Raw genomic sequence first — 137,587 nt, 5'->3', positions numbered from 1 at the left:
ATGCATGCCGTGACACTCTCACGACCCCCCCCCACACACACACACACAAGAAAATAAATAAATAAAATTGGTTACGTAATTATAAGTCAGGGCAGATCTTGTCTCAAAAAATCAAAACCAAAAGGAAAGGGAAGGAAGAAAGGGAGAAACAGCAGTCTAGGGGCTGGGGAGATGGGGAATAGGTGCATGCTAAGTTCCAGCACCCACGCCGAGCTGCGCACGGTGGTGTGAGCCTGCAACCCTGGCCTTGGTGGGCGGCGGGAGGCTCTGCCAGGCAATGCAGCTGAACCAACTAGCTCCGTGTTCAGTGAGAGAGCGTGTCTCCAAATACAACGTGGGAAGCTTGGCATCAACCTCTGGGCCCTTGCATTCACATGCACACAAACACACACTGTTACAGTGCACACACACACACACTCACTCACACAAATACACTCTCACACATACAGTCACGCACACTCACATAAACACACACACCTTACACATGCACACTCACACACTCACATAAACACACACACTCTCACATATGTACACACACACACTCATACACACACATACACGATCATGCACAAACACTACACAAATATACACACATACATAAATTTTTTGGGTTTTTTTTGTTTTTGTTTTGGTTTTGGTTTTTTTCGAGACAGGGTTTCTCTGTGTAGCGTTGGTGCCTGTCCTGGATCTCGCTCTGTAGACCAGGCTGGCCTTGAACTCACAGAGATCTGTTTGCCTCTGCCTCCCCAGTGCTGGGATTAAAGGCATTCGCCACCACCGCCCAGCACATACATAAATTTTTAAAAAATGCAATCTGGCCATGGAATTTGGGTTGCACAGATGACCAAGGATGAGGCTTTTAAAGACCGAAAATTTTAATCAAGATCTCTGCACACCGGATCCTAAACCCCCTCGACCCTTGAATAAGGAGTCCCAGGGACATGCGTCACAGGGCTGGGACTCACCAGTGTGAGGTGTCTGAGAAGGGGAGTCCCCCTCAGCCTGATACCCAGATGGGCTTAAAGGAGTTCCCGGGGGGGGGGGGGGGGGGAGGGGAGGGGACCTGCACAGGCCTCTGCGGGTGTGTCCCCGGCTCTGCGCATAACAGCCAAGAAGGAGTCAGATACAGGGATCCTGGGCCTTGGAAACTGTACTGGAGGAAAGCTGCCTGGAAAACTTCCCAGGGCCTGGCTGGGCAGGAGTCGGCCTTGATTGACAGGAGGCAAAACACTGACGCCAAGTCTACCTGGGATTGGCTCTGGCCGCCAGCTGCACCCACACCTACCTTGGCAAGAAGGAAGCCTTCGAGCTAGCCTTGCCCAGACCGCCTGGCCTGAAGTGAAAACTGCTGAAACACACATGGTCGTCCCACACCAAGTGGGCTGGCCTGATTCTAGATTCTTCATAAGTAAGAGGGTCGTGGGGAGGGTGTGCCATGACCTCCTAAGGGGGCATGAAGGGGTCACAGTCCAGAACTCTGAGTGGAAAGGGAGAGAAAGGCCTGCTGTTTGTCCAGGAGCTGAGCAGACACTGGGGCTCTTGTCTGGGGTAGCGGGGGAGGCCTGTGGCCAGATGGAGAGCAGCCGGCCTGAACTGAACAGCCGACCTCTTCTTCCCACATCCCATCCAGCTCCCGGGCCTGCTTGAGAAGAACAGGAGAGCCATGCCTGCAGGTCTGATGAAGTGCAGCCCTGACCCTAGGCAGACACTGGGATCTGTTAAGGTCTTGGGGGAGCTGGGACGCTGAGCCAGTGTGGACACTGGGACACTGGTCTGCCTGGCCAGACCTCAGGCCTGAAGAGCTGGAGAACCCTTCTCTGGAAGGGGCACTCTGGCTACAGAAAACAAACGCAGCATTGGACTGTGGGGCTAAGAGCCTGGTGAGGGGGCTGTAATGTGCGCTGGCTGCTCCAGGAAGTGCCAGAGTGCATGGAGATCCAGTGAACACACACCCTGCCCTCTTGGAATTGGGGTTCTAGTGCAGATCTGGGTCGCTCCCCTCAATTATATGCAGTATTGCTGTGTGCTGTGGAAGCGTGGGTGTGGAGACACAAAAGAGGCTGGGCCATGGGGGATGGGTAGGGAGAGGCAGAGGACGTCCCAGGCTTTGACTGACAAGCCAGACAGAGAAAGTGGAATGTTCAAAGATCCCGTAACAGGAGCATTGCGGCTGCAGTAATCGAGAGTGGATCTGAGGGAGGCTGCGTGGGTCAGGCAGGGCTTGGTGCTCTAGAAGGGACTGGGAGCCCAGGAGATGGCTCAGCAGGTAAGATCACTGACTGATCATGCAGAGGACACGGTTTGGTTTCTAGCACCACTATGGTGATTCAAAACCTATAACTCCAGTTGTGGGAGTGGGGTGGGGTGGGGTGAGGGTCTAACGCCCTCTTCTGGCCTCTGAGGGCACTGCAAGCTCATGGACACAGCTGCACATACAAGCAAATACTTATTATACACATAAAACAAACCTAAACCATTTTTAAGAAAGGGATTTGGGCAGTGCAAGGCAGCTCACACCTATGAAATAAGAACTTGGGAAAGAGTAGAGGATCAGAGTTCAAGGGCATGCTCAATAAGATGAGTTCTCGCAGCCGGGCGGCGGTGGAGCACGCCTTTAATCCCAGCACTCGGGAGGCAAGCCAGTCAAGATCCAGGAAAGGCACCAAAACTACTCAGAGAAACCCTGTCTTGAAAACCAAAACCAAAAACAACAACAACAAAAAAAAGATTGGTTCTCGCCAGCCGGGACTAAAGGAGATCCTGGGTTTTTGTTTTGGGTTTTTTGTTTGTTTGTTTGTTTTGTTTTGTTTTTGTTTTTGTTTTTGTTTTTTGTTTTCAGTGGGAGTGTCTCACTGCGTAGTCCTGGCTGTTCTGGAACTCACTCTGTAGACCAGGCTGGCCTCGAACTCACAGAGATCTGCTGGCCTCTGCCTCCCAAGTGCTGGGATTAAAGGCAAGTGCCACTATGCCTGGCTAAGAGTCTGTTTCAAACAATTAAAAAATAAATAAATAAAAGGGGCCAGGTGGTGGTGGTGCAAAACTTTAATCCCAGCACTGAGGAGGCAGAGGCAGGTGGATCTCTGTGAGTTTGAGGCCAGCCTGGTCTACAAAGAGAGTTCCAGGACAGCCAGAGCTGTTACATAGAGAAACCCTGTCTCAAAAAAAGGAGTGGGGGGGGGATTTGTTTTTCTTCTTTGTTTTTTGGTTTTGTTGTTGAGATGGGGTTTTATGTAGCCCAGGCTTGTCTCAGCCTCAAACTCACTATGTAGCTGAGGATGGCCTGCACCTTCTGACCCTCCTGCCTTTGAGCCTCCTCCTCCTCCTGGGTGCTGGGATTACAGGCCTCTAATACCCACCCTAGACTTTATTTTTTTAGAACACTTTTAGTTTCCAGAAGTCCTGAGTGACGGCTGGCATGTAGTTCAGTTGACCTAGGTGCTTGCCTAGCGTGTGGGAAGCCCTGGACGCTCTCTTCAGCACAGCCTAAACTGGGTAGGTGGAGCATGCCTCTGATGCCAGTACTGGCCATCCTTGGCTACACAGTGAATTGGAGGCCAGCCTGGGCTACACAAGACTGCCTCAAAAGGGGAGGACTGGGCAGTAATGCAGAAGTCCCACAGTCTGACCCGCTCTCACCACCGTACCATCTTGTGGGTCGTTCACTGTGATCCACAAACCAATGCTGTTGACTCAGCTGAAGCTCACTTTCGACAACGCTCACTGTGTAGTCTGTGACAAGGCTGTGGCATGTCTGGCCCCACAGCATCGCACAGACGTTCCCCTGCCCAGGGACAGCAATCCCAGTGCCAAATCCACGGAGGGGCTTCCTGAACCTGTGTCCGGGTGTGGGCACCATTAAGATTCTTTGGTGGGCAAGGAAAACCCAGCCCAGAGAAGTTAACTGTTCAGCCTGTTGGAGTCTCACAGAGAGTGACAGTGGCCTGGGACCTCATTTCATTTGGGTTCCCCCAAATCAGACCCCGAGGTTATGTCTTGGGGAATAGTTTACGCAAGAGACCACAAGAAGTTCAGGCCCACAGGGTCCCCAGGACTTGCTCTGTGTCCAGTGGGTCCCCAGGACTTGGCCTGTGCCCAGCAGGTCCCCAGGACTTGCCCGATGCCCAGCAGGTCCCCAGGACATGGCCTGTGCCCAGCAGGTCCCCAGGACTTGCCCTGTGCCCAGTGGTCCCCAGGACTTGGCCTGTGTCCAGCAGGTCCCCAGGACTTGCCCTGTGCCCAGTGGTCTCCAGGACTTGGCCTGTGCCCAGCAGGTCCCCAGGACTTGCCCGGTGCCCAGCAGGTCCCCAGGACTTGGCCTGTGCCCAGCAGATCCCCAGGACTTGCTCTGTGCCCAGTGGTCCCCAGGACTTGCTCTGTGCCCAGTGGTCCCCAGGACTTGGCCTGTGCCCAGCAGGTCCCCAGGACTTGGCCTATGCCCAGAGGGTCCCCAGGACTTGCCCTGTGTCCAGCGGGTCCCCAGGACATGGCCTGTGCCCAACAGGTCCCCAGGACTTGCCCTGTGCCCAGTGGTCCCCAGGACTTGGCCTGTTGGCTGGCAGCACTCAGTCTGATTGCTCCACCCAGGGGTGGAGAAGCCTGCTGGGAACTTATCCACCAACCTGTGCGCCTTGGGTCAGCCTGGAGACTTTAATCCCGGCCTGTCTCTCTGCCTGTGCAGAGTGAGGAAGCCCCGAGGCAGGGAAGATTCTAGAAGGTTTTGATGAAGGAACTCTGTAGTGCTGGGCCTCTGGCCAGTCCAGGTCCTCTGGCTTCTCCTCTAGGAGTCTCTAATTAGTCGTTCGTCCACATGCCTGCTGTTTGCCAACCCTCTGCCCAACCCCACTCACAGTGCCACCCAGCTACCAGAGACGGAAATGTTCAGCGTCTTGGAGTCTCTGGAATGGGTAGCCAGGGTGGCCAGCCTCCCGGAGACCTTAGAGGTATATTCCTAGAAGACATATTTGGTTACCACGGAGCACTGTACCCCTCAGCCTGCAATCAAAGGGTAGTCCATCCCAGAGGACTTGGGAACCACCTTCTGAGTTGAGACCCGGTTCTCTACTCTCAGCTAAAGCTCCCAGCTTGCTGTGACTCTCAGCCCCAGCCCTACCTTGACACTGACCTTTGACAAGCAGGGGCTGTTCTCTCTCTCTCTCTCTCTCTCTCTCTCTGAAATAGGGTCTCCTATAGCCCAGGCTGGCCTCAACTCTCTGTCTATAGCAGTGGTTCTCAACCTTCCTAAAGTTTCGACCTTCTAATGCAGTTCCTCATATTGTGGTGACCCCCCAACCATAAAATTATTGCATTGTTACTTCATAACTATAATTTTGCTACTGTTATAAATCATAATGTAAATATCTGATATGCAGGAGATCGGATATGCGGCCCCTGTGAAAGGGTCACTTGACCCCCAAAGGGGTCGCAACCCATAGGTTGAGAACTGCTGATCTATAGCCCAGGCTGGCCTCAGACTCTCCATTGAGGATGACCTTTAATCTGACCCTCTTGCCTCTGCTTCTGAAGCGCGGGGATAAAGGCCTGTGACATCACACCCATTTTACAGGATCAACTCCTGGCGCACGCTTGGCTGGCGCACGCTTGGCTGGCGCTCTACCAGCCAAGCCACACCCGGCCAGCTGCTCAGTTGGCTGGTTTTTGTTTAATTTGTTTTTGTTGTTTTGTTGTTTTTTGACACAGGGTCTCACTCCGCGTCCCCAGGTGGGCCTGGAACTTCCCTTGCAGGCTAGGTTGGATTCAGACTGGTAGTGATCCTTCTGTCTCAGATGTGAGCCACCCTGCCTAATCTCACACTTAATTTCTTGTTTGTTTTGCGAGATTTGTTTGTTTGTTTGTTTGTTTTTTGAGCTGAGGTCTCATTCTGTAGCCCAGGCTGGCCTAGAACTCGATATATAAACCAAGCTGGCCTTAAACTAACAGTGACCTACCTGCCTCTGCCTTCCAAACGCTGGGATTAAAGACCACCACACCTGGCTCAGCTGGGCCCATCTTATAGATAAGGAAACTGAGTTTTATGAAGTTGAATACTTGTGGGCATCCTGCCCCCGATGGGGTATTCCATTCCAAACATGGATGTTGCAGATACAAAGTGGGCACACCGCCCATTGACCACTGTTCTTGTGTTACCGTGGTGCAGCAAGGAGGGCATCCTCGCCTCTTCAGACAGACATGCAGAGAGAGGACTGTCACAGACTGCAGGCCTGGAGCCCAGACTCAGACCCACCTGCACGTGCACCATAGAGGTGTACATACCAGTCAGGGAGAATCCACAACATAATAGTGCTCAGGCAGAGGTAGGGTAGCTGGCAGAGGACCACTCCATTGTCCTCACGGTGGCTGAGAAGAGCCCCCAAATCAGGACATGGACCCCATCAAGATCTGTGTTCCCAGCCTCCCCTCACAGCAGCTGGATCTCTGCTTTGGCTCCATCTTCCTTTGGGCCCATCCATCCTTAGCTCTGGCCCTCTGCACCCAGGCGCTTCTCTCTGGGTACCCATCTGTGCATCACATGCAGAACCCACTGCTCCGGTTCCATGGGACTCTAGAGTCCATCACAGTAGCTCTCTGTCCTAATGGAGAGAGCACAGCCGCAGAAGGGGTCAGACAACAGGAAGGACTTCCGGGTAGGTAGAAACATAGCATGGTTGGCAATTATAGAGCTCTTTCAAAGGGGGACCTGCCAGGCTGCCTCTGCAAAACCTCAATTTTGGGACCTTACAGCCGTGACTTTTGGCTTTTCCAGACCCCTAGCACCACACAAACCAGGTAATCTTGATAAATGCCTGTAATCCCAGCACTCAGGAGGTAGAAGCAGGGAGATCAAAAGATCAAGATCATCCTCGGCTACATAGTAAATTTAAGACCAACCGGGGCAACATCAGATCCTGTCTCAAGAATGAAGCGGAGACACACACACACACACACACACACACACACACACACACACACACACACACTAAACAAACAAACAAACAAACAAATGAAAAAAAAATGACCCCAGGAAGGGAGAGATACCATGCCGTCTAAGGCTTTCCTACGATAGACCTCAAGAGCTAGCTCACAGCCGCTGAACCCATGATCTGCAGCCAGCCTGGATGGGTCACCACCTCCTGGTGGGCCACTGCTCCAGGGCTGCTTTTCAAGTTCAGCCACTCCCTGGAACCATGAACTGTGGTCATGCCCAGCCACCCTGCCACAGCCAGAACAAAGCCCACCAGAAAGGCACTTACAAGGACTTTCACAAATGGCTTCATGGATAGGGAAGAAACAGAGATGTAAGAATGGAGAATGCCGCTGGGCAGTGGTGGCGCACACCTTTAATCCCAGCATTCAGGAGGCAGAGGCAGGTGGATCTCTGTGAGTTCTAGGCCAGCCTGGTTTACAGAGCAAGTCTGAGGCCAGCCTGGTCTACAAAGCAAGTTCCAGGACAGCCAGGGCTGCAGAGAGAAACCTTGTCTCAAAAAACAAAAACACAAAACAAAAGAAGGATGCTGTGTCTGCACTGCCCCGAGTGGCAGGCCCTCACTAGGATGCCACAGTTGCTGGCTCTGAATGGTTTAGTATCAGAGTGAGCCTGGAATGTCCTGCTCCCACATGAGATGCCTACCAGCTCCCTGCCTGCATTCTCAGAGAACAGGAAGCTATCTCCAGGCTTTGGGTCCAGCCCAGGAGTGGTTCCACCTGGGAGACAGGGTGGGCAGGGAACATAGGACTACTGAGGGCTTTGGGACAACATTCCCAGGCAATTGCTGCATAACAAATACGCAGAACTTAATGGTGTGGAACTCTCATTTTGCACAAACTTCCATACATCGGGAGCTCTGGAAGAGCCTGCTGGCGCTTCTTGCTGGGGGTCTCATGTCACATGGACAGCAGCCGGTGAGGGCCAGAGCTGTCCTACAGGCGTGATTGGGATGGTGTGCACCATGGCTCTGCCTGCAGCTGGCTGGTGGTTCTGGTCTAGGCTGGGAGCCAAGATGGAGCCTAAAGCTGCTGCTTAGTTTCTGCAGCTTTGAAAGCTCACGGCAGCTGGACTTGGTTGATGTCTTTGAGACAGGCTCTCATGTAGCCCAGGCTGGCCTTGAACTTGCTAGGCATTTGAAGATGACTTTGAACTTCTGATTCTCCAGCCTCCACCCCCTGGGTGCTGGAATTACTGCTGTGCACCAGTCAACTTAGGACTCCATGCACACTGGACGAGCACTCTGCCCACTGTGCGGATAGGAACGCAGACCCACGCCCTGCATGCCAAAGATGCCAGAAAATATTGGGGCCATCATTGTATTTTGGTTTTGGTTTTACTTTTTGTGTCTAAATACAGACTCTTACTCTGTAGCCCAGGCTGGCCCGGAACTCCTCCCACCTCAGCCTCCCAGTGCTGTGATTACAGATGTGAGTCACCACACCCCTCTTAGGGGCTGGGTTTTAAGATCATCACAACTGACATCTCCAAACAGGTCTCTTCCCTGTGCTAACTAAGGCCTGTGGCTCGGCACAGCTCTGATTCAGATTCCAAGACTGGGGACCAGAGAGCACTGTGAGCTGGGGACAGATCCCGAGGGTGCTGGGGTAGGGAATGAGGCCTGTGGGGGAGGGGATTGGAGCTGCAGAGTCAGTAGAGACACTGAGGGCTTCTTGGTGGCATGTGGTCAGCCACAGGGACACCCTCCAAATCAGGGCGTAGGGAGAGGGAAGGTCCTCTGATGGCCCAGCTGGTTCTCAGTGGCATGCTCTGAGTGAGGGGGCAGGGAGCCTGGGATGAGTCTGCAGCTGCCCTGCCCCTCCAACCTCTGTGCAGGACCTCCAGGCAGGCTGTGGCCAGGCTGCAAGCACCAAGTGCCCAGCCCTGTGGCCACTCCCAAGGTGCACCCAGGCCCACAGGCACTTCCTGAGCAGTGGGATTCATCCTGCCCTTCAGCTGCAGAAAGAGCTGTGTATCCCATATCTGAAAGGAAGAACTATTTTGTTCAGGCCTGGTCCTCTGCCCAGCTGGAGGTGCCCTGTCCAGGGCTGGGTAAGCAGAGCAGAGCCCAGTGAGGGACCTGAGAAATCAGGGTAGAAGGGCCCGGCAAGGGTATGGCTCTGTGTCCTGGGCTGTGAATCCTTTCTGGCTTCCTTCCTTCTTACAATTTCACTTCCTCTACCAACTCATGACTTCAGGTAGAGATTTTTCTCTCATTTCACCTACCCATAATCCATCCATACATCTACCACCCATCTATCTACCAACCATCCATCCCTTCATCTGCCCACCCACCACCCATCTATCCATTCAGTCAAGTTAAGTTTAAAGGCCACCTTATCTGGGCATATCTTTAATTCCAGCACTTGGAAGTCAGAGGCAGGCAGATGTCTGTGCATTTGAGGCTAGCCTAGTCTACATGGAGGTTGCAGGCCAACCTGAGCTACAGAAAGATTCTGTCTCAAAAAGGAGGAGGAGGGACGGAGGAAGAAGGAGAAAGGAGAGAGAGAGACAGAGAGACAGAGAGACAGAGAGACAGAGAGACAGAGAGACAGAGAGGGAGAGGGAGGGAGGGAGAGGGAGGGAGGGAGAGACCACCTTGTCTGTACCAGCTAGGTTGGTTCTAAGCTCAGGGACCACAGCAGCCACAACAGGCGACATGTGAACCACGAAGCTGGGGTTCTAATTGAGACAGGCAATACGCGATCAATTAGAAGATGACAGTGTTTAGAGAGAGAAAAATACAGCCAGGCAAAACAAAACACAAAACACAAAGTAACAGATGGCGGCAGGGTAGCTCATGCCTGAAGCCTCAGCACTTAGGAGGCAGAGACCAGAGGATCACTACAACTCCAAGGCTAGCCTGGTCTACAGAGTGTGTTATAGGCCAGCCAGGGCTACATAGTGAGCCTCCGCCTCTAATTAAATGTAAACAGCACAGTTGCTTCCTTTCTCTGTATAGAGTGGCTGAGAAAGAAAAAAAAAGAAAAAGAAACAAAACAAGAATAAAAATAAAATGTAAAAGTACCCGACTTGAGGTGGTGTAGCTCAAGCGTGTGTGCGTGCGTGGGTGTGGGTGTGTAGTGTGTGTGGTGTGTGTGTGGTAAGTGTGTGTGTGTGTGGTAAGTGTGTGTGTGTGTGTGTGTGTGTGTGTGATCCAGAGTTCCATTCCCCAGTACTGCAAAGAAGAAAGGCGGAGGGAGGGGACAGAGGGAGGGGAAGGCAAGCAGACTGGCAGGCAGCAGAGTCCTCAGAGATCCCTGGGGTCACACAGATCCCTAGAGTCAGAGCCTCCAAAGAAGCGAGAGAGCAGCAGGTGCAAAGGCCCTGGGGGCAGGAGTGGGCAAAGTGTGGCCAGGGAAGGGCAAAGAACCCAGTGTACACTGAGCACCAGGCAAGAATAATAACCCGAGATGGGCTTGAAGACACAGGAAGAGCAGATGGCCAGGGGCCTTGCCAGCCTTGGGAGGACTCCGGTGAGAGGGACCCGGGCCAGGGCTCTCAACAGAGGACTGCTGTTTTCAAAGGACGGTAATCTCCAGCTACACAGAGCCTGTGTGTGTAGCTGGTCTCAGCACTGGCATGCATGGAGGTCTCTAATAACCTGCGTGAGACAGGAAACCGGATGTCTAGAGCAAGTGAAGTGACTGCCTGGGGTTGTCACACAGCTGATCTACAGTAGAGCCGAGCTCCACATGACCCCAGACAGCTGGCCTCCAAGAGCTCAGGCTGCGTAACTCCCTTGACACAGGAGGGAATTTTCTTTGTTTGAGACAGGGTTTCCTCTCACACAGTCTGTCCTCAAATTCACCACTTACCTGAGAATGACCTTGAACTCTGAATGCTCCCTCTCCCTCCCTCTCCCTCCGACTGCTGGAATCACAGACCTGCGCCACTGCCCCAGGCTGCCCTGGCCCCTTCTGCTCTGTGTGTCTCACCCCGTCAGTCTCCTGACATACAGCCCCTCTACAGCTCCTGCTGCCCAGAAGACGCCAGCTTTGTCACTGAAGTTGGCTTAGGCAGCACCGTGAAATCCGGCTGCTGCTGTAGGTAGCCAAGTGGTTAACTCAATGGACGACCAACCTCTCTGGCTCCCCATTCACTCCTGTCTCGGAGTGCCCCCTGAACACCACCCTCTGCTTATGAGGTCCAGGACCACCCGCCAACCTTGCCATGGTGCCATGGAAACAGCCCTATGTGCCCACTAGGGAGCTCAACAGCCCTGGGCTATTGCTGGGGCTCCTGATAGCCCAGGAGCCTGCCTGGTAGCCAGGAAGCTTCGTGTACAGCAAGGATGGGGAAAACACGCAGGGCCTGTATTGTCCCAACCCCAATAGAGTGAAGGCTAAAAGCCCCAGAGCAGAGGGTCCTGGGCTGGGCAGCTCCATGGAGAGCGTGAGGAACCCGGAATAAGTAAGGGCCCCAGGCCACACTCTGAGAGAGGGAGTGCTAAGGAGATGGGCAGTTGTGCGAGAGTCTAGCCATCCACTGGGGAAACTGAGGGAGGAGGCCTGTGTACACGTGGTCAGGGAAACAGCTGGCCTTGGTGATGCCTGCCTGCCACCTCAGCATTTGGGAGGTGGAGGCAGGAGGACCAGTTCAAGGCCATCAAATTCAGGGAAAGGGAAGTGGCCCTGGGGTGCACAGGGCACAGACAGGACCCTTTGCTATTACCTACAGTCCCCCTGGCTAGTCCCCTCGGCCCCCATCTGTGTAGCTCAGGACTCTGACTGGGAACTTTATCTGCAGACAGGAGCTTCCTCATTCTACTGACAGGAGCTGTGTTCATCTGTGCCTTGGGCACCGGAAGCCACGAGCAGAAACCTGCACGGTTGGGTGGCTGCAGCTGCGTGGGTGCACACACTTCTCCGTAGATGCTGCATGGCCTGCACCCCGCTCCCCACTCTCCAGCCATGGGTGCACACATGGCCTCCACCCCGCCCCCCACTCTCCAGCTATGGGTGCACACATGGCCTCCACCCCGCCCCCCCACTCTCCAGCCATGGGTGCACACATGGCCTGCACCCCGCCCCCCACTCTCCAGCCATAGGTGCACACATGCGACCCTTCCAGTACTCCATGCAACAAGCCTTGTGTCCCACACTCTTCAGGGGCAGAGGACACCACCCAAGGAACTAGATCACCTCTTCATATGGGTACAGCCCAGGGGCATCCTTGTGGTAAAGGCCTTCAGAGGCAAACCAACCTATTTCATTTGTTTGGAGGGGGGTTGAGACAGGGTCTTGGGTAGCCCAGGCTGGCCTCCAACTCCTGGGATTACAGGTGTGTGCCCCTATGCCCACTATGCCCAGCCAAAGGTGGAGGACCTTCTCCAGTGCCTGAGACTGAGCTGGGTGCAGGTGCTTGTTAATGGTTTGTTCTGAGGATCCTTCTAGGATGGATGCACGCCATTCTTTTTTGTTTTGTTTTGTTTTGAGACAGGTTTTCTCTGTGTAGTTTTGGTGGCTGTCCTGGATCTCGTTCTGTAGTCCAGGCTGGCCTTGAACTCACAGAGAACCGCTTGGCTCTGCCTCCTGAAAGCTGGGATTAAAGGCATGCGCCACCACCGCCCGGCGCCATTCTGGTTTTTCATTTTGAAATATTACTTGTTTGTTTTGGAGACAGTGTCTCAGGTATCCCAGGCTCAGCTTGTTGTGTATCCAAGGGTGACCTTGAACTTCTGATCCTCCTGCTTCTACCTCCCAGTGTGTTGGGATTACAGGCCATCATCACCAGAGGCCACCATCACCAGAGAGGCAGTCATCACCAGAGGCCACCATCACCAGAGGGGAGTAGTCATCACCAAGGCCACCATCACCAAGGCCACCATCACCAGACACTCAGTTTATGTTGTGCTGGGATGAAACCCAGGGCCTTGTGCATGGCAGGTAAGCTCTCTAACACCGAAGCGTGAGTGTCTCCTTTAAGGATGGTCTGGGAGGCACCAGGATCCGTTCTGGATCTTAGCCAGCCTACATGAGGTGCCTGTAGTTTTCCCATTTCACGCCCATGAACACAACACAGTTTCGGTGTGTGTGGAGGGGGAACTGGTCTGCAGTCACATGAGTTGGTGACAGTGGGAGTGAGGTGTCCTGTCATATTGTCCTGGACCCCTCCCCCAATCCTCACCTTCCCCTTCTCTCCAGTTGGAGATGGAGGGCTGGTGGCTGCTCACTCACCAGGAAGGGCTGGCAGAGTCTGGGGCACCAGCTCCCCTCCAGGTTCTGCCTACCCACCAGGCCCCCGGCCCCCAAGTGCCCCCACCCGAGGCCTCCACCGAGTCCCAGAACATCCCTAGTAATGGACTTGGAGTTGCTTGCATATTCCACCCCCACAGCACAACACGGGGTGACATGGTTAGACGCACACAGGGACAGCAACAGGCAGGGAGAGAGAGATGACAGAAACCTAGAGTGACAGACTTAGCACCCTCTCTCCCTAACGGCCCAGTGCTACAAAGCTGACCAGGCCACAGCCAGCCCCGTTGGTCCAAGTGAGCAAGGTGGAGGATGCTCCCTGCCTGGTGTGCTGAGCCTGGCAGATAAATTTGATTGGGTGAAATCCGATTTCAGCCACGGGGCCTGCACAGTGATGCCTAAAGGTCTCCTGGATCTCACACAAACTTGGAGACGCCCTTGTCTCCAGGTTGGACCCAGGGGTGTCTGCAGGCTTCTACTCAGTGCCCGGGACCTTCCTGGTCCACAGCAGCTCCTTGTTCAGAATGTCTGCCCTCATCACCGTGCACGCTAAGCCAGGCCTCCCTCAGAAGTCAGCCCTGGACCCCTCAGGGCTGGGAAGAGGCCTCATGCCTGTGCCAACACACACACATACACACCCTCTTCCTGCCCTCGGGACAGCAAGCACCCATGCCCCTGCCCCGCAGTCTGTGGTTCACAGGACAAACGTGAGGCTAGCCCACAGACACAGCAGAGGAGGAGGAGGAGAGGAGTGGGTCTCAGGGCCTCGCACACTGAACCAAGCCCTTGCCCCTGGGGTCTACAGGCTCCCTACAAACCCTGCTGCCAGGCAAGGCCTCACCCTTCCCATCCGCCCCCCACTGGAAGGAAGTGATTAGCAGAGCAATCAGGGCACAGGTGAGTCATCTGGTCACAAGGCGGCCTCCTGGCTGAGTCAGCAGAGCTGGCCCTCCACCAGCCTCCAGCTCTGAGTCAAGGTCTCCGTGGGCCCTGGCCAGCAAGCCTTGGAGAAGGCTCCTGGCCCCCAAAGTACCCTAGCTGTTCCTATCGCCTACCTCTCCCACAGTGATGGCTGGGGGAACCAAGGGGGGTCCCACCTTCAGTGAGCCAGGCTGGGCTAAGGGGACTGCTGCAGTATTCCACCGCCCCAAGGATGTGGCCCCTCACCAAGGCACCGGCAGACAGTCGCTATGACCACTATGACTGATCACTGTGACTCTTCAGAATGGCCAGGCCAGGCATGGTGACATTCACCTGTAATCCCTGTCCTCAGAGGCAGAAAATGAGTTGGAGGCCTGCCTGGCTTACTAACTGAGACCTGGCCACAGAAGATAATGTACCTCAGCTGATACTGGTCTTCAGCTCTCTAACCGGCCAGAGGTGGGATGTGTGGGTAACACAGACAAGTTTCTGCAGAGCAGGCTCCGTACAAGCTCTCCCCTGTACGCCTGAGGCTCAGAATCTGGGCCCAGGAGAAGAACAGGAACCCTCTGAGATAGCAGGGACCTCCTGGACCACAGCACTTCCTGGTGTCCAGGAAACCAGGATGAAGATCCCTCCATGCCCAAGTTCCCCTTACCTCTGAATTTAGGCAGCTCTGGGTCTCTACACTCTGGGCCTCCCTAGAGGCCACATGGCACCCTCGAGCCTTCCCTGCCAGGACCCCTGAAGTGCCCAGCCGTGACCAGGGGTCATCTAGTCTGGAGAGACATCCTCCTGTACTGTCGCAGTTAGTTAGCTTCAGGTGTCAATTTGACACATCTGGGAAGAGGGAACCTCATCCCAGGAACCGCCTCCCTCAGATTGGCCTGTAGGTGTATGCTTGTGGAACATTTTCTTAATTGCTAATTGATGCCAGAGGGCCCGGCCAGCTGTGGGCAGCGCTATCCTTGGGCAGGTGGTCCTGTGCTGTATAAGAAGGCTGGCTGAGGGGCCGCGGAGCCGGCTACTCTTGTGGAGGACTGGAGTTTGGTTCCCAGCAACCACACAGCGGCTGCTTGCAACTTCTGTAACTCCAGGTCCAGGAGTTACACGGCCCTCTTCTGGACACCGTGGTCACCTGTTCTCAACAGATGCACATACATGCTTGTGCACACGTTAAATAAATCTTAAAAGAAAATAAAAGGTAGCTGGGAAAACCAGAGGACATAAAGCCGGCAGCACTGCCCCTCGGCCTCGGTGGCCTCGGTGTTCCTGCCTTGACCCCTGGCCTGACCTCTCGCCACAATGGACAGAAAGCTCTAAGAAATCAACCCTTTCCTCCCCAGCTCGCTTCTGACCAGTGTTTAGCACGGCAGCGAACACACACCGACTTCGGGGAGCCCTTCCTCGCCTGCCCCCAGCAGCCCTGGCTGCCAGCTCTCTCCTGAAGCAGGTCCCTGCAGTTCAGGGCCTCTTTCCTGGCTTTGTCCCTGAGCTGGCTGGGCAGGAACTTCCTGCTGGGAGAATTCCCGGATCCTCCCGCTGAGGACACAGTGTAGCCTGGGAACTCCGAGAGAGGGAAGTTGGGGACTCTCCTTCTTGCTGGCAGGCGGCACCCCCCAGGTTAGCCCAAATCCTCCTGCCCTCCCTGCCCCTGTGCCCGGAGGTAGCCTCCACACTAGCTGCTCTTCGGGCACAAGCTAGAGACTAGATAGAGACCCTAATAGCCTGGCTCGCTCCAGGAGTGAGGGAGAGGGCAGAGTCCAATGACAGACAGCCCAGGAAGCTAATGTCAAACTAAGTTTTTATTAATAACATCATCTGCCGGAGTCTGATGGGTAGGGGCAGTGCTGGGCAGGCCCACCACACGCACACACAGGATACTACTCATCCCAAAGCCCAGGGCCACAGGGACTCCTTGGATGTGTCCCAACAAGAGACATACGCTGGACTGGGGTCCCAGGGGTGTGGGCATGGTGGCTCCTGCCGGCACAGGCCTCACTCTGGAGGAGGCCAGTTCCCCAAATCATCCATCTCCTCCAGGAGCAGGTGCTGTGGGCAGACATGGGTGAAGAAAATATTCCCTGCTCTGCATTCCAGAACCTTCCCATCTACTCTCCCCCAGATCACCCCAGCCACCTTTTCCAGACTCTCCCCACCACCCCAAAGCTGACCCAGGTTCACCGACCCTGAGCGAACTACCCCCATAATGCAGGAATACTTCTCTTCCACCTCTGGTTCCTCCCTTCCCTTTGCCTCTGTCCTGGGGGCCCTGCATAGTTTCTTCAGTCTGAATGGAGCTTCACCTCCCTTAAGGTCCATCCCTCAGGTCCCCGGCATTCCCCAAAAGCTGAGGGGCAATCTCTCTCCCCCTTAGCAAGTGGCTCTGAGGGCAGAGGGGGAGAAAATGTGGTGGGGAGAGGGTGGGACTTTGAAACACCTACTATGGAAGGCAGGAGCTGAGAATGTACCTCTGACCCCCAAAGAGAGGACTGGGGGCCCCACATGCACTATCCAGAAACTCCCAAGTCTCCTGATGCTGCCAATGCTAGCCCAGGACTGTGAGCCCAGGATGAAAAGGCAGGCAGGCTCACAAGGTCCTGGAGGAGGACAGATCCCAGGATTGGAGCCCCTCAGTATGAGGGGAAAATCAAGCGCCCACACGGCTGTGTGTTTAGGGGAGTGGGGGCATCAGGCTCCTGGGACGTGGGCATGTGGGCGGCTTAGGACGCCCTCAATGCCCAGCAGGTGTGAATTTCTGGCAGAGTCAGCCATTTGTGTTGTTCTAGGTGGTCCTCTCACCCCCACCCCCACTCCACCACCCTCCCACCCACTCCCATCCCACCGCACACACAACACCCCTCCCCGCACACTGAGGAGCCTGTGGAGTCCTGCTGTAGTGTCTCAGCCCATGTACACACACACACACACACACACACACACACACACACACACACTCACACGTGCACACACGCACGCACGCACACGCATGCACACACACGCGCGTGCACACACACGCACGCACGCACACACACAGGAGCCTGTGCAGTCCTGCTGTAGTGTCTCAGCCCATGTACACACACACACACACACACACACACACACGCACGCACACACACGCACGCACACACACAGGAGCCTGTGCAGTCCTGCTGTAGTGTCTCAGCCCGTCCTTGCAGAGGCTAAAGTCATGACCCAGCAGAGCGGTCTCTGACTAGACTCTGGCTGCGGGCTCTTCCCTTCCGTGAGCCAGAGACCGTCAGGGCAGAGTCCACTGAGTCATGGAGAGGAACGTTGAGTGGATGGAGACTGACTCGGAACGGGCACGGATGATGTGTGGTCGCTCCCCAGAGCCTGTGTGTGTCTGTGGGCTTTGGTGTGAATGAGAGAAAAGAGTCGTGTTGTTCAAGCGCTAGCCCATCTCGATAAATCTCCCTGTCTGTAAACCCAGCACTGGGGAAGTAGAGGTAGGAGGAACAGAAGGCCAAGGCCAGCCTCTGCTACATACAGTCAGGGTAGCCTGGGCTACAAGAGACCTTGTCTCAACAAACAAGCAAAACAAGACAGGGACAACACTGGTTTAAGTGAGAACTGTTGAAGCGTGTGTGTGCGCATGTGTGTGCGCGTGCGTGTGTATCTGTGTGTGTGCGCGTGCGTGTGTGTGCGCATGTGTGTGCGCGTGCGTGTGTATCTGTGTGTGTGCGCGTGCGTGTGTGTATGTGCGTGTGTGTGTGCGTGTATGTGTGCACATGTGTGTGCACGTGTATGTGTGTGCACGCATGCATGTGTGTTTGTGGGGGGGGGGCGGGCTGCAACCAGGGGCCAGGGCCGTGTGAGATAAGGGACCCTCACCCCACTTCCATGGCTAGTGGATAGATGGACACCCAGGCATACCTGGCCGTCCACCATGCCGGCCTCCTCCAGCGTGATGTCTGGCCGGGTCAGCAGCTCCCGGCCCTCCGGGTTGCCCACCTTCCATAGGCGGGACTCGCGTCTCACCTCCAGAATCTTCTTCAGCTCTGACTCCACAAAACCTGTGAGGCAAAGAGGTGGACTGGCTCTGTGCCGTGGGGACAGACATCCGCTCGCTGCTCCTCCTGGCATGTCCCCCCAGCACCCACAGACCCTCAAAGCCACCAGGTTTCCTGTAATGTTCATGGCAACCAGTTCCTCTGCAGGCAGCTGCAGGTGTGTGTGTGTGTGGGGGGGTCCCCAGAAAGACTGGGACAGAAAAGTGGGACTTTCAGCTCAAGGGGTTGAGGCAGGAGGATCACAAGTTCAAGACTACCTAGACAACCTCATGAGAATGTCTAAGACAATAAAAACAAATCCCTCAGACCCTAAATTCTGTGAGACGCTCAAACAAGTTTTTCAACCCCAGCAGGGGGCCACAGAACCCTGACCGGTGGCCTGCTGGCCAGAAGGTCAAGTACAGTGACCCGGCTTGGGATCGAGGTCTAAAGCAGAGGACAGTGTGCTCGTGCTAGGCCCTCAACCAGCAGGGACCTGGTGCCATCTCCAGTAAACTTTGTCTTCAGGGCTGAATGGAACTGGAGGATGCTGGCAATCCCCTGAGGAATCTGCATTGCTGGTTAACTGGCTGGGGTCGGGGGTAAATGAGGCCACACATTTGACACGACTGAGCTTGCAGGAGAAATGGGGTTTGCGATCCCTGCCTTCCCAGAGCGTGGGGCTGGCAGAGCTCAGGAAGTCCCCACTGCATGCCCACCCCTCTTCTCAACACTTTGACCTGGGCCAGCTCCTGCAAAGCCTTCAGGTACCTGGAGCCAGGCATAGCCTCTCCCACACCCTGAGCTCCTCCTGCAGTGGAATGGGAGGCTGCTCCTGGGCAGGGTTTGCCAGGGTATTGCCACCAACTGCCCCGACTGCCTGAAATGAAGTCCCAGCTCTGTCATTAGTAGCTGTGAGATCTGGGCAAGTTACTCAACCTCTCTGCGCTTCAATTCCCATGCCATCAGCGGAGTTATAACATCAACCACTTCAGAGGTGTCAAACCACATTTTAAAAGAACAGCCCCAGTGATGGCTGTGTAAACACACACAGTCTCTCAGGGGTATTTTGGCTATTGTTGTTTTTACTTTTTTTTTTTTTTTTTATGTGCGTATCTGTGCACAGGTGTCTATGGAAGCCAGAAGCGGGTGTTGGATTCCCTGGAGCTGGAGTCACTGGCAGTGGTGAGCAACCCAACATGGGTGCTGGGAACCGAACCAGGGTCCTCTGCAAGAGCAACAAGTGCTCTTAACCTTCAGCCGGCTCTCCAGGCCAAATGACTTCTATCTCACTGCTGTTATCCTGATGCCACCCTGAGGCGGCTCTAGGGTTGCTAAGCACGAACCAGGCTTGGAGGCGCCCTCCCCCAGGGCCGGGGCTGGGTGGGATGCAGGGGTGGGGGTGGGGGTGGGGTGCTTGAGTAGTCCCGTTGGGCCCTAGCTAGGGCTGGAGGTCAGTCAACCAGCAGCCATCCCTGTCCGTCACCGGAGGTCCTCTGCTGCCACCTCATGGCCAGTGCTCGAGTTTCTTTCCTAAGCCACTGGCCAGAGCCAGACCCTCTGACCCTGGCAATGTCAGGCTGACACACCTACCCACTGTATCTGTGGACCTAAAAGTCTTCTGCAGCGGAGACTGGACAGTGGCGACGCATGGAGCACACAGCTTGAGGTAACTGTCCTCCTCCGCTTCTTCGCGCTCCCCTTTCTCCTCATGGGACAAGCCGTCCTTGAGAGCAAACTGAGGCAGGGCTGGTCTCTGAGCCTGTAAAGGGGTTCAGGACTCCAGGCCCGTGTCCCCTCCTCCCCAAACCAGGACACGAGAGGAAGCGTTTCCCCCTCGGCAAGCCAGAGGTCCCGGGACCGGGCCCCACTGACCTTGGCCATGGCTGACTTCTGGAGCTGCTTGTACAAGCCGAGGAGATAGTTCCACGGGGTGGGCCCCGCCTTGCAAGAGGTCAGCCTGAGGTCTCCTGCGGAGTATCGGTCACCGAGGCTGGCAGCAGGCTGGTGAATGCCAGTCCCAGAGGGAGGGGGAAGGGCACTCAGGGAGGAGCTACCCTCTTTTCTGATGGTTTTTTTTTTCCTTTTTAATGACATTTTTATTTCTCTATCCTGGAGGGGGGGTGGGGCACATACCATGGCATGTGTAAAAGGGGTCAGAGGACAACTTGCAGGAAGGAGTCTGTTCTCACCGTCCACCATGGCGTCCCGGGAACCAAACTCGGGTCCTCACCCAAGCTTGGCAGCGTCTCTACCTAAAGACCCATCTCGCTGTCCCCTCGTCGTATCGCTTTTTGTGGATTTGTTTTGTTTTGAGACGGCAACTCGTGAAGCCTAGCCTCAAACTCTGCTATGTAGCCAAGGCTGGCCTTCACCTCCTGACCTTCCTGCCTCTGCCTCCTGGGGTTCCAGGCAGGGCCCACTATCCTTAGCTTGTTATTGCTATCACTTTATTTTGTTGAGAGAAGGATGTCACTACGAAGCTGGGCAGACCTTAAACTTGCAATTCTCTTTCCTCCCTCCAAGTGCTGGACAGAATGAGTTCTGGCACCCGGCTCTGTCCTGTGTTAACAGATGCCTACTGTGTGCCAGGCCCAGTGCCTGCACCCGGCTCTGTCCTGTGTTAACAAGATGCCTACTGTGTGCTGGACCCAGTGCCTGCACCTGGCTCTGTCCTGTGTTAACAGGATGCCTACTGTGTGCCGGACCCAGTCCCTGCACGCGGCTCTGTCCTGTGTTAACAGGATGCCTATTGTGTGCCGGACCCTCTCAATCCCTGCATCTGGCTCTTGCCTTGTTTTACTCAACACCTACTGTGTGCCGGGCCTGGATCTAGCCCTTGACAAAGAGCATCTCACTGATGCTTGCCACGTGCCTCAGAGACAAGTGCTGTTTGAATTTCCTTTTTATAGATCGAGGCACGTGGGGCAGATATTCAGCAGGGTTCCACCGTCGCCATATAACTTGGCGTGGAGGAAGTGGGGTTCAAACCTCAGATTATGTCTCACGTCCTGCTGGACTCCCCAGCCCAGACGAGAGCTATCATACTCACCAATCTCGATTAGATGGGGTCCCTCCTCTTCCTCTCTGACGAAGGCCCCAGGGATGAGTGCCAGTGGTCCCGGAACCCACTGCAAGCATCCTTGTTCTGTCTCCAGGGCCTGGGCAAAGTGTTCCCTAATCCCAAAGCACAGTCAGGTGGGGGAGTCGGGGGACACCCGGAGATGTGGTCAGGGCCCGGTCCACCTGGGGTCTTTCCCCAGACCTGCTTGACCTGGCCCCCTCTCTCCCAGGCCCCTGCTCTGTTCCCAGGGGTCTCTATCAGAGGGATTTTCCTACCCCTGAGGGAGGGAGGAAGTGGGGAGCTGGGTACCTTCCATACAGGGAATGGCTGCTAAGACCAGTGGGAAAGAAAGCCAGGGAGGGAGAGTGAGCGGGCAGGCCAGAAGCACTGGCTCAGAACAGAGGCTCCAGCTCCGGCACGCCTGTCCAGCCCCTAAACATCCCTTTGTCATCTCTATTTTACTTTGTTATTGTTGTTCAGTTTTTCAAGACAGGGTTTCCCTGTGTAGTTCTGTCTGTCCTAGAACTTGCTCTGTGGACCAGGCTGGCTTCAAACTCAGAGATCCGCCTGCCTCTGCCTCCCGCATGCTGGGATTAAAGGCGTGCGCCACCACCATGCCTGGCTCTCACTGTTTTGTTGTGCTGGGGACTAATCCCAGGGCCTGGAGTATGTAATGCTGCAACCCAGGAGCCGCACCCCAGCTCCCTTTCATCTCTGGCACTCAGTCCGGTCCAGCCACCCCTCACAGCCCCATCTGCGGATCCCTCCTTCCCTGGCACTGTCCCTCAGCAGACTTTTACTCTTCAGGATCCCTTACCCCAGCCCTTCGCCATCTACGGGCTTCCACCCACGGCCTCCAGCGTGTATCCTGCTCTATCTGGATCATGCCCCCCACCCCCACCACAGCCACAGCTCCTCACCTGTCGGAGACTCCTGAGGCCCCAGAGGCCTCCCCTGCTGGCTCTTCCTCCTCTTCTTTCTTCTCAGACTGGTGCCCCAGAACCTCCCTGATTTCTCTGGTGGGGACTGATGTCACCTCTACACCCTGGGCCTTGAGCTTCAGGGTGTCCTTGGAGGTGAGGGTCTGGGACCCCATGTCCCCCGTGCCCAGCCCTAAGGCATCTTGCAGCGGCAGGTTTGAGGGGGCTGCAGATAGGACCCCAGGTACCATGGCATGTAGCCGCGGCTCCCTCCTCCCACGACCTCCCTGGCGGCCCATCCTTGGGGAGACACCATCCTGCTCCTGTGAGGGGCTGGGCAGGCTCTTGGTCAGGGACTTGTTAGAACTGCCCTTCCTCCTCACTAGGCTTCGAAGAAAGCGCAACAGGGAGGAACAGCCCAAGATTCGTGACCGTGACCGAGGAGTCCGAGCCTGGGCCGCCATCCTGAGAGAGACCCTGACTCAGGGAGAAGCCATGGCAGCCAGCCCAGGACCAACTGCTAATAGAAACCTCCAGTTGGAAACTTCCAGGAGTTCTAGAAGGCAGCGGAGAGGTGGGGGTGGGGAGGAATAACTGGAGGCGGGGGAGGGGTGCGGCTGGAAGGAGAGTGGGGGACAGGGAGCCAGGCAGGGGCAGGCTCAGCGGAGACCGAGAAAAGCTGCACCCACAGGCTGTGGAGGCCTGGCTGAGGGTGAACAGGGAGGCTGGGAGGGTACAGACCCTGAGAACAGGACTCCACACACTCCTGTCTCTCTGGAGTTTATTCTGTGCTTGAGGTCAGTCCCTGAAGCCTGGCAGGGTCTAGGTGACAACAGCACAAATTCTACTGAGTTTTTTTTTTTTTTCTCCTTTCTTTCAGGGTGTCGTGTAGCACAGGCTGGCCTCTATTTCCTGATCCTCCTGCCTCAGCCTCCTGAGAGCTGCGATTGCTGGTCTGCATCACCACCCCCAGCTCCATCCTGGTTTCGCTGTGGTGTTTTGCTTTCCACTACAGGGAGAATATGGAAGAGGAGGGTCTGGAACCAGAGTCAGGAAAGGCAGTAAAGAGAGGACGTCCCCCCTGGGCTGGGACGGGGCAGGCACAGGATGCTGCAGACCAGCTGCTTTCAGGCCTGGCCCATAGGACCTTCAGCCAAGCAGCGGCTTCCCCGTGCATCCGCATCCGGCGGCCATCAAGCAACTTCCTCTAGAGGGAGCTGATCACTGCCGGGAGCCGCCGGCTCCTCTATGGTCACAAAGTCGCGAGGTTTCCTGGGCCAAGAGACAACCAGGGACGGCTTTCAGACACCATGAATTCACGGACTCCGGTTCCTCCAAGTCAGGCCTGAAACCTTGCACCTGGGATCAGCCACCGGCCCTCTGGGATCTTTGTCTTCAGACTGCTGAGCCATCCCACGTCTGGACCAGAGCCGGGCAGGTACGCTGGCAGCCAGCGCCAAACCCCATCCTCCTAATCCTGGCAGCTCTGGCCCAGGGTGGGGCAGAAAGCCCCGTCGGGAACCGGCTGCGGAGGGAAGACTTGAAGTTTCCCTGGGTGGTCCTTAAAGCCATGCTGGAGTCTAGTCCAAACAGGGCCACTTCCAGCTGAAGTGTCCCTTCTTGTCCAGGCTCTGGTGGCCCTGGATGCCAGGCAACTGGGACTTTTGTTATCTGGAAGGAGGGGAGGGTGAAGGTCAAGGACAGAGACAGAAATTTCACAGTTGATCCCTTTTGCTGTCCCAGGACCCCTAGACCAATGCTAGGTACAGCCTAGAGGTTGGTTGTGGGAAACATGCAACCTGGGCCCAGCAAGTGGATGTAGTGGGAAGTCAGGTCACTTGGATGGGGGCCCAGGCCAGCACAGACTGTTCTGAGACCCCCGACCTACCCTCAACAGTGAGCCTCCAGGGCGGTTTTCTGGGGGGTAGAGTCAGCATCCCCCGGCCCTGCCGGCCTGGGATTACCGAGTTTAAGAACCAGGGCAGCAGGAAGAGCCCCCTATTCCGGAAGGAGCCGCTGGGTGGAACATGCCAAGCCAAGGGCTGTCTTAATGAGGCCTAGCTCTCGGAGACGAGGAGTGGGTCTGCTTGCCCAGACTCCAGCCCTGATGGGAAAGTGAAGGGCAGCCAGCCAGCCACCCACCCACCCCTTTTCAGAGAGTAACTTTCAAAAACCGTCTGCAGCCTGAGAACAAAGGTGTGTGTGGTGTTCAGCCCCGGGCGGGCGGCAGAGCATAGAGCTGCTATGCTCGGCTCTAGGTGGGTCTGCACCCTCTTCACTGACATGAGGGTCACTTCCTGGAGTGATGGAGGCTGCCCAGGAAGGAGTGGGACTCTTGAAAGGGGTGCAAACTGAAAGCGAAAGGTCTTGCTTTGCCTCAGGAAATAACTGTCGACAGCGGCCAAGACTGATCGAAGAGGAAAATGGACTTGGGTGTGGCATGGTAGAGGACACCTATAATACCAGCACCCCAGTGTCTGGGGCAGGAGGGTCAAGGGGTACAAGACCTTCCTGGGGCTGTCTAGTAAGAACCTGTCTAAAATAGATATGTAAATAAACCAATAACCAAAAGAAAACATTCAGCACCCAAGTGTAGGGGTGTGGTGAGGTGTGTGGTGTGAGGCAGGCTGGAAGGCTGTGAGGTCCCACAGTGTAGGGGTGTGTTGAGGTGTGTGGTGTGAGGCAGGCTGGAAGGCTGTGAGGTCCCACAGTGTAGGGGTGTGGTGAGGTGTGTGGTGTGAGGCAGGCTGGAAGGCTGTGAAGTCCCAGCTCACTTTTAGGCAGGTTGGTAATAGGAAGGAGAGACGCCCTGGGAACAAACCATGAAGTAAGTGCTGAGATGTGGCTTAGTTGGTAAGATGCATGTCCAGCCCGTACGAAGCTCTGGGTTTGATCCCCAGCTCACTTGTAATCCCAGCACTCCAACAGTGGAGGCAGGAGGATCATCCTCTGCCCCATACTCAATTTGAGGCCAGGGCAGAACAAAAATCTGGGCCATCGAGACAGCTCAGCAGGTGAGGGGCTTGCTGCGAAGTGTGACAACCCAAAGTCTGTCCCTGGAACCCACATGATGGAAGGAGAGAGCCCACTCCTGAAAACCTGTCCTCTGACCTCCACACGTATTTCATGACACACAAACACGTACACATAAAACATATATAAATACATGTTTAAAAAAAAAAAGCTAGCGGTGGTGGTGCACGCCTGTAATCCAGCACTCAGGAAGCAGAGACAGGAGGATCTCTGTGAGTTCGAGGCCAGCCTGGTCTACAAAGCGAGTTCCAGGAAAGGCGCAAAGCTACACAGAGAAACCCTGTCTCGAAAAACCAAAAAAAAAAAAAAAAAAAAAAAAAAGAAAGAAAGAAAGAAAGAAAAAAGAAAGAGAGAAAAAGAAAAACAGAACAAAAAACAAAAACTCTGCAGGACAAATGTCTTTCTCTGACCTTGTGGCCCGGCTACTCATTTCGTTCTGCTCTGATTTTTCCAACCTGCAAAACAGGTGCGAGGGTGGATGCTAGCTGTACCTGTGTCGTGGGGTTTTTTTCTTTTATTTTTTGAGACTGGATCTCATGTAGCCTTGGCTGGCCTGGGACTTCATACGTAGACCAGACTGGCCTAGAACTCACTGTCTCCCAAGTGCTAGGATCAAAGCATGTCACACCACGACCAGCCAGTGATGGGAACCGTCAACAAAATTCTCCTAAGTGTCAGGAGTGTGTGGTAGACTCTTAAGAGTTTGCTGCCAAGCCCTATCGGAAAACAAGCATGTCCCACCGGCCACGGGGAGTGGACCCTGGAGGGAGGCTTTCACGGCAGGGAGGTGGAAGGCTGAGGAAGGGACGGGTAGCCTCGGAAACAGCAGAAAGGCCCCCTCACTCTCTCAAAGCAGCCGCCCCCCCCATCTTGGGGTGAGAGCCTTCATGCCACAGCGTTCTGGAGGCCTCGACCTCACCTGGCCTCTGCCTGGCTTCCTGGCTTCCTCACGATTCTCCTGTCTCCAGATGCCAGCTTGGGACCAGGGGGTTCCCACTGCTCCCGGGAGACACCACCAGGCCCCCAAGGTGGCGGAACTTTAGTCCCAGAGGACTGCAGTCTTCTTGGCAGTGGGGGACGTGGGGTTCCCTCACTCCTGTCAGGACTTCTCTGGGGTCTCCAGACAGCTGTCCCTGCTCTCAGCTCGCTCACTCGCTCTCTTTTCTTTTTTTTTCCCCTTGAGACAGGGTCTCACTGTGTAGTCCTGGCTATCCTGGAACTTGCTCTGTAGCCCAGGCTGGCCTCGAACTCAGAGATCTACCTGCCTCCCGAGTGCTGGGAGTAAAGGCGTGCGCCACCACACCCAGCCTCATCTCTGCTTTTTTCTCACCTGTCTCCGCAGGGTGACAGTGCTGTCCACCAAGACCTGAAAGATGGCATCTGGACAAGGACCCGGTCCTCCAAGGGAGGACTGTGATGACTCCCCCTCCCCTTCTGGTAAGGGTCCTCCTGCCCCTCACCATCCCATAAGCACAAGAGATAGAAAGGCATGGGGCTGGTGTGCAGGGGTGTGAGGCTTCTCTGGGCACAGGGGCAGGTGGAGGCAAGGGAGGGAGACAGAAGAGCCAGGCCTGCTGCTGTGGGAGAAAGGAGGAAGTGACCTGGCTTATCCCAGTCAGGTCCAGGAACGGGGGAGGGGGAGGAAGTGAGATGGCGGCCCTATCCACGTCTCTCAGGTGGATGGGCGGGGAGGTCAGGTTGGTCCCTGGACTTGGGGTTCATATCCCAGGTGTGTGTGAGCTGGGTGTGGTAGCTCATGTCTGCAATCCCAGCACTTGAGAGGCTGAGACAGGATTGGCACAAGTTTTAGGTCAGTCTGTCCTATAGAATGAATTTCAGGTCAGCCTGGGCTAGAGTGAGGTAGAGATACCCTGTCTCAGAAAGAAAACACCAACCCCAGATATGTGTGATGGTGCACGCCTTTAAGCCCAGCACTCAGGAGGCAAAGACAGGAGGATCTCTGTGAGTTTGAGGCCAGCCTGGTCTACATACCGAGTTCCAGGCTAGCCAAGGCAACATAGCAAGACCTTGTCTCAAAAAATGAAGACAGAAACCATTCTCCTTCGACTGGCCCAAGGCTCCTGATTTCAGTTTGTTTTTTTTTTCCTGTTTCCTACACTCTAAGGACTGGGGACCATGTGCACCCGAGAGCTCAGGAGCCCAGTTCTGCGGTGTTATTCTGCAATTTGGCTCTTGGGAAGAGCAGAACAGATAGAATGTGCATAGATTACAGGGACTTACTAGATTGGGGTACGTGGTATCTACACACTGGGGAGGCTGAGGACCTCGGAGCTGCTTGGTGCACAAGGTGGAGGCCTCAGCAGTGCCAGTCTAGTGCTGAAACCTGGGGGATTCCTGCACGGCCCCCGGTCTCGGTCCACAGTGGGGGATTCCTGCATGGCCCCCGGTCTTGGTCCACAGTGGGGGATTCCTGCATGGCCCCCGGTCTTGGTCTACAGTGGGGGATTCCTGCATGGCCCCCAGTCTCGGTCCACAGTGGGGGATTCCTGCACGGCCCCCGGTCTAAGTCCACAGTAAGGGATTCCTGCACGGCCCCCGGTCTCGGTCCACAGTGCGGGATTCCTGCACAGCCCCTGGTCTAAGTCCACAGTGGAAGGCTGAGGCAGCTGGGTTTTCATAACAGTATAAGCAGCAATATTAGGGTAGAAGTACTTACCCACAGGCAGTGGGGAGGGCGGGCAGTGGTACTGCCACTGAAAGGTGTGCCTCAGTTTCCCCATCTGTAGGCTAGAGCTCACTTGCAGGCCAGGACTATCATGAGGAATGAATGATCACACTGGCGGAACACCGTGGGGGAGTGCTGAATGTCGTGAAGGGGCTAGACGAAGCAGTGAAGGGGGGGGTGCCTGGGGACGGCCTTCTCTTACTGACTCCCAGCTCCGACCTCAGAGCAGCAGGTTGCCCAGGACACAGAGGAGGTCTTTCGAAGCTATGTTTTTCACCTCCACCATCGGGAACAAGAGACCCAGGGGGCGGCTGCCCCTGCCAACCCCGAGATGGACAACTTGCTTCTAGAACCCAACAAGTAAGCTCCAGCCCCCGGGGACAGGGGCCAGGGCTCCTGTCTCCGTCATCTTCTCCCTTCTCAGCCTGGCTTCTTGCCCCCATCTGCAATCCTGCTCCTTAGTGCAGCCCTCCTGTCCACAAGCACTGTCAAGGATCTTCAGAGGGGCTGGGTAACGTCCGACCCCACTCCACCCCAGGAGAATCCGTTCTCTGCCATGAGCCCAGTTCCCAGGGCTAACTTCCCACTCTCTGACTCTCATTCCTACAGCATCTTGGGTCAGGTGGGTCGGCAGCTTGCCATCATTGGAGATGACATTAACTGGAGATACGACACCGAGTTCCAGAATTTACTGGAGCAGCTCCAGCCCACAGCTGGGAACGCCTATGAACTCTTCACCAAGATTGCCTCCAGGTACCATCACTCCACCCTGCACATATGTGATGGGCTCATTGGCTGGGGACAGTGTCAGTGAACTCAGACACAATCCCCACCCTTCTCCCGGTCTCTGGGCCCATTCACTCCTTTGCACGCAAGCTCATATCTCTTAGGAGCTCAGGCATCATCTAGTGCCCTGGGGTGGGAATGTTCCCAAAGGGCCTTGCAGCCCAGCTGAGACACGCCACCAACTTCTGTCAGGTCAACTGCGATGCAATGGCATCTAAGAGGCCACCCAATGCTGAGGACGAAGAGTCTCTCGATACAAAAGGCTCACATCCCAGCTTGCCACTGACCACCACTGTGAAACCTCCTGGGAAATAGAGAAAGCACCTTAAATCGGTGTTCCCACTTTCAAACCACAGCCATGTTGGCTTGATTTTTGTTGTTTTTTTAATCTTTTTTTTTTTTTTTTTTTTTTTTCTGTGTAGCCCTGGCTGTCCTGGAACTCGCTCTGTAGCCCAGGCTGGCCTCAAACTCACAGAGATCTGCCTGCCTCTGCCTCCCGAGTGCTGGGATTACAGGCGTACACCACCACTGTCCAGCTTCATTTTCATCTTGTGTGTGTGGGTGTTTTCTCTGCATCTACATATGTGCGCTTGCATGCCTGATGCCAAACAGGCCAGAAGAAGGCCTCTGGAGCTAGAGTCACAGACGGCTGTGAGCCACCATGGAGGTGCTGGGAACTGAACCCCGATACTCAGGGAGAGCAGCCACTGCTCTTAACTGCTGAGCCATCTCTTAAGCCCCTTGTTTTTGAGATAGGGTCTCATGCAGCCCAGACTGGCCTTGAACTCTTGATCCTCCTGCATCAGCCTCCCGAGGGCTAGGATCACAGGCAGGCGCCACCAAGCCTGGCTGTGTTCACTGTCCTCTCCCTGAACCAGGGAGTCAGTGTCAGGGTAGATGTAAAGGTGGCAGCAGAGGCAGAAGCCAGTGACAGGTTTAAGATGGGTGCTCGGGGCTGGCATGTCCTGTCCCGGCCCTCAGCCAGGCTCCACGCTGTGCCCCTGTGGTTTGGGATCTCTCCTAATCTCTTCTGTCCTTTTCTCTCTGCTGTCCCCCGGGCTGCCAGGCCAGCAGCAACCTTCACAGGTAACGTCCCGCCACCTGTCTGCCCACCCTTCCCTCTACACTAGCAGCAGCCAGCTCATGGCCCTCTTGGCTTTTTCCTCTCATGCTGTGAACCCCAGGCTCTTCCTGATTGGCGGCCAGGCCAAGGCAGACTTTCTGACCTGGACTTAGCTGCTCAACCATTTAGCTTCCCAGTGGGGGATGGGGGTGGGGGGGCAGGGAGGAAGGAAAGGGACCCATCCGCAAGGCAGGCTCTCCATGATCTCTGGAACCCTTTGCCCACAGCCTATTTAAGAGTGGCATCAGCTGGGGCCGTGTGGTGGCTCTCCTGGGCTTTGGCTACCGCCTGGCCCTGTACGTCTACCAGCGTGGTTTGACCGGCTTCCTGGGCCAGGTGACCTGCTTTTTGGCTGATATCATACTGCACCATTATATTGCCAGATGGATTGCGCAGAGAGGCGGCTGGGTGAGTGCCTGAGGTCGGGACGTCCCCCTGCTGTGCGGGCTGTCCAGGCACTCTGTAACCCACCCCTTTTCTCCTGACAGGTGGCAGCCCTGAATTTGAATTTGCATAGAGACCCTATCCTGTGTGTGATGACGATTCTTGGTGTGGTTCTGTTGGGCCAATATGTGGTACACAGATTCTTCAGATCATGACTCCTGGGGAGCCCTTTGGGGCCCCAGCCTAAACCTCTCCCTACCCCCCTCCCCTGCAACAGTCCTCTCCTTCATCCAAGAGCACAGATGCTTTAGCAAACAGGCACCCCTGCTTTGAAGAACCACTGCCCGGGGTCATCAAGGAGGCACGGATACCCCAACATTGCATGGTGCTACTGGGCCCTGTCCTGTCTGAGCAGGGCTGACTGATGCCTTGAAGGGACAAGAGGCTGGGTACTACTTCCCAGGAAGTTTTTAATGGTTTTTTTTTTTTGCTTTTTATACTACCCTTTGAGACAAGCCCCCTTTTCTTCCACGGTGCCCAAAGTCAGAACATTGGGGACCTGGGGACCAGTGGTTCTAACCTGTGTTCCCAGGACTCCTGCTACTTTGGAAGGTCAGAAATTGAGAGGGGACTTGAGCCCATGGCCTGGCCCTCCCTGTACTGGCTCCCAGGAACAGGACTGGCCGTAAGGGTGCATGATCTACTCAGTCCCCCCATTTCTTACTCCCTCAGTTCCATCCCCCACTCTTCCCTTGCCCCTTCCATCCCCTACCCTGTTCCATTTTGCCCTTGTGGCTGGACTCTCAGGGATTCTGAGCCCAGAGTGAGGGTGGAGGTGAGAGTTCGGACCACAGCTGTCTGAACATGTTCATCAAGGCCCTCCAAACCTTGTCCCTTCCTGGCACCCTTCCCATTTTCACCCATGGACCCAAGGACCACTGCCCCCACCCTAGTGGGTAGGGGAAACCCTCACCACCCTGACCCCTCCCCTGAGCCCCCAGATGAGCCTGCCTGCTGGGAGGCCTCCTTTTCTGACTGCACAGCCTCGGACTCAGTCGTTATGATGGGAATGGGTGAGCCCTCCTTTGGAGGTGTCCACGCTGAAGAACTACACCAGCCGGGGCAGTTGTGGATCTGGGTGCAGTGTGGCCCCCGGGACCTGTGAATACTTGAACCACATCACCACCCATGCTCCTTGTCTGCCTAGGCCCTCCTTGGGTGGGATGGGGGTGTCTCCTCTATCTTGCACAACATAGGGGTAAGGGGAGAGAAAATTCTTGATTAAGCCAAATACAGGGAGGAGAGGCAGACGGGTCCCCACCTCACCCTCTGACTGTGTCTGGAAATAAACTGTGCAATCCCCCCAACACCCCACCTGGCGTTTTTACCTTCTGCTACCTCTCCTATGCTGGATTGTGGAAACTGGACAGACTGGTGTAATCTTGACTCCACACCACATAAGTCCTTATACTGAGATCCCAAAATCCTGGGTATGGAGCTGCAGATGGATAATCAGAACAACCCCCGCCAGCCCTTTGTGACGTCCCCACCAGCTCTTAGCCCTTTACTCTCACTTTTTTTTTTTCTGTGCATGTATGATGGGGCACATGTGCCACAGTGTGCGTGTGCGTGTCGTGTGCGTGTGTGTGTGTGTGTGTGATGTCGAGTGGAAATCAGTTCTCTCCTTGCAGCATTTGGGACCTGGAAACCACACTGAGGTTGTCAGGCCTTTACTCACTGAACCATCTCTGCCCCTCTTTATTTCTCTGCGTCCCAGGCAGTCAGGGACCCCTCGGGTGGGCAGGTGTACCACTCTGAGGACCCCACGGGCCATCTTTCTACAGGAGCCGCAGCCCACAACCACCCTAAAGGTCCTTTTACACGCTCAGCCCTGCCTGGGACATAATGTTCCAGCTCCCCCGTTCCTCGTGTACACACACACACACACACACACACACACACACACACACACACACACACACGGCTTTTTTGATGCTAGGAGCTTTGATGTTGCATGGGAGCCCCTACCGAGAGGCAGCCAGGGGGGGATAAAAATAACAAGCTGGGGGCGTTGAAATGTTCCGAAATTCACAAAGATTCCTTTCTGCCTTCAGTCCTGGGCACCCTGGTTTGTGTTTCTGACACCCTCCCCAGCCGGTCACATCACGTGTCAGTCCAAGAGGCCCGGCAAAGCTGCACTTCTCACTGGCCTGGGCTGGCTCTCTGCGCCCTCGCCCCCTCCCATCGCCTTCAGGGCGCCCACAGGTGCTGGAGGCTGGAAGAGTGTTTGCGGCCGCCACACCAAGCTCAAAGCTAACACTCAAGGCTCCGTGTGCCCGCGCGCACACTGAGAACTTCTTTTTGATACTGGAACAACATGTGATGGGTGGGCATTTGACTCCCACCTTCCAGAAAGGCAGGCAGGCGCCTTTTCGGTTCCATGGGTAGCAAGGAGCACTGAGCTAGAACTTGCCACAAGGTGACTGGCTCGAGATTTTACCTGGAGGCAGGAGGAGAGGGTCGCTGGCCTCGCGAGCACATGCCCGCCATGGATTTAGGTGAACACAATGTCGAGGTAACTCTGGTCCTCCCGGGTGAGGTTACAGCCCGAAGGTGAGGGTGCTGCCCGAGTCCAAGATGGCCGTCGCAGCCTCACTCAGGCGTGCGTGCACCTTTGTGGGTGGGGCCTGGGAGCTCAATTTTTTCCAGTTGGTTCTTGGATTTGGAAACCAAGTGCAAGGAGGCGGTCATTTCCATCTGCAAGGAAGGTGAGCACCAGGTTTGGGGCTTTGGCTTCTCTGGCCCCCTCCACACCTAACAAGACAAAGTGCCCCCAAACCTGACTCCCAGGTACTTCCCGGAGCTGCCCAAACCAGGGGGCGAGAAGTTAGGAGGGGTGGCATAAGGGATAGGCTGAGGCTGCCGCGATGCAGATGGACCCTGCAGGTGCTGCGGTTAAATCGAGAGCACGCACTCCTACGCCTCAACATTTGTGGGTCTCCTGAAACTGTACCTTCTTTGCACCAGATACATCTGGATTTCATGAGGCTACATAGCGAGTTGGCGGTCAGCCTGACCTACGTTGAGACCCCGTCATCTCAAAAAATAAAAAAAATTTAAAAAATTTAAAAAATGATGAGATGTTTATCCAAACAGTTCAATTAAAAAAAAAAAAAATCCTTCCCTTACCCCACATTACTCAGTATCTGCCATATCCACCTACCACAGCACATACTTCGGGTGTAAAGGATTCCAGCCCCAGGACTGGACAGGCAAATACTGACCCAAGTCCCTGGTTGGTGAGAGACCCTGTTTCAAAAAACAAACAAACAAAAAAGGTCGCAGTTGGAGAGATGGCCCAGCAGTTATGGGCAGTTACTGCTCCGGTGGAGGACCTGAGCTCAGTTCCCAGCGCCCACTTCAGGCTACATCTGCCTGCAGTTCTAACTCCGTTGGATCCGATGCCCTCTCTGCCCTCCATGGGCATCTGCACCCATAGGCACATACCTGACCACCAAACACACACCTACCCAAAATAAAATAAATAAAGGCGCCTGCTGGAGGGCATGTGACCTGAGACCTGGGACCCATAGGATCCTGGGAAATGGTCCTTGGCTCTCCAGAAGTGCGCCCCACACATATAATAAATAAGCATATAAATAAACTAAACATTGAAGGATGAAGTTCCTTGAGAATGCTTGATGTGCCTGAAACTTTTTCTCATTTGACTTGTAAATCTGTCCTATGAGGACTGTGTGCTTGGAAAATAAAATCAAGTATGTTAAATTTGTAAACATAGTTTAAATATTTACAGGAACTTAATTAGCTAAAGTTTGTAAATGGTCTGGGTGATGTTAAAGCAAATTAGTATGTCAGCCCACGGCTAACTTTGAACACCCATCAAAGGGTGAGTTATTACTTTTTTATTATAAAAATGTATGTATTATACAAAATGTACAAGAATTCTAAATAGAACATTAGCATATGCAAGTTAAAGTTAAGAATTTAGTAAAGTATGCCTTTAAATTTACAATTTTAACTAATATATATATATGGAGAGAGTTGGGTCTGATGTGGCACAGGATGACCTTGAATTCATTATCTTCCTGCCTCTTCCTCCAAGTACTGGGATTTGAGATCATAGACATCCCAGCCTCAGAAACAGATTTTTTTTTTGTTTTTTTGAGACAAGGTCTTGGATTAAAGGCATGTTTCACCACACTCTGCCCAGATTTTTTTTCAATGCTGGGGAATCCAATTCAGGGCCTCATAAATACAAGAAAAGGGTTCTACAATCTAGGCTGTACCCTCAGCTGTTGAATTGTTGTTGTTCATTTTTGAAAGTCTCACTGTGTAGCCTTGGCAGGACTTCTAGGCGGGCCTTGAACTAACAGAGATCTGTCAGCTCTGCCTCCTGAGTGCTGGAATTAAAGGCATGTGCCTTCACACCCACCTATGGCGTAATTATTTTTTAAATTTAAATTAAGTATAAATGTGCAGGGTGGGTGGGGTGCATGTGTGAGCGCCTAAGAAGTGCGGAGGAGGGATCAGATCCCCTGGAACTGGCTGTAAATAGCCCACACAGGTGCTGGGAACCTAACTGGGTCCTCTACAAGAGTAGCAAGTGCTCTAACCCCTGAGCCTGAGTCCAGCCCTGAGAAACAGTCCTTTAAAATCTCTTACCTAGCCGGGCAATGGTGATGCACGCCTTTAAACCCAGCACTCAAGAGGCAGAGCCAGGTGGATCTCTGTGAGTTCGAGGCCAGCCTGGTCTACAGAGTGAGTTCCAGGACAGCCAGGGCTACACAGAGAAACCCTGTCTCGGGGGGAAAAAAAAAAGTTGCTATACTTATTTTTTTTTAACATTTATTCACTTATGGGGAAGACACACATGCTACCTAGACATGTGGAGGTCAAAGGACAAGCCTCAAAGGGTTCTTTTCTTCTTTTTTTTTTCTGTTTGTTTTTTGAGACAGGGTCTCTATGTAGCCCTGTCTATGAAGACCAGGCTGGCCTTGAACCCACAGAAATCTACCTGCCTCTGCCTCCCAGTGCTGGGGTTAAAAGTATGTGGCCTTGTTAGTGAGATTTTCTTGATTTGTTACTGCTGAGGGGCTTTCTCTTCCTATGTGTTCCCCATTTTTCCTTCTATCCTGCCTCAGTTTTGTCCTTGGCCAATGGAATTCATGGAAGTGTTAACAGTGGCGATTTCCCATTAGCATGATGCCTAAACCTTCCCATTGGTATGGTTATTATAAACGATGGGGCTTCATGTTTCTCACTGTGACTCAGAACTAACTGTACAGCCAAGGCTGGTGTGGGACTGGGGTCCTACCTTAGCCTCTCACCCGGTACCAGGGCTGACTTGGGGAGTATTGCAGGAGACTCCCAAAGCTAGGATTAAAGGATTGTGACACGCCAAGCCCAGCCTACTTATTAGTTTTGATTAAGACATGGTCTCACACTGTAACCGAAGCTATTCCAGAAACTCATGGCAATCCCTCTGCCTCAGCTTTCCAAATGCTAGGGTGACAGATGTGAGCCACCACATCTTCCTACAGCTTTTCTGAAGTGCGTGTGCCCACGTCAGTTATCATCAGTGATGCCGTACGGTGACTGGGGAACTTACCCTGTAGCCTGATGCTCTAAACCTGTTGAACAACAGTCCTTGTCCCAGTCACGGTGCCAAAGCACCATGGCCAAGGCACCTTACGAAAGCAAGCGTTTCCTCTGGGAGCTCATGGTTCCAGAGGGTTAGAGTCCATGGTCATCATGGTGACAAGCATGGCAGCTGACAGCTCACATCTGATCCGTAAACAGGAGGCAGAAAGGGAGCTAACTGGGAATGGCGTGGGCTGCTGAAACCTCAAAGCCCACCCCCATTGACACACCTCCTCCAACAAGGCCACGCCTCCTAATCCTCCCAAACAGTTCCACCCACTGAGGACCAAGCACTCAAATCTATGAGCCCTTGGGGGTGGGGGGTCATCCTCATTCAAGCCTCCACAGTCCTCCATCTCCCCCCTCACCAGACCTCCCTCCACCCGCCCCTGGCTATTTTATATCCCTCCCAGGACAGCCACACAGTACCCGCCTTTACAAGAGTAGGGGTGTATGAGTGGCAAGTCCGGCACAGCAGGGTCTCAGCGGAGTCTCGGAACTCTCCGTAAGGAGCCAGTTAGGGTAGGTCTGTGCGATTGAATGCCTGGCCCACAGGGAGGGGCACTATTAGGAGGTGTGGCCTTGTGGGAGGAAGTGTGTCACTGTGGGGCGGGCTTTGAGATCTCAGATGCTCAAAGTAGGCCTTGTGTGGCGGCATTCACTTCTGCTGCCTGCGGGTCAAGATGTAGAACTCTCGGCTCCCTCTCCAGCATCACGTCTGCCTTCATGCTGCCATGCTTCCCTCCATGACGATAATGGACTAAACCTCTGAACTGTAAGCCAGCCCCAGTTACATGTTTAACTTTATAAGAGTTGCTGTGGGCATGGTGTCTCTTCACAGCAATAGAAACCCTAACTGAGATAACGTGTCGATCCCGGTCTGTAATCTCAGCTCTGGAGGGTGAGGTGAGAGGATCGGGAGTTCAAGGCCAGCCGGAGCAACAAAGTGAAATATCTCAACTCAAAAAAAAAAAACAAAAGTTCAGTGAGAGTGACACAGTTTGGCCCCGGAAAGGGCGAAGGCTGGTGCACCTGGGATCTCCAACCTGCCGAGCTTACAGAGCCCACGGGAGCTGGACAGGTGCTTGAGAGCACTTGCTCTTGCAGAGGACCTGGCTGTGGTTCCCACACGGTATTTCACAACTGCCTGTAACTCCAGCTCCAGGGGAGCTGACACACTCTTCTGGCCTGCCCAGGCACTGGCACACACATGCAGAGACCCACAGACAGAAATAAATAAATCCTTAACCTTAAAAGATAGAAAGCTGGGCAGTGGTGGCGCATGCCTTTAATCCCAGCACTCAGGCAGATGCAGGTGGATCTCTGAGTTTGAGGCCAGCCTGGTCTACATATACATAGTGAGTCCTAGGCCAGCCTAGTCTACATATACATACACATAGTGAGTCCTAGGCCAGCCTGGTCTACATATATATATACATAGTGAGTCCTAGGCCAGCCTAGTCTACATATACATAATGAGTCCTAGGCCAGCCAAGCCAAGGCCACACAGTAAGACTGTCTTAAAAAAAGAAAGAAGAACATGTTCCCAGAAGCAGTAAGACATTTCCACGCTAGCTCATTTACTGGCCTGTAGATCTGCCATTTAGGAGGCTGAGGCAGGATTGTGAATCCCACCTATCCTGGACTACAGAGCACAATGCTGCCTTAAAAACAACACACTGGGCATAGAGGTAGTGCCTGAATGTAGTCCCGGAGGCAGGTCACAAACCCCTTCTCTGCCTCTCTCTCAGAAATCAGGCCGTGACCTCCAACAACCTCCACTGGGACCGAGCTGATAAACGTGACCTCACAGCTCCCCCAGAACCCAGTCATCTCCCTCCCACTGGCAGCTGTGAACGAGCCCAGCCTCCCTGACAGCTAGACCAAGGACAACCTCGAATTATAACTTGACTTTTGTCTACTGCTCTCTTGCCTCGTGACTCCCGGCACGTGGGCCAGGCCGGGCTAAATCACGGCTAAAATCACACGGTCTGACTAGTGCCTACTCACACTCTGAACCTTAAGGGTCAGAAACCGCTTTCATCCTTCAGAACTGAAAGCTCTCTGTCCCTTCAAGACTCCATTGTGAGTGTGGAGAGACGGCTCCACAGTTAAGAGCGATGGATTGCTGCCCATGCAGAGGACCTGACCATTCCCTGCATCCACATCAAGGGGCTCACCACTACCTGTAACTCCAGTTCCAGAGACTCCAACTCCCTCTTCTGACCTCTGAGGGCATCTGCACTCACATGAGCACATTATTTTTAAAAATAAATACCGTGCTGTCTATAATGCAGTGCCTAACTCTCCTCACACGGCCCACAGCTGCCCAAGGCCATGACGCTCTTTCCAGATAATGCTCACCTGAAGGGTAATTTCATGTCAGCACCTCTCTACTAACCTGGTTTTCTGCACGAAGTCACAACACCCAACACTTGGGGGGTGGAGGTGGGCAGACACACAATTCAAAGCCATCCTTGGCTACACCGGCGTTTGAGGCTACCCTGGAGTACAGGAGACCCCCCCTCAAACAGAGCACAGAGCACACATAGGAACCCATGTCCAGACCTTAGGCCCCTCTCGCCTCCCGCACGTGGATGAGAGGCGCGCTCCTCCCTTTCTGCTTGGCCTCCTTGTCTTGAGCTGACATCTTCCCCCACCACACGCTGTACTATATGTTCCTGACGTCTCCAGAGCCACACAGGGTGTAGGGGCGGGGCTTGAGGATGACAGGCAGGCGGGCTCTGTCCTCCATCCCCACTTCCTGGTGTGACCTGCTGCCTCACGGTGTCCTCCCACCACCCCGAGGGCCTGGAAAGGGCTGTGCCTCTTGAACCCTGAGCCAGAATGAACCCTTTCCAGGTTGCTTCTGTTGAGTGTCTAGCAATAGTGCTGAGGAAAACACCGTCCTGTGTCTACACCGCCCTGCGTCTACACCGCCACGCTGCGCTGTCTCGAAAGGGGAAACATCTTCCTTTTGAATATTTTCTTTTGGCAATATCTACTCCTTCACTTTTATCTTATTCATTTTTTTGGTGGGGGGGTAGTTAGACATAGGGTTTCTCTGTGCAGCCCTGGCTGTCCTGGAACTCACTCTGTAGACCAGGCTGGCCTCAAACTCACAGAGATCCATCTACCTCTGCCTCCTGCACCACCATGCCTGGCTAACTTTTTTTTTTTTCTCTTCCTTTTTTTTAATACAAACGTCTCACTCTATAGCCCAAGCTGTCCTGGAACTCATTATGTAGCCCCGGCCAGACTTGAACTCTTCATTCTTCTGTACCAGTCACCCGAGTGCTGGGATCACAGGCGTGTGCCACCACACCCAGTGATAACACTTTTTTTAGTGGCTACGTAGTCTTATATTATACTTAGGCACTATAATGAATTTTATTCTTAACTGATTCTCTATTGTTGGACATTTATGTAACTTCCAAGCTGTTAAAATTAACCAGCATGCCAATTTATGGGAAGTCTATCTGGCAAGTAAGACCATTCTGCAAGTTGTCTCGAGTTGCTTCCCCCTGAGAAAGCACACAGGAACCCCAACTGTATTATAGAACTCAAAGGCTCCTGATTGGTCTCAATGCCAGGACTCAGCAACTGAGTGACGGCCCGTAATGCATGTCGGGACAAGGTCTGGTAAGACACTCCATTTCGACTTCCATCCAAGATGGTCCGACAAGGTAGGAGAGGCCCAGAGGCGAATGGGCTCCGCAGCTGACTCACCTCTCTGGGACCCTGAGTGCTGGTCTCCAGCATCAGGCGTGACACTTGAACATTTCACACCGTCTTTCATGACTATAACCTGCCTAGCAATCTTTCCTGTTTCTCTGTATCGCCTCAGTGCTCGCTTGGGAAACTGACTAGTGTCATGTACGCTTGGTGAGCGCACAGCTAAGGAGACACACGGCCAGCCCCCTCTTTTTTGGGGGGGGCATTTGCAGAAATATTTTTTTTTTTCAAGACAGAACTCACTCAGCTCTACCTGAGTGCTGGAAACACAGACATGCGCCACTATGCCTAGTCTTACAGGGGCTGAGAATCAGATCCAGACTGTGTGATGCAGGCAGCCTCCTCTACATCACCATTTCTAAGTACAGGACTTCCTTTAGCTCCCAGTGGCCCACAGCTCAATAATGCAGTGAACTCCTGGTCCTCCCGGTTCCGGTCCTCACCTGCTGGATTGCGGGACTGCATCACCAGCTCTGGATTGAAGGACTTCACCACCACCTCTGATGATGATCACCTGCTGGATTGCTGGACCGCGCCATCAGCTCTGACTCTGTCATTCCTAATTGAGTTGACTTTGTTATAGGCTGACAGGATGTGTCCTGTGTACCATGAAGTCAAGCTCTCCTGTGATCTCAGCATTCAGAAGACTGAGGCGGGGAGATCTCTAAGGAGAGGGAATCTCTGTGAGGCCAGCCTGGTCTACACAGCAAGTTCCAGGTCAGACAGGGTTACAAGTGAGTGCCTGTCTAAAAAAATAAAAAAACAAAACAAAACCAAATAGGACTACGAGATGACTGATGGGGAAAGGTGCCCACCAAGCCTGACAAGCTGAGTTTGATCCCCACAATCCATATTAGAAGGAGAGAACAGACCCCCATAAGTGGTCCTCTGATCTCCATGGCACTTGAGTGTGCACACACATCAGTCAGTAATCTAAATAAATAAATAAATAAGAACTGTGGAAAACCAACCCAGACTGGGGGATCTGAGTGACCGAGGGGAAGAAGATGGGGTGGGGAGGTGAGGGGGGTGGGGGAGGCATCAAACATTCGCAGGCTAGACAGAAAGGCAGGCAGGGTGGGGGAGGGCTGGGCAGGGCTGGGCAGGACTGGGCAGGGCTGGGCAGGGCTGAATAAGGCTTCAGTGAAGGAGCTTTGGACACCACTAGGGGCCTGGCCTTGATTAGAGGAACAGGAAAAATCCCTGTGTGTGGTGACTGGTTTGGAACGAAGCCTCCTGCACCCCAGGGCCAAGCACGGGAAGGAATGCCTGAAGAGTGCTTGCCTAGGAAGTGACTGAGAGGCTCCTGAAGTTGCCCAGGTGACCTAGACTGGGCTGAAGCTAAGCAGACCACCTGACCACTGTGGGGCGGAAGTTTCCTGAGTCCTGCGGTTCAGTCGTAGGAGGAAGAAGCTATCGCGGCAGAAAAGTCACCTCAAGACTCATCTGAGAGATCTACTTCAGAGCTCGCTCAAGTGTGGGCAGTACCAGGCAGGGCTAGGCTGGCCAGAGGTCAGACATTCCCCCACAGTGAAGGCTCATGGGTAATGCTAGCCTTTTAAGTAAATTTTTGTAAAGACTATAGTTCTTCCCACTCCATCACCTTTCTCCTCAGTCCATTTTAGTGATTTCCAGCTCTGCTATGAACTACAGAGCAAAGCAGAAAAATAGCAGCCAGATCAGCTGTGTAGAGCTGGAGACATGGCTCAGAGGGTAAGAACACACACTGCTCTAGCAAAGTGTCCAGTTTCTGGCACCCACACTAGCCGGCTCACAATTGCCTGTAACTCCAGCTCCGGGGAACACAACACCCTCCTCTGGCCTCTGCCCCACCCCCCAAATGCACAAATGAAAATAATGAAAACAGCTGGGTATGGTGGCGCACGCCTTTAATCCTACTCAGAAGGCAGAGGCAGGCAGATCTGAGTTTGAGGCCAGCCTGGGCTACACAGTGAGTTCCAGGATAGCCAGGGCTGTATAGAGACCCTACTTCAAATTAGGCGCAAACCCCTCACAGGTGGTTTTTGGGTTTTAGTTTTCCAGATGTCGTCAGGTAGACAACCAAGAGTAGCCACCACAGTCCTTTCCTCTAGAATCTCGGTTCCTGGCTGGAGAGATGGCTCAGCATTAAGACACACCACTCTTTTTTCCTCTTCCTTCCCCACCCTCCTCCTCCTACTCTGAAGACAGGTCTGGTTTAAGACTGACTTTCAGCTAGACAGAAATCAGTAATTCTGAAATAGTGCCCATTCTGGAGACAAGCCCTTCCGAGCCTGTGAGGACTTCCATTCTTCACATCAAAACAGCTGATGCGCCCCGCTGCTCTGATGGATTCTCTCGGTAGTAATGACAGACTTTAGTGGTTTTTAGTAGATTTTCTGTGTGAGTAGGTACATCTTTGGATAATAATGAGTCTTTCATCTTCTCTCCAAAGGCCTCTAATTTCCTTTTTCTCCCCTTATAGCACTGGCCGAGATCTCTAGTATCATGTTAACTAATAGCAGCAATAAAGGCTCCCTTACTGCGTCTGAATTTTCATCCATTTGTGTGCGTGAGTCTGTGTGTGTGTCTGTGTGTGTGTTCACATTTACACATTCGTGTGCGCACACACACACATATCTCACGGCATGCATATGCTGGACAAAGGGCACTTGTAGGAATCAGTCCTCACCTCCCATCATGTGGGTTCTTCGGACCAAACTCAGGTCATGTCAAGAGTGGTGGTACACCCCTCCGATCTCGGCACTCGGTGTGCAGGGCCAGTGAGTTGAGGCTAGGCTGCTCTACATATTCCAGGCCGGCCAGAGCTACGCAGTGAGACCCCGTCTTAAGCAAACAAAAGATGTAGGTTGTCAGGCTTGACAGCAGCCGCCTTTACCTGATGAACTATCTCACCAGCCACTGACGCCTACTTATTCATTCATTCATTTATTTATTTATTTATTTATTTATTTATTTATTGACAGAGTTTCTTTGTGTAGCCTTGGCTGTCCTGGGATCTTGCTCTGCAGACCAGACTAGCCTCAAACTCACAGAGATCCGCCTGCCTCTGCCTCCCAAGTGCTGGGTTTAAAGGCATGGGCCACCACCGCCCAGAGCCCCCTGATCTTTTAAAAAAAGATTAGGGGTGTTTTGCCTGAACCACATGCATGTCTTCCGAGGCCTGAAGAGGCCTCAGTTCCCTGGAACTGGAGTTATGGGCAGCTGTGAGCTACCATGCAAGCACTGAGAATCAAACCTGAGTCCTCTGGAAGAGCAGCCAGTGCTCCTAACCTCTCAGCTATCTCTCCTCCCTAGCCCCGCACCTCTGCTTTATCTATCTATCTACCTATCTATCTATCTATCTATCCATCTATCTACCTATCTATCATCTATCTATCTATCTATCTATCTATCTATCCATCTATCCATCTATCTATCTATCTATCATCATCTATCTATCCATCTATCTATCCATCCATCTATCTCTATATCTATCTCTATCTATATATCTATATATCTAGATCTAGATATATATGGTATGGGGACTTCAAGACCTTGCAAACGCCACACACACACATGCTCTGCACTGAGTTCCACCCAGCCCCTTTCTCCCAATGGTTTTCTTTTCGCACTGTTCGTTTATTTTTTGAGACCCCGTCTTTCACTGTAGCTCTGGGTGGCCTGGAACTCACTATGTAGGTCAAGCCACTCTCAAATTCTTGGCAGTCCCTCTGCCTCAGCCTCCCAGGTGCTGAGATTACAGGCGTTAAGTCACCATGTCAAGCTGCTAAATTTTTCTAGAGGAATAATCTTTGGAAGTGTTTCTAAAAATACAGTGGGATGTCTTCTATTCAATCTGCCGGGCCAGATTATCTCCAGGGTTAAGATGTGTTAACTCTCATAAAAGCAGGGCGCTTTAAACCTTATGCATATGTTGAGGTCTGAGGGACGATTTGCAGTGTGGGACATAAGGTACTGTTGGAAATAAACAAAGTTTAAAAGCGTGATGTCTCTGAGAAACTTAATATAAGTGTGTGTGACTCATTAGGACATCTTAAATAACTGAGCTCTGTACGGATGAAAAATATGTCTAGGTTTACCTAAAATTAGGTGGGGGGATGTTACATAAACAGGAATATTTAATAATGTAAAACCAATACGCTTTGGCTGTCGGCTGTCCCGTCAAGCAGGAAGCATGCCAAGGGAACAGAATTGCATCTGAATTTTCCTTTACCAGGACACTTGTGGATCTGACTTAGGAACATTTCACCAGGGTTACAACCCAGGCACTGGGAGGCCGGCTCAGTCTGCATGGCTCTTTTCAGTAGTCCATGTGCGGGGCATAGGTTGTTCTCTTGTGTTGAAGTCTAGCGTGGGCAGCTCCAGGCAGCTCCCTGGCTCCAGGCTCCTGTTTCCCCATCTCCAGCATGCGACTTCCTCAAGGTTAACATCCTGCTCTGAAGGTGGCGACTGGCTCCCGTCTCACAGCCACATTCAAGGCAGGAAAAAAAATGGAGCCAAGTCAGCGTCCCTTAAAGCAGATGTTTGTGGGGCTGGAGGAGTGGCTCAGGACCCACATGACGGCTTACAACTGTTTGTAATTCCAGTTTTAGGGAATCGAGTGTCCTCCTCTGTTCCCCAGTATGTTCTACACTGAGACACGTCCCAACCTCTCCAACCCCCTAGCCACCAAGCCCCCCCCCTTTTTGTTGTTGTTGTTTTGTTTTTTGAGACAGGGTTTCTCTGTGTAATTTTGGTGCCTGTCCTGGATCTCACTCTGTAGACCAGGCTGGCCTTGAACTCACAGAGATCCGCCTGGGATTAAAGGTTTGCGCCACCACCGCCCGGCCTAAGCCCTTTTTTTTTTACTTTTTATTTTGAGGCAAAGTCTTGTTAAGTTGACCAAACTGGGTGTGAACCCCTTCTGTACCTCAGACTAGCCTTGAATTTCCCAGCCTCCTGCCTGAGCCTCCCAAGTAGCTGGGGTTTTAGGCTTGTACCACCCGGCCCAGCTTCTCCCTGTTCTTCACTTTTATTAGGGTGCAGGTCAGATCATGTTGTGTTTCTCTTCACCAGAGCAGAACAGGAGAGGTTTCAGCTCTGAAGCAGGCCATTCTGAACACACTGGGGTTCAAAGCCAGCCCCGGGTGAGCTCCCAATGACTGTGCTCTGTCCTCAGAGACCAGAGGCAACCTGAGACTGTGGGGGCAGCATGGGAACCGCTGGGAACTCACACCTTCCTGCCTCTTAGAACAGCTATACCGCAGAGGTTCCCATGAACCTTTGCTGCGGCTCAGAGGATAGCTTCCGTTCAAGTCTTGAAGACGTAAGATGTGTGAGAAAACGCTGTGGGGGGTCTACTGTATTCTGCACATCTGACCTCACGTCGGCGCACACTCGAGTGAGTGTGGGAGCTTTGCCATGTAGTGCTGTCTGCCCACAGCATAGACGTTCCCTGGTACGAGAAAACATCGCTCGGCAGCTAGCCCTAGACTCTGAGTGTGCAGGCAGCATACACCGCAGGAAGAGCTTGGGGTGCAGCAGGTGTAGGGGGTTCTTCTTGAGGTGGGGAGGCCGTTTCCTCATATCAAACAGCACCGGCAGAGAAGGTGCGGGGAGGCCACTTTTATTGATAACTAAGCTGTTCCTTCAGGAAGAACTTGTGGGATATAAAGAAAACAGGAATGGAGGAGAAAGGCTGGAGAGATGGCTCCATGATTATGAGCACCTCAGTCTTCCAGAGGACCCAGGTTTGATTCCCAGCACCCCATGATGGCTAACACCTTTCTGTAACTCCAGTTCCAGTTGTGATGATGCCCTCTACTGGCCTCTGTGGGTACTGCATCCACGTGGCACATAGAAATGTGTAGACAAAACACCCATCACGTAAAATAAAAATAAATCTTCAAAAGGATGTCAGGAACAGGGGTGAGGCTGCAGTCAGCAGGAGTTCAAGGTCATCATCAGCTAGTTCAAAGCCAGCCTGGGCTACAGGAGACCTCGTCTCAAGAAAAAAAAGTGAAGTGAGTCACACACCAGACACAAGCTGGTCCTTGCAGAATGCTCTGTAAGCTGTGTAAGGGCAGCGTGGTTTGTGTCGGAACAACCTTCTGCCTGCTGTGAACCGCACAGGGAGAGATGCCCCCTAGGTACTGAGTGTACAGCACCCTTCTCCCTGAGGATAGGTGTCTCCACGTGGTAAGTGTGGGCAGTCAGGGGTCCATCTCACATCCTGACTCACCACAGCTTCACAAGTGTGGAGAATCTCACAGCCCATCACGGTCCAAGAGAAAGCTGGGAGGCACCATGGAGACTCCACTGTGGCAACCGGAAGGGAGAAGGGGAGATGGAGAGGAACTAAGAGAGCCTGCCCGCCCTAACACAGCAGAGGTCATGCATGCCGTGGACGAAGAACTGCACCTCCCCTTCCTCAGAATTCTGGCGGACGAGGAGAGCCTGTCACTGATTCACTCCAAGCAGAGGTGGCAAGGTGCCTACTCCAGGGCCGCAGAGAGCACATTGGGCTGTGTGGGCCGTCCGCTCCTGCGCAGCTGCGCAGCTCGGCTGCTGGGGCCCGAGAGCAGCTACAATGTGGACACAAAAGACTGTGGCTGCGTTCCCAGAATGCTTTTTCGACAAAAGCTGGTGACCTGGCAGCTTTGCTCACGGTGGTACTCTGCCAACCTCTGTACCCGAGGTCCAAGGGAGGGGTCCTGCTAGATTGGGTTCCTGCAGAGACATCCCAGAGGAGCAGCATCAGGCTAACCCAGTCCCACCACAGGGGCCCAGTAGGAGCTGTATGGAGGCCCCGGGGCCTGGGTTCTGCCATCAGGTAGCTGCAGGACTGGCACCCAGTCAGGGCCACTGGGTCCTGTGTGCCTTGATAAGCACAGTTCTCTTTGAAACGGGAGATCATGTAGCTCAGGCTAGCCTGGAACTTTCTATGTGGCTAAGAATGACCTATCTTCTGATCTTCTTGCCTTTACCTGCCAACTTCTAAATTCTGATGTTACAGATATGTACTACCACATCAGTTTCAGGTAGTCTGTAGCCTTAGACTCCCAAGGACCGGGATCATGCTCATTGGGAAGCACATTTCAAGTTTGATGGATGTGAAAATTTTATTTTTTTAAAGATTTACTTATTATGTATACATTGTTCTGCCTGCATGTATGCCTGCATGCCAGAAGAGGGCACCAGATCTCATTACAGATGGTTGTGAACCACCATGTGGTTGCTGGGAACTGAACTCAGGACCTCTGGAAGAGCAGTCAGTGCTCTTAACCTCTGAGCCATCTCTCATGGCTAAAAAATAATTTATTTTTTTCTTTCCTTTTCTTTTCTTTTTTTCTTTCTTTCTTTTCTTTTTTTTTTTTTTTTTTTTTTTTTTTTTTTTTTTTGGAGACAGAGTTTCTTTGTGTACCCTAGGCTGTCCTGGAACTCAAGACCAGGCTGGCCTCCAACACAGAGATCCATCTACCTCTACTTCCTGGGTGCTGGGATTAAAGGCCTGTGCCACAATACCCAGGTCACTCTTTTCTAACAACTGTTGAGCCCCTGCTGTGGGGTCTTCCGGCCTGAGGAGAGTTTCCAGAGAGCTGGCCTACAGCTGGTGGGTCAGAATCTCCAGACTGGAGATGTGGGTGATCTTAACAGGGGTTCCAGGAAGACCCAGTTAGGACCTCTAATGCTTAGAAGTCAAAACACAATAGAAATATCGAGCACGAAGATTATGAAAAGGTCCTGTGAGACAGGAAAACAGGGAGGGAGTGTCCCACGGAGTACGATGATGGCTGTCCTTTTCTACCTCAGAGAATGTTCTGGAAATGGGTCCCAATTTGTCTAGGTGCTGTTTCCATTTCTTAGAGCCAAGTGATTTAAAACAACACATACATATTCTCAGAGTTTGAGAGGCTAGGAGTTTAACATCAAGGTGCCAGGTCTCACTCTCTCCCAGCCCCTGTGTGTGTGTGTGTGTGTGTGTGTGTGTGTGTGTGTGTGTGTGTGTTTGTATCGATAAATACTTTCCTTTTGAGGCAGGGTCTCTCACTGGCCTGGAACTTACTAAGTACACTAGGTGTTAGCTCGCTAGTGAGCCCCAGGAACAACTCATTTGTCTCCATCTCCCAAGTGCTGGGATTATAAGTGTGCATTACCCTATCTGGCTCCTCACCAACTTTTGAGATAAGGTCTCACTATGTAGCCCTGGCTGTCCTGGGACTCACCATGTAGAGCAGACAGATCCTTCCGCCTCCGCGTGGGCCACCACAGGTGGCAGTACCAGCACTCGGGCCCTGTGTTTCATGGCAAGCACTGTACTGACTGAGTCATCTCCACAACCTCCCAGCCTTGGCTGCTTCCAGATCTTCCTGGGTTTGTGGCTTTAAATCTGTTCTTAGCTTCGGTCTTCACACGGCCTCTGCGTTAGTCTCCTCTCTCTTCTGTGTGTCCCTTATGACACCCATCACTAGACGCTGGCCTTAGGTAACCAGGGATGATCTCATCTTGAGTCCTAATCATGGCTGCAAACACCCCTTTTATAGATCTGGTCACCTTACAGGTTCCAGGACCAGGGAGTGGACACAGCTTTGGTGGAACGACATCATTTAACCCACCCAGGTCGGATGAGTGGAGGAAGCGGGTACAGCGGCCTCTGGAGAGAGTGACTGGTAGGGTGGGCAGTCAGCAAGCAGGCCTAGCCATAGGGGCAAGGATGCCTGGGGGATGGAGGCCCCGATTCTGCTGTTGTATAGCCATTTCCTCCCAGCTGAAGCATCATTCACTCCTGCATGGAGGAAGGAGGCTCCTAAGACTTCAAAATAGAGCTGGAGAGACGGCTTAGCAGTTAAGTGCACACGCTGTTCTTTTAAAGGACGGGAACTTGGTTCCCAGTACACATTCCAGGCAGCTCACTACCTGTAACTCCTCTCCTGGGGGATCCGACACCCTCTTTTGGCCTTCACAGGTGCTGCATTTAAGTGCACAGACATACATCTATATAATTAAAAGTAGCATAAACGTCAAAAGAAGAGGCCCTTCCAGGAGGAGTAAGCAGCAAGCGCTTCAGACGCAGCTTTTGTGAGTCTTCACCATGCTGGGGTGTTCTTTTCCGTGCCGCAGCAGCTCAACACTCAGCAAGCCCACTGGCTCCGCAGCTCAGCCTTGGGTAGTGTTGCTCCTTGGTGTAGTGTTGGTCCTCTGTCTGGGGCAAGTAGATTGTGTTCGTGTCTCCAGGAAGAGCCATGCAACAGCTATCCACTCAGGTGAGCTCCTGCCACACCTGCTCCTGTGGGGAGACGAGGGACAGACCTGCATCACAAGACTCCAGTTACACACTTGGGTCGCTGTCTTTCTGGAACCCACCGTCTCAACGGGCAGTCTCTTCAGCGTCTCTCTTTGTAGCCCTGGCTGTCCTGGAACTCGCTCTGTAGACCAAACCGACTTCTAAATCAGAGATCAGCCTGCCTCTGTCTCCTGGGTGCTGGGATTAAAGGCGTGTGCCACCATGTCCAGCTGACTCCAGGCTTTTAATGGCCAAAGGGGTTGACCAGCCAGAGGGTGGGATGGCACTGCCAACATCAACAGACAGGGGGCGCAAGAGAGCAGCCTGGTGTGGCCAGAGCTGCCCTTTGCCCCCACCCCCAACACACCCAGGCCGAGGAGGCTGCCTGCTGGTGGTAACCCCTTTCCTTTTGTCTTCTCCTGAAGGGGCACTGTAGACTCATGGAGATGGGGTGCCTTCTGGGGGAGCACTGGGTGGGGACACTGTCTTCCCTACAGCCACCCTTACTTTTCCCACAAGATTCTTGTCCTCGGGTAGCTGAACCCAGCTGACCTCAGAGCGGACGAAGAGGCAAATCTTGTCGAATGGAGAGAGCCGGAGTTAGACTCAGTGTCACAGCGACCGCCCAGCACCGCGATGCAGTCCACTCAGCAATTTCACATTGAGAGTTGAGACACAAATATGTGCTGTGTTTGGGGGAATGGTGGGTTGGGGAAACCTCGGAATAATAAAAGGCCTTAGGAAGGGGCTTTGGTCAGAGCTGGCCAGGTGTCCATATGCAATTTCCATGTGAGGCCAAGGTTGAGGGTGCTGGGGAAGGGGGGGCAGCTTAGGGGCAAGTGTCTGAGGGGCAGGCAGTCTTTCATCCTGGGGTTACACATGGCTTTTTGTTTTGTTTTCTGAGGTAGGGTGGCTAGCCTGGAACAGGCCATGTAGACCAGGCTAGCCTTGACCTTGTAGCAATCCTTCTGCTCCGGAGTGCTGGGATGACACCCAGCTGTTATCCTAACCAGTGGCCGATGGCATGGCACCTTCATGTGAACGAATGAATGAGGATGAAATGAACCATTTCTGCCGCAGCAGCTACACCAGCATCATCTATGTGGTCCACCTACTCCTTCCCTGGGCCTGGCTGACCTTGAGATCGGAGAGCGCAGGTTGAAAAGGAAGGAGAGGAAGGGAGCATCCCCATTGTCACCAAGAGCAGGAGAGAAGCTCGTAGCATGGGGGCAGAGGAAACGGAAGTGGAGTTGGATTTAGAAAGCCTGCATCCTAGCCAAAGGCCTGGAGGGGAGTGGTCCTCCACAGTCAAGTGTGGGCAGGACAGCCTTTCAAATTGCCTGCAATAAGGCAGCAAGCCTGGAGGGGGAGGTTTATGAGCCTTGAAACCCTGTGAGAGGTGAGAGAGAACACCATAAAATCCAGAATTGCTAGAAAGCCACAGACTCCTCCTCTGAAGTGCCAAAAATAGAAAGTGGGAAGTCAAATTAGTAGCACTGGGAGTGACAGGGAAAACGGGGCCATGTGTGCGGCTCTGCAGAGGTAGACAAGAACATCCACTTGGAACGCCTCATGAGCCAGGTGCTGAACTAAGGAACAGCACATGATTTCACTTCATCCCCGGCACAACCTGAGGAGGTGGGTCCCGCCGTCCTGTCTTCACAGTTAGGAAATTCTCTAAGTCACTGGTCCAAGACTGTCGGGGGAACAGGGGCAGGTGGAGGGGGGGAGTGGGGAGGGAATACACAAACGCTGGCCGGCCGGGCAGGACGGCTCAGCGGGCAAAACCACTTGCCACCAAGCCTGACAACTTGAGTTTGATCCTTAGGACCCACATGGTGGAAGGAGAGAACTGACTGCTGAAAGCTTACCTCCACACACACACGCACACGCACACACGCACACACGCACACGCACATACGCCATGTATAAAAACGTTTTAGAGAGAGGGACTGAAGAGATGGCTCGGCGGTTAAGAACCCTCACTGTTCTCAAACTCAGAGAGATCCGCCTTCCGCTGCTGCCTGAGTGCTGAGATTAAAGGTGTGCGCCACCATGCCAAGAATGATAGTTATTTTTATTTTGTTATTCTCCCTAAGATTTTTAAAATTATTATTATTATTATTATTATTATTATTATTATTATTATTATTTTGTCTTTATTTGAAGGCCAGAGGACAACTTTATGGAGTTAGCTCTGTTTTCACCTTTCTGTGGGTTCCTGAGATCTAACCCAGTTTTTCAGGCTTATTCAGTATGTCCTTTCTTTACCCCCTGACCATCTTGCCAGCCAGAGCCCAGGGCTTTGGGCACGTGACGCAAACACTCCACCATATCTCCTGCTCGTACCTAGCAACTTCTGCTGTGGTCTCTGGGGATTCAAGCCCAGAGCTCAGCACACACCTTGCACCTGCTCTGCTACTGACAGACTCGGGTCTCCCCATCCTGTCTTCTTTATAAAGAAGCGATGCGCACAGTTGTTTATGGCATGGCACTCCCCAGGTGAGAAACGCTGCCCTCTCTTTCCCACGTTCCACTGTGGAGGCCAAGTGTGGGGCCTCACAGGGGCCTTTCCAGGGCATGACGGGTCCACAGTCATCTGGGTTCATAGCAAGAGCTCTTTCTAATGCGCACGGGTGGTTTTTGCCTTCGCGTACATCTGTGCACCATGTCATACAGTGCCTTCAGAAGCCAGAAGAGGGCGTGGGATCCCCTGGAACCAGAGTTACAGATGGTTGTGAGCACCAATGTGGGAATCCAACCCTGGTCCTCTGGAAGAGCAGCCACCTATAGACAGTTAGGCCAACTCTCCAGCCTTCTTTATGTTAAATTTTATTTATTATGCATACAGTGTTCTGCCTGAATGTATCCCTGCAAGCTGGAAGAAGGCATCAGATTTCATTACAGATGGTTGTGAACCACCATGTGGTTGTCCAGCCCTCTCTTTAAAAGACTTATTTTATCTTTAATTGTGTGTGTGTGTGTGTGTGTGTGTGTGTGTGTGTGTGTTAGTGCAAATGCCCACTGAGGCAGGAGGCACCTTGTTTTTTTGTTTGTTTTGTTTTCCGTTTTTCGAGACAGAGTTTCTCTGTGTAGCTTTTGGAGCCTGACCTGGGACTCACTTGGTAGCCCAGGCTGGCCTCGAACTCACAGAGATCTGCCTGCCTATGCCTCCCGAGTGCTGGGACTAAAGGCATGCGCCACCACCGCCTGGGCCGAGTACGAGGCATCTATCCCCTGGAGCCGGGGCTGCAGAGGCTGTGAGCAGCCTGATGTGGGTGCCTGAACTCGGTCCTCTGGCATCTCTTCAGCCTCAACAGTGAGGACTCGAGAGGACCTCGAACTGAGCAGTGGTGGCACACACCTTCAACCCTAGCCCTCGGGAAGCAGAAGCAGGAGGATCTCTGTGAGTTTGAGGCCAGCCTGGTCTACAGAATGAGTTCCAGGATAGCCAGGGCTACACAGAGAAACCGTGAGGAGGCATCAGAGATAAAGCTGCACCGAACTGTAAGCAAACCATCAAGAGGCAGCTAGCAAAGGGAGCTGCTGTGTGCTCAAGAAACAGCTCACACCAGGGCCATCCCTGCACCCCTCAAGCTGAGGCAGGAGAACCCCCTGAACCTCAGCAGTTTGAGGCCAGCTTGGGGGATGGGAACAGTGCCCATGGAGAGGGCTCTGTAAGGCACAGGATGAGCTACAGCCTAAGTTATAGCCTTGTAAGCTATAGAATAGCTCCACTTCTCTGCTAAGCTCAGAGACCCTGCCCCAGACTGCAGGGAAGGAATTTCCATGCTCTGGTTCCATCCCCAGCACGGCATAAACCAGGTGTAGTGGGGCACACCTGTAATCTCAGCACTAAGGAGTTGTAGGCAGGAGGATCAAAAGTTCGCGGTCATCTTAGCCACAGAGAGATTCCTAGGTCAATCTGGCTGTCTCAAAAACAGAAAGCACACCAAAGGCCGAAGGACAGGGAACTGTTTTACTCAATCGGCCATTTTGAAAGGACGAAGATCAAACAACTCAGCCTTTTTCTGGGTTTGGAAGTTCAGATTTTAACCGAGCGGAACCAGGCCGGACAGAAGTCCTGCTTCTGCAAGGTGACTCCAGAGAGGTGCTCATCTGAGGAGACGATCCAATGCCCATGAGGGGAAGGGCAGCCTCAGTTTCCACAAGGTTCATTTCTCCAGTGAGAGGGTGGTCTTGGCACAGGGTGGCGTGTCTGAGACTCTGATCTTCCTGGAATCAAAGGTGACTGTGGGTTTAGAACTTGCAGCTTCCGGGGTCTAGAACAGGATGATGTAAAAACTGACACTAAAATACCTTCCTTGGTGATGCAGTTGGCCCGTGACTGATGAGCACACCTGTGTTGAGCAGGGATCTGACCCGCAGCCAAAGGTAGCTTACCTTCAGCTACCTTGAGGCACACGTGAAGAGTCATTCCGTGGCCTGTCACATGGCTTCATTTACAGACTTCCAATAAAAGCCATATGCCGTGGGTCTGGAGAGATGGTTCAGTGGTTAGAGCGCTCCCTGCTCTTGCAGAGGTTTCCAGTTTGGCTCTCAGCATTTACATGGTGGCTCACAACCATCTGTAACTCCAGGTCCAGGGGGTCCGATGCCCTCTTCTGGCCTCCATGAGCAGTCAGCACACACACAGTGCACATACAGACATGCAGGAAAACCACGCATATGCCAAAAATAAAATGAAGTAATCTAAACACCGAAAGGAGGCCCATGAGCTCCTCACGTGCCCTGAGGCTGCTAACCCACACGCCCCTCACGCTGCACATAGGAGGGCTAAATCAGCCAGAACACAGAGCAAAACTCCCTATTATTCCCCATCTTAGCTCAGGCCCCCATTCCAGGCTACCAAGTTATTTTTGGACTCTGATTCTGTCATCCAGCACTTTAACTGTCCCAGTTTTCTGACATCTGAAACTTTGATTATATGTCACCCATGTCCATGTCACCACTCAGAACACTGAGCACAAAGGATGGAGACCACAGCCCTGGCCCGTGTTCCCAGATTCTTCTACGTGGAAAGTGATGAATTCATGACACCATTCCTCCAAGACTCTCACTGAGGAGCAGTTCTCTAAATCTGGCCACTGGGCTAAGAGCTGAGAGGAGAGAGAGGGAAGAAATAGGTTCTGAACCCTGAGGGCATCCCCAACTTCTCAGAGGAAACAGATGTGGTAACATCCACGGTATGATACAGCTCACACTCTGCTTTGAGGACCCATCCCTCCTGGATTCTCTCCCTACCCCCAAGCTAGAGCACAGTAGAAGAACACTGACTCCCAAACAGTGTCCTCTGACCTCCACACATGCATTCTATTCCCATGGCACGAGCATGACTGGTTTCTGTTTTGTTTTGTTTTTTGGTTTTTCGAGACAAGGTTTCTCTGTGTAGCCCTGGCTATCCTGGAACTCACTCTGTAGACCAGGCTGGCCTTGAACTCAGAGATCCTCTTGCCTCTGCCTCCTGAGTGCTGGGATTAAAGGCGTGCGCCACCACTGCCTGGCACATGACTGTTCTTACACATATCATACACACACACACACACACACACACACACACACACACACACAACTTTTAAAAGAAAATAGAGGGCTAGAGAGTTTACTCAGCAGGTAAGAGGATATGCAGCTCTTGCAGAGGACGGGAGTGTAGTTCACAACTGCCTGCAACTCGAGCTCCAGAGAATCCAACTCTCTTCTGACTTCTGTGTGCACTTAACGTAAGTGCACACACACAGGAACACACACACACACACAGGAACACACAAACACACACACATACACAGAGGAACATGTACACATACATACATTCATAAAAATGAAGTAAATCTTTAAAAAGAAATTAATACAAAATATTCAGCGGGGTGTGATGGCACATACTTTAATCCCAGCACTTGAAAAGCCAAAGCAAACGGATCTTGTGAATGGGAGGCCAACCTGGTCTACAAAGTGAGTTCTAAGCCAGTCAGGGTTATACATGAGACCCTGTCTCAAACAACAATATCAAAAATTTTAAAAGAAAGAAAAATACTGAGAGACAAAAGGAAGGAAGGAAGGAAGGAAGGAAGGAAGGAAGGAAGGAAGGAAGGAGTACTGGGGAGATGGATCAGTGGTTACAGCTCTTACCACACAAGTGGAAGAACCAGAGTTTGGACCCCTAGGTGTTGCACGAATTCTAATTGGTCTTATAATAAAAAAAAGCCGGAGTCAGATATTGGGGTAAATGCTGAAAGATCAGAGAAGCAGAGGAACAGGCCACTAGAGAAACTTCTCACCACTACCCAATCCTCAGACTGAATGAAAGGCGAGATTCTAGCTCCACGAATCCTCTGACTGCAAGCCTCTGAGTCCTCAGCCGAAAAGATTCTAGTTTCCTCATGCCTTACATGCCTTTCTCCACCCAACCATTTCACAGTGTGTGCTTCCCAAATACTGGGATTAAAGGTGTGAGATCTCAAGTGCTGGGATTAAAAGCATGTGAATCCCAAATACTGGGATTAAGGGTGTGTGCCATCACTGCCTGGCTCTGTTTCTCTCCTAGACTGATCAATCTCATGTAGTCCAGGGTGGCTTTGAATTCACAGAGATCCAAACAGATCTCTGCCTCCCAGTGCTAGGATTAAGGGTGTGTGCCACTATTGCCTGGCCTCTAAGTCTTATCTAGTGGCTGGCTCTGTCCTCTGATCCTCAGGCAAGCTTTATTTGTTATACACTATATCACCACACCCAGGAACCCACATAAAGGCCTGGAGGGCATGGTAGACTGGCTATAATTCCAGCCCCTGAAGGCAGAGAAGGGGATCCCCAAAGCAAGATGGGGGGGCTAGCTGTGTGGGCAAGCTCTGGGTTGACTGAGAGACCTGCCTCAGTGAGAGGTATGGCAGAAGTTGAGGGTGACCTGACATCAGTCTTGGGGCTCCACATGCATGTGCCCATGGACACACAAGTTCACCACACCTGTGTAACATGCACACACACACCACACACACACAAGTGAAAGTATAAAATGAAGGAAGCAAATAAAGGAGAATTATGTAAACTTATTTTAAATATATGTCTGTAAATGGTTAAGTGTGTGAGGGCAGATGCAGAAGAGGGTGTCGGCCCCCTAGGTCTGAAGGTGTCGGCTATGAGCTCCTGGCTTGGTTGCCAGAATCACACTCTGCTCTTCTACAAGAGCAGCACGTGCTCTTAATCCCTGTGCTCTCTCTCCGGGTCCTGTATTTGTTTGTTTGTGTTTTCTGTTTATTTGACACAGAGGCTCATTATGTAATCAAACTAACCTCAGCTCGGGCTCCTGCTGCCACAGCCTGCATGCTGGTGTCACAGGCTGGTGCCATCACACATCCTACCTTGTCCTAGAAGAAAAAGGAATGGTAGAGCAGGAAGAAAGGATGGAAGGACGAAAGGAAGGAAGGATGGACCCAGCTTATATGACATGACTAATTTAGAAAAAATAATATTTATTTTTTGAGACAGGGTCTCATACGACCTGGGCAAGCCTCAAACTTGCTGAACTTGGTATGTGGCCGAGATTGACATGAGCTTCTAATGCTCTGTGTCCACCTTCTGCGTGTTGGGGTTACAAGGGAACGCCACCACACAAGATTATGTGGTGCTAGGATGGAAGTCAGGACTTCCTACAGGCTGATCAAGCCCTCTACCAACTGGCTCAGAAACCAAATTTTCTCCAATTTTAGAGATTTATTTTGGGAGCCAGAGAGAGGCTAAAAGGCTAAAAGCACTTACTGCTCTTCCAGGATCAGTCCCCAGCACACACGGCGGCTCACAACCATCTGTAACTCTATTTCCAGGGGATCCAAAACTCTCTTCTGACCTCTGAGTGTACGACATACACATGTGTACACACACATGCATGCAGGGAAACACTCGATACATGTAAAGTCAATCTAAAAAAAATTAAAAGCATAACAAAACAAAAAACAGGCAGAGGCAGGAGGATCTCTGGGAGTTCCAGTTCATCTCGGTCTACATGGCAAGACCCAGGCTAGCCAGGGTTACACCGTAAGCCCTTGTCTCAAAACAAAACAATAACAAGGGGTCGCAGAGATGGCTCAATGGGTAAGAGCTTACTGTTCTTTTTAAGGATCCGAGTTTGGAGCCTCGTGGTGGTAATGTCCACCTTTGATCCCAGCACTCTGGAGGCAGAGGCAGGCAGATCTCTGTGAGTTCAAGGCCAGCCTGGTTTACAGATTGAGTTCCAGAGCAGCCAGGGCTACAGAGAAACCCTGTTCCAGGGGAAAAAAAAAAGAATCCAAGTTTGTTCCCAGTACCCATGCCATGAGGCTCACAACCCCCTGAAACGTCACCTTCAAGAGATCTAATGCCCTTTCTTGACCCCATGGACATGCACATCAGCACATACATGCACACAGACACATGCTGTGGGATGTTCTGTATGGCAAATGTGTTGCTAATTAGTCAATAAATAAAACACTGATTGGCCATTGGCTAGGCAGGAAGTGTAGGTGGGACAAGGAGGAGAATAAAGCTGGGAAGTGGAAGGCTGAGTCAGAGAGACACTGCCAGCCACCATGATGAGAAACAGCATGTGAAGATGCCGGTAAGCCACGAGCCACGTGGCAAGGTATAGATTTATGGAAATGGATTAATTTAAGCTGTAAGAACAGTTAGCAAGAAGCCTGCCACGGCCATACAGTTTGTAACCAATATAAGTCTCTGTGTTTACTTGGTTGGGTCTGAGTGGCTGTGGGACTGGCAGGTGAGAGAGATTTGCCCTGACTGTGGGCAAGGCAGGAAAACTCAAGCTACAGACACATATACGCATTGTTAGGAATAAAAATTTAAAATTAACTCCCACAACAACAAAACCTGTGTAGGACTCCTGAATGCCTCAGGCCTCCCGGTCCCTCTGCTGAGGAATGTGACCCTAGAAGAGCTGCATAGGGAGGTGGCCCAGAATCCACACAGGCAGCAGCCCGCCTGGGCCCACACAGCAGGGCTGAGCCTGGGTTTGCAAGCTCCCTATTACCAGCTTAGAGCCGCAGGGGTGTGCTGAGTGCCCGCCTGGTGCCCAGCTCAGAGGCACTTCACCGGGCTGCAGAGGCCCTGGGGGCTTCTCAAAAGTAAGCTGCCTGGTAACTGCTTTCTGCGGCATATAAACAAAATCCCAAATTGGAAAAGTGGGAGAAAATAGAGTATGAAAATACTCTACTTAAAATGGCAATCCTTTTGTAGTTTTATGCATTCTTTTTCCCATTCCATCAATTATTTAATACATCTTTATGATACATGGAAGTAATTGGCCTGATTTAAAATTAAAACTGGGAAAAATACATATTTGGGCCAAATAGTGGTGTGTTTTCTCCACTAGTGGTCCTTTAGGGAAGGGATGAACTCGATACCCACTTGGACCTGGGTCTGAGTGGAGTCCCCCAGTCAGCTAAGTTAACGGCTTCCTGGGTCTGAGTGGGGTCCCCCAGTCAGCTAAGTTAACGGCTTCCTGGGTCTGAGTGGGGTCCCCCAGTCAGCTAAGTTAACAGCTTCCTGGGTCTGAGTGGAGTCCCCCAGTCAGCTAAGCCAATGGCGTCCCTGCAGCTGCGGCCCTGCTCTTAAGCACATCACTTCACTCGCATCTACGAAGACACTGAGGAAAATGGAGAGGAGAGAGGATTTTTTAAATTATTTATTTCTATGGATATTTTGCCTGCATGTATGCCTGTGCACTGTGTGTGTATCTGGTGCCAGAGCAGGCCAGAAGAGGATTTTAAACCCCCTGGAACTGAGTTACAGCCATGAGCTGCCATGTGGGTGATGGGAATTGAACCTGGGTCCTCTGGAGGAAAAGCCAGTGCTCTTAACTGCTGAGCCATCTCTCCAGCCCCCTTTAAGATTTATTTTTATTCATGTGTATGTGTGTGAGAGTGTATACCATGTGTTTGCAGGTGTTCACAATGGCCAGAAGAGGGCATCAGATCCCCTGGAGCTGGAGTTGGGGGTGGTTGTGAGCTGCCTGACATGTGAGCTGGGAACTGAACTCAGATCCTTTGCAAGAGCAGCAAACAGGCTTAACTGCAAAGCCATCTCCCCAGTCTATTTTTAATGATTTATTTTTGATTATGTGGATGTGTGTGTGTGTGTGTGGCCAGAAGAGGGCACCGAATTCTCTAGCGCTGAAGTTACAGGTGGTTTGAACCACACATCATGAGTGCCAGGAACTGAACTCAGGTCCTCGGCAAGTGTTCTTAACCACTGAACCATCTCTGCAGCTCTTGAGAATTTTGTTTGTTTGTAGTTTTGTTGTTGTTGTTGTTTGTTTTTCAAGACATGGTTTCTCTGTGTAGCTTTGCGCCTTTTCTGGAACTCACTCTATAGCCCAGGATGGCCTTGAACTCACAGAGATCCACCTGGCTCTGCCTCCTGAGTGCTGGGATTAAGGAGTGTGCCACCACTGCCTGGCTTGTAATTTTGTTTTGTTTTAAAGATTTATTTATTTATTATGTATACAGCATGTACTCCTGCAGGCCAGAAGAGGGCACCAGATCTCATTACAGGTGGTTGTGAGCCACCATGTGGTTGCTGGGAATTGAACTCAGGACCTCTTGAAGAGCAGTCAGTGCTCTTAACCTCTGAGCCATCTCTCCAGCCCTGTAGTTTTGTTTTTTAAGACAAGGTCTCTCTGTGTAGACCAGGCTGGCCTCGAACTCACATTTATCCACCACACCCAGCCTTTTGAGAGTCCTTCACTTGTCTAGCCTTGAATCTCGCTGATCCCTGACAGGGTTTGAGAGCTTACGCCCGAAGCTCCTGGGGGAGTCTTGTGTTTCTTCTGTAATTTGGGCCTTGCTTGTCTTACTGCCAATTCTTTCCACATCTCATTTCTCTACAGACCTGACACACACTTTCATAGAAACAATGCAGCAGAACCTCACAACAGCCCAGGAAGGTTGATCCCAAGGCCGTCACCTGAGCTCACAATCTGAAGTGGGAAAGCACATAAGGGCAATGGGCCTTTAATCCCAGCACTCAGGAGGCGGAGGCAGGTGGATCGATTTGAATAGGAGGCCAGCCTGGGCTACAGAGTGAGTTCCAGGCTAGCCAGGGCTACATAGTGAGACCTTATCTTGGGGGCAGGGGGAGAAAGTACACAAGAAAGTACACAAGGAATATGAGTTGGGGTATGCTTATAACAACACACAGCAAGATGAAACCCATGACAATTCAGAGTCACAAGCTGCAACAAAGGCTGGACACGGTGACCACCCCTGTGGTCCCAGCACTCAGGGCACCGGGCACGGTGACCACCCCTGTGGTCCCAGCACTCAGTTCAAGGCCATCCCACTAGATAACAAGCATGAGTCAGGCCTGGGCCACCTGCCTCCCACTAAAGAAGAGGTGTGGTGGGTAAAAGAAGCTGTTCCAAAACTGTCTGAAGTGTAAGCAGGGAGAGCAGAGAGAGGATGAGGAGGAAGAGGGGAAACGCTGTCCACGAGATTCAATGACTATTTCTGGCACCAACTTAACCAGGTACTATTCTTGACTCTTGGAACAAATGAGAGCAGAGAAGAGGCTGTGGCTGAAGATCTTCCAGAACTGATCTGGGACAAGAATTCTCAATGTCAGGAAATAAATCCCAAGATAGTCCAAATCCTCTTCGGACACACCAGATACACTTAATTAAGGTGAGGGGCGGCTTCTAAACATCAGGAAGAAAACGCGGGTTTCCCACAAGCAGTGATGTCCAGACAGATGGCAGACTTCTCAGTAACGACAGAGATCAGAAGACAAGTCCTCATGGCTGCTGCGGTGCTGGGGGTGGTACCCAGAGCTCGGAAGATGCTAGGATGCACTCCACCACTGAACTATACCCCTAGCCCTTCTCAGCTCTTACAGGGAGGTATCTGGAAACTCGGACCACTCCAAACTAAGGAGACATTTGAGATCGAGTGTAACGTGAACAAATCCCCAGCCAAACCCTAGTTAGACAATTGTAGAAACATGGATCTAGAATGTGGTACTGAAATAAGGAATTATTTTTAGTACTATAATATTGTAGTGAAATAAATGTTCTTTGAAAAATTCTATTATTTAAGCCCATCCAGCTGCTCAGCATCTTCGTCCTGCTGGCTTTTCACTCTCTGTGTTCCATCTCTCTGCTTTCTGTTTAAACTCAGCCTCTGCTACCAGCTTCAACTTACACAGCCCTTGGCTTTCCAGTGTTCCGCTGCTATGGAGGCCATGGCAGCACCTGCTGCCCTTCTAGCTGATTCCCTGACAGTGAACAGTCTTCACAGTGACTTTCTGTGGTTGGCAAGAGGCCTTTGCTCAGGTGCTGTTCTGTTCCTCTTCCCAGCTGAGTGTAGGTAGCTGGGCCCTGTGGTCCACATCACTGTCTAACTGCCTTTGATTGCTTAGCATCTGTCCGGAGAATGAGCATGACTGAAATCAGAGTGCGGAAGGCAGTTAGGTCCTTGTCTAGAGAAGCTGTGATCATTTCTACCTTCCACCTTCGTCTGTTCCTGTCCAGTACTGCTCCTGTCCTGAGAATGCTGAGAGCCTACAGGAGAGCCAGTAGGCCAGCGCAGGCAGAGCTGAAAGCATTTCTCCTCCATTTCTTCTAAACGTAATTTACCAGTAGGGTGGAACACTGGATGACCTGATCCTTTGACTTTGCAATTCTTTCCATTCATAGGTGTCAATCCGGAGCACAGAGAGTGTCAAGGAGAAACACTGAATTCACCGTTGTCTTCAATTCCCCATGTGGACACTGCACCCTTGAATTTGTCATTTCTCTTAACCAGGGTGAGGTTCCTGCCAGGGCACTGCTGTGTGCAAACTCTTTCTGTATGACAGGCAGGGATTTCTTGGCATCTTCAGCACTGATGGATGGGACAGCACAGGCAGCCATGGCCCCTCCCCCATTACTCTGCTGCTCCAAGGCCAGTCGTTAATAAGGCAAAGGCTCATGGAGACCGTGATGGTCCTGCAGCTGCCTCGGACCTCTTCTCAGCACAGTGAGACACTGTACACAGTGCACTGCCCGGTGCCCTGGAAGGTTCCAGTAAAGTCAAGAAAATGTACAGAGAAACCAACCTTGTACATGATGTTTTTCATGGAGGCTTAAGGATGCTGGCAAGGATGCAGGGAGGCAGACTTCCCACCTCCCTACATGGGACTGCAAACCTTGGGAACTCTTTGTTCCCTCACAGTGACGCATCTCATTTTTAAATTGGAGCTAATAGGATTTTGTGCCCAGGATTATTATATTGTTGATAATTTTCTGAAATACACGGTAACAACTAGTAAGCAAGAGAAACAGCGGGTTGCACCACATGGATTCTGGTAGCAACGTGTGCTGGGCGCACCTTCTCCAGCGGGCCTGGGAAGGCTTTGTTCTTTAGCTTCCCTGTGGTTAAATAGAGCTGTTGGTGTGGAGCGGCTTGCCTTGATCAGTGACTTCTGCTCGGCACCAGAAGACAAGACAGACATGTTTTTATAATAGAAGCATACTTTCTTTGTACACTGTGTTCATTCTTGAATAAAGTGAGCTCACTGTTGGCTTGTAGATGTTAAAAAGAAAGTATTGATTTCGATTCAATAAATGTTTTCTTTCTAAAAATTCTATTATTCTGTTTTGTACATGGGTGTTTTGTCTGTATGCATGTCTGTGCACTATCTGCATTCCCAGTGCCATCGGAGGCCAGAAGAGGGAGTCAGAATCTCTGGGACTGGAGTTACAAACGGTGGGAGCTGGGAACTGAACCTGGGTCCTCTGGAAGAGCAGGCAGTGCTCTTAACTGCTGAGCCATCTCTCCAGCCCCTAAGTAAATGTTCTTAAATTCAAAGATGAATACTTTAAAGTATTAGAGGGAGGCTGGCGAGCTGGATCAAAGGTTAAGAATATTTGCCCCTCTTCCAGACTACCTGAGTTCAGTTCCCAGTTACTGCATCTGGAGGCTCCCAACCCTATAGAAACCCAGGTTCTGGGGATCTGACTTTCTCTTCTGGCCTCCAAGAGTACCCATGCAGAGACACACACATACACACAACTTAAAAAAAAAAAAAAATGGGGCAAGCTGGCTGTGTGTGATGGCGTATTTGAGAGGCCGAGGCAAGATAATGAGTTGAGTCCAAGAGCAAGGCCACTCTGGGGTGTGGCTCAGCAGTAGAGAGGTTATTTGGCATGTGTAAGGCACTAGATCCAGCCTCTAGTACTGCCACAGGAGCACAAGGCTGGACAGGGGAACATATAAAGATCCTTCATCAAAGCAGACAGAGGTGGGCTGGGGGGCATGGCTCAGCTGGTCGATGGCTTGCCTAGCATGCATCCCAGCTCTGCATAAACCAGTGTGATAGTGCAGTCCCAGCACTTGGGACACAGGTGGGAGGATCATGAGTTCAAGGTCATCCTTTGCTACACAGCAAGTCTGCAGTCAGCCTAAGTTACACGAAACTCTTGTCTTAAAAAAAAAAAAAGTAAAGCTGGGCTGCGTGGCGCACGCCTTTAGTCCCAGCACTCCGAAGGCAGAGCCGGGCAGATCTCTGTGAGTTCGAGGCCAGCCTGGTCTACAGAGTAAGATCTAGGACAGGCACCAAAGCTACACAGAGAAACCCTGTCTCGAAAACCAAAAAAAAAAAAAAAAAAAAAAAAAAAAAAAAGTATGAGTCAGTTAAAGTGGATCAGTGGGTAGAAGAGTTTGCTTTGCAAGGCTGGCAATTTGACTTTGATCCCTGGAACTTGTGTAAGAAGACAGATGTGGTGGCACACATCTGTAATCCCAGCATTCCTATGGTAAAATGGAAGGTCTTGGGTGAACGGCTCAGAAGCTCTCAGGCCAGTTAGCCTGGGGTACCAGTGTGGCAAAAACGAGAGATGTCACCTCAACAAGGTGACAGGAGAGAACCAACTCCCCAAAGCTGTCTCCTGACGTCCACACGTGCTGTGACACGCAGGTGTCTGTAGTCACACATACATCACACACACTCACATACAATAATCACGAAAGAGAAAGAGACAAGGAAAACAACCAGTGGGTCTGAGGACCTGAGTTCAATCCCCAGGGCCCACATGGCAAAGGAAGTACAGAGCCCTGCAAGCAGGCCTCTGACTACCACAGATGTGCTGTGGCACCCACACCCCAACACACACAGCACTAGATATATAAAAATGTAATTTAAAAAATTCAGATGAGGCTTACATACATTTTATTTTACGCCACCACCGCCCGGCAGCACACGCCTTTAATCCCAGCACTCGGGAGGCAGAGGCAGGCGGATCTCTGAGTTCAAGGCCAGCCTGTTCTACAGAGTGAGTTCCAGGACAGCCAAGGCTACAGAGAAACCCTGTCTCAAAAAAAACAAAGGCTGTGAGATTGCTCCGTGGGTGAAGACGCTTGCTACACAAGTCTGAAAACCTGAGTCTGATCCCAGAACACACATAACGATGGCTGGGAGAACCAATCCACCAAGTTGTTCTCTCACATCCACAGTACACTGGGGCACATCCACATCCACACAAGTCATGTACACTCACAGAAACAAAACATGTAAGGATGGAGAAGCAATTGAAGAAGACACCTGACATGGATCTCTGGCTTCTACACATACGTGGACACACATGCATACTCGGGCACGCACGCGCGCGCACACATGCATTACCCAGAGCCAGTGTCCATGGCGCCCAAAGCCTGGGTGTTTCCTGCTCTTCAGAACACAGTCCCCACGGCACTGTTGCAGGTCCGTCCCTCACAGAGCGCCGGCAGTACGGGTGCAAGGTTCCTCTTCACACACATTCCACATATTCTCACACTAGACAGAAAACTAAAAAAGAAGGCACTACTGTTGGGCTGAGGATGCAGCTCAGTCATAGAGCACTCGTCTAGCCTGTGAGGCCCTGTATTCAACCCCAGTACTGAGAAAAAGGTCTCACTACATAGCCCAGGCTGGCCTCAAACTCAGAGATCCACCTGCCTCTGCCTCCCCAGTGCTGGGACCAAAGTTCTGCATTACCATATCCAGATTTAAAAAAAACTTTAAAAACATTTATTTTGTTAGCTGGGCACGGCAGCACACACACCCCTTTAATCCCAGCAGCACTCAGGAGGCAGAAGCAGGCAGATCTCCATGAGTTCAAGGCCAGCCTGGTTTGAAGCTGCCAGAGCTATAGTGAGACCTTGTCTCAACATCAGCAATCTGCACAAGCTCTGCAGGTAAGGTGCAGAGGACCCGTGTGGTGGCTCACAACACGCCACCCACCAGGGTGGGCTGCACGGCAGAGGCCTAGGAGCGGCAGGGTCAACCACGGGCGGCAGCCTCAAAGGCTGTGAACCCAAACCAAACACAAGTCAGCCTTCCTGCTTCTATCCCGCGCGTCTCAGCATTTGCTACAGTGAGGGAACGCTCACCAGAATTTCAGAATCCATTTCACACACTCCCTGGGTTGTGACTAGGGTCTACTGGCACAGTTCTGATTCTTCTGGTGCCTTAGCGATTGCCTCTTAGTTACGGAGCACTCCCTACCCCCAAATTCTAAGATATGCTTAGGGGCCTTAGCAGCAAGAGAGCTATGCTATTATTGGTAAGGGACAGGTACCCTTTAAGGTACTGGCCTCAGGTGTAGTTTTGTTTCTTGAGACAAAGTCTCATAGTGCAGGCTGGTCTCAAACTGTGTCTGAGGATGACCCTGAACTCCCAATTCTGCTACTATCTCCCTAATGCAGGAATTATAGCCGTACACCAGTTTACTGTAGTAAGTTTTCACGCAGAAGAGAGCTATTATCCTGACACCAAGGGGCAAGTCACCTCCCATAGTGTCTTGGTTAGGGTGTCTATTGTTGTGAAGAGACACCATGACCCTGGCAACTCTTTTAAAGGAAAACATTAAATTGGTGGTGGCTTATAGTTTCAGAGGTTCAGTCCATTATCATCATGGTGGGGAAACATGGCAGTGTGCAGACAGGCAACAGGAAGTGAAGTGTCTCAGTGGGTGTGGCTTGAGCATATATGAGACCTCAAAGCCCACCTCCACAGTGACATGCTTCCTCCAACAAGACCACAGCTACTCCAACAAGACCTCACCTCCTAACAGTGCCACTCCTTTTGGGGGCCACTTTCTTTCAAATCACCACACATAGTAAGGAGCCTCTTGGGGGCCCACCTCACAAGCGGATCCCTTGCTATCATAACTGACCTACAATGGGGACAGATGTTCCCCCAGGAACTACTAGGGATTGATCAGTAGTTGTTTCATTTGGACTTTGATTCATTTGAGATGTCTCAACTTCCAGGTTTAGGACCCTGAGGTTAGTGATGTTGCTAAGAGACGCAGTGCTTGCTAAGCACACTCAAGATGCTGGGTTCAACCCCAGCATGACACTCAGCACGGTTCAGGGTCCCATTCCTTCTAGATCAATTTCTGTCTTAGTTAGGGTTTCTACTGTGAGAAAAAACACCATGACCAAAACAAACGAACCAACCAAAGTGGGGAGGACAGGGTTTGTTTCGCTTACACTTCCAGGCACCGGTCCATCGCTGAGGGAAGTCGAAGCATGACACACAGGACAGGAACCTGGAGGTAGGACCTGAAGCAGGGGCCACGGAGGATGCTGCTCCCTCCCTTGCTCACTCCTCATGTTTGCTTGGTCGACTTTCTTACATGGCTCAGGACCCCCTGCCCTGGGTGGCACTGCCCAAAGTTAGCTAGGCCCTCCCACATTAGTCATTAATCAAGGAAATGCCCTCAGCGGCTTGCTTCCAGACCAATATGGTGGGAACATTTTTATCAACTGAGGGTCCCTCTTCTCTTGACTCTGGCTTGAGTCAAGTTGACAAAGAAGCCAGGACAGTGTCTGAAAACCGACAAGACTGCAAATTCAACTGTCATCATTTGGCCACCCAGATAATTCAAATCTGCTTTTCATCAGCATCAGATGCAGAGTCCTCCAGGCTCTTATTCCTACCCTGTGACCCGAACAGAGACCTGGCAGAGCCTTCCTTGTAAGCACACATGTAAAACCAACCCAACCCATCAGAGCCTGTGTCTACAGCTAGCGTCACTCCACAGCAGCGAGGCAAAGCAGCCAGCCACATGGCCTCCCACAGCATGGGCGAGCTTCAGTTGTTACCTTAGCAGAGCGGCTTGAATGCAACGGCACTGGGTCCCCGGGCTCAAAAACAAAACAAAACAAACACCACACCATCTAGAGAACTCTGGCAGGTTCTGCTTCTTCAGAAGCGTGTATGGCTGTGCCAAATCAAGCAGGCAAGCATGCCAGGAACGGATCGGATCCCACTGGGGTCTTATTCCCAACACAGCAGGGTTCTGTGCCTCACTGCCTGGTCGGACTTTGGCCTCACACCTTCCCTTGACTGGATGACTTAAAGTGACACAGCAGTGTGCTATCTGAGCTGACCACAACTGGGACATCTATTTTTCTTTCAAAGTGCCGACTCTGAAGGAATTTCAATCTTTCTTTCTTTCTTCTTTCTTTCTCTTTCTTTCTCTCTCTCTTTCGTTGTTTGTTTATTTGTTTGTTTTTGTTTTTCAAGACATGGTTTCTCGGTGTAACAGCTCTGGCTGTCCCAGAACTCACTTTATAGACCAGGCTGGTCTCGAACTCACAGAGATCCACCTGCCTCTGCCTTCCAAGTGCTGGGATTAAAGGCGTGTGCCACCACTGCCCGGCTTGAATTTCAGTTTCTTTTCATTTTGGTTGAGACAAAATGAAAGATCTCTCTATGTAATCCTTGTTGTCCTGGAACTTGATATGTAGACCAGGTTGGCCTGAACTCAGAGATCCACCTGCCTCTGCCTCCCGAGTGCTGGGATTAAAGGTGTGCACCACCACACCTGGCCTGGAATTTGTGTTTCTGCCAAGCATCTTTATAATTTTTTAAAATAAAATTTTGTCTTATTTAACCCTTTGCTAGAAAAAAAGAGTAAGTTTCTTTTACATTTCCCACAGATTCTCATCAACAAGGAGGGCAGCACTATTCATTCAGTTCAAGAATACAATCAACCCAATGCCCAAACCTCATCTTTATTGTTCATTTTCTGGGACCAGTTTTGTTGTTTTGAGCAGGGTCTCACACAGCTTGGGGGAGCCTCAACCTTGCTGTGCAGCCCAGGCTCACTTGGAACTCACTCTAGCACCCAGCTTGGCCTCAAATTTAAGGTGACCCTCTTGCCTTGGGTCTTTAGTTACTGGAGTCATGGGTGTGAGCTGCCACACCACTCTGATTTTGATCTCATGCAAGAGAACATGATCTAAAATTCCCCTTAAAGGATTTGAAGTAAGACTGGCTAGTTGGGGAGTGTACTGCAACACAGTTATCATGGACAAGGTGCCTCTTGTAAAAATTCTTTTGAGACAAGATCTCACTATACTGTGTGGCCCTAGCTGGCCTGGAACTTGCTCTGTAGACCAGGCTGTCTCTGTGTGTACCTGTACTCCAGCTTTTCCCTAACAATGCTGGAAGCCAGAAGCCCAAGTTCGAGGTCCCATCAGGCTGACTTCTCCTGGGGGCTCTTTTCTTGGCATCTGGACAACCCAGCGATGTTCTACCCTCCATATTCTCCCATAAGATCTGAACCACAGCCTTCAGGGAATTCCCCCTGTACTCTAAGAGTATCTCTTCATCTCTTTGTTGCTACTCTGGCAACATTTAATTAACCTTCCTTCCTTTCTCCCTACCCACCTCCCTTTCCCCTTTGAAGCACTTTCCCATCATGTAGCCCAGGCTAGACTAGAACCCACAATCTTCCTGCTTCAGCCTCTTACATGCTAGGATTATAGGTGTGTACAATCTAGTGTTTTGTTTTTCTATGCTGGGAATTGAAACTAATCCTTGGCAAGTGTTCTACCACTGAGCCACATTCCCAGCTCTCGTAACTGACTGAACTATGCTGTTAAATGACTGTATAGTTTCTGTCAGCTAATGGGATACAAGCTCAGGAAGAATTGGTAGCAGCCCAGTGTGGTGCTGCTGGGGAGGCGGTGTGTAACCTGCAGAACACAGGCCAGCCAACGGCACCCCGTCGATCTGAAGTGTTAGGCTTTGTCAGCTGTCAGAAGATGAGGCACCAGCTTCCCCTCCCCACTCACCCGTGGAGACCCCTGCTAAGGAAAGATGTCTGACAGCGTCTTGAACCTGGATGTGGATGGACCTCTGGCATTCACTGTCTCCCTGATTCCTTCCACAGACATCCATGGGGGAACCAGAGACCACAGCTTCCACATGTCCCTTCTCATCTCTGAACTATGTATCTTCAGCGGCCAGGCTCAAGCTTACTTTTGCTGGCTTTGGATGTACTCAGCATGCACTCTGTACCACTCAGCTAAGTCCCTGTTCTGATATCATGGTTTGTAAACAGTCTTTTAAAAGCTGGGCTTGGCAACTCACATCTGCAACTACAACTCTCAGGAAGCTAGGAAAGAAGATTTCCACTCTCAAGTCCAGCCTGGGATATTCTGTCTCAAAAAATAAAAAAAGAAAGAAAGAATAAACACTTGTGCTGGTCTCTGTGGTATACGCCTGTAACTGTAGTACTAGGGAGGGTGAATCAGGAGGATCTTGGGCAAGTTCAAAGCCAGGCTGGGCTGCAGGGTAAGACCGTGTCACGGGAAAAAAGAAAAAATCGTTTCTTAAACTATGATCCATAATGGTTATATTTTAAAATTCAAAACTCTTTATTTCTACTGTTTTGTGTCTATGTGTATGTCAAGTGTATGTTAAGGTATGCTTACCTGTGTGTGCGTGTATACACATGTGCATATGTGTGTGTGCGTGTGTGTAGAAGCCAGAGGCTGACACTAGGTGTCTTCCTCTATGGCTCTCTACTTTAATTTTTTTCTTAAAAGGAAGACTGAGTTGATTTTCTTCTGCCTCCTTGTGGGATCAGGGAACCAAACTCAGGTCATCAGACCTGTGGATGGATAAGCACTTCTCCCTGCTGAGCCCCCCAATCTGGGTCTCTTGTTGAATCTGGAACTCACTGATCAATAGAGTCAGTCTGGTGAGCCCTGGGAATCCTGTTTGTACCTCCCAAATACTGGGATTAAAGGCCATAAGCAGCTTTTTATGAGTGCTAGGGACCTGAACTCAGGTCCTCACACTTACACTGCACTTTACCCACTGAACCATCTCTACAGCCATTAAAATTCTTTCCTGTGCTTACTTGTTTTTGAGACAGGTTCTTATTATGCGTCCCTCACCGACCTGGAGTTTGCTTTGTAGACTGGGCTGGCCTGTAACTCCGAAGTCTTCCTGCTCCTGTTTCCTGAGTGCTGAGACCAAAGATGTGTGCCATCATGCCCCGCCACTAAAATCCTTTTAAATTCATTCTTTCTCCTCTTGCAAAGTACTTTTGTGTGTCAAGCTGAGCTGCCTGTCCTTAGTTTCAGCTTTGCTGGTCGACTGAACATGCTTCCCTGCCCTAGACATTTTCTGTGCATCAGTTAGCTCTCAAGGCTTCATTATATTCAATGTGGATATTTTTGGTAAGACTAACTCATATGCGGTGGTGGCATTTTCTGTAAGTGGAACATAATGTCTGCTTGTCTTTTTGTGATGTATCAGCCACTGATGTTCAATCCCTTCATCTACTCATTCATTGGGGGCTCTTTTTTTTTTTTTTTTTAGTTCCAGCTAATGAAGTTTTACCATTTTTATCCATTTTTCTGTGTACAGTTTTGACATTAAGCATGTTCACACTGCTATGATATTATTACTACCATCCATCCACCTCTAGAACGTTGTCCTCTGCCCAAACAGAAGCCACACATCTATGAGCCAACAGCCCTCACGCTCCCCTCCAGCTGCTGGCATGCACACCACTTAGTCTCCAGGAGTTTACATAAACCCCACAGCTCTTCACATAAGTGGAGCTGCACACATTCAAAGACATTTGTCACTATGCCAGTTGCAAAAGAAAATCACCTGTCCTTCAGTGGTTGGCCATTTCCTTTAGCATAGTGTCTCAATGGCTCAGTGTCATGGAATATGCTAGAATTCCTTTCACATCTGTGACAATCTAGTCAACCTGATGGGATTTAGAATCACCTGGGAAACTGTGGTGATATTTTGTTTGTGCTTTAACAAATAAATCTTGCCTAGAGATCAGAGTGCAGAGCTAGCCACTAGAGGCCAGGCAGTGGTGGCACACACCTCTAATCCCAGCACTTGTGATCCATGCCCTTGATCCCAGCACTTGGGAGGAGGAGACAGGAAGTGATATGGCTGGGTGGAGAGAGGAATATAAGGCGGGAGGAGACAGGAGCTCAGCCCTTTCAGGCTGAAGATTCCTAGAGGTAAGAAGTCTCTAGTGGCTGCTGCTCTGCTTCTCTCATCTTTCAGCTTTCACCCTGATATCTGAGTCTGGGTTTTTATTATTAAGAGCAATTAGGATTTGAGCCACAGGAAACAAACCTATGGACTGTCTAAGGCTCTCCAGGTAGGTCCCTGACATGGGAGAGCACCCCTGGTATGGGTGGAGCACAAGGAGTTACAGAACCCACCTCTCCTCTCTCAGCCGCCTCATGATGCCCAACACAATGGACTGTGTCTCCTCAAACTGTGAGCCAAAGAAAAACCTGCAGGTGGCTTCTTGCCAGGCATTTGGTCACAGCTACAAGAAAAGGACCACACCATCTGAGGTTGAGTATGAGCCGGAATACACACAGTGGAGGACCAGGAGTTCAAGGCCATCCCCAGTTACACAGTGAGCTTGAGATCAGCCAGGACTCTAGGGACAAACAAACCAACAAATGCTAGATAGTTTCCACAATGTTTATATGTTACAGCCACGTGCCATGTAAATGCTTCAGTCAACACAGGCTCTCATACTGGTACATTCCACAAACCATTCAGGTTTGCATAAGCGTTCTGCAACATTCATGCAATGGCAAGATCACCAAAGAACACATTTCCTTTAGTGTGTCCTCACTTTAAGTGATGCATCCTGGCACAGGGACGAAGGTACAATACAGCATAGCTGCCATGACTAACGCTCCTGGAGACACAGGGAGAGCCCACCAAGGCACCTCAGTGGACAAAGGTGCTTGCTGCTGGGGTGGACAACCTGAGTCTGAGCTCCAGCACTGACATGGCACAAGGAGAGAGCTGACTCTGCATGCTGTCCTGACCTCCACATGCAAGCAGTGTGTGCACACATGTGCATACACACATAAACAAATGTAATAAAAAAGAAAACCGTTTAAAAAGAAAAGAGAAGCCGAATATTCTGGCTTTCCTTATCACTCAGAGAGCCAGCAGACTTAGGGGTGCTGAACCTTCATTCTGACTTGAGCTCAGAGCAGAGGCTGGACATGCCTCTTGTAACGAAAGACTGTCACCTTGGACAAGGTGTGTGGTACCCAGCTGTTCAGGTACACCCTGGTCCAGATATCACTGTAACATTGTCTTGAGGCTAACGCTTAAGGTCAACTGGCTGTACACACAGATTACCCTCCATGGAGAGGGTGATCCTTAGCTACATACAGATTACCCTCCATGGAGGGGGTGATCCTTGGCTACTTAGCCAAAGGCTGTAAGAGCAAAGCGATTTCCTGGAAAAGGGATAATTCTGCTTCAAGATGCCATAAGCATTCTGCCTGCCTGCCCTGCACACTGCAGTCGTGCCCTTACCACAGCTTCAAAGCAATTCCTCAAGGCTCTGAGGACAGGCATACATATACCCATCGGTTCTCTTCCTCCACAGAAAATTAACTGATATAGCTACCATTATCAAGCACTGACAGCTCTAGAAATTAGCTTTTGCTACAGATATGGTAATGTTTCTTGGTGGCTTTAACCTAAAATTATAAGGCAAAAGAGTGCTTATATGGAAAATTTACACTCAGAGCTGTCTGAATCAAGGTGCCTCTTATATGCCCTGTGCCGTCAAATTAAAGCCGAGTCTTCATGGCACACTGATGGGCAGATGTATTTTCTGAGCTCAAACTGTACTTCAATCACGTTGTTTTTGCATCTTGATTCCAATACAAAGGAAATTTCCATAGTGCCTTTAGTTTTGAGACAGGGTCTCATGTAGCCCAGGCTGGTCTCAAACTCACTCTTGATCCTCCTGCCTCTACATGTGGAGTGCTGGGATCACAGGTATGCAGCACCACACTGGTTTATGATGCTGGGACAGAATCCTTGGCCTGTGCTAGGCAAGTACTCTACATCAGAGCCACATCTCCAGCTCCACACAGTTCATTTAATTGTGTAACAGAGGGACTTCTACCCAAACTTCAATTGGAGGTAATTAACAATGTAATGACATGCCAAAAAGGCAAGTATCAGGAGAAAAATGTTGTAAAATTATTTAAACCCCCTCCAAGTAATAAACAGGCCCAATTAAAATCTTTTTTTTTTTCTTTTTTTTTCCAGAGCTGAGGACCGAACCCAGGGCCTTGCGCTTGCTAGGCAAGCGCTCTACCACTGAGCTAAATCCCCAACCCCCCAATTAAAATCTTACTTTCCTCTGGGCAGTGGTGGCACACTCTGTTAATCCCACCACTTGGGAGGCAAAGTCAGGTGGATCTCTGAGTTCGAGGCCAGCCTGGTCTACAGAGTTAGTTCCAGGCAGTCAGGGATACACAGAGAAACCCCATCTTGAAAAAAATATCAAACAAAATCAAAACCTATATTCTTGAGGCCACTATCATGACTACAGCCATGAAGTACTGGGGAAGCACACGAATACAAAGTGTGGACTGCCTCAGAGCCCCAAGTGGACAGTGGGAAAGGAAATTCAGAGCCTTCTTTGTATGTGTGCACACACACACACACAGAGTTTAAATATATATACCTTGTATATCAACAATGGTTAAGGATTCAAGATGGTAAGGGTCACTTGACCTCTTTATTTTTGCTGTGAAGAACATTAGGGATACTATCCAGGTTACTATTCATGGAAGCAATTGTCTCTCAGGGTGCTAATGTTTTTAAAAGGGATCTGGGCATAACAGTCTGTTTTCTATCTTTATTTTCTTACACAGTGTCATACCGCCCAGGCTCTCTGTAAACTCTCCATGTAGTTGAAGCTGACTTTGATTTCCTGCTCCTCCTGCATCACCATGTTCAGCTCAGCACAACAATCTCAATCTCTAACTGTAGTTATGTTTTTATTTTTAAAATTTCATTTATTTATAAGTGTTTTGTCTACATGTGCATGCCTGGTCCCCTAGGAGGCCAGAAGAGGAAGTTGGATCCCCTGGGACTGGAGTTACAGGCAGTTGCGAGCCATCATGTGAGTACTGGGAATTGAACCTGGTCCTCTGGAAGAGCAGGAAGTGTTCTTTAACTGCTGGGCTACCTCTCCAGCCCCAGTTTAATTTTTATATAGTAACTAACAGGTAAGATTGCTTGAGGGGAGGGAGGGTGCTCAGCAAAGATGTGTCCAGAACACAAAGACATCAGATTCAAATAACAAAGCTTCAAGAATATTGTAGTGCCAGGCAATGTCTAAAAACATTTTGTCTCATAGGATAACTAAGTATTATAAAGATTAAAGAGGGCCATGCATGGTAGTACATGCCTTTAATCCCAGTGTTCAGGAGGCAGAGGCCAAAGCTCTATAGGTTCTGGACCAGCCTACTCTACAAACGGAGTTTGATCAGAAATGACCCCGCCTCAAGATTGACAGGCTGAATAGTGGTACCAGGGCAGGCTCAACGTTTCCTGAATACTCAGGTAAGTGCTATGTATACTGAGGTTTTAAGGCTTCCAAGGCAGGTTACAGGTGGAGACTGTTTCCAGTGGGCCTCTGCTGTTACAGGCTGACCTGTACACACCCTTCCCTCTTCTACCTCAGGACTTAATTTTTTCTATGAAGATTCTAGTCACACTGATGTGTTTTCAAGGTGCTCTAGCCAGAGTGTAGGTATGAGCCTGACAGTCTGACTGAGATTTTTTTTTATTTTGTGGACCTCAGGTCAAACCCAACCTTTGTACTTGCTAGGCAAGCATCTACCACTAACTTACATCCCCAATCCTCTCCCGAGAAGTTTATCTTCAGCCCAGTGCCACAGGAACAAGAATCAGCTGGGTTGGTAGCTCAGTTGTGAGGCACATAATTCCAAGTGTGAGTCTGATTCAATCCCCAACACTAAAAACAAAAAACCACAAACAACAACAAAACCACCAAGAACGACCCTGGTGTGGCAGTGTGCCCTATAATCTCAGCACTCAGAAGTAGAGGGAAGAGGGCCACTCACAGGAGGCCTCCGGTACAGAGCGAATTCAAGACCACTCTGGGTTCTCAACCAACCACTCCCAATAACATGTTGTGAGCTCAAGGTCTTTGCCCAGGGATTCTTGCTCCATGAGCTCTGAAAGAACTTCTTCCAAAGGCAGGGCTCCTTAGTGCCTTCCTTCCAATCCAGGAGCCACTTCCCATTCTTCTATAAACTCTCATTTTAGTAAGGTCATCCAGAGCCACCTTTCAATGCTTGCAACCCAAGGAACCAAGACATCAAGGAATACAGCTATCTATCTAATATAATCTACCTACCCAAGTGGGTGGGTAGGACTGCAGTCAATCAAGACACCTTCACTACTTTCTTTCCCAATGTACTCTCCTTACAAAGGGCAGAAGACCATGGACCATCTCTTTTGAGAGTTTGATCAATCCAAGCTAGAATTCACCTGCTTAGCCACAAAAATCTCATTTTTCCTTCTTTTTTAAATTGTGTGTTTGTGTGTGCACACATGTGCTATGGCTTACATGTGAAGGTCTGAGGACGACTTGCAGAAGTTGGTTCCTTTGTTCCACCGTGTGGGTTCTGGGGAGCAAACTCAGGTTATCAGGTTCATCAGCAGGCACCTACTGAACCCTCCTGTCAACCTGACACCTGACTCTTTTTCTGTGGGTGCTGGGATCTGAACTCAGGTCTTCATGTTTTGGCGGTGAGTGCTCTTGTTCACTGAGACACTTTTTGAGTGAGGGAAAACCTGTTCTAAGTATCTGTAGACGAAACCAAAGTACCATCCAACACCATGCATAATACAAGATGTCAGAAAATAACATATGACCGAAACCCTTTCAAAAAGTGGCATAAACCAGGCATGGTGGTATGTGCTTGTAATCCCAGTATTCAACAGGCTGGGGAAGAAGGGTCATGAGTTTGAGGCCAGTCTGGCGAGATAGTAAGGTGAGGTCTCAAACAAATGGAAGCAGCTCAGACTCTGAAACATAAAGAACTTACCTGAGGTTCCTCAGCAGTGGGGCAGGCCTGAGTCTAGGGCAGCGTTCTCGGAGATGTATCTGGGAAACCATCCATTCTTCCATCAACCTAACTGCTGCAAAGGGAACACACTCCTCTCCGGAAGCTCTGCTCTCACATCTATCTCCTCCACATAAATTACTCAATCCAGGCTACTGTCAGTTTAGATTTCAGGGAAGAGTTTATTAAGTAATGAAATGAAGTGACTTTAAATCTCCCTTCACCTCCATTCTAGTATCTACCCCTCCACCTCTACAAAGGAGCTGTTTCTAGCAAATGTGGGTGGGATGGGAAAGGAGGCAGTATGGTCTCACCATACAGTTATTCTGCACAATTCACCGTGTGTGGTCTCAACCCTGAGTCCTTCTCCTTCAGGGAGAGCAATGGTGCCACCCTGAGAGCATTTTAGGTCAGTTGCCATCTCCTGAGTTCACTGGTCACACTTGTCACTGTGATCATAAGCAAGTTGTCAGTGGTGGTCCAAGGTAGACAAGAGCAAAGGCTGTTGAGGAAAGGGCCTCTTAGGGGCTTTGGAATCACATATGAAATGCTCAATTCGTTAAAGTGCTCAAGTACTTTTTTTTTTAAGACCAGGTCTCACTGTGTAGCCCTGACTGGCCTGAAACTTGTCATGTTGGGTAACTATGTTCCCCGGGTTGGTCTGGAGTTCACAGAGATCTGTCTGCCCCTGCCTCCCAAGTGGTGGGATTAAATGTGTGTGCACTACCATACTTGTCGCATACTCAAGTACATTTTTAACAGGATACTTGGGAAGGTGTCTACTGGTGAGAAAGCAAAGTACAACCTAAAAAGCTTCTAGAAAGAAGGAACAAAAAGAAGTATAGAAACAGAGCGGCTGACAGTGTGGGGGAGGACGCTCAGAGCTTAGTGTGGCAATTACTTGAGCTCTGAATCAAACACATCCGTAGCTGGACACCAGCTCCCTGACCTCCTGGGGAAGATGAAGTCAAAGTTACTGGGTCATTTTGTCCCAGCTCTTCTCCCACTAACCTGTATGAAGTCAGTGGTTTCCTCACGGGCTATCAACACAAAAAGGGTCATTTAGGTTACGTGATCAAAAGTATGACTTTCCTACAGTCTGCTTAACAAATAGCTGGACTGAGAAACCTGAACTTCCAAGTACACCAGGGTGAGGCCCATAGCCAAGAGTAAGGGTTTCATAACATATATAATCTCTTGGAATGCCTACACAGTCCAGGACTGAGGTGGGGAAAGGTAAGACTCCATCAGCAGCAGTACCTATCTTATCCTAGAAGTCAGTACAGAGCATGAGCAGTCATTTGTAAGTCCAGTGGGCAGTGGCCCAGCCCTGGCCCTTGCACAAGTCCCGGTGGCGAAGGTAAAAGGCATGGACACGAAACCGACGGCCACAATGGGGACACGCATGCAGAGCTCTAGCATGGGTCTTCATGTGCTCAGTCAGATGGTGCTTCAACTTGAAGCGTTTATTACAGACGCCGCATCCAAAAGGGCGAAGGCTGAAGGTCAACATGATGTGCCGGTCTCGTTTTGGCTTTACTGCAAACCGTTTTCCACACAGGCAGCCAAAGCATTTTCCATCTGCAGGGGGTGTCCCTCCTAGCTTCACAGGCCCATGCACAGCTTGCCCTGATCCTCCAGGTCCTCCACCCCCTGACAGGATTTCATTCCCATGAAGATCCACTGGTTTCCAGGATGGATCTCCTGCCCCAGATGTTTCCCCTCCTCCTGAGGACAGCAAGTATCTTAGCTCCTCATTTCCCTCAGAGTCCCCTCCAGAGAGTGCTTTGGTCTTCTCCTTCGCTCCTCCAGACGGAGTCCTACCTCCTGACGTCTCCTCCTTAGACTCAAGGGGTTCCTGATTAACATATAAGACTTGGGGAGCTCGTACAGGAGGGGCAGGAGGCTCAAGGGTTGAACTCTCATCTTCTGGGGGCTTGCTGGGAAGAGCAGATGTAGGCAGTGGTTGTGATCCACAAGCTTGGGAAAACCCTCCTGATATTCTCTGAGGTTGAGGAGTCTGAAAGAGTGGGGCTGCTGACCCCTGTTCCTCCTCTTCTTCTTTCACCTGAATCTGTAACACTTCTTCTAGTTCACTCGCTTCCCCTCCGACGGGGCTCTCAGTAGAAGCAGAATTCTCTGTAGAAGCAGAGGGCTGAGCTGGGTTCTGGAAAGGGGAAGAGCGAATGCACCAGCCTCCTGAAGATGTTGTGGAAAGAAGTGTGTGGTAGGAGGCTCCTCCACCAGCTGATATCCCACCACCTGAGGTTTCAAGTTCTCGAAGAATCTCTGAGCACTGATCTACTACCTGCCACATCTGCAGGCCACTGGCTACAAGGAGATGGGCAGGGAGCGCATCCAGGGGCAGACGGAGGCGCCCTGAGTAAATGAGCTGCAGAAGTCCCTCGAAGGCATCTGCCTCAATGACACTCGGTAAAGTGAGTCGGGGCGCATCCCCCAAAAGCAGCTTGTCATGGAAGTAAGGAGAAGCAGCAGCCAACACCGCTTTGTGAGCCCTAAGTTCCCGGCCCTGAACCAGGAGGGACACATCACAGAACTTCCCCTCCAGCCTGTGGCGGTTCAGGGATTCCAGCAGCGAAGAGCTATGATGAGGGAACTCAATGTGGATTGTCCGGGGGGCTGGGCTGCACCTCGGAGAAGAGGGTGTGGGGGGCAGAGTCGAAGCATCCATGGCCACCTCGGGAAGAGAAATCCCAGGGGGTCGGGAACAGTAGGACTCTGTGCGGAACGAAGGCTGCGGAGGAAGGAGCCTGGAGTCACACCGGATCGGGACGGGAGCCCCGTCTCAAGCTGCCCCCCGCCGACACTCGAAAATTCTTCAGTGACAGTTTCTGTGCATTAGTTCCGCCCACCAAGAAAACCGACGGGACACCAGCCAGGGTGTTTACCCGCAGGCCCTGCGGAAGCCGAGGAGGGGACTGCGCCCCACCCCGCCGGCTCGGGCCGCCCTCGGCTGCCGCTCGCCCCGCCTCACCGTGCTCACACGGGCCGGCTCCGCAAGCTCCCGCCACGCGCCTTCCCGCCGACACGCCCCCACCGCACGCGAGACCGCCTGGCCGCTGCTCAGCCTCCACTGCGCCTGGTCGGCCGGAAGCTGCCGCCGCTCCGCCGGACGCCGCTGCGGCCAAGCGCGCGGGGCGGAGCCAGGCCGCACCCAATGGAAGGACGGGAGCCTACAAGCCCCCTTCTTATTGGCTGTGCGGCCGGGGGGCGGGGCTGGGAGCCGGCCGGCTGCGGAGCGCCGCCGCCGAGTGTCGCCTCGGGAGCCGCGGAGGTCCGGGCGCCGGGTGGTGAGGGGCGTGCAGGGCTCGGCGGCGCCGTGGGGGTCTTCCGCCGCCGCGCGAGGTAGGTGCTGCTGTCCTCAGTGTGCACGCGGGGCAGCCAGGCCGGAGGTCTGGAGCGTACACTCGCTAAGGACCCCGACTCTTTCCCTCCCTTTCCCAGAGGCGCGTCCTCACGATTAAAGCCTGTATTGCAAAGTTTTGCAAAGACTGTGTGTTCGCTTGGGCCCGTGCGCAGCCTCTGCGCCTGCGGGTTGAGTGCTGCGGCGGGTGGAGAGCGGGAGTGGGGTGGGGAGGACGCTGCGGTGTATGCTGTTCTCCTGACTAGGTGGGACCCTGTAGTACTGCTTGCAGACTGGCCGCGTTCTCCCCCAAAGTAGTTCCTGTCACCCCTTCAGGTGGTTCCCGGGACTCCAGACTAAAAAGTCAGACCAGTGCTGGACGAGGTGGCGCACGCCTTTAATCCCAGCGCTCGGGGAGGCAGAGGCAGGAGGATCTCTGTGAGTTCGAGGCCAGCCTAGTCTACAGCGCGAGTTCCAGGACAGCCAGGGCTGTTACACAGAGAAACCCTGTCCCGAAAAACCAAAACTTAATAAAAAAAAAAAAATCAACCCAGCGATAAAAGAACAATCTCCGTTTATTAAACATGATTTTTCTGTTTCACCACACACTCCAGAAAAAAAGGAAATGGGGCTGGGAGTGGGAGAAAGGGGGCGGGGCTGGGAGTAGGGGCGGTAAAGAGAACGAGTAAACAAACAAAAATGAGTAAGAAGAAGGTCTTCGTACTCTTAAGGTAGGTGGGTGGGGAGAGAAGTGAGGGGTGGGGCTAGGGAGCCAGGAAGCTCTGTACAGAGGGGTCGCCTCCCAGCCCCCAGCCCGTTATGTACAGTACAAACCCCAGATAATTACAACAGCCAAAGGGGGGGGGGGGTACGAGGGTAGGGCCTGAAGTGGGGTAAGCAGAGGAAAGGGAACGGGATAAAATTTCACATATTTACAACTTTTATATAAGTATAAATTTGGCCCCGGCTGGGTGGATGTGTGTAGAGGGGTAAGACTGAAGGAGAGCTGTCCATACAAAAGGTCGAGTCTGGAGTCTGGGAGGAATTCTCAATACCAAACGCAAGAAGGGGTTAGGAGACAAGGCTGGGTAGGGGACAGCAGTCAGAGAAGAGGGGGTACCCAGGAGGGATTTCTCCCTTCCATGGCCTACCCACCCCAAACCCCATCCATCCTACCTCCCCTATCCCGCCAGAGAGCTATGTACAGAGAAACACCGAAAAATCATGGAGCTGGCGGGAGGGAGGGAGACTGGGTGAGGGGGGAGGGTGAGAGGGAAGCCCAGCCCTGTCCTACCTCCCCCAGGGGACAGAGTCATGGAAGGGGGCCCCCAAACACCCATCCTCCAACACAGGTCCCCCACCCTGGGGGAGAGAGACATGGCTTTTCCTAGAGTAAGTTCCCCCCTCCCCATGGGAGTAGAGACAAAAGAGGGAAGGGTAGGGGGCTGGCTGTGTGTCAGGGTAAGGCAGATCAGCTAGTCTGTCCTCCACAACCCAACACACATGGCCTCCTAAACCCTAACCCCTCATCCGAACCTCAATTCCACCCCACCCAACACACTGGGGGAGGGGGGGGCATAAGCCCCCTCACCCCGCTCTGGGACCAGCCAAGAGCAGATCAGGTGTGGGAAGAAGGGGAGGCAACTCCCATTCCCCCCTTGCCGCCCCCTCCCTGCCCCGGTGGCCCCCTCCACCCCATCTGGGTTCTGGGTGGGGAAAGTAAATGTAAGAGTGGAAAGAAGAGAAGGAGTTTGTGCGTGCTGAGCCCCCCCAGACGCTCCTGAGAAATCAAGGGGTAATAGGGCCCCCTCACCCGGGGTCCCCTCCCCATAACAAGGGGGACAGGGGAGGCCAAAATGGGGTGGTGGAGGGGAGTTAGATTGTCAGCTCTGGTTACTGCTAAAAAATCACCCTGAAGTTGAAAGTTTGGAGGTGCCTCACCCCCAGTGTGGGGGTGAGGGTCTGTCCCCCAGTGCTCAGGGGAACTATGAGGCAGAGGGTGGGGATAGCACCCCGGAGTGAAGGGGTCTGTGGGTAGGTGGTGTCCTGGGGTGAGGGTCCCTGGGGGTGAAGAGGGCAGCTCAGGGTCCCACTCTCCCTCCTAGAAATGGTGCAGTGGAGGTGGCGGATGGGCGCCTCGAGGAGGCACTAAGGGAGGCAATCCTGCTGTCCCTCGGTGATGTCCAGTCCTGGTGGGTGGTGATGTTCCGGGGTGGGGTGCACGAGGAAGGAGGTCTGTGAGGCTGGGTGGGCTAGTGGTCTGCGGTGTTTCGGAACTCGCCGTTCTCTGTGATCTGCAGCCGGGGTGGGGGAGGGGGGGCTGGGGGGGCCAGGCCGTTCCAAGGTGGGGCCAGCGTCACACGCGGGTTTGTTGGACCCAAGGGGGGAAGCTGCCTCTCCTGCAAGACACCAAAGAGGAGAGCGCGGACTTATTGAGACGCTTCGCGGGGCAGGGATGCCAGCCCCAAGCAGTGCTCTCACCCACAGCCCACTCCACAGCCATGTCCACCCTCTGTGTTTTGTTTCTCACCTCCAGGGGTTCTGGGGGAGCAGGGAGAGAACTCACACCAGAAAACCAGCTCAAAAGCAGCTAGCTCTCACCTCCCCTCTGACATGACTCCCGCTTCCATCCCCCAGCCCCTGTCCATGGAACCATGGAACCCCCTCTCCCAGCACCCTCCACCCAGGCAGGAACTTCACACTGAGGAACCAGAGGAGGCAATACAGTAAAACCTCATTAATCCAAACCCCTACAGATCTGGAAGTTTGTTCATAATTTGAACAAAACCAGGCCTTGAGTTTTCCTTTATCCGGGAAGAAAGGGTGTGCTAAGCAATGGGTGGGAATGTGTCTGTGGGCGGGGACTTAACCTACACCAGCAAACAGACTTTATTTCACTATGCTCCCTGAAGGCCTGTGTAACAGCCTTGTTTGGAGTTTTACTTACTGTGCTTTGAAGACAGGTATTCACTAAATAGACACTGTCACTCAGTTTATCAGTTACTCAAGAGTGGACCTCTCAAATTTAGCATCCCAAATTAGAGAGGTTTAACTGTACTGGAAACAGGAAGGGGATCAGGGAAGTGATGTGGAGGGACATCTTGTAGGAAGGCTCCTCTCACACTTGGTAGGAATGACTGAAAGGTTTAGAGCAGAGGTCCTCAACATTCCTGACCTGAGACCCTTTAACACAGTTCCTCATGTGACACCCCCAACCATGAAATTATTTTGTTACTATGTTACTACTTCATAACTAATTTTGCCACTGTTATGAATCATAAATATCTGGTATGCGACCCCTGTGAAATGGGTCACGCCCCACATGTTGAGAACCACTGGTTTAGAGGCCTTGTGCCCCAGTTCCATTCCTTCCCACCCTCCTTCCTTTCTAGTCCCCTCCCCGGCCTCCAGCTGGAGTGGCAGACCCTGTGTCACTCCTATACCTATTTTCAGGACCTTTGACGGCTCTGGGACCCATTTCCTGGTTCTTGCTCAGCCCAACCTTCTGTGCCTCTGCTAGGAGTGAAGACCACCCGAGTCCCCACACTTCTCAACAATTACTTGGCTTTTAAAAATCTAGCTCAAAACTAATTTTTATTTTTACTTGCTGGGCTGCAGTGGGAGCAAAGCCTACAGATGGTTTGGAACAAATCTACAAATTACTGTCTGAGCCACAAAACGTTAGGTAGAGCAGCATGTAGCTCTCTGTATCTGACCCTATCTCCAAAGGACACAAGAAATGAAGGCTTCCATATCCGAACCAAAGACTCACCTGTTACAGGCCACCCAAAACATAACCTTAGTCAGTGCTGCCCTCTTGACTATCTGGGTATCTCACAGCCAGTCAGTGGGAGAGGAGGTTATACGTAATAGGAGCCCTAAGTACATGTAGGAAGAGAACAGGGGAAGGAACCCTCAGATTCCCTCCACTCTGCCTGTCTGCTCATGACGACACATGGGCATGCCCCCTACGCCCTCATGGTCCCAAATTTAGAAGCTAGATAAATTAGGGTGCTATTACTCATTTTACAAAGGAGTTCACTGCTGGAGTCCTTTAAATGGTGAGGTTCCCTGGGGTCTTTCAGCGTTTGTTTACAGATCACTGACTACTTTGACAGAGAGGCTGGGCAGGCAGAGAGTTAGAATGACAGTGTGAGGAGCCACTGCCCACCACAAATCAGTCTCATCGAACGTGTCTCGGGACTGAGGTGTGCCTGACAGTTTGTCAGCTGCTGGCTTTCAGGTAGGACTGTGTGTCCTACAGACTACTGGGTGGCAGGAGAGGGAAATGAGTGGCATTAGCAACTCAGGAACTTGAGCTCTGACAAGAGAGGTTGTTTAACATGCTGTTCCTAGTGTCCCTGCCTGAACCTAAATATGGCTACTAGGCCCTTGACTACATTCTAGGAAGCTGTTTCTCCTCTTCTAAGTTTCAGGCCACATGAAAAAGTCCAGCCTGACATCTGTCCAAGACTCTTTGTCTTGCTTGTCATATGCCATCCACTCTGTTCACCTGTCAGGACATCTTAACAGCATCTTTTCCGGGGTCCTTAGTGTCGCCCTGAATTAACTGCCCACTCCCAACTTCCACCCAGTAGTAACTACGGAAGCCTCAGGTCCCTTCCGCCTCACAAGGGAGAAAGCAGAGGCAGAGAGCAGGAGGGCAGGAGTTAGGAAAGGAAGAGGAGACCCCAACCTACCTGCTGGAGTCAGCACAGCCCCTAGCCTGGCCCCAGCCCAATACCCCTCCACCCCGTTACACCCACCCAACATCCCAACTTCCAAGGACACTCTGGTGAAATGGGGGGTGACAGACAGACACTGGATAGGTAGAGGAAAGGGAGGGTGTTGTCAGGAGATGCCTGTGGGGCCAGTTTGGAGAGAACCGGGGAACCTGTAAATGTGCTTGGTCTTTGTAAGAGTCCAATTTGGTAGTGATAAGGCATCAAGGGTGTGTGGGTATTCGCAGGTACGCTCTGGCTGTACCTTGGGAAGGGGTCTGTCTGTGCAGGAGGTGTCAGGAGGGTGGGGTCTGTGGAGGGTCTCTGGGTGTAGTGGGCAGCAGTGAGAGGGGAGAGGCTGCAGAGAGTTGGAAGGGGTGGGCTTCACCACCAACCTGCAGTGGTCCGGAGTCACCTCCCCCAGTGTCCTCCGCCCGTGGTCAAAGCGGAACCAGGAGAATTACCTGATGAGGAGCTGCAGGGGGAGAGAGTGGGGTCATGGGGTCAGGAGGCTTGGTGGCGGGGGCAGGGAGTCCTGGTGGTCAGAGCAGAGGGAGGAGGAGTATGGATAGGAAAGAGCAGGGGCAAGGGTGCAGAGGGCCTGGAAGCTGGCTGGAGAGCAGAGAGGGTGGTGACAGGGAGTTAGACATAGGTTCGGGGAACACCAGAGGCCAAAGGCAAGCCGAATTTGAATTATGGGAAGGGGCCTCTGGGAGAGACCTTAGGATCTGAAGAGTCAGAGAAAAGAGGCTACGTAGGACCTACCAAAGAGTCAGAATGGGGAGTCAAGAGAACCCTGAGTCTGTAGGGTACACAGAGCTGGAGAAGTACAGCTCAGATTATCCATGCTCCACTCTATCCAGTGGGACTTCAGCCTTCCTGACTCGAGAAGAGCTGAAGAAGCAGACAGGAGCGGCCTCGTAAGAGGCACAAGTTCAAGGGCATTGGGGACAGGGGCGCTGAGAGGCTGAGGCTCTGGTGGAAGGTCCTGATGCAGGCGAGAGTGGGAAGACAGGACAGGAGGCATAGGTGTGACAGAGGCACAGACAATGGGATGGAGATGGATCACTGGGGGCTGCAGGAAGGAAGCAGCCAGTAGACAGACAGGACCACGGCAGACAGATGGTGGTGGGCCGGGGTGGCTGGTGCCGTGAGTGCACAGAGACAGTGGGATGGATGGGGATGGGACACGGAGAAGATAAATGACATTGTAATTTCCACCTGAGCGTCGAGCAGCCTCTTCTTGGGTTCAGGCAGCGGCTCAGCCATGGCGGGGTGGTCCCGACGCAGCTCCTCCTCCACCAGCATCAGCCTGAAGGGACGGGCTTCAGTGGGGTTAGTGGCGGGCACGGGCTCAGAGCCCACCTGTAGTACTCTTGACCCTGGGGAACCCCTGCAACTCTGGAAAAGCCTTGGACAATTTCTCCTCCTTGCAGAATTCCTCTTGACCCAAAAGATGCTCTGTTACCCGGGAATCTTGCTTTCCACTTCCTCCCAGGGGTCCTCATGCCTGCCTTCTGAGGGATTTTTTATTTATTTATTTTTTTTGTTTTTTGAGACAGGGTTTCTCTGTGTAGCTTTGCCCCTTTCCTGGATCTCGCTCTGTAGACCAGGCTGGCCTCGAACTCACAAAGATCCGCCTGCCTCTGCCTCCTGAGTGCTGGGATTAAAGGCGTGCGCCACCACCGCCCGGCCTGAGGGATTTTTTTTAAAGACTTGTTTACACTTACTTATTTATTCACTTATTGGTTTTTCAGGACAGTCTCATTGTGTAGCTTTGGCTGACCTTACAAGTCTGACATTAAACTCAAGAGATCTGCCTGCTTCTGCCTCACCAGTGATAGAATTAAAAGCATGCGCCATCACACCCAGCTTATTCCTACTGTTGTTGTTATTATTATTATTTTGGTTTTACAAGACAGGGTTTCTCTGTGTAGCTCTGGCTATCCTGGAACTCACTATGTAGACCAGACTGGTCTCAAACCTCACAGAGATCCACCTGCTTCTATGCTGGGATTAAAGGTGTGCGCCACCACTGCTCAATCTATTTCTATTATTTTTAACTGTGTATCTGTGTGTGTGTGTGTGTCTGAATGCAGGTGCTCCTGGAGCTGGAGTTATAAACACCTGGTGTGGGTGCTGGGAATTGAACTCAGATCCTCTGCAAGAGCAGTATTTCCTCTTAACCACTTGAGTCATTTCTCCAACCCAGAAAAGTAGATTTGATTTCTCCCTATGTTTTTTTCTAGCAAACCTAGAATGCACTATGTAGCCAAGGTTATCCTCCTGCTAAATGCTGGGATTACAGACATGAGTACTCCTGGATCCTGAGGTTAGATTTGTGTCTTTTTTTTTTTTTTTTTTTTTTTTTTTTTTTTTTTTTTTGAGACAAGGTCTCTCTGTGTAGCCCTGGCTGTCCTTGAAGTCTCTATGTAGATCAGGCTGACCTCACACTCAGAAATCCACTGGAGAGCTTGGATAAAAAGTGTGCACAACTACGCCCAGGTAGATTTCTGTGTCTCTAAGACTCCTGGCAGCCAGCTACCTCAGCTATCCCTCCTGGAGGCCTTGTGTTTGCGATGACTTAACTTCTGTGCCCCAGGCCATCATAACTAACCACTGTTTTCAGGTGTCCTAGCTCATAAGATCTCAGTCCTAGCAGTGGATTCAAATGTCTCGAATGGAGAAACCATTTTCTTCTAATGGAGTCTCACTCAAAAACAGCATGTACAGCAGATCAGAGCAGGGCTGGCTTTGGCTAGAGTGGCCCCTGTTGAAGCAGTTCCTTCGGAGCAGAGACAAGCTAAAAGCCCCTTTCTTGCCGGTGGCGGTGGCGCACGCCTTTAATCCCAGCACTCGGGAGGCAGAAGCAGGCGGATCTCTGTGAGTTCGAGGCCAGACTGGTCTACAGAGTGAGATCCAGGACAGGCTCCAAAAGCTACACAGAGAAACCCTGTCTCGAAAAAAAACCAAAAGCCCCTTTCTCATGGAACCCCTTCCCATGGCTGGAGAAGGATCTCTGCCCAGGAACACGGTTAAGGGCTCCTGTGGCTAGGGACTACTGCTTAGCTTTGTGGTGACCCTCAGAGGTGGGGTTAAGAAAAACTGATAGGGAGTCTAGGCCCAAGCTAAGTCCAGTGATGTAAAACAGTAATTGGTGTATCTCCCAGGACTTCAGAAGTTAGTGTGTGAGCAATGCCAGGGCTGGGTAAGGGAGCAGGCTTTTCCCATCTCCCTCTCCCTCCAGCCTCAACCCCTTCCCACCCCTCCCCGGGCCGCCCCTCACCTGCCAATGATGCTCTTGATCTGGGAGTCCTTTTCCACCTGCTGCTGCCTCAGGCGCTTCTCACTCTGCTCCAGGCGGGCTTGATACTGCATCAGGATCTTGCTGGTCTGTTCTTCCTGAGACAGCAGCCTCCGCTCATACTCTTCCAGCTTCCGGTTGGACATGTGTAGCCTCTCCTTCAGTGAGTGAATCTCCTCCTCGTACTCCTTCACCTGCCCGCCGGGCACATGACCCCGCACTGTGAGGAGCGTCCTGCCCTGGCTTTACCAGCCCGTTCCCATCCCCGTCTGTTTAGCCATGCCACGACACAAGGAGCACCCGATCCTTCTCTGCCTGTTGGACACACTTGATCTGTTTTTAAGAAAGCCTGATGTGATACTGAGGCTTCCTCAAGATGGAGCAAGGTCAAAGTCCATATCTTAGAAGTGTCAGCCATGCCCTCACACAAGCATGGGGAATATGGAGCCCCTTGGGCACCCTGGCAAGACTACTGGACACGACATGAGAAGCATTATCTAGAAATGAAAGACAAAGGGCCTGTAGTTCCAAACCAAGATTGAGCACATGGGGCGGGGAGACTCTGGGTAAGGTGGGGGCAGGTGCTGTCTCATAAATGACTCCCTCCTCAGGCCTGTCCTGCAGACAGGAGATCAAGGGGACCCCAGGCTGAGAATATGACTATTAATAGGAGTCTGGGATTCCAGGTTCAGAAGAGCTCAGACCAGTTACTTCATTTACCTGTTACTTAATATAGTTGTCACATGTAATTCTTTTAGGTTTTATTTTTTTCAGTGCTAGGGATCAAACCCAAAGCCTCACTACTAAGCTCTACCCCCAGCTTACACATAGCTATTTAAAAGTTAAATAACTCTAAGATTTTAGTTCCCGAATTGCAACATTATATACGCATCATTTCGGTAACCACTAGCTACAGGACGTGTATGTTCCCAGTTTATTTTCACTCCTGAAAGCTCTGGTGTCTAGTGCTAAACTGGAGCCTTCCTCACAAGGATTCCTCACCTGAAGCATGGACAAAAGAGGCAATCTGAGAAGCTTTTACCATGCTGTGAAGGCCCATCCCTAAGCGTTCCATTCTAGACACACAGGAGAGAGGAATTCGTGGCCTATGATGATTGCCGTGGGCATGAGTGCTTAACCCTCTAGTAGAACTGATATCCAGGGCCTCATACATTCTAGGGAAACATTCTACCACAAACTATATTCCATGACTTTATTTTTACTTATTTTGAAACAGGGTATCATTAAGTTGCCCAAGCTGGCCTTGAACTTGACATCTCCTGTCTTAGTCTGAGTAACAGTTCACAGGCCTGTGCTACCAGGCCTAGCTTGGGTAGTGTTCTTCGCACATGCCCTAATCCTGCAGCCATTCTCCTTCTTATAGCCTGAATAGAACAGTTCTCTTCAGTCTACAGTGTATATAACCCAGAGAGTTGGGTCAGGTTTAAATAGACTGATAACATAAGGCCCTAATAGACTAGTAAAAGAGGTCTGCCTATCTTTCATTTTTACCCAACTATCTGAGCATAGATTTTTTTCCTTGGAAGGACTAAAGGCCTTCCCTGGCATTAACAGGAGGAACAAGACTCAGAGGGCAAGGCCAGCGTACCCTGTCCAGCCGACTCTCATCCATCGATTTTGAGTACTCCTTGAGTTTGTACTCTTCCCGCTCAATGTGCGCACTCTCGATGTCAGCTGACAGGTGAGGCATATTGGAGACCCAGGCTACAGTCCGTTCCGAGGCCGGCATCGTGGGGTTCAGCGTGGATGGCGTCTGGGAATGCTAAGACAAGCAAGGTGGGGCAGACAGCGGAAAGGTGGGAAAGGGGGTGTGTTCAGAGGAGGAAACACAGAAATGACACCCCAGACCTATTCCCCTGCCGTAGCCTTCTCTCTGAACACTCCCTTGGGAGTGAGTCCTCACCTATTCATCTACACATCCTTGCTACCTGAACAGTCTATGGGACATTGCTGAGGGCCCTCTTCTTACATTTCTGAGTTTTTTGTTTAGAAACAGAATATCACTACCTAGCCCTGGCTGGCCTTAAACTTGTAATCCTCTTGCCTCCTGAATGCTGAGAATACAGGCCAAACGCTACGTATTTGTTTAGTGAACAGAGGAGGTGAGAAGATTGTGACACCAGACTACACTGTTCCACCCACTTCCTGCCCCCACTTCCTTCCCTTGCTGCTCTTCACCCACCTACCTCCTCCTACCCTCACCTACCTGCTTGGTGATGGAGGGCTTGAGCCCCCCACCCCCTCCTCCACCGCTGCCCCCGCTGCCCCCAATGCTGCCCTCTTTGCTGAGGCTCTGTTGCCGTGGACGGGCAGGACCATAACTTGGCTCCGGGGACTGCAGTAGGTTCCCGCTGGATGGCCGTGGTTTCTGGGCAGCACTCACTGTCAACTGTTGAGACTTGCCCCTCTGCAAGGGAGGCGGCTGGCCCCCACCACCCCCACCACTGCCCCCACCACTGCCCCCTCCGGGCCCAGAGGGAGCTGGCCTCTGGGGACCGATGGTGATCTGGGGAGGGGATAGCATATGCTGAAGGTTGTCCTGAAGTGAGAGCTGCCGACGGGTGAAATCAGTACCAGAGGGTCCAAACTCATCACTGTAGCTGTGGCTGTGAAGGATGGAGGCGGCAGGGGGCTTAGGGACCCCTGAGGAGAGGTCCTCGCTCTTGCTATAGCCATGGAATGGGGCAAAGGTGTCCCCTGGGGGCTCTCCACCTCGATGGTGGTGATGGTGGTGGTGGTGGTGATGTGAGGAAGGTGGACCATGACCACTGCCCCCTCCATGGCCCCCTGGGGGCCCTGGCCCATCAGCAGCCATGTGGAAGAGAGGGTTCTGGAAGGAAAGGGGAATGCGCAGTTGCTGGGCAGGGACACCATCCGTGGTGACACCCATCTGGCTGAGGCGCATGCCAGCTGCTGTGATGGAAGAGCCACTCCCTTGGGAGAGGCGCCCGGCAGGTGCAGGCCGCAGCCCTAAGGCTGCTGTCAGTGAGGCCTGGCTTGAGTGCAACAGGTCCCCGACAGCTGCCAGGTTGGAAACACTACTACTGTTAAGGCGGCCCCCAGGCCCATCGCCCTGAAGGTCCAGCATGGATACGCTCTTGTTAACACTCAGCATCTTCTGCTCTGGCTCTGTGATGTCCGAGCTGCTTGTGCAGTAGGCTGGGGATGACCGGGCCAGTGGTGGCCGGCTCACATAGAACAGGTCTTTACCCCCACCGGGTGGCGGCGGCGGTGGCTTTTCCTTGGTTGGGGAGGGGAGGCGAGCCATGTCCATGGAGCTGTTGGAGGGAAGGAGGGCACACAGGCAGAGCTAAGACCCGGACTACCGGCACCTGAGCCTGTGGTCTGGTGCCAAGTGGGACCCTCAGGGAAGGGCTGAGCGCTGGTGGTGTCAGCCCTGAGAGGCAGGCAGGGAGGACGGCAGGGAAAGCTGGAGGAGGGGAGGAAGGGGAGGAGGGAGGACAAGGCCTAGGAGGGGGTAAGGCCTGGAAAAGGAGGTGGGGGCAGCAAGAGAGGAGGAAGGGCTGCTCTGGGCAGGTATGGAGGAGATGAGGTGCCCTGAGGAGCAGAGGAGCAGAGGCGGAGGGGCGGAGGCCAGGGCGGCAGGACGGGAGGGTGGGGGACAGAGCCCTCACCTGTTGAGGCCTCGAGCCATGAAGGACTGAAGGTCGATGGAGCTGGAGAGAGATGCAGAGGGGCGAGCACAGACAGGAGAAGGGGAGAGGTGTGGAGAGATGATGGGAGGAATGGCAGGACGGGTGTGGTGTCGTAGATGGAGACATGGGTGAGGAATAGCAGAGTAATCACAGATGAAGGATACTCGCTGAGGCCAGCCCCACCCCATCAAACTGGATGCCAGGCTCCAGGGCCCACTCAGCTCCAGCTGCTATTTCTCTGAATGCTGGATCACGGGGAGCTCCTGGGGTAAGGTGGTAGGCTGGGGGCAGGGGTTGTTAGGTCACTTAGAGACACCCGAGTGTTTTGATACCACATGGCTGAACCGCAGTCTGCAGACAAGCATGGGCTGGCCGAGGGACAAAGTACGTCAGCTACATCAGAGTCCCTTTGGCTTCAGCTAAGCTGGGAGCAGAGGAGCCTCAGTACCTCTGGACTCTGCATTTCTCCCTCTCAGGCTCTAAAGAGCTCTCAGCCTCCCACTGCCTGTACCCTTACCATTGTCCCTAAGAACTTGCAGTTTTTCCCTTTGGAGGCTTAGAGAGATGCATCTAGGGCCCAGCAAGAAGCATCCAGGAACGACCAGGCTCCCAGAGCACAGCAGTAGGGGAGCAGGATGCTCACCTATTGAGGTCCCGCATCATGTAGCCCTGCATCTCGGCTGATGGCCCTCGCAGCACCACGGGCTGAGACCGAGTCCGTTCACTCTGGCGACTCGGCTGCCTTTGGATGTTAGGGTTCCTCAGGGCTGTGCTGATGTCATTGAGGAGCCGGGGCAGTGGGCCCAGCTTCAGGAGGGCTTCCTGCAAGGACAAGGCTGTCACCCTTGGGTAAATGCCCAGTTCCAAAAGGGCCTCAAAGGGCACAGACAGAGGCTTTGTGAAGTGTACTGGAGCTGGTGTTGACATTTCCGGGAACAGCAAGGTGGGAAGAGTTCTGTGCAGAGAGGTTAAGTACCTGGAGGCAGGACAGAGGAAACATCTACTAACCTTGCTGAGCTGGGGCAGCACCTCCCAGAGCAGGGCATGAAGTGTGGAGAGCTCGCGGCCCAAGTCTATGTAGCCCTCAAAACTGCTGCTGTTGGTCAGTGTGTCCAGGTTGGATATCTCGTACAAGAACTGCTGCATGGAACCCCACTCCAGCTCCAGAAATTCATTCATGAAGCCTAGGAAGTCTTCCTTTGAGGTAAACCTGCTCAGGGGTACAGATGCTCTGGTGACTCAGGAGACCCTTCCAGAAGCCCACAGTTCATTCCCACCCTTCCTGAAGTTTCCCTCACTTGGAAAAGTTGGCCAGGTTCTGGATGACCTTGGCGATGAGGGTGAGGGTTCGTGAGGTCTGCTCATCTGGGTACTCCTGCATAAGCCCAAACAGACTCGGCGACATGATGGCTGGGCAGAGGAAGCGCAGGAAGAGTGAGGCGCTGATCAGCCTGTCGGCAATGTCCTCCCGGCCCCGCTCTGCACAACGCAACCGCCAAGATGCAAACACCTCCTTCAGCTCCCTCGGGAACACGCTGGGGGGAAGGGGTGGGGAGACAGAGAGAGAGAGAGAGAAAGAGAGACCGGGACTGAGCCCCAGAGACCCTCAGCTTCCAGGGAACATGCTGAGGGGTGGTAGGAGGTGAGGGTGTGGAGACAGGTGAGAGAGACTGGGAGGGAAGGACCGCAGGAGAAGACAGGAGGCTGCTGAAGAAGAGGGCCACGGTAGAGGGACAGATCTGGAGAGAGAAATGGAGAGGGAGAAAGGGTGAGGAGAGAGAGACACACGGGAGAGAGACGGGGGGCGTGTGAGAAAGACGAGGAGAGGGGGAAGAAAAACAGACACCAGGGGAGAGACAGAGATGGGAGAGAGATGGGGGGTCACTTGAGGTACAGGGAGCTCGGACCCCCCAACTCTTCTGGATTCCAGGGAAATGGGGATGGACGTGCCCCAGGCATGATCCCCAGGCCCTGGAATGGCTCGGCTCACTCGTCCCCGCCTCCCAGTGCCACTTCAATGTCCCACTGACACCTTAAACTTGACTAGTGGAAAATAGAGCTCACTATCGCCCCCACACTGCCAGCTGGCTCCTCCTTTTGACTTCTCTGGTTCTGTCAATGAGACTATGGGTCTCCCAAGTACTAGTCCCATGACCTGAGTCATCCCGACTCCCGACACAACCCCTCAGACAAACCCTACTGACCCTTCCTGTAGAGGACCCTAGGCAAGTCCTTTTCTGGGCTTTCTGACTCCACCCTGATTCAAAATCTGGTTTTCACTCCCGACCCATTAACCATAACCACCAATGGTCTGGACGTCTTCCTTTCTCTTCCCACACAGCTCACTTGATTCACAGGCCAGTCTCAATCATGCTACTTCATGATACCAACGTTCTGATGACTACAGACTCCTGAACCCAAGAATTCCAGATTCTCACTCTCCTCTCCCTGAGCATACCTCTTTCCTACGGCCTCCACTATAGCCGTGTGCTCCTCTAAGCCTGTTCCAGTTACTAGCCATCTCCTGAAAGGCTCCCAGACCTTCTCATATCATGTGTGTTACCTCACAGCCCTGGAAAATGTCATCTGCCTACTGTGTGCAAATGTCAGCCCCTGACCGCAGTCTTCAAAGCCTAGCCCTGGGCACCTGTTATTAATTTCATCACAGCTGTCTTCTCTGAAAAGAACCCTCCCTGAACACACATCACAATGGTTCTGTGGCTTTCTGTCCATCCCACGTCCCTTCTCATTCTGGCTGGAGGTATGCCCTCTGAGGTCAGGGACCAGGCCTCATCACCTCTTTCTGCTCTACACCCCAGAATGCTTTGCCCGTACTGACGCTCAGTCCTCTGAGGATGGACAGATGGATGAACAGATGAACACACAACTGCCCAACCCTGGCCCCCCAGCCCAGCGTTCCCAGTCTCACCAATGGGAGTTGACCACCTTGCACAGGGCCAACTCACAGCACATCCGCAGGTTGGCCTGGTGCTCTGCCAGGCTGGACGCCGTGCACTTGATGGGATCTACTTCACAGTTCTCCTCAGACTCGTACAGAGCACGGATGAACTCCCCTGGGAGAGGGGGCACAACAGGGAGCGGTCACACTTTCCAAGGGCAGGGACAGGGGGCTCCCTGGGTTGGAGGAATGGCAGAATCAGATGGTTGGAGGCTGGGGTCCTGGGCTCTGAGGAAGGGCGGATGTGGGGTCTGGGGTGGCCAGGTTTGGGGGTGATGGGGTAGGCATGAGGAAGTTTAGGAACAAGGCCTGAAGGTGGGCCATACCAATGGCATCCTTGAGGTATTTCTGACCAATCAGTCTCATATACTCTTCTATGGCTTTAGTGGCGAGCGTGTTCTCGCGGAATATGAGGTGTTCCCGTTCCATGAACCGGTCTACCTCTGACATGGCCATGTCTGAAAGGAAGTCCTGGGGCCCAACAAAGTCCCAGGATCAGCCTCTGCAGAGCCCAACCTCATGGGTCTACTCTCTTTTCACTGCCCCCCAAACCAATGCCTATTCTCAACTCATCCTTCCCTGGGGCACAGGAAAACCCATGTCAGCCTCTGCAGAATCCAACCTCATGAATCTCCCCTCTCTTCACTGCCCCCAAACCTAGGAAAGTCACTGCCCCCCAAACCAGTGCCCATTCTCAAGTCCTCTTTCCCTGGGGGCACAGTGCTCACCTTGGCCTTGCCTGTACTCTGCAGTATGTGAACCAGTGCACTGGCAACCTCCTCCTTGCCCTTGACATTCAGGGCAGGCTCCAGCACTGCACACAGCATCCGATAATGGTTGGTTACATACTCTGCAAACTCTTTATACAGCTCCATGGGCAGGATGCTCATTGTCTGGTAACGGGCTTTCAGCCTCACGGCAGGGCAACCTCCTTTCCCCTTGCCCCCCGAGCCACCCCCCGACCCCCCTCCTCCTCCTGAGCCCATACCCCCAGAGCCCCCACTGCCTGTTGGCAAGGTCACGGGGTACCACTGCTCTGTAAAGTGGCGCCCAGCCAGGGTGGCCACTGGTACAGTCACCAGGCCAACATAGCCCGCCTTGTCCTTCTTCCGCTTTTTGTCTGAGTCACGGTATAGATGCAGCCGTAGGGCCCGGACAGCCGGCAGGTTGTTGAACTCAAAGTGCTCGCCCCAGAAGACGGTGTCTCCTGAAGCTGAGCGGGGCTTAGAGGTGGTACGTGCATACAGCATGTCATCCAGGCACAGCTCGCAGTAATACCGCTTCTTGGGGGGCAGCTCTCGAGCCTCTATGATCCATAGTTTCAGCACATTATCTACCCGGCGGCTGTTGTCCTGGCATGAGGAAGTGGTGAGGGCAGACAGAATGGAAAAGTCAGACACACCAGGAGAGAGACAGCGAGCAGGTGGGCTTGAAAGGGAAGCTGTGAGGCAAGCATGCTGGGCTTGGAGTCTGTTCTGCCCTGTTCTGGTTTGGAAATAGGGTCCTGGCAGATGTAATACATAAGATGAGGGCATACTTGATTAATGTGATCTCTTAATCCAGGGACTGGTGACTTTATCACATGGAAGGGCCATTTAGAGACAGACAGAAGGAAGCTGGCCATGTAAAGAGGGAAGAACTGAATTAACGGCTACAGAATGGCTACAGGACATGGCCCTGCTTATAGCTGGACTTTGGACCTCTAGCCTCCTGGACTGTGACAGAATAGTTTTAGCTGGCCTAGTGCATGGTGACTCTTCAGAGCAGCCTTGGAAGCTAGCATAGAAGGGTAGCTCACACACAACAGAATTCATGTTGGGAAATGCTTGAGTAACAAGTCAAAAATGTGCCAGGCGGTGGTGGCGCACGCCTTTAATCCCAGCACTTGGGAAGCAGAGCCAGGCGGGTCTCTGTGAATTCGAGGCCAGCCTGGGCTACAGAGTGAGTTCCAGGAAAGGCTCAAAGCTACACAGAGAAACCCTGTCTTGAAGAAAAAAAAAAATGCTTAGGGGGCCAATGAGATGGTAAAGGTTATTGCTGCTAAGCCTGATCACGAGTTTGAGTCCCAGGACTCACAACATAATGAAAGGAGAGAACCAGTTTCAGAAAGTTATACTCTGGCTTCCACATGTGCACTGTGGCACCATACACACACACACACACACACACACACACACACACACACACACACACACACAGACCCTGTATAAATAAATAAATATGTAAGTTTTAATTTTGTTTATTTTTGGTTTTTTGAAACAAGATCTCAGCCGGGCGGTGGTGGCGCACGCCTTTAATCCCAGCACTTGGGAGGCAGAGGCAGGCGGATCTCTGTGAGTTCGAGGCCAGCCTGGGCTACCAAGTGAGTTCCAGGAAAAGGCACAAAGCTACACAGAGAAACCCTGTCTCAAAAAACCAAAAAAAAAAAAGAAAAGAAACAGGATCTCTCTCCATAGCGCTCACTATGTAGACCAGACTGGCCTCGAACTCACAGAGATCCACCTGCTTCTGTGCTGGGATTAAAGGCATGTGCTACCACACCCAGCAACATTTTTTTAAAAGCAAAGAAGTCCTCAAAGGAATGAGAAGTCCTGCAGAAACATCAGATGTTGTAAAACAAAATACTACTTGCATATGTATAGGACCAGTGAGATGTGACAATTGGCCCAAGCTCCTGGTGAGGGTCATGTGACACCGCAGTGCATTGGAAGCAGTGTGGCTCAGATTGTGTCTAGAGTTTTAAGTGGGATTCCTTAATAAAGGCCCTGGGAAACAAGAAGAGGGCCAGGACTGTGAGCTTGCTACCAACTGGAGTCAGGGACCAGCGGACAGGACGGCAGCTTTTGCTCGGGGACAGAAGTCTTGGTTGGAGCACAGGTGCACAGGCTCTCTGTCAAGGGGACCTGGAGGTCAGTGACTCCAACCATAACTGCCCAGACTTTATAGAGAACCAAAGTTCACAAAACACTATCAGGGAAACTGGACTAGAGGACTGAAGAGCCCTGTGGCTTTCATGGTAGGGAAGCAGAACATGATGTGAGGTAGCAGTATGGGAAGAAAGGAAAATAATGAGAATCACCCTTGGCTGTCTAGTCCAGGTCTCCTATACCTGTCTCTCCTCCCCAGCCCTGTCCTCCAGCCTCCTGCCCCCTTCCCCCCCACCAGTACCTTGTTGGGCTTCACAGCCCTCTGCAGATTCTCAATCCATTTGTCCCTTTCGGCCGCAGATCGACAGGCAAAACACTTTGTTCCAGACGATGTTGTCACCTGGAGAGGAACATGGACTTGAGATGGGGTTCCTAGAGGCTGGAGACCCGCCACCATGTCTTCTTTCCTGGCCCAGGTCTGCCTCCTTGACATCCCACATGTGGCACCTCTTCAGGCCCCTTTGCCCCAGCCTCCACCATCCCTGCCCTCCACCCTTCTCAGGCCACAAGAGCTGCTACCTCAAAGCAGAACTCCTGGCCCAGGATGGAGCTGTGCACCGGCTTGATGATGGAGTCTTCATCTAAGTTGAGCTCCAAGGCCTCAGCAGCACTACTAGGACTCAGCAAGGATTCATGGGAGTGGGACTCCTTAAAGCTTTGCATCAGCCGGGCCCTGGTAGGAGGGAGGTTCAGAGAAAGATCAGGGAAGCTGTCTCTCCTCACACTCAGGACACTGCCTCAGCAGAGGTTCTGGAAGGCAGCCTTGGAAAAAAGGCCTCAGTCCTTCACACACAGACTCACAGAAGGAAGCCCAGACTTCCCTGGGGAAAGACATGGGAGGGACAAGGGAAACCAAAGGCCTTCAAGAGACTTCTCTACCTCAACTCATACTCAAGGAGCTGAGATACCTAGAAATAACTCAGAATTGCTGGACATAATGGCACAGACCTTTAATCAGAGCACTCAGGAGACAGAGGCAGGTAGATCCCTACTAATTTTGAGGACTATCTAGCAAGTCCAGGCTATCCAGGGCTACATAGTGAGATCTTGTTTTAAAAAAAGAAACAAAGCCAGGCATGGTGGCGCACACCCTCAATCCCAGCCCTCAGGAGGCAGAGGCAGGCAGACCTCTCTGAGTTCGAGGACAGCCAGGGCTACACAGAGAAACTGAATCGAAAAATTAAAAAATAAAAAATAAAAAGAAGAAACAAAGTGTGACAGAACAAAATAAAACAAACAAACGGACAAAACAACTGTCCTGGACACGTCTAGGTGACTCCAGAAACCAGAATCTCAATATATAAAAAAAGGAAGCAAAGAACTGAGGCCCAGAGAAAACAGAGTATTGTTTGGTTGGGACCTGGCACACAGCTAGTGTCTAATAACCATTTCATGATTCAAACTATGAATGAAGTAAGAGAACAGTTTTGAGCACAACCAGGGGAAAGAGAGAGAAGTATAAGAGGACGCTGTGGGCAGAACGGAGCAGAATAAAGGTCGGAGACTGGAGAGCAGATCTGGGAGGAAGAGGAGGCAGAACAGCCAGCAGTGGAGCAAAGGCAGCTGCAGTGAGGCTGAGGAGGGCGGCGAGAGCTGGCAGAGGACCCAGCACCGCAGGGGAGCGCAAGATGAATGGGACTGAGGGACCAGCCCGAGGGGACGCAGGACAGAAAGGTGTGGGGATGGGTAGGGGGACCAAGAGTAGAGCATGGGGAAACAGGAGGGAGAGCTCGGGTGTGGGAGCCTCCATGAAGTTATTTATAGCAGCCCCGTCATCACAGGCTCTGGCTGCCGTCAGCACCACGCTCCCCCGGCCCCCCGCCCCCGCGGCCAGGAATACCATGCCCTCACCCCCTGCCAGCCCCAAATCCAGCACTGGTTACTTGGAAGGGGGCAGGGAAAGGTGTGACTCACCTGATCCCAACCTTCCTACCCTCCTAATCCCTGGGACAGCCAGACACAAGGGAAAAGAAGGACAGACTCTCTCCAGGGAGTGACTGGACTAAGGGGAAGCCCAGAGAAGGACAAAGGCAAGCAGCCAGGTTTCCCTCCCCATCCCTCAGTCCCTGGATTAGCCCAGCCTTGGCGCCCCCCCTCCTGTTACCTGCATACCAGACCAACTCCCTTTCTCCTGTTCTGTCTCTTCCCTCCAGCAACCACTGGGGTCTCTGAGCCCTAGCCTCACCCAGCAACAGCAGCTACCCCCACCCATTCCAGCCTGCTGCTCTTACTTCCTTCCCCTCCCTCACTTCCCACCCAGTAGGCTTTGTCACCACTGTCCTCTCCTGCCCTGGGCAGGAGCCCACCTTTCCTTCCACCCTAAGATCCCTCCTTGGCTTCACCTTCACCTCCTTCCTGGCCTCTGCAGATCCTCCCCATCACCTCCTCTTTCCTGCTATCTGCAGCTCAGTCCAGCTCCTCTCTGATCGATGTCTCGGCACCCAACCAACATGAGCCCCGCAACCTTTGTACTCAGGGAGCCCCATCCCACTCAGCATCCTTATCCTGCATCTATCTCCTTCCAGGCCCTCTACCTACCGGTCATGGTCAGCACTTCGGAAGCGAGGCAGGATCTGGCGAAAGCTGCTGGTCCGGTCAAGTTTGGGTTGTGACTTTGTACGTTTGATAGAGCTTTTCAGCCTCCGGCTCAGGAAGCCTTGCTGAGGAGCAAATGGGAATGGGGGTGACTGGGGCAGCACAGAGTCTCTCTAGACACCCCTCAGCTGGCAGGGAACCCCTGGAAGAACATAGAGTGGGGGAGGGAAGGGGAGCCCTGACACCAGCTCGTCTTCCTCGCTCCCACGGGTGCTGTGTGAAGTGCGCAAAGACACAAACACACACACTAGCCTGGAAACGGTGGGAGGGCTGGTCTAAGAAGTGGGGGCAGAGCCAAGAAGGGGCAAACCAACCATGTGGGGACACATGCACAGCCTTCCTTGTCCTCTTTTTTCAGAATCCTGGGGCCCAGCTGAGCCACATCTGGCAGGCACTTCCATTCACTCACCGAGGGCCGGAAGGGCGCAGCGGGGGCGGCCTCCATGCTGTACTGCTTCCCCCCTGGGACACTCTTCCTCCTCGAGCGACCCAAGTGGTATTCTAGAGGGGAGGAAAGGGCCCGAAGGAAGTTGGGGAAGGGGACAGGGGACTATAAGTCCGATTTCTTTCTGGGTCAGTACCTTAGCCACCTCCCTCAGTCCCTCAGATCCGGCCTCACCTACCCCCCGGAAAGCAGCAAGAAGAGCAGCGGCGGCGGAGAGGCTGGCGGTGGGAAGGAGGGGGCAAGGAACCTGAGCCGGAGCCCCCTGATGGGGTCGGGGTGGGAGGCCTTAAGCCCATGACTGGGGCTGGCAGTCAGCAGAGGGGCATAGTCAGGAGGAAGATCAGTAAAACCTCCGTAATGAAGAATAGCCACGACCCAGGGAGGCTCGGTCCCCCGTTCCCCACCCAAGAGAAGGGGCTTGCTTGGCGGGGGGAGATGGTTAAAGGTCATTGCCCATGGGTGGGTTTTCCTCTTTTCTCAGCTGGGCACATCCTCCACCTGCCCCACACCTCCCAGAGCTCCTGTCTGTCTGGAGGTCCAGGGCGGCCTCCCATGACCCCCTCCCAGGACTGGAGGGGGAGGTCTCAGAGGAGACCTGTGCTGAGTAGAGGGGAACAGAAAATCCGAGGAGGGGGCCGATGGAAGTGGGGGAGAAGGAGCCGGATCCACGTGCACTGCGGTGCTAGTGAAGGGTCGAAAAGGAGAAGAAAAGAATGCAGGGGAGTGGGGAGGATGGGCAGTGGGGTTCTGGGGACTCCCAAGTAAAAGCTGGTGACGAGGAGGAGGGGAGGTGAATGCGGATGGAGCTCAGCCTGCCAAGAGTCTAGAGGAATGGAGGCTTAGAGGAAGGGAGCTGGAGATCTGCTGCTAGGGAATTTGGAGGGTCTAAGGGGCTGAAGGAGAATGAAAGTGGGGGATGCCAGGCTCCGGCTCCAGCTCCAGAATGGCTGCCCAGGCCTGGACTCCCCCCTCAGCCCCAGTCACCACTGCAGCCAATGGGGGGGCCGATACTGCATCAGGGGCGGGGCCACCATCTCCATGGCAACAAGAAGCTACAGGCGGGGGGGGGGGGGGGGCGGCGCAACCGGAAGAACTGCCTGTTAACCCACTAGGTTCCAGAATAGAACAGTGAAAGCCACACTACATTTTCATGCCTGCTTCTAGATTGCATTTTGCCTCGGAGCCAGTCCTTCCCTGCTCCTTTCATAGGCAAATTCAGGTTTGCACATACAAGTCTGGATCCCGAGACAGGAGAACCCTCTCAGTCTCCCAGGAACATGTGTAGAGCACAAAAACACACACCAAACAGTGGGGATCCGTGTATATCACAGTTGCAATGAGAAATAATAGGGAACTATGTGCTTCAGAGACATACAGACAGCCTCGAGCATGGGGGCACTGGGGACCCACACTGAGACCCCAGGCCCACACACCCCACAGGCTTAGACATTTGTGAGCACTGCAACAGGGGTGTACATACTTGAACTCAGACAGCCACATGAGAACTGCTGGTGTGGGCTATGCGACCCGAGTGCCTTGGGCTACCATGTGGGCTACACTACACAAATGGACATGTAACCATATGACAGCTCATGCTTCACAGGAAGGGGCCTGTCAGTTTAACCCCGGAGACACATGCTTAAGTATACTGTGGTCCCATGTGTCATCCCTGCATCACGTACACACCATGATCTCAGCCAGATAAAGGGAGCCCCATGCCTCTAAAGCACACGTTCATAATTCACACTAACAGAACCACCACATTCACTATCTGTGGACAACCCCCCCCCCCTTCTAGCTTTCCCATGACTCTAACCACCAGCATCTGTGATGGCTAACTGAAAAACGGAACAAACAAAACAAAAAACAAGGAGCAAATGTGTTAATTAGCCTTCTGTTACACAGTGAGCAGTGCACCCGAGGCCCAGCGTATCTCCCTCCTGATCCGTCCTCTGCATTTCTCGGGTACTCTCACTCCAGGGAACCTAGTGCAGCCATTCTTTCATGCACAAGCATCTCTATAAAGGCCTAAAAGCCTTAAGTTTAAATCCACTGAAGTTTCCTTTGGAACTAAAGCATTCACAGAGGGGAAGGAATCTGCTTTGCTCGGTTCCTGGAAGCAACACACAGAACACTAGGAACTCAGAAATAAGTCACAGGTGCATGGAGGCCACACACATGTGCTCACAAGGACTCTAACACAGGAAGAGAAAGGTAGAAGCACAGAGAAGAGGGGACAGAGTGACAGAAACACGGGATATCTTGTTATTAGTGCTGCCTGCAGTGACATGGACATAGACCAGCACACAACCATGTACACACAGCAAACCTGAAAAGCATACATTGCCATGCTGGGTCTCCATGTCCCATCCCTGCACGATTTATACACTTATGCACACACATAACAGCCACCTACACAGACCCGTAACACAGGCATTGTGCACACACCCACACAGTACACACCCTGTATACACACACAATTGCAAGCAAGCAAGCAAGCGCGCGCACACACACACACACACACACACACACAGCAAGGGCTTGGACTCCGCCTCTTCAATGTCTCTAATCTTGCCATCACCCACAAACATTTCTCCTACCCTCCAATCTCCCAAATCCCTACCCTTCCCTGTAGTCCTTCTTCTCCATACCCAGCTGACAGCTCTGAAGGGAGCCAGAGAAAGATGAGGAGGGGGCTAGACAGGGGACGGAGAGATCGGGGAGGGCATGCTCTGCAGTCTCCGTGGTGACAGGCCTCAGTGGGAACCAGCTTCGATGGCTGGATGGCCTTCTGCAATCCAGCCAAGCCTGATCCTCCAGACCTGCACCAGCCTAATCCTCCACCCTCCCAGACTGCTTCACAGAAAGACCTGGCTCCCGCCGCCGGTGGTCCTCTTTTCTCAAGTCCAGCTCAGCTCTCTCCCACCCCATTCTCAGGGTGTTCTTCCCTCCTGGCTCTGTGCTCTCCTCTTTTGGAGGACTCTCGTCCCTGCTCCCCCCTTCACCTCACTCCTTTAGGCTTTCTGTCCCCATTAGGGGACCAGGCAGAGGCTCACACCTGCCTAGCCCAAAGATGTTCATGCAGTCAGACTACAAGGAACCACTCACACACTTCGTCCCCACCACTGGCACACCACCCACATCCAGACACGCCCTGGACACCCATGCCGGGACTGACACAGATACTCAGGCCAATGTTGGAACACACATGCAAAGACACACACCTGCCACCAGGGACACTGAAAATTCTGCTCCTTCGGCCAGCCACACATTCCTACACACTGGCTTCAACCAGGGAGGGACATGCACGCTCAGGGTCAGAGGTAACATGAATCAGTATGGCCACAAACTGCCCCATAAACCAGTGGCTAGCCCCGCTGTTAACTGGCAGAGGCAGGGCAAGACAGGACATACCTGCACAGTGCTGGCTACACATGTGTGCAAGAGGAATTGGGCCCCATGTGCACATGGCACAGACACACAGAGACACAAGCACAGTCACGATCACACACGCAAACACCAGGGCTGCCCCTCCAGCAGGGCTCCGAGACCCCCTCACACCAGCCACCCCCACGCGTGCTCACAACCCTGCCCCCACGAAGATGCCAAGACCCCCCCCCCGACCTCTACTGCCCCCCTCCAGTTACCATAACTCCCCCCACTCGGAAGATGCAGCGAGAACATGCGGAGGGAGCAGCTGCCGCCGCCGCCGCCGCCGCCGCCGCCACCGCGGCCTCCCCAGCCCCCTCCCGTGCCCACGCACACGCGCGCCCCCGCCCCACGCGCGCGGCCCCCACGCGCGCGCCTCGTCCGCCCGGCCCCGCCCTTACCTCGCACCGCCCCCCCGGGGGGTCGAGGGTGTCCCCGATGGGGGAGGGGCCCGCTCTGCGCGGGGGAGGGGCGAGTGCGGAGGGAGAGGGGGCGGCGGCCCGGCTCGCGCCGCCCGACGCGGTGGGGCGGCGGCGGGGCCCGGGACGGCCTGGACGGCCGCGCGGTGACAGCCGCGGGAACGGCTCCCTCCGCCGCCGCTCCCGCCGCTGCCGCCGTTGCCCGGGCCCCGCCGCCGTTGCTAGGCGACCGCTGCTGCCGTGGCCGCCTCTGTCACGAGCCCCGTCGCCCGGAGACAACGCGAGAGAGACGGGGGAGGGGGACAGAGGGACCCCCAAAACCAACTAGGCCTCCCATCATCGCCTCCTGAACAGGACCCCCACCCCCAAAAGAGAGAGAGAAGCCCTTGAAGAGAGCGAGCGTTTGCAGCTCCACCCAGCAGAGGAGGAGCCCCGGATTCCAATGCCCTCAAAGGTCCGGCGACCTCTCCCGGGCTGGAGCGTCCACAGCCACAGCAAACACCTTTGCAGACCGGAGCCCCCAAGGCCCCAAGACCTTCATGTCCCCTGCACACCCTCCATGCCCTCTACACATTCTGTTTCCCTCTGAAGATACCAAACGTTCACCAGCTATTAACTTCCACTAAACCCTGCCCCCCCCCCCCATATATACCCCTGGAACCATCCCCAGGCTCTACTAAAGCCCAACACAGTAACCTCCACAGGCCACCTAAACGCCACTCCAAACACAGGAGACCCACACCAAAGGCCTCAGCACTCTGAGGACCCAGCGTAAGGAGACAGAGAACTGTGGGCAGAGCGGCCAACCGCAGGACACATGACAAACACTCTGTGAGCATGTTACCATGCCCGTGCACACAGGTACACACTGCACACCAAACATTATGCACCAGACACGCACAACAGACAGACATCCCCATCCTCTCTACCCTCGGCACCACCACCTCCTGGCTTGCCTCAGAGTGCTACCTACACCCCTGTGTCAGTTTCCATGACAATGACACACGTCCCTGACCACTGATCCAGGGTCGCAAAGCTGACCCCCAAGGGCAGTGAGGCCTAGACCCATCAGAAGGCAGCTGCCTGGAGCCAATGGGTAACACAGGCCACTGGGTCTCTAAGGAAGCAACTGGAAGCCTGGATTCCGGGGGAGGAAGAGACGGTGGGATAAAGGGGTCGCCTGGGGTTGAATGGGGGTCACGGAAGGGAAGTGCTGAGGAACCGGGCAGTGGCAAGGGGGTTTCCGGGGACTGAGGGCGTCTCTGCACCTTGGCTGCAGATCCCTGTTCTCTGCCTTCATCCCCCCTCACTGTTCCCATGGAAACCTTTTAAGCGAACTTCTCAGAGGAAGACAAAAATCTTTTTTTAAATGACTAAAGAGGGGGGTGGGGGGCAGAAGGGAGGAGGAAGGGGGAGAGACAGATGGAGAGAGGGAGAGACCGTGAGGAGATGGGGGTCTGACAGAGTTCCACCCAGAGCGGAGGGGAGGGACCCAGGGATCAAGAGCGGAATGGAAAATGAGGATGGGAAACAAGACAGCAGAGGCGATCGACCGCAGGACACAGATCAACTGAGGAAAGGGGGCAAGAAGAGGGGCAGGCCACGGGCCTGACGGGCTGGAAGAAGATGGGGGTTGGCGGGTGGGACACGGGTCTGGTGGAGGGCGGGGACTAGGGCGTTCTCCAAGTTCTCAGACCGAGCTGTGAGGGCCATGGCCAGGAACACAGACGGAGACCGACGATCTAAGGAGACTATTTTTACAGGCACCGCGAACAGTCAAACTTCGCTGCTGGAGAGGAAATGGGGAGCGAAGCAGCGTAGGGACACGCGGGGGCCGCTCACCAACAGCCCCGGTACCCCGCGCAGCCCGGACGAGGGCGCCCTGTCCTCGGGATCGGGATCACGGCAGCTCTCCGCCCCCGCCCGCTCCCAGTGACTGTCCGGGGCACGAGCCTGCTCGGCCGCCGTACCATGCTCGCCGTGGGGCCGCCCCTCCACCGGCACAGAGACCGTGCGTCTCAGCAGTTTGTTGCGGCTGGACTCGCTCCTCCGGTCGCGGATCAGAAGGGGGTGTATCTAGGGGATTGGGGAGTGTGTCAGACCCCGCGGGCCCGCCGCCCCTCCTCTCCCCTTCCATGGGAGGCCGGCCCCCTGCCAGCCCGCCTGCCCCTTCCGCCCCTGCCCATTTCACCAGGCCCTGCTGAGGGGACGTGTCGGTCCCTCCTCTCCCTCTTCAAACAGTCTAGAGAGTTCTCCCCAACCCCGCTCAGCGCTTCCCGCAACTCCACAGGAGTTGGCTACCTCCTGCCTCTGGTTTCCCCTTGACCTTCAGTTCGTCCATGCTCCTGCTCCCCTCCCAACCTCCTACCTTCCTCACCCCCTTCTCTCCCTCAGGCTTGTCACAGCTGCATTTATAATCAGCTCCACAGCTTGTCTCCCTCCCACAGCCCGGCTTGCGGCCAGACTGGGACCCAACCTCCCCTCCCCCCAGAGGGCCTGGTCACCTCCCCCTTTCGTCTCCTTCCTTTACCCTCCACCTGCATCTGAGTCCCTCTTCCCTCAGCCCTACCTTTCCCTGGGCCTCACCTCAACTCCCCCTGGGAGTCGTCATCCTAACTTCCACCCCTACCAGAAGCTAGACTCCCACGAGGCCCCAGCCCCACCATCCACCCAGTTCCAGCTCTCTAGGCTCCATTATTCCAGCTCCTCCTTGCCTTCCCACCCCCACCTTCCTACCAGACAGGCTATTCCTGCGGCCGGTGGCTAGTGGGTCCTCTCTGTCTCCATCTCATGTTGGTTCTCCTTCCCCAGTCCATCCAATGGACTTCAAATCCCTGGTCTCGGCTGATGACCGATGCCAAATCACTCAAATGCCTTTCCATACCCCAACCTGAGGTTTACCGGGCCACCTCACCTGTGGCCGGGGTTAGCGTGCTTTCCCAGACCCTTCTGTTTCATGGTCTGGCATTCCCTCTCCACAGCCTCACCTGCCCTCACGGCCCCCTACGCCGAGGTTAGCCCGAGTCCAATTCCATCCCCAAGAGTTTTTAGGCTCAGCTCTCACCACCTCCTCCAGGCTACCCTACCACTCTCTAAAGATGGCTCCCCACATCACTCACACCTGAGGGCCTCACCCTTCAGATCTGGACCCTTCTTCTCTGATGAACTGTCTATTGCTGCCCCTGTTCCTCCTTTGGACCCCATACTCCTCTGACTCCCCATTTCATCTCCTCACTCCTCACCCCTCGCCCTACCCAAGTCCACACTCCAGCTGCCTGCCTCCTCAGGCCGCTCCTTGCATCTCCCTTTCTGAAACCTAACCAGCCCTGCAGAAGCATATGTAAACCCTGGTCTCAGGCACATCTCATCTTCGTGACCTCGGTCATCTGTCAGCCCCTCCAGCCCCTCCCACTTCCCCTGCCTTTTCTGGGGTCACTCAGTCTTGGTCTGCACTGTGCAGCATGATGAAGGGCAAGCTGAGGCTCGCTCTCCCCCACTCTAACCTATCCCACAACATGGATGGGGTGAAGCCAGGAGGCACACCCGATCCTCAGAACCACAGCTCCTCCACAACACCGCCAATGGCCTCAAAGACCCGCTAGCAAAAGTCAAAGAATGGCTATCCTCTTCAGAACATCCGGGCCACATCTCAGTGGTCACCCTCCGCCCATCTCTCCTTGGGGAGCTCTTCCTTTCACTGACCAGGACCCCCCCCATTGTCCTCTCCACCCTCTCCCACTTTTCCCAACCTCCTCGCTGCCCCGCTCACCTCATCCTCATCCAGCATGAGCAGCTGGTTCCCCGAGATGATGCAGAACCGAGGGTTCCAACCAGGACGATCGTATGGGGAATGAACGTATTGGGTTCGGTGCATAGGGGGTCCCCGTACATCTGGGGGACAGAGACACACAAACAGTAAGGGAGGGGCTATACTGGGGGCGTAGAAACCTAAATGGAAAGAAGGTCTGCAAAGTGGGAGAAGGGAATGCCACCTGCCTGAAGAGACCTATTGGGCACAAAGTGCCTGTTGATTTTAAAGGGTCAGAAGATGAGCCTCACACTGAGGAGTCCAGTCCTAGGAGGCTCCAGGAAGGGGACAGGAAGTAGTCTCATGACAGACAGGGACTTTACTGGGGCAGAAGGTGAGAGCTCTGTTCCTTCCCTTGTGTGTGTCGGAGGCGGGGAGAGACTTACTGAAACTGGCAAAAGATAGAGAGGTCAGAGGGAGGCATTAATGACCCGCTACAATGGATGCGGCCCCACACGTTTAGAAGAGGTACCTAGCTTGTGGGAAAGAAGATGGGTGTTTAAGAACATTTGGGTCACAAAATTCTGAGCGCTAAACATCTGGAAGACAGGAAGTGGGCTTCCATGTTCAAAGAAGCATGATGGCCTCCCTCCCTTACCTTACCTTCCTCCTTCCCTAGTCCTACCCTGTTCCTCCTTTGGGGGAAGTGTCCAGGGAGAAGACAGCTTTTCTAAGGAGGATCAGGGTGGGAGAAGGTGGGAAATAAACTGTCAGGAAAACCAGAGACCAGAGCAGCCTTTGTCTATAACATGCTCAGCGGTCAAGAGTCAATCCTGCTCTCCCTACCTAACCTCATGGACAGGAAGGAAGCGGACTCCGACTCCACAGGCTGAGACCTCACCTGGGCACAGTGAGGGACCTAAGAAAGAATGAAGGAAAGATTGGAACCGCCAAGCCTGATGACGGAGGAACATCCCAAGAGGAGATGTGAAGACAGACCAGTTTCCAGAGGAGAACAGGGCCAAGGGCTGTGCGTGCTCAGGTGCCAGGGTCCTGCAGGCCCATCTGCGCTGTCTGGCCAGCACCACTGCCACACACCACTCATGGGGACACAGCGAAGGGCCTTAAGGGAGTCAGGACAGCGAGACTGGAGACATCAGAGTGGTAAAACCAGGCTTAAGATGCTGGTTAGAGAATGTTCACTGCAAGAAAGCCCAATGCTGTTGTCTCTGCGGGATAATGAATTTGGCACATTTCAGGAGAAATGGCCTTGGGGCCTCTGAAAAACTCCATCCCCTTACTGATTATGGTAATTCCTCAAATTTACCCAACCTGCAGACCAGAGAGAAAGATGAACCGCTGGGATCTAAGTGTCTAGAATTCACAATACTTTCAAATTTTCACTCCCGGTGCTTTCTTGGAGACCACCAATATTCTCTATGCACAAAGACCACTGGCGGGCCGGGGAGTATAGCTCAGTGGTAGAAAAAAAAAACACTAGAATTCAAAGGCCCCAGCACAACCACCACCACCCATAACCTAGACCACAGACACTGGAGGCAACAAGCCTGCTGCTGCATCTCAACAGTGGTGCGCCCAGAGGAAAGAGCTGTTGCTACATATAACCAGAGCAGAACAGGGGAGCTGCTCCAGGCTGCAGCTGGGGCAAGCAGGTTAGACCTCAGGGGACAGGAAAAGGGACACAGGGAACCTTAGCTCAGGAACAACTCACACACACACACACACCAGAGTCTAGACTTAAGAAAGATAATGATCCTGGGAGGCAAAGGAACATGGCAGAGAAAGGGGAAATGGGAAATTTTTACTGCAATGAGAAGTTCCACAAGGGTTCAAGAGCCCCTGTTCCAACCGTCAAAACCTGTGTTTTGGTACTCCCAAATCTCCATCACCCCAGGAAGCAGAGGGGACAAGAAGAGAGGAATGGTGATGAAGGCTGGGGAATAAAAGGAAAAGAAGTAGGCACAGACCATGTGACAAGATGGGATGTGGGGTAGGAAATAGAAGATGGGTTGAGGGACACATAGCAGAGTGGATCTAAAAGTAGAGGAAGTAGATGATGAGAAATGCCTGGGGACAAGGGACTAGATCAGGTGTCAGCCAACATGAGGCAGAGGCATTCCCTAACGAGCAGCATGGGTCCAGGAGCAACACTGGTGTAACAAGGTAGTCATTAGAAGAGAGGGGGAGAGACAGATAGGAGACAGGGGACTAATACAGGGGAAGGACAGGAGGGGGACTCATATAAGAAACGGACACCATATGGGGGGAAAGATATAAGTGATGGACAGCAGAGGAAGGGAGGGGGAATGGAAATAAGAGGTGGGGTGGGGGAAGGGGAATTAAGTGAAGAGAGCAAATGAGACCCCAGGATTGCATTTCACGTATCCAGAGTCCTAAGGAGGGCCAGCCACGGCAGGATTCTAACCCGGCCCTTGCTCCCATCCGTCAATCTTACTTGCATCTCCCCCAACCAAAAAAACACTTGGTCCTCCCCCTCCTCGGGCATCCCCTCCCCCAATCCTTTCTCTCCTCTCTTCCCTCCATCTGGACCCCCCCCCACTGCCACCCTCTTTCTCCATCTGGCCCCTTCCCTCCCTCCATCCTCCTCTCTTCCCCTACCCCTACTTGAGACCCTCACCAAATCCCCTCCCCATCTTCTTGGCCTCTCTTCCACCCCTATGTTTTCATTTCCCCTTCCCCCTAAGACGGTGCCTCTATTTCCTTGATATTCCTCCTCACTCAGCTCCCAAACCCAAATTATTCATGCAGCTTTCCCCCAAACTCAATCCTCCCTCCTTATGCCTTTTTGACGCTCTTTCCCCTCCATCACCTTCCCCTCAGCCCCCTTCAGGGCCTGTGTCCCAGCCCCTCCATCCCTCAGATACCCCTATGCCTCTAACCTCCAATCCCTCCTTTCCCGCTGTTCCCACCTCTGCCTTCTCAGCCCTCCCCTCTCCCTCCATTTCAGCCGCTCCCTCCCCTCGGTGGCCCCGGCTCTCCCCCGCCCCCTGCCCCTCCCCCTCTTGCCCCCCCATCTGGCCCTCCCCCTACCCCTGTCACCACCGTACCTCTGAAGGGGGCATAGGACATCGCGGGGATGCTCCCCCGATGGATGGAGGCTCGAGACCTGCTCATCAGGCCTGAGGGGGAGGGGGCGGGGGGACGGGGGGGAGAAAAAGAAGAGAGAAAGAGGGGGAGAGAGAGGGGGAGAAGGAGGAGGTGGAGGAGGAGGAGGAGGAGAGAGGAGGAGAGAGGAGCGGAGAGGAGCGAGAGGAGGAGAGAGGAGGAGGAGGAGGAGAATAAGAGCCAACGGCAGCGGCAGCGGCAGCGAGAGAGGGGGGGGGCGGGGGAAGCGAGCTAGTGAGGAGAGAGCAGGAGGAGGAGGGAGAGACTCTGCAGCCCCCACCCCTACTCTGGGAGACCCGGGAAAAGAGCGAGCGAGAGACCCCTGACTCATGCACACCAGAGGCAGCCGTCCTGAAGAAGCTGACCCCAGACCCTGAGACAGACCCCAGACCCAGAGAAGGGTACCTCACCCCTCACTCCACACTCAACACATCAATCTCACAGACCCAAATCCAGAAGGAAAGAGACCCCTGATCTCAGGGAAACAAACAAACAAACACACAAACAAAACAAAAACCACCCCCTCCCCAAGAAAGGAGTCAGATCAGAATCTGAGAATCCAGTCTCAACAAGGTTCTCCAGACCCACGTTAATCTTAGACTTTGGAGCCTGGGTTGGTAGTTTTGGGGACCCAAAACGGAGACCTAGACTCAAAGAAAAACATGAAACCAGTATGAGAAAGCACCCCAGCCCAGAATTAGACCTTAGGAACTAGCTAGAGATGAGAAACCCCAGATTCCTATCTCAGAGAAAACTGCAAACTTGGGACCCAGGGATGGAGAGAGATCTGAAGCTCATTAAATCTGAGAGACCTTAGTCGGGGATCACTGGACTCCATTCCCAGAAGCAACTCGAAATGTAACTCAGACCCTATAAAGATCCCAAATATTGGAACCCCCCCGACCCCCCCCCCCAAGGATCTGTGAGACAGAGACCGCCCCCAACTCATGAGGGAAATGAAGAGCCTGAACTTCATTCAGCCTGGGGAACCCCAGCCACCCACGCCGGGGACCCCAGACCCTGGAGGAAGGAGTAGTGTTTGGGTGGCAGAGCCTTTCCCCTGCTGTCTCCTCCCTCTTCGCTGACCTCTCCCCGGCCCCTCTTCATTTTTGGGTCACTGGGTGTGTTTGGGCCCCAGGGAGGTTATGTAGGGCAGGTCCTGGTTCCTTGGGGGAATGGATGAAGGCCAGGAGACCCAAGACTGAGAGGTGGGCCGGTCCTGGAGAGAAGAGTCAGCCGGGGAGAAGGCACAGGGCCATCACCCCGAACCCGCAACTCCCATTGCTCCTTTCCTCTCCTGTGCCAGCCTGGCCTGAGCTTTGGGTGTTCGGTACCGCCCATCGCTCGCTAGCCCATTACAGGTGTCACCTAGTCCTCTGAGAGGGTATCCCTCACCAGCCGTGGCCGTGCCAGGGCTGAGCCTGCCTGATCACCGCCCCCTACCCTGGGGCAGCTGGCTCCGCAGCTCGGTGCCAACGCGCGGGCCGCGGGGGCGCCGTCCCCACCCACGACTGCCTGCCCAGGCCCTCCCACCACGGCTGGCCTCTCAGTGCGGGGAGGAGGGGGGACTGTTACTAGGCACATTCCGGGGCTCAGGACGACTCCCCAGCCCCAGCCTGACGCAGCGAGGGCGCCCGTGGCCAGGTCCCGCGTCCGTCACGTGGCCCGCGAGGCTGGCCGGCGATTGGCCGCGGCCCGCGGCTCCTGAGGCGGCGCCGCGTGAGAGGACGAGGGCTGTCACGTGACGGCGGGCCGCCGCAGCGGCCGTCCCCAGCCAGCGACGGGCCGGGGCTTCACGGAAATGGGCGGGCCGCTTCCGCGCACGTCCTCGGCCCCGGCTGCCGATTGGCCAGCGGGCCCCCCGCCCCGCCCCCTCGGGAGGCGAGGCGATCGGGCCACTGGCGGGCCGGGATTGGCCCGATCTGGAGACTCTGGGACAGCCCGCGCTCCCGTCACGTGGCTGCCGCCCAGGTAAGAGGAGGCTGCTCCTCTGGGGCTCCCGGTCCTTCCCCGGTCCGTGAAGCGCGCGGCCGCGGATCCCATCCCTCCTCCACCAGCTTGGGCTGCATGAGCTGGGGGCGGGCCCCCGTCGTCCTGCTCGGCGGAGGGGTGAGTCTGGCCCCGCCCCTTCCGGTCTCCAAGTTTCACCGGGCTTCGGTACCCCGAACCGCCTAGGAGGGGCCAGGCGAGGTGTTCCAAGTTTAAGTTGCAGGGGCATTTTCCTCCCTGGTGCAGAAAAGGCAGGGCCGAGGCTTGGTGTCCGCCCCAGCGAGGGCGCCCCGGGGTGCAGGCTCCTAGGGCGGCCGTGGGGAAGCTGAATCCGCCCCCCTGCTCTCAGGCCACGCTGCTCCTGTCGTTCCTTTGGATGCCCGCGCTGCTGCCGGTGGCCTCCCGCCTTCTGTTGCTACCCCGAGCCTTGCTGTCCATGGCTTCTGGAAGCCCTCCCCTGCCCTCTCCGGCCTCGGCCTCGGGCTCCGGCTACGTTCCAGGATCGGTTTCTGCAGCCTTTGTCACTTGTCCCAACGAAAAAGTCGCCAAGGAGATCGCCAGGTGGGGACCTCGGCGAGATGACCGACAGGGGAGAGTTGGGGCTGGGAAGGGCGCTGCCTTTGCAGGTCTCTGGGCTACCGGCACAACCCCTGGCCGGTCGCGCTCTGAACGTGCCCTCGATTCACCCCCAGGGCCGTGGTAGAGAAGCGCCTAGCCGCCTGCGTCAACCTCATCCCGCAGATCACTTCCATGTGAGTCCTCAGTTAGAAACTTAATTTCACGGGAGGGGCTGAGAGCTTTTTCTGGGGGAAATCTTTCTTCCCCAAGACTTTGTTCCCTTCTTTCTCTGACCTCTTCAGCTATGAATGGAAAGGAAAGATCGAGGAAGACAGTGAGGTGTTGATGGTGAGAAAATACCCCTCTTGTCTGGCTCCTTGGGCAGCTCTGGCCCTCATCTGACCTCAGTTCTTCCCCGTGGTTCAACTGTCTCTCTTTGCCCTTTAGATGATTAAAACCCAAAGCTCCCTGGTCCCTGCTCTGACAGAGTTCGTTCGGTAAGAACTTTAAGGTATTCTTTTTGTGGCGGGACTGGGGAATGAACCAGGGCCTTGAGCATTTCATCAAGCACTGAGTGATATCCCCAGCTCACTAAAAGAGCTCTGAGGTGGACACTGTGGGGTGGACCTTGCTGGGGAGCCCAGGACTGGTGTCTGAGGGGGTGTGCCTTTGGGTGACTGAATAACCCCTGCCCTATGACTTCTGCAGATCTGTGCACCCTTACGAAGTTGCTGAGGTGATTGCATTGCCTGTGGAGCAGGGGAATCCCCCATACCTGCATTGGGTGCGCCAGGTCACAGAATCCATTTCAGATTCTGGCACAGCCCCCTCCTCTGCTTAAGGCCCTCTGGTCTCCAGGTGATGATGTCTGAGCCCCCAATAAATCCTCTTCTGTTCTCTCTGCCTTTTCCCTTGTAACACAGATGTGGTTGGGGAAGATCAAAAGTTCCTCTGGTCCTTGTATTCTGTCCATCTTTCAGAATGACTCATGTCTACTAGGTTTGTTTATTTCTCTTTATTACAGTCATACAGAGTCTGGAATCCTGGACCACCGCCACCCCCATCTCTATACCCAGGGGTTAAATAGTTTTAAAAAATATTTTAAAAGCTGTAACAAAATAACATCAAAGGAAATGGGAAGGATGAGGGGTCAGGAGTCATGAAGAGGCAGAGAAGAGGACCTCTTCCCCACCCCCCGGATTCCAGCCTGGGCGCAGGGAGAACTACTCCCAGCTCTCCAGGTACATCCCAGCTGTAGGTGAGGTCAGAGGTCAGGGCATGAAAGTGCCAGTGTGTGAACGGGGAGGTGAGCAGAAGAGGGCTGTCAGAAGATGCCACCTCCTCCCCACTCAACTAGGTACTGCACAGAGCCATCGGGCCGCACTCTTCGAGCCAGGACCCTGACAGGGTCCCCACAGGATAGGTAGCCAACCCCACCTCGGACTCCTCCCCCAGTCCCCGGAGACAAACTATGGCACAGGGAAGAAGGGGGTACTGAATGTCTGGAAAGGCCTGGGATAGGGGCTGGGGCTGGGGCTGATGAGGCAGTCGTTGAGTGGGAAGAACTTTTAGGGATGTCTGTGGGGAAGCCAATGTGAAGTTCCAGGGGTGACCTGGAAGAGAGAAGACAGCAGTGAGATCAGACAGGCCAGATGTGGGCAGCTTTAGAGAAACTAAGGAGCCACAGAAGGAAAGGAAGAGCTGATGTTAACAGGGGTGCTCACCTGTCCGGGGGTTCACCGTCCCCAGAGGTCCCCGCAGTGCTGGCACAAGGGTGGAAGGAAGCGAACATCCGGATGGGGCTGCTGGGGGGGAGGCAAGTCAGGGCCTGGAGGGAAGCCTGTCTCCCCCACTCTACTGCACTGCGCTCCCAGAACACTGCGGGGCGGGGAGGGGGGGGATCGAGAAGTGACGGGGAAGAGGGAAAAGTACTGCAACTAACGGGCTCGTCTGGATCAGGCACCGACCTGGGCAGACAGCGGGCATCTGTGGGCCGGAAGTTGTAGCCGCTGCTGCCCTGATAGCTCTGGTTAGGGCTGGGGGGTGGTGGAGACACTGAGGCCTGTAAGAAAGGTCGGGAGCTGTGAGATGACCCTTGACCCTTTCCCCCACCCTACCAGTTTGCCCCACGGTGCCCCCGCCCGCCCCTGTACCTGCAAGGCCCTCTGCAGACGGGCCCGCTCCCTCTGCTCCCGGGACCCATGCCGACTGCGCACTGCCGTGGGTGGTCCCAGCTCCTCCACTTTCCCCTTCTGCCTCCTCAGGGCGTCTGGCTCCGACCTCCGTCGTTTCCCCAGGGGACGTGAGACCCCTCCCCCAGGGCCCTGCCCTGAAGGGAAGCTGTAAGAGGCCTCCTTATCCCCCCAGCCCCCTCCCAGGCACCCCAAGACCCCCCATTTCTGTATATGTACCCTCCAAACCTATCCTTGAGAATTTCCCCATCCCCCCTGGACCAGTGACCTGGTGGGGGCTCCATCTCCAGTGAGAGGCTCCACAGGAGGAGGGGTCCGAGCATGGAGACCAAAAAGACATTTCCTCTTTTTAATCTCCCTCCCTGAAATGAAGCTAGGACAAGGAGAGAGTCAACATGTCAGTGCTGTAGGGAAGTCCCCTCATCCCGACCCCACACCATCCCTGAACCTCCCTTTTTCTGACTCACCGGTCCTTGTGGCTGTTAAGAGCAGAAAGGAGCTTGGAAGAACGTTCTCCCTTGGGGGTGTCTGAAAGCTGAAGGAAGAGGTAAATGGGTCAGGGAGCAGTCATTCCTCTCCATGTCCCACCCCAGTTTCCAAACTTTAGAACCCTTACCTCCCCGAGAAGCAGACTGTCCCAATTCTCAGAGGTGAAGGGGAGGATCTCTCGGTCAAAATCAAAGTATTTCTTCTTACAGCAAACACTGAGATGGTAGAGAACAAGATGGGCCACATCCACCCTGGAGAAGCATGAAGTTATTATGAGCAGCAGCATTATCAAAGTCAGGAGTCATCAGGGTAAAATATCAGGGAATAGAAAGGAGTCATTGAGAGCACAATGCATCTCACCAGCGAAGCTGTAACCTTCGGACCTTCTCGGGGCCACCCCGGCACACACAGCATTCAAATTCATAGAATCTGTATATGAGTAAGGCAGAGGACACACCTCATTCAGCCCTAACGGAGAGCAAGTGGTAGAGCACTAACACGTGGGGAGGAGAGCTGGGCAGAGCACAGCAGGAAGGCATCCCAGCTCCGGGAGTCTCCACTGGTCTCACCTGTCCCCGTAGAGGAGGGGCTTGCTCAGACACTGGGTACAGGCCTCATGGAACCACTGAAGGCAGGTCCGGCACTGCAGCATTTTCAGATTCCACCTCAAGGGGAAGACAGCCTTCTCGAAACCACCCAAGACCCTCATCCACCCCCTCACCACAGGGCTCCCCTCACCCTGCCTTTCCCTTGTTCCTGAGCTCTACCACCTCAACACCCACCCCCTCACCTCAGGGCTCCCCTCATCACTCACTCCCCAGGGCCTCCACAGTAACAGTAGCTCTGCTGTCGGTTGCTCAAGTGTCCAGCATCCCAATCCAGCCCCTTTAGTCCATATGGCAGAGAGAGTTTCATGCCCAGCATGGCCCGGGCATAGGGACCCTTCTTCAGTGCGCCTCCCCTCTGCAGAGGAACAGGTGGAACCCTCAGAGACAGGAGAGGAGATGATCATGGGAGGCTCCCACAGCAAGGGGCAGAGAAGTGAGTGCCTTTACCTTGGTGGCCATCGCAAAGACGCACTGGCGGCAGACCCAGGATGTGCCCTCTCCTTCTCCAGGGGCTGGGGCTCTGGGAACGTGACAGTCCTGGTGATAAGCTGAATAAGCACACTGTTGAGAGTGGAGCACTGTGCATACACCTGCATTGGCGTGGCGCTGGACATGGCAGCCTTTCCTGCGCATTAAGTCCTGACCGGCCCTAGCGGGTGTATTATCCTGACTCTGCAAGTGAGTACACAGGCTTCTAGCAGTTGAGGGCCTTGCCCAGGGAAGCACGGTTAGGAAAGGATGTGTGTAAGCTACCTCAACCTTGCAGGGCTTATGTCACCTTCATCCTTTGGCTCCCTCTCCCTGTCCTAGAGATGAGGTGACAGGGTGAAGACTGGCCAGGAGACACAAAACCCATGCTACAAAGGCCAGTGGCAGTCCGGAAGACCCGGGGCAAACTGCACGGTTCAGTACCCTGTCCTCTCACCGTGGCGACACTTCTCACAGCTGACCAGCCGGTTCCCAGGGACCACAGTCTCAGAGCGACAGACACAACAGAGGAGCTCTTCCCCAGGGAGGGCAGCTGTGAGGGAACCAAGTGTCAGGAGGCTTACTTCAAGCCAATGTCTCCACCCCTCTAGCCTCTGCAGGTATGAAGGGTCTCACCCGGGCTGATGTCCTTCCATAAAACCAGAAACTGGGAGTCATCCTCAAACTGGACCAGACACACCTCCCGAGCACTGTCCACCTGGAATAGGTGAGGAGCAGAGGTTATGAAGTGGGGCCGGAATCAGGAGAGCGAGAACAAGGAGCTGCTGAGGGCCAGAGAGGCTCTCACCTTCTTGATGGTGCCCAAGTACAACAGCCCATCAGTCCACCTGGCCAGCACATCTTGGCCCTCCCAAAGTCGAGGTCTGGGGCCTGAGGTGGGAGCAGGGGAAGCTGGATCCCAAAGAGAGGGTGCACCCAAGCGGCTCAGCCGGGGGAGCTGCGCCATTGCATCCTGGGGGGGCCTAGTCAGAAACAGGATGGAAGAGTTTATGAATGTTAAGAAAGCTTTACTGCTGTTTCTTTTCTGCCGTGGATAAGGGACCAAGTACCTCCAACTCCAGGCTCTCAGTCCTTCAGACACCTAAGGAGGTGGGCCACCCTGGTCAGCTGCTTGACTCCACTCCTTTCTCTACTGTCTCCCCAGCCTAGTTCTCGAGCACCCCACCTCCCAGAGACCTCAAGGGAAAAGATGCTTGCAGAACCAAGGTTACCACTCCGTTTCACCTTTCCCAGCTGTTTTGAGTTGTCCTAACTGGGACGCTCTGCTGCCCAGGGATATTTTGGGAGCTTTTCTGGAAATGTTTCCCTGAGTAGAAACAGACGCCTCCTCAGACCTGTGTATCTCATTTAGAACCGCTATCCTGGTGCCAGGTTATGTTAGGTCACCCTCAAATTTGAGGCTCCTTGCCCTGGGATTAGGTAACTTCCCCGAGTGCCCCAGGAGGGGGGCGTGTCCCTGTCCAGGTCTCTACTCCCCTACACCACCAGTCTAAGGAGGGACTTGAGTCTTCTCAGCCCAGATCCTAAACCTGGACCAGAAGGCTCTCCTGCCTATTCCTGTGCACGACCCCTGGCTCCCTGCCCCCGCTCAGGGCCTCCCGCCTTCTCCTTACCGGTGACAGCTGGGGCAGCTGGGAGCTAGGCAGGGGCAGACCCAAGACACCTGGGTGAGCCCTCAGTGCGGGAGGAGTGCGTGTGGAAGCCGGGAGGCGTGCAGGAGGAGGCCGGGGGGGTCCCTGGGCCCAGCCCCTTCGTCCTGGCGGCTCTGGGGCGTATGACGCAGCAGCCAAAGCAGCGGCAGCGGCAGGAGGAGTCGGCAGAGGGAGGGAGGAGAGTGGTGGGTGGGGAGCATTGGGAGGAGGAGAAGCCGGAGGGGCGGGTAGGCAGCACCTCCCTCACCTCCGGCACGCCCGGAGGGCACTGCACGGTTGGGGGCGCGGCCGGTCGGGGAGGACGAGGAAATCCTTGTGGCCCCTCTTTAGGGTGGGAGGCTCGCTTGGAGAGCAGCAGGAAATAACCCTCTTGGCAGCCAGCCTGCAGGTCAGGGCTGGGCCCCGCCCCCGTGGCCACTCCAAGCTCCGCCTCCGCACGCGGCACCGCCCTCCCCCATTCACACTTCCTGTCGCCCCGCCCTTCTGCGCACGCGCGGCCCCGCCTGGGCGCAGCACCTGGGCAGCCAGCCACACCTCCCGCCGCGAGAACCCCGGCGGCTGCGCTCCTACGGAGCGGGGAAGGACGTCGGGGCTAGCAGCGAGGCGGTGACGTGCCCATGACCAACCAATGGGCAGCGGGCGGCAGGGACCGATAGTTCGAACCGGTGGGCAGGGAAAGGGAGAGAATGTGGAGTGCCCTGGCAACTCTCACATCAGACAAGAACATTCTGTCCCGGGCTGGGCCTGGGGCCAGGCAGTGGGCAGCTATGGGTACAACTCCCTGTGCTGAAGGATAGAGAAGCAGCATCAGGACAGCAAAGTATGCCTAGCCAAGCGAAAGCTAAGAGAGGAGAGCCTATAGCCCCACTCTGCAAAACACATGTCAGAATGGACACTTCTCCATGCTTACAGGTATTTGTTTACAATACATTCCTGTAGCAGCTACTAGTAATAAGACCTTTATTTAAGAGCTGTAACAAGGGCTGGAGAGATGGCTCAGTGGTTAAGAGCACTTACTGCTTTTGCAGAGGACCCAGGTTCTGCAGAACCCACTCACATCCAGGGCACCAGAAGCCCTCTTCTGAATTCAGGGAACACCAGACATATACATGGTGCACATGCATACACACCCAAGCAAAACAATTACACATAATAAAAAAATCTAAGAAAAATGTTTTAAGCCTACAACAAAATTTCTTTATTTGATAATTAGATACATAATGTTGTCCACTCAATAAAAGCATTTCTCAACCCCCACCCCCACCGAGAACATACACACCAAAACACACAGAGACACATGCACACTCGCTTGCACAGGAATCAGGCTGTGGCTCCATCTTCATTTCTTATTAGCCTGAGCAGTACCAATAACACACTGGTTCACCTGTGGACCAATAAGGTTATACAAGGTCAAAGTTTGCAGGGTAACTACAACAGTCTGCCCATTCTACCCCTAGCCCCAAGGCTGGAGCTGCCCTCTGAAAGGCTGAGAAAGGGCTATGAAAGCAGGTTCAGCCGGCTCCCTCTTGAGTTGTCTTGTGTCCACTAGGCCTGGAGGAAGTCAGAAGTCTAAAGAGATGAAGCCCTATCGTGCTGGCCAGTTTTTATGTCAACTTGACACAGGCTAGCTCTCATTTGAAAAGAGGAAGACTTAACTGAGAAGATGTCCCATCAGAATGGCTTCTGGGCAAGCCATTGGGCTTTTTCTTAATTAGTGACTGATGTAGGAGGACCCACAACCCTATTATGGGCGGTACCACCCCAGGCAGGTGGGTCCTGAGGTGTATAAGAAAGGCTAAGCAAGCCACAAGGAGCAAGCCAGTAAGCAGTACTCCCCTATGTCCTGCAGAGTTATTGGCCTGACTTCCCTGGATGATGGACTAGACCCTTTCAACTCCAAGTTGCTATTGGTCATGGTGTTTTATCATAGCAACAGAAAGCTAACTAACACACCTACACAAAGATCACAGGAGCAGAGGTCTCCATTTCCAGCAATACCCTGGACTGGACACCTCACCTTCCTACAAAAACCTAGCAAGACATTTAGTCCCTTTGAGAACTAGGGCTCCTGAGAAAATACATCACCATACAAGAAGAACTGGAAACAGAGACTACTGCGTACACATCAAAGGACACAAGAGGTTGGCATGCCCATTATGTACAAGGCCCTAGGCAGGTTCCATCTCCAGCACAGCCCAAAGATGTAGCCATGGGAGGATCAGAAAGACTAAGTGGGAAAGACTGATGTCAAATTTGTAAGCACCTGTGAAAACCTCCTCCTGATAACAGCTTATGGTTACATTTAGAGTTGCTTAGGATAGGAACTCAATACTGAAAACCATATTCAGTGTCTTGAGGCTGGAGAGATGATTCAGTATTTAAAAGCACTTGTTCTTACAAAGGACCTATGGGTTCAGTTGCTGGTACCTATATGGTGGCTTACAACCATCCATTAACTACAGTTCCAGGAAATCCAATGCCCTCTTCTAACCTCCTCTGATAACAAGTACAAAAGTGGTACACACCTGTGCATTCAGGCAAAACAGTCATTTACATAAAACAACCTTTTTTCTTGGTTTTTTTATTGTATGTTTGTTTGCTTTAAGATTTTTATTTTTTATTTTATGTGCATTTGTAGAGAGCCGTGCACGGCCGTGCCTCAAAGATGGCGCAGCGTCTGGCTTCTGCCTTCCCGATGGCAGGTGCTCCTTATTTGGCTAAGGCTAGGATCTGGCTTGCTTCTGCACACCTGGACCTAATCTGGCTTGCTTGCACATGTCTGACCCTAGCGGCATTGTTCACGTGGCACCACGGGGTTGATTTGCCCAGTGGCTATAAAGGGCGTGGGCTGGCTTTCGTGGGGGTGACTGTGAGAGTTAGAGAGGAGAGTGTGAGAGTGAGAGAGAGAGAGGGAAGAAGAAGAAAAAGACTATCCCCGGGGTCAGAAGATTGTTCAAGGTTCCTGAATAAACTGCTTAGAGAAGAGTCTGGCGTCGCGTCATCCTTGCTGGTCGAGGCGGACGCGACATGCATTGGTGATTTGTCCACATTCATGTCTGTGTGAGGGTGTTTGGTGCCCTGGAACTGGAGTTACAGACAGTTGTGAACTGCCATGTGGGTGCTAAGAACTGAACCAGGGTCCTCTGGAAGAGCAGCAAGTGTTCTTAACAGCTGAGCCATCTCTCCAGCCCCTTTTCTTGTTTTTTTGAGACCGTTTCTCTGTAGCCTGGCTATCCTGGAACTCACTCTGTAGACCAGGCTGGCCTCAAAACTCAGAGATCTACCTGTCTCTGCTCTCAAGTGCTAGGATTAAGGGCATGTGCCACCACACCCAGCTAAATCTTTAAAAATAAACAAACAAATAAATCCAGCATTTTTGGGACTGGAGAGCTGGCTCAGAGAGTAAGAGCACTGGCTGTATTCCGAAGGACCCTAGAATTACACAGAGCAGCTCACAGCTGTCGATAACTCCAGTCCCAGGGCATCCAACACACTCTTCTGGCCTCCCTAGGCACCAGGCACACACACAGTGCACAGACATAAAAGCACACAAAATACACACACACACAGAAAATCCTGTATCTACCTTTTCCTAAACAGACAACCAATATAGGTGTCCCTCTCGTTTCACTGTCCTTGACAAATTGAAGGTTTGTGGTAACCCTGCATTGAACAAATCTATTTGGTGCCATTTTTTTCAATAGTTCAGGTAATCACTACCACGTGTTAGCAATTAAGTATTTTTAAATTAAGGTCCACACCTTTAAAGCTTAACCAGCTACAGTATATTATAAATCTAATTCATGCACACCTCATGCCTCTGCTTTACTACAACATTCACAGAACTGAACCTACAACAGGATCTTTGAGGTATGCTTTTTCATGGTGAGGAAGAATTCTTAATAGAAGAGTCATGACTAACTAATGAAAACTAATTAGAAATCACCATTTTAAAGCCCTCTAACAAAATGATAAATCTAGATATGATTACTGTTTCTAACATTACTAGTTGAGCTGGGTGGTGGTGGTGGTGGTGGTGGTGGTGGTGGTGGTGGTGGCGGCGGCGGCGGCGGCGGCGGCGGCGGCGGCGGCCTTTAATCCCAGCACTTGGGAGGCAGAGGCAGGTGGATCTCTGAGTTTGAGGCCAGCCTGGTCTACAAAGGGAGTTCCAGAACAGGCACCAAAACTACACAGAGAAACCCTGTCTTGAAAAACCAAAAAAATCCACTAGTTGAAAATCAATGGGCCTAGTGTGGTGATACACAGCTCTAGTCTGAACACTTGACAGGCAGGCAGGAAGATGAGTTCAAGGCTACCTGATACTGTCTCAAAAAAAAACGAAGAGATGAGCCAGGCAGTGGTGGTACACACCTTTAATCCCAGCACTCGGGAGACAGAGGCAGGCGGATCTCTGTGAGTTCGAGGCCAGCCTGGTCAGCCAGGACAGCCAGGGCTGTTACACAGAGAAATCCCGTCTTGAAAAACCAAAAGAAAAAAGAAAAAAAGAGAGAGAGATGGCGGCAGTGGTGGCTTCGTGGTAGAGGGCCTTCCTAGCATGCATAAGGCTCTGCTTACATCTCTACCGCCACCAAAAAAGGAAAAAAAGTTAGCAAGCACATAATGAAGGTAGAACCCGACAGCAGAGCTTTCTGACGTAACACAGTATACCACTACTAAATAGGCCAAGAATCTGAACTAGAATTACAAATCTCATGACTGCCAAACAGCCAAACTCTGAGGGAAGAGTGAGCAACTGCCAGAGTCTGAATATGGTGCATTAACAGGACAAGACATTCTACTTCAAAACAATACCACCTAAGTGAGGAGAGGCCCCGTTACAGTGTCCAGTAATCAGGTATTCCAAACAGAACCTTCCTCCTACAAGTGAGATGGCTGCGCTTGAGAGCGTCCTAACTTGAACAAACCTAATGTATCAAAGACATTTCTGAGACAGCTGGCAGAAACTTAAGTGGACATTAGAAGCTCATGCCAGGCTTGGTGGCACATGCCTCTAATGCCAGCACTTAGGAGGTGGAGGCAGGTCAGCTCAAGATCAGCCCTGGCTACACAGTAAGCTCACAGCCAGTTTTACTGACAGGAAATGCTGACTTAACGCCCCTCCTGCCCACAGAGTGCTACATTAATATATAAGATGTTGTTCTGAGAACAGCAAAATAGCTCAGCCACCAAGGTTGCCTCCCACCAAACCTGATGACAGGGCAACCTGCTTAGAAGGAGAGAATCAAATCCCACAAGTTGCCCTCTGCCCTACATACACACATACACACACACATACACACACACACACACAGAGTTTTGTTTTGTTTTGTTTAATTTTAAGATTATTTTATGTGGGGCTGGAGAGATGGCTCAGCGGTTAAGAACATCTGGCTGCTCTTCCAGAGGTCCTGAGTTCAATTCCCAGCAACCACATGGTGGCTCACAACCATCTGTAATGAGATCTGGTGCCCTCTGCTGGTCTGCAGACATACATGCAGACAGAACACTGTATACATAATAAAATTAAATCTTAAAAAAAAAAAAAAAAAAAAGATTATTTTATGTGTAGGAGTGTTTTTCCTGCATCACATGCATGCCTGGTGCATGCAAACGGAACTAGAGTAAGGGATGGCTGTGAGCCAACACGTGAGTGCTGGGAACTGAATTCAGGTCCTCTCCAAGAACAGCAAGTGCTCTTAACCACTGAGTCATCTGTCCAACGTATAAATCACTTTAGAGCAGCCTTTTTTTTTGAGACTGGGTCCCTCTATATAGCCCTGCCTGTCCTGGAACTCACTATGTAAACCAGGCTGGCCTCAAACTCACAGAGATCCGCCTGTCTCTGCCTCCTGAGTACTAGGACAAAAGGTGTGCACCATCACATGTGGCTAAACCTGGTTATTATTTTTGAGAAATTAGGCTGGTCACACAGCTCAGAGAAGGTCATGCTTACTGTGATGAGGACCCGGTTCAAGCCTGAGCACCAGAATAAAGACAGGGGATAGAAAGGGGCTATCGACAGGCCAAGGAACTGACAGAAGAAACCACCTCACTTTCATTGACATTGCCAGACAGCAGAGTGCCGGTGCTGACATGGCTGGGCACTCTGCTTGGCAGAGGGAGGGCAGACCCAATCATGATCAGACCCCAAATAAAGTCAGAACTCAAAGGGCTCTACCCTCAGAAAAGGAGGAAGCCGGGGGGGGGAAATTACCCACCAAGGCAGACAGTAATGAAACTGAGACCTGCGCATCCCTAGGAGGGGTGAGAACTGGGCACTGTCTAGCTCCTGATGAGAGTTAGAGCTTGAATGCATATTTGGGATACTTTCAAAAATCTGTACATCTCCTTTATTCTGGCAATTCCATTTCAAGGAGCACTTCTCTAGACAGATGTAACTGAAAAATACACAAAATGTGCACAAGATCAGTCAATATGGCCTTATTTATAATCAGAACAAGGTGGAAACAATGCAAATTTGTCCAACAGTTGAAACTGAATAAATTTGGGTGGAATCCTACACAGACCTAAAAATAATGTGGCAATCCCAGTGCCTATGGGAGTAATCTTGGAGGCTGTTTTGAAGAGCAAAGTAAACAAGGGACAAAAGTCCATATACATATAGGATTAGAATCAGAACATGGACAAACCTTGTTCTTGCAATATAGTCCTGACTGTGTGGTCATTTCTTCTATAAATATTAATTCAAAAGCCAGCAGTTAAAGATGGAATCAATGGCCGGGCGGTGGTGGCACACGCCTTTAATCCCAGCACTCGGGAGGCAGAGCCAGGTGGATCTCTGTGAGTTCGAGGCCAGCCTGGGCTACCAAGTGAGTTCCAGGAAAGGTGCAAAGCTACACAGAGAAACCCTGTCTCGAAAAACCAAAAAAAAAAAAAAAAAAAAGATGGAATCAATGAATAGTACCCAAGATGCCTAACCAAGTTAATTCTTTTTGGATAGATATGCCCCAGCCTAGAAAACAAGAGTCATGATGGAGATGCCTATAAACAGCCAGGAGTCTTGACAGTATGGGCAGGTATGGTGGTTTAAATGAGAATGGCCCCATAGGCTCATAAATTTGAATACTCGTTCCTCAGTTTGTGGAACTGTTTAGGGAGGAGGAGGAGGAAGTGTAGCTTTTGGGGGGTGGGGGTGCTTTGAGATTTCAAAAGCTCATGCCATTCCCAGTCTCTATTCTCCGTCTCATGATGGGAGCTCAGCTGCTGCTCCAATCCTATGCCTACCTGCCTACTGCCATGTTCCTTTGCCATAAAGGTCATGGACTCTCTGGGCTGTGGTGGTGCACACTTTAATTCCAGCACTCGGGAAGCAGAGGTAGGCAGATCTCTGTGAGTTCGAGGCCAGCCTGGTCTACAGTGCGAGAGCCAGGAAAGGCACCAAAACTACAGAGAGAAACCCTGTCTCGAAAAAACAAAAAACAAAACAAACAACAACAACAAAAAAAGGTCTTGGACTCTAACCCTCTAAAACCATAAGCCCCCAATAAACTCTTCTATAAGTGCCTTGGTCACAGTGTTTTGTCACAAGAATAGGAGACTAAGACAGCAGGGTAGCAATTGTACCTTGGAAGCAAAACGTAGTGAATTGAGAGACTCGGAGACATTCTCTTCCAGAGGGGAAATGTTCACAAACATGAGCCTGTGGGAAGAAGGGTCCAAGCAGCATCAGCGGTCTGCCAAGGCTGCATACCTAGAGCTGTCTGCTCTCCCTGCTCATCTCCACTCATCCCTACAGCTCCTTCAGTCGCCCTCCCTTCCACTCACATCTTGGCACTGCCGCCCAGCGAGTTCTGCAGCAGGTAGGTAAGCTTGCTGTTTCGGTAAGGCACGTGGGACTCCTGAAGGGTAAGGGGCACAGGCAGTTAGGACAGGGCAGGATTCTCCACAGCTCATGCCAGCTGGCCCCCTTGTCTTACCTGCCCATGCATCCATTCCTACCTTATTGCTTAGGGCCATTATGACCAGTCCCAATGTAGACAGACTGCTGTTGATGGCCTGCGTTTCCCGAAGGCGATCACGCTCCCCAGGGCCCAGGGTTAAGCCAGGGTCTAGCCGCTCACTCCCAGCCAGGTCCACAAGGTTGAGGGGAGCACCACACTGCAAGCCCCGAGCAGCATGCTCTCCAGAAATCTGCAGCTGGAACACACTGTGACTGCGTGATGATCTCTCATTCTGGGCAGTACGGGCCACGGCCCGATTCTGGCGAGCCAGCTGGAGCAGAGCCTCCACCTGGGGATGGGTTAGCAAGGGTTAGAGGCCGTCAAAAGCTAGAACGTGCTGATGAAGTATGGCAATGAGTAAGTCCACCCCTGCCCTCTTGGAGCAAAACACAGACTAGCAAAAGGAGTATGTATACACATTTAGACAGAACAGCCTGGGTTGGGTCCTGTCACATAAGCCTATAATCCCAACCACTTGGGAGGGTGAAGAAGAATTCACAGTTCAAGGACTCCTTGAGATACAGAGGAAGTTCTGAGCAACTTGGTGAGGCCATGTCTCAAGATAAAAACAGACTAGGTGTGGTGGCTTAGGCCTATAATCCCCAGCACTCAGGAGGCTGAGACAGGAGGATTGCCTTGAATTCAAAGCCAGCCTGGGATATGGTGCAAGATTCTCAAAAGGAATAAAAGGACAACCCAAGTGGCCTCACTGCCTGAAGACCTCCAGAGAAGGAGCAATGGAGCAGCCCCCAAGAGCCCTGAGACAGGAACAGAAAAAGTAATGGGCAGGCTAGGGGGACCGAGGCCTGAGACGAACCTGGCAGGAGTCTAGTGACAGTCACCCTCAGATGCATCACTTCTCTCTACTCCTTGGCCTTGCAGCCTACCAGCTAAGTCTAGTGCAGTGCCAGCCGCCCTCACAGCCCATCCTTCGTCCTTCGGCATGCTTGTGTCTACACGACTCTGCCCACTCCTCCCCTCCGGCCCTACTGGTCCTCACCTCTTTCTCACAGGAAACAGGGACATAGCGTGCATTGGTGACAGTAAGCTCCTCACTCCCTGGACCTGCCCGACGAATCTCACACTCGCTCCCTTGCCCCTTCCGGGTCCCAGTGGCGAGCAGGTCTCGGACGGTCTCATTGTAGATTTCTACGTAACTTGCCACAAAACTGTATGTCCAGCCCTGGCCATTCATCTCCTGGGCCACAGAGAACAGATGCCGCAGGGCCCGAGGGATCAGCCCCTCCAACTGGGGGTCTCCCCCAGGCCCGCCCTCCATAGTGAAGGTCTTGCCGCTGCCTGTCTGTCCATAGGCAAAGATACACACAGGGTAGCCATCCAGTGCTGACTGGACAAGCATGGAGATCTCCTCAAATACTTCGTCCTGTTTGCTTCCTGGTGGGAATACCCGATCAAAGGAGAAATCATGGCGGGTAGTGGGTGCTGGTGCCCCAGTCAGGGTCGAACGCCGATCATCAGACCGTGAGAGGCTAAGGCGGGTTGGGGGATCAGAGGGTCCAGCAGGGCCATGGGGAAACAGGAGGAAGCCAGGGGATGGAGTGGGTTCCCCTGCAAGGACAGGGCGCACCCGGCAGAACACCCGGATGTTGCCCTTCAGCTCCTGCAACTGGTTGTGGAGCCGGCGGCGCTCCATCTCCAGCCCGTGCAGCCGGTCTCCCTGCTCGGCCAGTGAGGTCGCCTGGGCTGCAGTCCTCTGCCGCAGACACGCCAGCTCCGCTTCACTGCTTGACAGAGCTGCTTCTGAGGCCTGTAACCTCCTCTGCCCGGTGGAATGCAAACGGTAATTAGAGCAAGGATCGTGCCAAAAGGGGCAGGTCTCTAGCAGCACGGACTTCAGTCTGTGTAGAGGTAAGAAGGGCAGGTGGTGGTGGTGGCGCACTCCTTTAATCCCAGCACTCGGGAGGCAGACAGGCGGATCTCTGAGTTCAAGGCCAGCCTGGTCTACAGAGTTCCAGGACAGGCTCCACAAAAAAGAAAGAAAAGAAGGAAGCCTGGCTCTAGGATAGGAGTATGAAGGGAGTATCCAGGAAGATGCTATCCAGAGTGACAGTACTGCAGTGAACCAAGGGAAGGGTGGACGTGCATATCAAAAGTGCTAGAAGTGAGATCAAGTCAACTGAGAGCCAGGAGTGCCACCTAACTGGAAAGGCAGTGTCAGGAGTTGCTCGAGGACCCGGGTGCAGGGACACCCTTCTGAGCTCGAGGAGAGAAGTGAGGCCTCTGCCACGGAGGGAGGCGGCACTCTGAGGATCTGTCCTTACCTCTTGCTCCTCCAGCCGGGTGGCCAGTGCCTTCCGTTCCTCCTGCAATTCCAGCTGTCCTCTCTGAAGCTCCTGAATCAGCCTTTCCTTGGTACCCAGCCATTCCTCCAGCTCCAAGACCCGGACACACAGAGTGTCCAGTTTCTGCTGGCTCTGCTCGGCCTGGGTCCGTACACTGGCCAGCTCCCCTTTCAGGGTGTTCCGCTCTGTCCCCAGGGCCTCAGCCTGCTCCTGGGCCTCTCTGAGTTGCTCCTGAAGCCCCCGGTTCTCCTGGTCCAGCTTTTGCGTCTTCTCCCGATAGCGCTTCAGCTCTTCATTGATGTCGCACAACTGACCCTTCAAGTCCCAGGCAGGACGTTTACCAGGCCTCTTCCCTACCACCATAGGGGCAGTCGATGCTAACCCAGGACAGAAGAGGCACAGGTCAAGAGTCTCGGCTTGCTACCCTCAGGCCTCCATACCTCGTGCCACATCTGTCTCTCCTCTATAGACAGGAAGGCAGCAGATGTTTTCTGGGCACTCACCACCTCATCTTCCCCACCCCAGCCTCTCACCCAATGTTTATATGTCACCTACTGCCAGGCTTCTGGGCAGGAACAGCAGGAGCTGGCTTCTGGTTCTTCAGCACTAGAGAATTAGAGAGTTGTTGACACAGAATTATAGGTTGGACACCGTAGGACACACCTGTAATCCAGCACTTGGGAGGCCAAGGCTGGAGAATTGCCAGTTCAAGGCCAACCTGAGCTCTAGCCAGTCTCAAATGAAAAAAGAAAAACACAAGGCTGGGCTAGGGAGATGGCTGAGCAGTTAAGAGCACCTGCTGCTCTCACAGAGGACCCAGGTTTGGTTCCCATCATCCTTGTCAGGAGACTCTCAACTACCTGTAACTCTAGCTCCAGAGGATTCAATGCCTCCCTCTGTGCACATATATGCTCAGATATATATACATAACACATAAAGTAAAATAAAAAAATAATAAATCTTAAAACAAACCAACCAACCCAAGGGCTGTGATGTGACTTAGCGGTAGAGCACTTGTCTAACATGTGCAAGGCCCTGACTTAACCCCCAGCCCACCCTCCCCACAAAAAGACTTGTAGGACCAGAGCTCCCTCTGTCACTGTTCTCCCTACATGGACCCAAATCCCTGGTCAGCCCCAGCTTAAGTACCGTTACCTGGACCGACCGTAGTGCAGCCACGAAGTCCTGTCTTCTTAGGGCCTTTCTGAGCTGTCCAAGATGGAAGAGAGGAAGGAACATCACCCACTCTTAGGTAGCATGTACTGACACATACATATTTTAAAGGGTTAGAAAGAAGATAACTCTCCTTGTCCTTTGTCTGGCCAGCTCCTAATGGCCCTTCTAGGACCAGACACAACTCACTATGCCAGAACTCAGCAAGTGAAAAGAGCAAATGGGCAGAGCTGTGCACACAGTATGCGGCTACCTGTTCATGTCTGCTTTCACACCCATGTCTCCTCACTGTGTATACACAGCTACCCCTGGAAGAACTAGACCCGAAGAGAAGAGGTGGAAAGAAAGAATTTCACCTAACAATCTTTGTGCCTTTGAAATCCTGAACCAAGTGCAAAGTTATTATTGACTCAAAACAGATAAAATTTGAAAGAGAAAGAAAGAGTAAGAGCAGCACACTTCCCAGCCCTCGGTCCAGCCCGCCCGGGGAACCCACCTGCAGCCGGGCCCTGTGTCTGTGACACTGTACTGAGGACTGCTCCTCGGGGGCCCTCGGTCCAGCCCGCCCAGGAACCCACCTGCAGTCGGGCCCTGTGTCTGTGACACTGTACTGAGGAGTGCTCCTCTGGGGCCCTCGGTCCAGCCCGCCCGGGAACCCACCTGCAGCCGGGCCCTGTGTCTGTGACACTGTGCTGAGGACTGCTCCTCTGGGGCGGGATGTATCGATTTTGGTCACTGCACCCAGGCCTCGTGTCCGTTTCTGGGGAGAGATAAGGATGGGGTTCCATAGTGACCTGTCCTTGTTCTCCCCCCTGCCCCCTGCTCTCCAAACATATCTCACCTTTGCAGGCTCCAAGGCATCCTCCATCTGGTCAGGACCCCTCTTGAGCCTGGTTCCTGGAAGGGGCAGTCGGGAAGAGGCCTTGACCAGGGCTGTCTTCAGCTCGAAGTTCCTCTTCACTTCCAATAAAGGGGGCCTCTGTTAGAAAAAGAGGATCTTAAAATAAGACCAAGCCGGGCATGGTGGTATAAGCCTTTCATCTCAGTACCTGGGAGGCAGAGGCAGGCGGTTCTCTGAGTTCGAGGCCAGCCTAGTCTACAGCCAGGGCTAGGCAGAAAAACTCTATCTCAAAAAATAACAAAGACAGGCCCAAAAGCCCACAGACTCCCCTTTTTTGAGCTCCCCCCACCTTAATTTTCAATATTGACAATCAGCAAGCATTACTGAGTATCATTTGTGCCAAAAGTTGGCACTGTGTGCCAGATAAACAGCACAGAGAGATGGAGAGCATGACAGAGGAGTGGGGGCTACCTCTACGGAGAAGCTGGAGGGAAGCTGGACTACGGCTGACTTGTAGAGTTGAACTCGAGCAAACAGAACATGTTCCTGGAAGACAGACATTCTAACACACAGTACAGCTACGAAGCCAACAGGCCTTTCTAGTTAAAGCCAGGACCAACCAATAAAGGAGAGGGACCCTTGCTGGGAGGAGCAGGCTGTTCACAGAGTGCCATCTTAAATGCTTCATCTCTAGGTACCATGATTAACTAATTCTGCAAATGGGGGAAGGCAGACAGCATGAGGTCAATGCCTATCGGAGGTCATGTTTGCACCACTAGTGGAGGGCTGCCAAGAAGAGGTTGTCAGACCCCCTTAGACTGCTTTTGGCCACCATATGGATGCTAGGAATTGAACTCAGGTCCTCTGCGAGCCCAAGTGTGCTAAGCCATCTCGCCAGCCCCTTAGCTTGCTTTCTTATATAAAGCCCACCTGCCACATCAACATAAATCAAAACAATTCCCCAATTAAAGTTCCCTCTTCTCAAGTGACTTAATTTGTGTCAGGCTAACAATAAAAACTAAGCAGTGCGGGGCGGTGGTGGCTCACGCCTTTAATCCCAGCACTCAGGAGGTAGAGCCAGGTGGATCTCTGTGAGTTCGAGACCAGCCTGGTCTACAGAGTGGAGATCCAGGACAGGCTCCAAAACTACAGAGAAACCCTGACTCAAAAAAAAAAAAAAAAAAAAATTAAGCAGTATACAACAGGAGTTGGTTCGGGTCTTTTCCTTCGGCCATGCAGGTCCTGGGGATCCAATTCAGGTTGTCAAGCTTGGCAGCACGTGCCTAAACCTCTCACCAGCCCTTTACGGGACTTTTAGGTACAGTCTTGAGGATGAGTTGGTTTCATGAGCAAGGCGCAAGGACAAGCACCCCAGTAAAGAAGCAAAAAGGGGCACATACAATAACAGCAGAGTCCTCTTCAGACAACACACGGGATACACCAGAGGGGGAGAAGGCAGACAAGAGGGAGGAAACTGCTGGACACTCAAGGGGAGAGGCCCTCGGAGGATGTGAGCCATGCATGGCAACACACTGTAATCCCAGCACTCAGGCGACTCAGACAGCAGGACCACAAGTTTGAGGCTGGCCTGGCTGGACTATAAGCAAGATTTAAAAAAAACAACAAACAAAAAAAAAACCCGTGAGCATTTGATAATGAATACAGGTAGAAGAGAGCAGATGAGTAATGTCATATGCAGAGACTGCATTATTCATCCAGCAAGGGCTTGGTGAACATCTGCTTTGCAGCAGACATGGAACTTGGCCAAGAGTGATGAACACCAAGTCCTTGCCTTCTCAGAGCTTATTTTCTAGGGTAACTGCCAAACTGGAGTTCTGTAAATGAACTAAACCATAGAAAATGATCTACTTTCTCTAGAGTATAAACACCTCTTACCATGTTGAGTGCCTGGGACAGAATGTGATTCTCTAGATCTAGTGACTAGATGCAGAGGATGCCTCTGGGCACCAGGGCTGCACTCTCATGGAACCCAGTGAGAACTGTTACAGGAGCCTGAGCACTAAACACAAGTCCATCTGGGAGAAGCAGGTGAGTGTTCACAAAGCTGGCCGTGGCTTTCCTGAAGCCAGTGGTGGTATAATGAGGAACCGGCTGGGGGTGGGTGGGCAGGAGCTGAGGAAGTCTAAGCTGACTCCAGGGTGCCTACCACAGCTCCATTATCACAGCACAGGAGGAAGGTCTGATTTAGTTCCATTTTTTTTTTTTTTTAAACTATTGCTCCAGAGAGGGGGCTGGGTGTTGAGCAGAAACCTGAAGGCTATTAAGGGGAACTGAGTATATGTATTAGCCAGCCCACTGGCCAGAATCTGTAGTATGCCCCAAACCCCAGGGGCTTGTACACTGGCTGAGCCTGGGGAGTCAATCCAGCAACCGAGCCCCGCAGCCTGGACCCCAGCATTGTCTGTGCCCTCTCACCAACTGTACAAAAGTGTCTCACTCTGAGGACAGATCTGCTGATTTCAACACGTAAAGGAAGAATTTGGTGAGACTGTAACGAAGACTGGAGAGGGTTCTGACTACATAAGCACTGGCTGCCCCTGTGTCACTGGTAGAGCTGGGAACAACTACTAACTCACCTAGTAGTGAACTTAACCCAGGAGAAGAACTAAAACATTTAAGACACATACAGAGTCATCAAGATGGAGTCCTGCAAGAATGGGTTGTGATAAGACCAATTGTGGAACCTCCTTATACTTCCAGCTATCTGAGAGGGTAAGACAGAGTTCAAGCTCACGGCTGGCCTAGGCAACTTAGCATGACTGTGTTTAACCAAACTTGAAAAAAACAAAACAAGAGACTTGATTATAGCCTATGAGTAGAGCATGCAGCAAGAGCCGTTCAACCTCCAGCACAAAAATGAAGAAGGCTGCCAAGGTAGCTGAGGAAGTAAGGGCTGCCAAGAAGAGGTTGTCAGACCCCCTTAGACTGCTTTTGGCCACCATATGGATGCTAGGAATTGAACTCAGGTCCTCTGTGAGCCCAAGTGTAGAAGGCTGCCAAGGTAGCTGAGGAAGTAAGGGCACTTGCAGCCAAGCCTGATACCTAAGTTTGACACCCTGGACTCATGGCTCCAGAAAGTTGTCCTCTGACCTCTAGAAGTATGCCACAGCGCACACACATGCACACAAAGCAAATAAATAGCTTTGCTTGCATAGAACTTACAAGCTGACAATCCCACCACCACTTGCTTTGCATGGCAATGAACGTGGACATGGCCCACTACTTCTAGTCTGTCAGCTACTGCGCACCGTAAACGGTGTTCCCAACTGACTTTTTGTGCAAAGCTGTTAAAAGAAGCTGTCCTAGTCAGCAATCCTCAGCTACATAAAACCCCAGGTCAGCCTCAGCTACACGGATTAGGGGGTGGGGTGGGGTATCCCTGTAACTTGGAAAGTAACTACAGTGGTAGGTTTTCTTAGTTGGATCTCTTTCCCAATTCCTTAACTGCCACATACTTTGAATGTCTGAACATCTACAGCCATGTGCATCCCAGCTAAGCTATGACTGGGGTGGAACATGTCTATAGATGATAACGTTACCCCACAGTGATGCTAAAAAGATGATGCTAACATGGTTCTCATACTTTTTTCTACAAAGAAAGTGAACAACAACAACAACAAAGGCCAGGCATGGTGATCCCAACACTATGGAGGCAGAGGCAGGTGAATCTCTGTGAGTTTGAGGCCAGCCTGGTCTGTATAGCCAGTTCTAGACCAGCCAGAGTAACATGGTAATTTATTGCTGATTGATTGAAAAGCATTACCTTCTGTGTTTGCTTTTTGTCATCCGGTGACTTACTTATTGTGGACAACTCTAACCAGCATAAATGGTATTTCTCTCCCTTCTGTAACTGTAGACACAGAGATCAACTCTCAGAAGGACTTAACTTTGTAAGGAGACACATTCAACCCTTTCATCTCCAGAACATCCCAGATGGAGGCTGCTCCTGAGGCGACCCTCCGAGGGCCTCAGACCCACCTTGACCAGCTCCAGAACATCAGCTTTTCACTCTACTCAGTCCCTCCAATCAGTGTGCAACAGACACCACAGCTCATCCTTCCGATCAGTGTGCAACAGACACCACAGCTCAGTCCTTCCAATCAGTGTGCAACAGACACCACAGCTCAATCCTTCCAATCAGTGTGCAACAGACACCACAGCTCAATCCTTCCAATCAGTGTGCAACAGACACCACAGCTCCCTCTAACCTCAGAAACTCCTCTCTCCAGTGCTCTCTGGCACTGCACTGCTCTTCGTAGCGAAACTCAAAAATAGTTTCTCAACCTGTGGGCTGCAACCCCTTTGGGGTCAAACGACCCTTCACATGGGAGCAAACCAGACACCTTGCATATCAGATATTTTCATTATGATTCATAACAACAGCAGAGTTACAGTTATGAAGCAGCAATGAAATAATGTTATGGTCGGGTCACCACAACATGACAAACTGGTCACAGCGTTGGTAAGGCTGAGAACCACTGACATGGGCGTTCACTGCCTTCAGTTTATCTCCGCGACAAATTTCACTTCCACCATCCCCACAAAACTGCCATCCTCCAGCCGGGCAGCAGTGACCCACGCCTTTAACCTCAGCATTTGGGAGGCAGAGGCAGGCAGAGCTCTGGACCTGCCTGGTTTACAGAGGAGCTTCAGGACGGCAGGCCCACACAATCAGTTTTACATTCTGTTTCTTTCGGGTTTGTTTTCTTCGTTTGTTGAGACAGTGTATCCCTGGCCTGAAACTCAAAACCCTCGGCTCAGCCTCTGCGTGCTGACCTCAGGTCTTGCTGCTTTTGGTTCAGGGGATTATAGAATCAGGGGGTTCTTGGGTGCTTGCCAGCACTGTACCACCAAGCTCCTCCCCCCAAGGAGTCACCAAGCCTTAGTCAATGGCACTCCTCCTGGCTTCCCTCTTCCCCTTGGACTGGCTCGAACCCTTTCTCAGCAGTCCTTCACTGCCTTCCAATAGTCACAGATTTTATTTATTTCTGTCTCCCCAGTGACTATCAGCTCATTGGTGGCTGAGATTTGTCCCCTACCTCAGTACAACTGTGCAGGGCATAGAGAAGACGCTCTGCAAGTATTGCCTGAACAGATCTGAGTAAACTTGGACTATTTTAACTGTCACGGGGCACTACTCTCCTTTTTGGCTGTGAGTGTCCCCGAAAGTCTCTTCAAGTTGAACGGCTGACTGTGGGTCAATCTAAACTGAAATACTAGTGAACAAAGAACGCAGGCAGGTCTTTCCTGGCACTAGAGGTCAGAACATTAATGGCCACACATACACCTCAGGTGGTTGTGAGTGGGGCAGGGCACCCATAAACTAGTCAACCAGTCAGTCCCGTTAGGCAAAAGAAAGAGATGAGCGATTGCCCCATCTCCCCTTCCTCCATCCAGATCCCGCAGCAAGGAGAAGTCAACACAACGGGGCATCGGCAGGGATGTGCCCTGGGACAAGGGACAAAGCCCCTCCGAACCCTCGCTTCTCCCACAAGGCTGTCTCTAAGAACTGGGAAGCAGAAACGCGTCGGGGCCGCTTGAGAATTCGAAATGGGAAGTGCTGGGGACAGCTAAGTGACAGGGACGGTCGCGCCTCGCCGTCTGCCGCCTGCATGGCCCCGGCCGCCGGAGTGCAGCCGGGCATGCCCCCGACCTGTCCCCCAGGCTCGGGTCACCGGGCGGCCGTCCCCGCCGCACTCACCTGCGCCTGCATGTCCATTGCGGTCCTCACAAGACCGGATGCAAAGGAAGGGGACGGGGGGCCGGCGTCCCGGGACCTGCGTCCTCCACGGGCTCGCGCGACACAGCCCGAGCGCCAAAGGGGCCTGGCCACCTGCCACACCCGCCACTTTTGAATTTCAACCGCCGCGCTGCCGACTCACCGCTCCATCCGCAGAGGCCAATCCGCGCCGGCGACACGGCCGCGAGCCAATCACAGTGCCCGCCGCCTTCGGGGCCACGCCCTCTCGGCGGCAACTGTTTCCCGTCACCTCGGCGCCAGAGAACCAGACACTTGGAACCCACTTCCGGATCCGCTTTTTCCTCTTTTTTTTTTTTTTTTTTTTTCCCCCGCCCTCTCCCCCTCCTTTACGCGGAGCGCGCAGCACTTCCGCTCGGGCGGCGTCAGAAGTGCGCATGTGTGGAGGAGTCGGGCAGGGGCGGGCCCGCGTCTGCAGGCGCGCCGGGCGGCGCGGGCGCCACCTAGCGGAGCCTGCGGGAAAGGCACGCCTCCTCGCCAGCCCGCGCGGGGCCGAGAAGCGGGAGCCGGTCTGATGGCGCCAACCTGTCTCAGAGCAAAAAGTGGAGGTCTGGCCATACGGCAGCAGCGGTGACGTTCACCTCGCATGCTGAGGCCCTGAGTTCCATCGCCAGCGCGAGAGGGAATAAAAGCAGGGAGGGAGGGAGGAAAAAGCATGGGAAGACGAAAAATCAGAATACAAGACCCGTGCAGTGTGTTCTCAAATGTCCCGCGGCGTGGTCGTAAAAGTAGAGACCGGGCGGGCAGGATAACAAAATGGTCATCCCTGGAACCAGTGGGAGGGGAGAACTGACTCCGCAAAGTCTTCTCCGACCTCCACAAGT

General features: G+C 52.7%; 7 protein-coding genes and 1 long non-coding RNA gene across 22 annotated transcripts; 3 read left to right on the top strand and 5 right to left on the bottom strand.

Annotated features, from left to right (window-relative positions):
• Positions 1–15,884: 15,884 nt before the first annotated feature.
• LOC131926798 (gametogenetin-binding protein 1-like) lies at positions 15,885–22,646 on the bottom strand. 2 transcript variants are annotated; one of them, XM_059282426.1, is made up of 6 exons: positions 22,092–22,646; positions 21,160–21,284; positions 19,983–20,077; positions 19,701–19,845; positions 17,992–18,131; positions 15,885–16,149 (listed from the first exon to the last, which is right to left on the bottom strand). In XM_059282426.1, exons 1-6 carry the CDS (start codon positions 22,553–22,555, stop codon positions 16,096–16,098), a joined length of 1,023 nt encoding a protein of 340 aa, XP_059138409.1. In that variant the 5' UTR covers positions 22,556–22,646; the 3' UTR covers positions 15,885–16,095. The 2 variants fall into 2 exon arrangements, with proteins under 2 accessions (XP_059138409.1, XP_059138408.1); XM_059282425.1 differs by having other exon boundaries at positions 19,701–19,869; positions 22,092–22,645.
• A 59-nt stretch (positions 22,647–22,705) lies between these two features.
• On the top strand, positions 22,706–31,470 carry Bak1 (BCL2 antagonist/killer 1). Its single transcript, XM_059282431.1, has 7 exons — positions 22,706–22,888; positions 22,972–23,529; positions 26,467–26,561; positions 28,035–28,170; positions 28,420–28,563; positions 29,947–30,127; positions 30,208–31,470. The coding sequence occupies exons 3-7, from the start codon at positions 26,498–26,500 to the stop codon at positions 30,316–30,318; spliced, it is 636 nt and encodes a 211-aa protein (XP_059138414.1). The 5' UTR covers positions 22,706–22,888; positions 22,972–23,529; positions 26,467–26,497; the 3' UTR covers positions 30,319–31,470.
• A 44,906-nt stretch (positions 31,471–76,376) lies between these two features.
• Positions 76,377–79,091, bottom strand: Zbtb9 (zinc finger and BTB domain containing 9). The gene has a single exon (XM_059282418.1). The coding sequence runs from the start codon at positions 78,684–78,686 to the stop codon at positions 77,292–77,294; it is 1,395 nt and encodes a 464-aa protein (XP_059138401.1). The 5' UTR covers positions 78,687–79,091; the 3' UTR covers positions 76,377–77,291.
• A 160-nt stretch (positions 79,092–79,251) lies between these two features.
• Positions 79,252–79,907, top strand: LOC131926817 (uncharacterized). Its single transcript, XR_009383573.1, has 2 exons — positions 79,252–79,360; positions 79,695–79,907. It is a non-coding gene; the product is annotated as an uncharacterized LOC131926817 (long non-coding RNA).
• An 8-nt stretch (positions 79,908–79,915) lies between these two features.
• Syngap1 (synaptic Ras GTPase activating protein 1) lies at positions 79,916–110,776 on the bottom strand. 7 transcript variants are annotated; one of them, XR_009383566.1, is made up of 21 exons: positions 110,672–110,775; positions 107,604–107,725; positions 105,805–105,910; positions 99,951–100,042; positions 99,485–99,606; positions 97,466–97,619; positions 97,188–97,286; positions 94,748–95,371; positions 94,346–94,490; positions 93,990–94,134; positions 92,359–92,595; positions 92,069–92,270; positions 91,704–91,882; positions 91,040–91,081; positions 89,611–90,682; positions 88,993–89,166; positions 87,366–87,577; positions 85,301–85,391; positions 84,475–84,554; positions 83,131–83,236; positions 81,667–81,757 (listed from the first exon to the last, which is right to left on the bottom strand). XR_009383566.1 is itself a non-coding variant. In XM_059282384.1 (19 exons), exons 1-19 carry the CDS (start codon positions 110,736–110,738, stop codon positions 81,611–81,613), a joined length of 4,032 nt encoding a protein of 1,343 aa, XP_059138367.1. In that variant the 5' UTR covers positions 110,739–110,776; the 3' UTR covers positions 79,916–81,610. The 7 variants fall into 7 exon arrangements, 4 of the variants coding, with proteins under 4 accessions (XP_059138367.1, XP_059138368.1, XP_059138369.1 ...); XR_009383567.1 differs by lacking the exon at positions 83,131–83,236 and having other exon boundaries at positions 81,674–81,757; XM_059282384.1 differs by lacking the exons at positions 83,131–83,236; positions 84,475–84,554 and having other exon boundaries at positions 79,916–81,757; positions 110,672–110,776.
• Positions 110,777–112,594: 1,818 nt separating this feature from the next.
• Positions 112,595–114,173, top strand: Cuta (cutA divalent cation tolerance homolog). 3 transcript variants are annotated; one of them, XM_059282433.1, is made up of 6 exons: positions 112,595–112,700; positions 113,068–113,279; positions 113,411–113,470; positions 113,579–113,624; positions 113,724–113,773; positions 113,985–114,173. In XM_059282433.1, exons 2-6 carry the CDS (start codon positions 113,095–113,097, stop codon positions 114,115–114,117), a joined length of 474 nt encoding a protein of 157 aa, XP_059138416.1. In that variant the 5' UTR covers positions 112,595–112,700; positions 113,068–113,094; the 3' UTR covers positions 114,118–114,173. The 3 variants fall into 3 exon arrangements, 2 of the variants coding, with proteins under 2 accessions (XP_059138416.1, XP_059138415.1); XM_059282432.1 differs by having other exon boundaries at positions 112,620–112,838; XR_009383571.1 differs by having other exon boundaries at positions 112,615–112,838; positions 113,547–113,773; positions 113,985–114,058.
• A 103-nt stretch (positions 114,174–114,276) lies between these two features.
• Phf1 (PHD finger protein 1) lies at positions 114,277–119,109 on the bottom strand. 3 transcript variants are annotated; one of them, XM_059282406.1, is made up of 15 exons: positions 118,668–119,109; positions 117,842–118,016; positions 117,670–117,751; positions 117,491–117,586; positions 117,013–117,113; positions 116,772–116,920; positions 116,527–116,622; positions 116,318–116,386; positions 116,085–116,208; positions 115,936–116,003; positions 115,737–115,841; positions 115,430–115,616; positions 115,244–115,338; positions 115,001–115,081; positions 114,277–114,889 (listed from the first exon to the last, which is right to left on the bottom strand). In XM_059282406.1, the coding sequence occupies exons 2-15, from the start codon at positions 117,998–118,000 to the stop codon at positions 114,601–114,603; spliced, it is 1,701 nt and encodes a 566-aa protein (XP_059138389.1). In that variant the 5' UTR covers positions 118,001–118,016; positions 118,668–119,109; the 3' UTR covers positions 114,277–114,600. The 3 variants fall into 3 exon arrangements, with proteins under 3 accessions (XP_059138389.1, XP_059138388.1, XP_059138390.1); XM_059282405.1 differs by having other exon boundaries at positions 118,954–119,109; XM_059282407.1 differs by having other exon boundaries at positions 115,001–115,078; positions 118,954–119,109.
• A 771-nt stretch (positions 119,110–119,880) lies between these two features.
• On the bottom strand, positions 119,881–136,879 carry Kifc1 (kinesin family member C1). 4 transcript variants are annotated; one of them, XM_059282411.1, is made up of 11 exons: positions 136,707–136,879; positions 130,985–131,122; positions 130,804–130,903; positions 130,126–130,179; positions 129,526–129,576; positions 128,950–129,347; positions 127,668–128,447; positions 126,666–126,956; positions 126,492–126,565; positions 126,291–126,366; positions 119,881–120,090 (listed from the first exon to the last, which is right to left on the bottom strand). In XM_059282411.1, exons 1-11 carry the CDS (start codon positions 136,722–136,724, stop codon positions 120,046–120,048), a joined length of 2,025 nt encoding a protein of 674 aa, XP_059138394.1. In that variant the 5' UTR covers positions 136,725–136,879; the 3' UTR covers positions 119,881–120,045. The 4 variants fall into 4 exon arrangements, with proteins under 4 accessions (XP_059138394.1, XP_059138391.1, XP_059138393.1 ...); XM_059282412.1 differs by lacking the exon at positions 126,492–126,565 and having other exon boundaries at positions 120,056–120,090; positions 136,707–136,837; XM_059282408.1 differs by lacking the exons at positions 130,804–130,903; positions 130,985–131,122; positions 136,707–136,879 and having other exon boundaries at positions 129,522–129,576; positions 130,126–130,167.
• Between the last annotated feature and the right edge of the window lie 708 nt (positions 136,880–137,587).

Source organism: Peromyscus eremicus, chromosome 16_21, assembly GCF_949786415.1.
Source record: "Peromyscus eremicus chromosome 16_21, PerEre_H2_v1, whole genome shotgun sequence".
Taxonomy (NCBI): Eukaryota; Metazoa; Chordata; class Mammalia; order Rodentia; family Cricetidae; genus Peromyscus; species Peromyscus eremicus.
The sequence above is the reverse complement of the archived record's forward strand: the minus strand, read 5'-3'. Positions and strand labels throughout refer to the sequence as shown.

What these genes read in the sequence shown, in the direction of transcription:
- LOC131926798 (XM_059282425.1), bottom strand. Translation starts at nt 22,555, where the DNA reads ATGGCGGCCCAGGCTCGGACTCCTCGGTCACGGTCACGAATCTTGGGC. An exon ending in GCCTCAGGAGTCTCCGACAG is followed by an intron (nt 21,285 to 22,091) that starts GTGAGGAGCTGT and finishes CTTTGGGATTAG; the next exon opens with GGAACACTTTGCCCAGGCCC. An exon ending in AGAAGTCAGCCATGGCCAAG is followed by an intron (nt 19,870 to 19,982) that starts GTCAGTGGGGCC and finishes ACCCCTTTACAG; the next exon opens with GCTCAGAGACCAGCCCTGCC.
- Bak1 (XM_059282431.1), top strand. Translation starts at nt 26,498, where the DNA reads ATGGCATCTGGACAAGGACCCGGTCCTCCAAGGGAGGACTGTGATGAC. An exon ending in TGACTCCCCCTCCCCTTCTG is followed by an intron (nt 26,562 to 28,034) that starts GTAAGGGTCCTC and finishes CTCCGACCTCAG; the next exon opens with AGCAGCAGGTTGCCCAGGAC. An exon ending in TTGCTTCTAGAACCCAACAA is followed by an intron (nt 28,171 to 28,419) that starts GTAAGCTCCAGC and finishes TCATTCCTACAG; the next exon opens with CATCTTGGGTCAGGTGGGTC.
- Zbtb9 (XM_059282418.1), bottom strand. Translation starts at nt 78,686, where the DNA reads ATGGATGCTTCGACTCTGCCCCCCACACCCTCTTCTCCGAGGTGCAGC.
- Syngap1 (XM_059282384.1), bottom strand. Translation starts at nt 110,738, where the DNA reads ATGAGCAGGTCTCGAGCCTCCATCCATCGGGGGAGCATCCCCGCGATG. An exon ending in CTGCGCCCTTCCGGCCCTCG is followed by an intron (nt 99,607 to 99,950) that starts GTGAGTGAATGG and finishes TTTGCTCCTCAG; the next exon opens with CAAGGCTTCCTGAGCCGGAG. An exon ending in CGAAGTGCTGACCATGACCG is followed by an intron (nt 97,620 to 99,484) that starts GTAGGTAGAGGG and finishes CCCTCCTACCAG; the next exon opens with GGCCCGGCTGATGCAAAGCT.
- Cuta (XM_059282432.1), top strand. Translation starts at nt 112,797, where the DNA reads ATGAGCTGGGGGCGGGCCCCCGTCGTCCTGCTCGGCGGAGGG. An exon ending in GTCGCCAAGGAGATCGCCAG is followed by an intron (nt 113,280 to 113,410) that starts GTGGGGACCTCG and finishes ATTCACCCCCAG; the next exon opens with GGCCGTGGTAGAGAAGCGCC. An exon ending in AAGACAGTGAGGTGTTGATG is followed by an intron (nt 113,625 to 113,723) that starts GTGAGAAAATAC and finishes TTTGCCCTTTAG; the next exon opens with ATGATTAAAACCCAAAGCTC.
- Phf1 (XM_059282406.1), bottom strand. Translation starts at nt 118,000, where the DNA reads ATGGCGCAGCTCCCCCGGCTGAGCCGCTTGGGTGCACCCTCTCTTTGG. An exon ending in TACTGTGGAGGCCCTGGGGA is followed by an intron (nt 116,623 to 116,771) that starts GTGAGTGATGAG and finishes CTTCCCCTTGAG; the next exon opens with GTGGAATCTGAAAATGCTGC. An exon ending in ACAGTCTGCTTCTCGGGGAG is followed by an intron (nt 116,004 to 116,084) that starts GTAAGGGTTCTA and finishes CTCTTCCTTCAG; the next exon opens with CTTTCAGACACCCCCAAGGG.
- Kifc1 (XM_059282411.1), bottom strand. An exon ending in CTGCACTACGGTCGGTCCAG is followed by an intron (nt 129,577 to 130,125) that starts GTAACGGTACTT and finishes CTAATTCTCTAG; the next exon opens with TGCTGAAGAACCAGAAGCCA. An exon ending in TAATGGCCCTAAGCAATAAG is followed by an intron (nt 126,566 to 126,665) that starts GTAGGAATGGAT and finishes CTTACCCTTCAG; the next exon opens with GAGTCCCACGTGCCTTACCG.